The following is a 134,685-nucleotide window of genomic DNA, read 5'->3' on the forward strand; positions in this document are numbered from 1 at the left end:
CAATGGATGGATGGACGGAAAAGTAGAATGGATGGAACGAAAGAATGATAAAATGACAGAACGACAGATAGATAGATAGATAGATAGATATAGATAGATAGATAGATCGATAGATATAGAATGATAGACAGATCCAATCCAGTTCGACTGAATGGAATTGTACATTTTGGATGCATATCTCTCAGATTTTGCCGATAACGAAATGCACTCAGTCATGGTACCAAATCACACCGTTAATCAAAGATACCGTCCTCTTTCGGAGCTGCATTTTTGGAGCTCCATTTAATGTAAATTGAAAACAGGAATTCTTTTTTAGAAGCTTAAGGATTGCCTGTCTCTAAGGATCAAATCAGAATAACAAATTCAGCCAGAATATAAAAGTCATTGTGAAGACTGGAGTCCCTCTCCAGAGCAATGCACCTCTACAGAACAATACGTCTCAAAGCCCGGCATGATTGTTCTCCACACAGAATGACTGGAATGTCCGAAGAATCTCTTGAGAGAAATGGGTGCGAGACCTCAACAACTGACCCAAATGTATTCAATCCTCCGCCATCAAATAAATGCACATTTTCTGCATTGAGTTGACTAGCTCTCTTATTTTAGCACTTGTGTTAATCACTGCGGTATTCAAAAGGACCGAGTTTATGAATGAGCGAGCAAAGAAAAGACTTGAATGCATAAAAGCCCCCTAGAAACTCACTTCACACTGATTAAAGCCAGTTTCCACATGAATCTCTGGGTTTTAATGCCTCTCGGCATCAGGTTTTCACCGTTTAAGAGCTGTTCTTTGTCCTCCCTTTCAATGCGGCCCTTTTCGGTGCACCTCATACTGTAAAGCAATCAGAAACTCCAGAGGGGATGTTTCCATATGACATCACCACCTCTTGACGATAGCCTCCAGATGGGTAAACCATTTCGCTTCATCTCGCTCTCGCTTCTGAAGGGGAATCTTAGACGTAAACCTCACCACCCTGACCAGGAGAATCAAGCTGAGTGGAAACCCCCGTTATTAAACGCCTAAATCTTCAGCTGGTGCAGTCATGTTACTTTGAAGTCGTTAAATTATTACATAATCGCTCTCGAGATGGATTCCGCAGAAGTGACGACTGACTTTAATTTCAATTTAAACACTTGGAAGATGTTACAGTGTGCAAGGAGATGCCAGTTTGTCTTTTCATAATTCAAATCTGGACACATTTTACCAAGCACCACGAGACAAGTCGTATTAGCGGTTTTTAGCAACTGATCAGGTCGTTGGAAAACAGGTGGAGTGATTCTTTCGTCAGAGATCTTTACTGATCATCTGTGGTAATGAAAGGATCACATTTCTTAATACTTACTCGTCGTCTGGTGTTAGCTGCACGGGTTCGTTGGTGAACTGCGTGTCAAAGTTATCTAAACCGTAGTCGTCTGTGATCTGAGGTTTGAACGGGTGGCGTCACCTGCTTCTGTTCCAGCTAGAGGAGAAAGTGAGAAAATGACTTATTAGAATGCAATCCATTCCAACATTATAATATTAAGAACCCTGATCTATCTGACGAACTTCTATGCTCTTTATAAGCTCTACACTGCAGAGTTCAACAACATTCTTAAAAGCAAAGATTCTGGCATCTATAGTTCCATGAAGAGCCTTTAACATGGAACATTTCCACTGTGGAGAAATGTTCTTTAGATTTTTTATATGTTCTTCACACTAAGAAAATCTGTTCGCTGAAAGGTTCTGTGGGAAACCAAAAATGGTTATTCTATGGCATCACTGTGAAAACCTCCTTTTGGAACCTTTTGTTTTATGAGTGAATAGGAATAGCATTGGCAAAATGTTGAAAAACTAGGGAAAGAAAAATTTTGCCATCTAGGGCAAGTAAAAATCTGAACCACTGGCCTGATGGAGCCAAAAGAAATAAAACATTTTTGTTGAGCTTTTATATAGGACTTTTTACACAGCTTTCTACCTGAACTAAAACCTCAGAAGTGACTGAAGCCAGCGACAAAAATAGCAATCAATGCAGCTGATTAAAATTACAATTTATTTCAACAGATTCTATCATTATCATGTTGCTAAGCTAACCACATGGTACCCTCTATGCATGACTCCTTTCAAATTTAGCTTTGGTAACCACTGCAATTTCCTGTGCAGCACGAAATTAAGGATGGAGGAAGTTTCTCAGAGGAAATTTTTGAGTGAAGTCCATGAGCAAAAAAAATAAATAAAAATACTGGGTAATCAAGCACATATTAGATTAGAATGATAAGCTTTTATTGGTATTTTCGGTATGGAATGGAACAGAAGAAATGCCGTTTATAATCAGCATGACTTTGATAACATCTAGGTAGGAAGTTAATATGTAAAAACATAAATTTCACAAATGCCAAAGATGTACCAGATCATATGTACTAATGTTTATGCTATTTCATAATTGGTTGACTCGGCATGACATCCGCTTTAAATAAAACTACAAAAAAAAAACAGACAAAAGAAAGCAAAGCATTTTTGATTTTCACTCAAGGCCACTAATGAATAATATTCCATTAATCACTGCATTAAAAACACTCTGAAATGAACCGAAAAGGGCGAATGGCCCTTGTGTGAGGGACACTTTAGTTTGTTTGTGTTGAGAACTATTTAAAATTGCTTTTAATAAAAGATAATAAAGTAGAGAGGGACAAGGAAACAATTAACGGAGGGCAGAAAGAAGAAAGCAAGAGACATGATATTTTTTTAGGTTTGATGTTAAGCACTTGTCAGAATGGACAGATTCTGTGGACGTCAACACTACAGGTCAGATGAGGTTTGTTTTCACGTTAGGACTCTTTTTGCCTCTCTAACGTTCTCAGTGTGTTTTGAGGACATGATCCTGCTGTGTTCCACTCCACGCCGATCTGCACAAACTGGAACAGATGGCCTCCCTTCTCTCCTTTCACTACTATCTCACTCTCTCTATTTAGTCTAATTCATGAGTCCAGCTTAATGTCTCTTGTGTTGGTCTGTCAAAAGGCTTTTACATTTATTAAAGAAACTCTGAGGGGTTTTTGTGCAAATCTCACTGATATTTGGTGGCAAATGTTCTGGGTGTTTTTTATGTGTTTCTATGCAGTTTCTAAGCCATTGCTAGGTGGATGATAGTGTGGCCAAAGTCAAAAGAACCTGCTAGGTTTCCATTTCCCCTTCTGTTCCCTTTTCTCTTATTTTCCAAATCAGTTTTTAGTGTATACACTACATTTCAAAACTCAGATGTTTATGTCATTTTTTACTTTTATTCAACAAGGATGCATTAAATTGATCAAAATTGACAGTAAAGACAACTACAGTGTACTTTCAATAAATTTATGTGCTGTATTGTTGACAAAATGTATTATGGTTTACAAAAATACTAAATATTAAGCAGCATAAGTGATTTTAACATCAATAACAAATGTTTCTTGAGCACCCAATCAGCATATTTGAATTTCAGATTTTTTTAAGGGTCATGTGACCCTGAAAAACAGCATAATTGGCTGTTAAAAATTCTGCTTTGCCATCACAGGAATAAAATAACATTTTAAACATATTACAATAGCCTAGATAAGTTATTTTAAATCATAATAATATTTAACAATATTACTGTTTTTACTGTATTTTTGATCAAATAACAACAGCCTTGGTAAGCATAAGAGAAAATCTTACCGACCCCAAACTTCTAAACGGTAGTGAACGTCATCCTACTCTATCCCAAGAGCCAAACACCTTTGCATATGCAGAGTAATGGCAAAACAAAAGCGGAGAGAGACATAACAGAGAGAGTTAAAGACGACACACAGGGGAAAAAAGAGATGTTAATTGGTGCCCAGCCGCCATGTGTGCATGTTTTTTATTCCCGAGGCCATTGACTCCAGAGAGCCAGGCATGACGCAGTTGGCTGCAACCTGCCTGGTGGAACATGCTAATGCTCGTCTCTGTAGCAGAAAACCAATTACACACACACACCCATCCAGATGCACAGAGACTCTTCACGCTGATGTGTGGGAGTGGATTATTCCCACACAGCTCCTTCGCTAGTTCTCGCTTCCCGCCGCTCTCTCAGTCTCTCTGTCGGGGTCTGGCATCATCCTCTCAGTGACTAAATGATCATAAACTCACTAGTAATTTGCTAGGATGACACGGGGCTGATTGCAGTGGGACGATATGGCTCCCTTTACACCTGGCATTAATGTATTATTGGTGATTGCATCACAGACATATAGCGATTGATCACAGTAAATGCACATTGGAAATGCATGTGACCATATTGGATTTGTAATGTAAATGCTAATCTGCCCTGACTGTGGATCAGGTCAACAGATGCAGATATTAATACCAGTCATACAAACGTAGGACCAATGTCTCTTAAAGGTATAGACCACCTAAAAATTTTAATTCTGTTTTTTCCAGATCTGTATTTGTGTATCTGTGATCAGTACTGATCCCCCCCACCCGTATACAAAAAAAAAATATTTTGAAAAAGGTTTTGCCCATAAAATATTCATTAATTCATAAATACTTCTGTGAAAAAAAACAATATTTGGAACGACATGAGGTTCAGTATATATTGGCAGAATTTAAAGGGGTCATAATGATGCGATTAAAGATCTTTAAGATTACTTACAACAGAACAGCAACACATTTTATGTATGACCGTTTACGAACCTAGGACAGGAGGTTATTTTGACTTTGTTATGACAATCTGGTTCTTCTGAATCAGCTAGTGGAAGTATGTTTTGTTATCAGTTTAAGTATTTGCTATTGAATGTTCAAATGCAGAGTTCTGCATGTCGTGTGTGTGTATGTGTGTGTGTGTGTGTGTGTGTGAGAGAGAGAGAGAGACAGGGTCACACAGTGGAGTCAGATGTCTTAACCGTCCGTGGCTTGTGTATTGCAAACACATACGAGCTTCATCACTGTGTCTGTCACAGCCCTTTCAGGCCTGAACTGATTGTAAAACTAATGAAATTATTAACAGTCTTTACATTAATTTAAAAAAGATGAAGCTTGCGATTATGGACAGGGGCCGTTACATTTCCGACATGTGCTTGCGGTGATCAGCCAATCACAATGCACTGGGTCAGTTGGCCAATCAGAGCAGACTGCTCTTGTGGGAAGGAGGGACTTTGTAGAGAGGGGACGCGTTTGAGAGAGGCAGGGCATAGAGGACCTACAATAATGTACAGTATTTGAAAAATAATGTGTTTTTTGAACATTAAAGCATGCCAACATATTCTATTACACCAAATACACCAAATAATGATCTTTAAAAAAGCATCATATGACCCCTTTAAATATTTCGGGTGACCTATCACTAAAAGAGCATCTGTGGTCATGTGAAAGACATCTTTAATAAATAACATCATCTTTTTAATTCTCAAGTATGTTCCAGTAGAGAGCAAAAGAAAAACAGTGTTCGAACTAGCCTTCCCTCACACATACACAGATATCTGCCGTCACAGGAATGGATCATTATTATTAATACATTCATACAACTGCAGTGGCGAAGCTGGCTGAAATCAAAATCTCACAGGCGTGCACATTCATTGTCTGATCCCCATGAGAGCATGTCACGGCTGCTCTGACTGTGTTCCAGAATAAAAGAGAAAAGCAGGTTTCTTTCTATTCACCACTTTAAAAAAGCAAACCAAGGTTTGAATTACAATGATTCATTTAATTGAGCCAATTTGAATAAAATGCTTTTAAGACTTAATCTTTTAAGACCAAACAATGACTCTGATTTACAGTTGCGCCTTTCCATAAACATTAGAAAAGACACTGATTTAACTGCAGCTGTGGATAAGAAAAACAGGAAATTCACAAACAATAGGATTAGCTACACTGTCTTTTATTTTTCAAAGTTGTAAATAAAACAAGAATTACTGGAGTATGAAGTTTTTCTACTTCAAATCTACATGCTTAATTCAATGTGTTACTTATATATATTTACACATACATACACACACACACACATAAATACACACACACACACACACACACACACACAAATACAAAACACTCTATAAATCTATTCACTTGATCTAAATATATAAAAAATCATTCGTTTTTGATGCAACAAGTGAATCTATCCATAATTTATGACTATGCATACACTGAATTTATGAATTAATGAGAAAAGATTGTTGATTTAAAGATTTTTAAGTGTTACAATATAATAAGTGTTTAAGATAGTGATTATTAGTGTGTTGTAAAGACAGTAAGGTAGTAATATATATATATATATATATATAGGATCCACAATGAAGATGCAGTCATTCTTTGTTTCTAGAATCACAATTGCTCTGTTCTTCACACTAATCCAGAGACTACGAGGCATGAAGCATGTTAATGCGTTCATCATGCTCTCACGCAATCTCAATTAGCCCATGACGTCTTGAGTATTTTCTTCTCAAATCTATTGTTTTTCTTTGTATCGGTGTTTCTTTTAAAACATTTCAAGTGTTAAATCACACACTTTCAAAGTGGTCGCAGGCTTTTGGACCACATTATCCTGTTTATGCTGTCGAATGAGTTTCCAAATTCAAAATGCGAAGAAACATTAAGAGAGAAAATTGTTACCGATTCCTCCCCACTTGAGGATCTACATGCACCAGTTCCAAAACAAGCCTCTGGGGTCTCAGGACTGATCTCAGATGAGAACTTCCTGTGCAGCCTCCCCTGCTAAATCTGTCTTTACAAGCAGGCGTCACAGAGAGTGAGAGTTGTGCTGCGTCTACCCTCCAGGGCCCACACTGCAGACGGTGTGAAGAGGATCTGTCTGAGCGGAGAGAAGCTTTTCCAACAGCCGTACCATTCTGTCTCTCTCCCACTCTCTCAGTCTACCCCCTGCTTTCTCATTCAGCTCGCTCTCTATCACTTTGTCTCTCACCGTCTCATGCACCTCACTCTTCTCATTCATCTCTCTCTCCTTTTCTCACTCTCTCCCACTTTGTCTCTCGCTGTCTAAAATCATTTCCCGCTCCTCATTCAAGCCCTTCTCACTCTATCTTTTGCAATCTGCCTCACACTGTCAAAATCGGCCTCGCTCTCCCACTCTTTCACCCCCTCGGTCTCTCACTGTCTAAATCACAGTCCCTAAAGGAACACTGAAGCTTCTCTCATTTTTCCTATTTCCACCTTCTTCCTCTCTGCCGTAACATTTTCAAAATAGTCTCAACATGCTTCATAAAATATTTAGCTATAGGTTATACTCCAATGACAGGCACTTTTATGTCACCTTATTTTTATTGAGACTGAAAAAATTTGAACTTTTTCCTCTGCTTTTTATTTTACGAAGGTCACATTAAAACGATCAGGGAAAATTTACTTCATCCTTTGAAAAGTAGTTTAAAATAACTGTTTTTGTAAAAAAAAAAAAAAAAAAAAAAAAAAAGTATATATATATATATATATATATATATATATATATATATATATATATATATATATATATATATATATATATATATATATATAATACAAATATTTTCATTATTATAGAATTTATATTATATTAGTATAAATCATTAACATTAACAAAACTCTATAAAAATATTGCTTACTATTTTCTGTACGCAATAACTAAGTTGAATAAACACAAACTTTCTTAATAATAAACACATTTAAATAAACGGTTTATCTAAATTATTTAAATCAAATGAGTAATAATAATGACTGAACTTTGACTGAACTGTGATTTCAAACCTGTAAAAATTTAATTTTTACACAAAAGGATTGTTATTACTGCTGTCAACTGTCTTGGTTACAAAGAATAACCGTGTAAGTTAAGCATTTTAGGTATAAAATATGGCATGATAAAGAAAAAATTAAGATATGGAATATTTTATTGCTTGTCATATCCAATTATGCTGTGATTTTGTCAAACTGTGCATAAAAAAAATATAAAATATAGGATACATAAAATGCTAGCTATTAAAATTATCCCTAGCAAGACAAATTAATTGTTTTTTTTTAATTAAAACACAAAAATGTGATTTCTACAACAGAAGGTAAATAAAATAGATAACTTAAAATCTGTATGTTCAGAAAAATTACAAAAATTTAAATTTTCCTTTGATACATGCACATCTACTGCAGAACACTGCTAGAGGAAAACAGAGTGTGTTTTAATATAATATTTCAAGAAACACAAATGTGTATTAGTATTAGTATCAGTATGTTAAAGAAACTTCTTTGACATCTGGTAAAGGTGAAAGACAAATGAACACTCATCAGAGGCAGGTGCCAGACACACATGAGAACGATCAATAATCAAAATAAACATTTCTGAAATGGCAATTATAGCTTCTACTGAAAAGGACAGGCAGAAAGAAATATGCTGCTGCAAAGAAACTCTTACAGAAGAACTGCAGCGAATATATCCACTTGAACTGTGTATTCAGGATAGACGTAGGAATAGTTTAGACAGCCTACATGCTTTCTGTTGAGCATCAAATCAATGTCTTCATTCATTCATGAGCAATTAACAACAAGTGTAGTGCAACCCCGTTCATTAGAGGAGCTCAGGGGGTGGATTCCACGTATAGAACAGTGACTTCGTGTGTGTGTGTGTGTGTGCAAACTCATCCATTGCACTAGTAAAGTGGCGGAAAATCCCAGCAACTTGGTGCGTAAGAGAGCTCTATAGTGTATAATTTCCTTTCCACGATGCTGACCTTCGTGGAAACACACGATGGACACGACTAGCCAACACTTACTGCAATTACAGCTAATAAAACACAACAGATCACAGCTGAACGCCTGGCTGAGGACTCAGTTATGTACAAGTCCAGAGCCTCTGAGGCAAGTATGAGATGATATTGTGGAAAAAAGGCTATTTTGCGATCTCTGCAGTTTTGAATTTTCTGCATGCTGGTTTCACACTCTCTACGCTGATTTCAAAGATAAGACAGATGTCAAATATCACAATGTAACACAGGTAGTGATATATCTTTCTTTCTATATTGTGATGTATGTACGAACAAAATAAATTATTTAAAAGAAAAGAAAAGAAAATGAAAAAATTCAGAAAAGTAAAAAAAAAAAATCATTGAATCATTCATTAATAACCTGCATTTAGAAAAAAAAGGTATGGCCTGTTTACATCGCAGACCTTTTTTAAAACAAAAAACTACATATTGTGTAACATTTTTGATCTATAATCTATAATAAATTGACAAAAGTTTTTTGTGTTTTATCAACTGTTTTTTTTTTTTAAATCTGAACTACCCGACACCCCTGCTGAGACATATTTAAAGGGTTCATGGGTTTCAGGCCTTATTTAGATGGGTCAAGAGCCTCAAACCCCCAAATATGCAGCCTCAGCAGCTTCAGAATCAGCAATTCATTTTACTTCTGTAACTTGAGATTTAGGCAGAACTTGATTTTAACCATTAAAAACAGACTCATGAAAAGTAAGCTTTACAGACAAGAATGGCTCCAAGTGTTCAAATATTACAAAGTCAAGCATTTCTTCTTTTTGGAATAACACTGCACATTTTAATATCATTTTAACAAAATAAACAAGTGTAATATTCTTAAAAAGAAACTGTGAAAGATTGAAATTGTACAAAAGTAATTACCTGTTTTTTGCATAAATGTTTAAAGAACATGATGGTTCTATAAACGACAGGAGTGTAAATTCTATGTAAATTCTCTTTGGAATTCAACAGGTGCAGATTCTGTGTGAGACTATACATGACAGTCTGACCAAAAGTCTATTAACTAAACTTCTTCCCTCATTTTCACCACTCTCTCGTCATCTCTCTGTCTACCTATCTATCTCTACCTCTCCGCACTGCACCCAAAGTTTTCTTACACATACTAATACACTCATTACACACTCACACACACCGCTTTCTACAGCTCCTGAATATTGTATGCTCTCTCACTGACTTTCATGTTTCAGCATTGTGTGCATCATTTATACCAGACCAATTAACATCCCCCCTTAAACCTTGTGCCACTTCAGCAAAGGCTGAATCTCATTTGATATTCTCTTTCATTTCTGCAGCTGGTACGGAGGATAACGTCCAACTATCAATGGCCACACACTGCATCCTCTCTTCCCATAGTGTTCTTCATAAACAACTCTGAAAGAGCTGCTGTAATACTGGCTTAAATATATTTAAAAAAGGAGTATTCCAGATAATTGGCTGTGTTATAGATCTTTTATGCTTTCCATATATTAAAAAGTGACTAAAAGCCATGTTTGCCTACCTGGTCCCAGTCTATGCTTCTGAAGAACGTATGAGACTTGATGTCTGTGAATCCGGTCTGAACTTGGCATCCCAGCCTCTCTTTTGGGTCCTAAACAGAACACACACTCTATTAATAACACGTCTAACAGAAGCCGAGAACATCAGTGCAGAGAACATCAAAAACATGGAACCTATTCATTTCATGTCCTCTTTATTTCAGCAGAATGGAGTTTAACACATTCACTCTAGCATATGTTGCAGACATTATCTTGTGCCCTGAAACGTTAGATGAGGATTCAGGGGTCTGGAAGTTACTCACTGAGTTGATCTATGCTCATTTAATCCCAATGAAGAGGGCTGATAACACTGATTACAGGCGGCTGTTGAGTTTGAAGAACCCCAGAGCTTCAATAAATGCAATTTGTCTCGACGATTAAAGGAAAACGCTTCATTATTCACAGATTTAATCAAGCCGTCACACACGGGCACGCGAAAAGAAGCTTGCACACACTCAAGAGATTGGTTTCATCTGGAGGATGATGACCCTCCTCATTATAGCACATATATTTGTTTAATCAGAGGCAAACTACGTGCACATTTATGGAGAGTTAAGACACTCATTTATAAACCTCAGTCTGCAAGGTTTCAGAGGACAAAGAATAAACTACGCATTACGTAAAGAATTATATACGATGTAATTGAAACATTCTGGGTTTGCTTATCACTAAATACAACTATTGTTATAAAACTTGTTATACAACAAAATACAACTCTTTTACAGTAGCTATTATAAAGGACTAAAATATAAATCTGAATAGGCAAAATAAAGAAACACTAAAACAACAAATGACTATTGCTATTGCTATACTTGACATTAGCTAATTTGACCTGCCTTTAGCCTGCAAAAACTAACTGCTGTGTAAATTACTGTGAATTATGTTTCCATGGTAATGACCACTTCTTTGATTAGTGCATTTCAATTCAGGGTTGTGGGCAGTAGAAAATCATTGAATTTTTTTTTTTTTTTCTCAAAGTTGAAATTCCCAGTCTTACAGTATGGTTATAATAAAAGCATGACATTGAAGAGGGTAGGACTGTTTTGAAATGTTTTTCAAGAACCCTTTTATTAAAGCACTTTACTGTACATTCAACCTATTGGGAATCCCTTAACCTTGGTATGCTACATGAACTACTACTTGATATACAGCAACAATAGTCTACACAACAGCTTTTTAACAGCTTCTTAACTCTTTACGGTGTCATTTTTGTCCACTTTTTCTTGTCTTCTTGTGTTTTGCAATAACACGACAGTTGTATCGCACTCTGCAGCGTTCATTCACGTACAAAGTACACCCTGTTCTCACCTTGTTCAGAAAGCCTTTCAGCACACTCGCAGCCTTAACAGACAATGACCTGGGAATCCGTATCGGCTTCTCCAAAATGACTGAAAGAGAAGACAGAAGATAAAAGCGTATGAGTCATTCTTGCAGAGTATGGTCGTCGTGTTGTGCGGCGGTGTTAGAGAGAGAGACAGGCTTTAACCCACACGCACGAAATCTCTCACTCGTACGCCCACGCACTACAGACGCCTGAATAAACCCTTCAATATTCAATCAAAGACTCAAAAGATTCCTCCCTGCTCCGTGTTTATTTCTGTAAATTCATAAAATTCTGTCGCGGTGTTAAGTGGATTTAAAACACCCCACAAAAAGTAAAAAATGTGTCTTTTTAATACGTCTCATCCCTGCATTTTCGGATTTCTTTTACAGTTGCGCATCTCGGGCGACCATCCAGAAGCAAAGCCTGTTAAATTTCATCTCTCTCAAAGATAGAGTGCAGACGAGCGTTTATCTTTCCCCTCTCTGAATGCCACATCCCCTGTTTGTTTTCTTTTCCGAATGAAAAGCTAAAGGGATTTAGGTCTTGCTGGGGCTCTGCCCTGCTGCTGTGACGCGGTTTGGATGGCGGCCCGAAAGCGGCTAAAGTGTTGGCTCGGCGGTGGCAGCATCTGCCCTGCTCCTGGGTGGGCGGCGGAGCGCCGGCAGGGGGAGGCTGTGTAGGGCCGGGGGGAGGTTGGACTGGGACGACGCTGCAGCATATGGACGAACTGAGGTTTGGATTGGGGGGAACGGAGTTCCGGTTGTGGAGAGAGATCCAGGTTCATGTGGTGTGTGTCTGTATGGATGAGAGAGATCCAGGAGCATGCTGCCCTCTCTGCTGGAGCACCAGAGAACAGACAGGGAAGCAGATGACCACACAGTCTCTGCTCTGGAGATGGACTGGAGGTGAGGAAAGTGGGGATGAAAGAATTTCCCATAAAAGGAATGACAAAAAAAAATGCCAGGTAGAGCTCACAAATGTTAAATTATATATATATAGGCTACAGAACACTACAAAAATCTACACTACTGTTCAAAAAGTTGTTATTTGTTTGTTTGTTTTTGTAAATATATTAATGGTTCTATTAAGCAAAGATGCATTAAATTGATCAAAACGTGACAGTAAGACAATTTATTATGCTACAATTTTTTTTACAATTACTTTCTTCTTTTTGTTTTAGTAAACAATCTTTAAAAATTATCATTAAGCAACATAATTGTTTTTAACATTAATTACAAGAAGAAACGATACTTGAGCATCAGATCAGCATATTATAAGGATTTCTGAAGGATTGAAGATTTGAGTAATGGCCACTAAAAAAATCAGCTTTGTCATCACAGGAATAAATTGCATGGTAAAATATGTCACTACATTAGTATTTATTGTGTTATTTATAAAATATGTTTTTTTAAAAACAGTTATTTTAAAATGTAATGATATTTAACAGTACTATTTACTGTACTTTTGATCAAATGAATGCAGCATGCAGAGACTTTTTTTTTTAATTAGATTTTATACAACATATCAAGAGTGTTATGTCCACAATAAACCATATACAACACTAATAAGAGCACATATCTAAGTAATAATATCACTGCTTTAATACTTTGAATAGTCAAATAATGCCATGAATTATTTTAATATAAAGGAATATTTAATTCATTCTAAGTAATTATAATGCAGGTGTTTTCTAAATATTTAAAATGAACTGTATGCTTTAATTAATTATATAAAGATAAATATTAACCTTCAACTAGATATGCTAATGAAGTCATGTCCAAAACACATTCAGGGCCCTATCTTGCACCCAGCGCAATTGACTTTGTACACTGACGCATGTGTCATTCCTATTTTGCACCCGCGCAAAGCGCGCTTTTCCCTCCACAGAAGCACGTCGCTAAACTAGTGAATGAACTTGCGCTCCCTGGGCGGTTCAGTGCAAAAAAGGAGGCGTGTTCCGGCGCAAACAATCCCTGGTGCTATTTTGCTGTTCCATTAAACAATTGCGCCACTGACCAGAAAAAACCTAGTCTAAAGTCAAACGCGTTGTTCATTATGCTGTTTTAAGGGCGCATGCTTGACCATAATGTATAGCGTGCACAACGCGCATACACTTTGCTCATGTAATCTACACAGATGCAACAGTGATTTTTGCAAATCATAAATTGTTACACTAAAATATTAATACATGAGATGACGGAAATCATTGTGGTGTGCCACGAAGATGTGAAAAAAATAAGCATAAATCTAGCTTACAAATTATTCAGGCTAATTATTCTCCCATCCCCATACAACACACCTTCTCTGTCTTTCACTGCTCTTACAAGAACATCAGTCTCCTCGGCTGTGAACCGCTCCTGGCGTGCGCCTGGTAAATACGCCATAATAATAGCAATCCATAATGGAACTTGCGCACCTGCTTTTAAAGGGAATGTTGGATGACGCTCTGATTGGTTTATTTCACGTTACGCCCAAACCACACCTATGAATAATGAAGCTACTTCAGACCAACCCATTTTAGATTTGCGCCGGGCGCAAGAGCCATTTATCCCGCCGGGAAAATAGCAACAGCGCCGAGACCCGCCCACAAAGTTACTTGAGCTTCGCGCTTTGACACTTGCGTTTCAGATCGTTAAAATAGGGCCCCATGTCTTTCCGTTAAGTCATACATTTTTTAATTATTAAAATCAAACTTGTGTGACAGCCCAAAAAGACTGATAACTAATTTTATTAATGTATTTAACTTTTAACCAACAAATTAGAGATAAAACTAAAAAGCGACTCTTTTCATTTTCTTTTGTGAAGATTATTTAAAGAAGAAATTTAAGAAGGGGGTGAAAAATGTAAATGTAATATTAATTATGATTTTTGTCAACAATGAAGATGAGATGAAAAAAAGATTTTTAATTAAACCGTTTAAATTAAATTACTCGGTTAATATTTTTCCAGTTGGAAATATGTGGATTAATATATATCATTCAGAAACACTGCATCACTGTACAAAAATTGAGTATGTTCAAAATGAACACCCAACAAGTGCCAAATGCAAGGAAAAATTGGCTTTGGCAACTGAGTAAAACTCACAGTGGACAGTAACTTCATTAGGAACTTACATTAATAATACAGTTTCAGTTGAACTGACAAGAACTCACCCTGGAAGAGATATTCCTCTGTGTTCATATCAGGATTGTCAGTGATGATGTCGAAGGGAGACCGGCCTGCCATCATTTCAAACATGAGCACTCCCAGAGCCCACCAGTCTACACTGAACCCTGAGAGGGACAGAGAGAGAGGGACAGAGACAGCAAAAATGCCGCAAAAGTGTGAGTGTGTGTGTTCAATCTCTATCAGTGTGACTGACTTTTCATATTTTATTATTCTTTCAGTAACTTTGATGACTTAGTCTTATTGGTTTTAAAATATAATTATATTAAACACTGGGCTCTGTTTAACTCGAGATTATACAGTACTGATAATGAGTATTCATGCAGTCAAGCCTACCGTAATCCTCTCCCCTCAGGATCTCTGGGGCGATGTAGTTGGGCGTCCCACAGAATGTGCTGGTGGTGTCACCTGGTCTGATTCCCTCCTGTAACAATTCAAAAAATCTGTTATGAGTTCTACCCTATGTTTAAAGTATGTTTTTACTTAAGCAGAGATACGTTTAAGATGATTTCTTTTAGCAATAGGTTTTACCTTGCACATGCCATAGTCTGTAATTTTGATATGGCCATCCTGGTCTAGTAGTACATTGTCCAGTTTTAAATCCCGGTAAATGATACCCTTCTCATGCAGAAAATTAAGAGCGATGCAAATTTCAGCAGCATAAAATCTGCAGGGAACAGGAAAAAAGAAGTCATTGGTAAGATTCATTATCAGACATACAGATGAATGGAGGAAATACACATTTAACACAAATACGATACCATTCAAACATTTAGGGGTGGTAAGATTTTATAAGTTTTATTAAATAAGTCTCACCTAAGCTCTTTTTTTTAAATCAAAAATACAGCAAAACACTGTAATACTGTGAAAAATTATCATTTAAAACAGCTGATCTATGTTAATATATTTAATTAATATATTTAGTTAATATATTTATTTCTGTGATGGCAAATTAGTTTTCAGCAGCCACTAATCCAGTCTTTATGGTCACATCATCCTTCAGAAATCATTCTTATATAAATGATTTGGTGCTCAAAAAATATTTCCTATTATTTTCAATGTTAAAACAGTTGTGCTGGATAATGTTTAAAATTTACAAACATTTATCAGAAATAGAAATATTTTATAAAATTATAAATGTCTTTACTGTCGCTTTTGATTAATTAATTTTACATGTCCATGCAGAAAAAATAACAATAAATTCTGGACAGGGGTTTATCTGCATTTTGTCAATCAATCAAAATCAAGAATTTAACTATTAAGGTACTGTATAATAATCTGTCCTAACCATTAGTGATGTGACAAGTGTCCATTATGAGCAATTAGATGAAATTAGCATTGTACACTAACAAAAGCTGTGCAATGGAGTGATAGAAACGCATGGAGTGGAGTGACCCAATCAGAACCTTTTAAGTTTAGTGTGAAGTTAAACAGAGTGGAATTGTGAACCAATTAGATTTCACAGTGGGCGGGGCTACTCAGTCCAATGCCGCAATCAAGGAAACCAAGCAGCTGTCAATAGCTGAAAAGTCAATATATGTGAAAACAACACAGGGCATTAGATAAATATGTATATAAACATTTTTTCCTGAATTCCCCAAGTGGGAGCTGCGCTTCCAACTGTCAGCATTCGCCTGTCTAAAATTAGAAAAAACAAAGATAAAAAGAAAGGTGTTCAAAGTATTAAAAATGAACCGTGACATTTCCGATCAGGTTTCACGTCTGGCACTCGGCAGTGTTCGCTTCATGTCGGCACGCAGCAAGGGCTCCTGAGACCTTTAGGAGCAACTCATGAATATTTAGGCTCATTAGTCGTAATTAGCATGCGTATTTGCATATGTGTGGTGTACAGGACGCATATTGATGGGGCTGGTCGGGGTGCGCTTGACTCACCTAATTAGCCCGTGTTTGATCTCAGTTTATCGGACGTGTGAAAGGGGGCATTACAGAAGCGCTCTGATCAGTCGCTGTAAGAGGGTTCATCATCTATCAGACCGTCCTGCCTCATAGACAGAGTAATATAGCCCAAAAGAAGTGTATGAGATCTGCATTCAAATAAAGGAGTGGATTTGGTGAAACATTATGATGGACGATTTTAAGTTAATAAAACTACCCAGATGAGTCATAATTTTTGAAGACTGGCATCTGCACAGGTGTCAGAACAAATGCCATAAACGTCGCCTAATACTTGCGCTCACTAGTAGCAACACTAATTTTTGATTTATGTAAAAATAAATAAAATTTACAAAACGTGACCATTCTATTGATTAAATGTGGCAGTAACCATTTTATAATGTAACAAAACATTTCTATTTCATATAAATGCTTTTTTTTCTTTCTATTCATCAAAGAATCCTAAACAAAATAAACCTTTACTTTGTTTTCATAAAAGTATTCAGCAGCACAACTGTTTTCAATACTGATAATAATAAGAACAGCAAAACAGCATATTACAATGATTTCTGAAGATCATGCGACACAAAAGACTGTAGTCATGATTATGAAGTAATGATGCTGAAAATTCAGGTTTGCATCACTGCATCACTTAAATATATTAAAATAGAAAACAGTTAGTGCTGTCATGATTAATCGCATCCGAAATAAAAGTTTGTGTTTACATAATATTTATGTGTGTAATGTATATATTTAAATGTACATTTACATTACATTTAGTCATTTAGCAGACACTTTTATCCAAAGCGACTTACAAATGAGGACAATGGAAGCAATCAAAATCAACAAAAGAGCACTGATAAACATGTACTTTAAAAGTCTCAGTTAGCTTAATGTAGTACACATAGAAAGTTTTTTTTTATTATATAATAAATAAAAAGAAAACAGATAGAATAGAAAAAGAATAGAGCAAGATAGTGTTAGATGCCTTTTTGACTTTGTTACATGTACAATAAATAGAAAGAAAATAAACAGATAGGACACAAAAAGAATAGAGAAGCTAGTGTTAGTGTTATTAAAGAAAATAAGCAGTTAGAAAATGAATAGAGTGCAAGTCTTAAAGGAGCAAGTTTTTTTTAAAGAATAGAATTAGAATAGAGAGTGCTAGAGTTAGAGGGTCAAGTAAAGATAGAAGAGATGTGTTTTTAGCTGACTGTTAAAGATGGCTAAGGATTGAGCTGCTCTGATTGAGTTGGGGAGGTCATTCCACCAGGAGGGAACATTTCATTTGAAAGTCTCTTTGAAATGGCACAATCAAGTGACGGTCACTTGCAGAATGAAAGCTTCCAGAGGGCACATAAGTCTGGAGTAATGAATTTAGGTAAAGGGGTGCAGAGCAGGGGCGGATCTCCGGGGTGGCATAGGGTAGCAAATGCCACCCTAAAAGAAAGCCTTGCTACCCCTGCTGCCACCGCAGTCGGCAGCAACAAATTAAAAGTTATGGCCAATTTAAACTTTTACGAGCACGAATATCCAATGTCTGACTGCAGTGAATGAGCCAGCACGAGAGGACGACAGAGCTACAAGAAACTGATTTGTTTGGAAAACTTTCTGAGCGAGCGTGCGCGACGCAAGGGAACCAGGAGTCGCGAGGAGACACAGGAGGAAAGAGGTAAAAATGGATTATCTGTCTGTCAAGAAACAAAGCTTCAATGAAAGCACAGACTTTGTGATGATAAATAACTAACGTTACTAACGTTACGTTACCCACTTTAAAAAAGCGTGAGGATACAAAACAACTTAGTTTTGTGTCAGAACTTTCACACTTTCATTCATAAATTCACCCCATCTGTGTTTGCGAAGCGACAGGGATTGAATCGCGGAATTCAGTCACAAATGGAACTTGCTGTCTAAAGCAGAACGTCACGGAATTCGGCCATGTTTGAATGAATAAATTAAAAGTAGTGCTGTACATTTAATCAAATCTCAATATGGACTTGTGTCTGTGAATATCAATGGTGTTGTTCTACACGTCTCTGGGAATGACCGCTCAATTGTGCTCTACTACACACACACACACACACACACACGCACACACACACACACACACACACACACACACACACACACTGAAGCATGCGTGGTGTTTTCAGCTAATAGCTAAACACCTAATAGCTAATAATAATAATACAAACACAGAATATAAACACAGAAACTCGGTCTACAACCCACCCCTACAAATGTCTACAACCCACCAAAATAAAAGTTTGGTTTAATTCAAAGAAATTATGTAAGAAATTGCACAGTAAAATATTCTTTAAAAAAAAGATCTACTAAAACGTTATTTTAAAGGAATATCACACCAGTTTTCATAGATGTTTTAATTGAAACTTGCCAAAACTATAACACCATATTTTTCTAAAACAATTTCTAAAAGTACATTTGTATTTGTGCCTATAATGTTTATTTGTTTATTATTATTGTCAGATAATAAAACCTATGCCTCAGGGACCATATTCATATAACATCTAAATCTAAATGTATCTCTTGACTGGTTGAGTTAGAAGGTGATTAACACTAAACAGCAGAAAATCAGTTGAGTCTCCCCAGCTGAACATTTCATTGGCTGTTAATGTGTTTCTTATAATAAATTGACATGTGGATAACATTTAATCTTTCATAATGCTGTCAATTACATGTCGATGCATACTGTATGCATTAGTGAGTGTGGTGGTGCTTATGGGGTAACGCTCTGGGACAGTTGAGAATGAGGTGGGGGGATCACAGTATACTCACTACAAAAAACAAAGTTTAAAATGTGACACTGGTGTAAATCCTGCTGAATATGAAGCAGTGTTGTTGTTGTTATATATATATATATATATGACTGTGACTAAATTCAGTATATAGACATCTGCCATAGGTTGCCACCCCTCAAAAATTCCTGCCCCCTTCTCGCCACCCCAACCAAAATTTTACTAGATCCGCCCCTGGTGCAGAGCAAGTGGTGGTTTTGTACGCAAACATCAATGCCTTGAATTTTATGCAAGCAGCTATTGGTAACCAGTGCAAATTGATAAACAGAAGTGTGACGTGTGTTCTTTTCGCCTCATTAAACATGAATCTTGCTTCCGTGTTCTGAATTAATTGTAAAGGTTTGATAGAAACTGGCTGGAAGACCTGCCAAGAGAGCAATGCAATAGTCCAGCCTGGACAGAACAAGAGCTTGAACATAAGTACACATTCATAAAATGTATGTTATAAATAAATATATTTAATATATAAATATAACATTCTTCTAAAATGTATACATGCATGTGTGTGCATTTATATATACATAATAAACATTAACAGCATACATATATAATGTAAACAAAAACTTATTTTGGATGCGATTATTCGCAATTAAGTGTTTGACAGCACTAAGTCATTGCTGTTAATAGTGTTCACCGTCTGTCTGATTACATGTCATTAAATGACTGCATGATTTTTACTGTACATTTCTGCAACATGGAAACCAATTTAAGATAATCACCACTTATAAACTACTATATAATGTTGAAACTTTAATTTTCCGTAAAGCTGCTTTTCAATTATTTGCATTGTGAAAAAAAACACTATACAAATAAACTTAATTAATCAATTTGACAGCACTAGAAATAATATTTCACAATGCTGTTTTTTTTTTTTTTTTTGCATTTTGCATTTTGCCCAGATGAACCGGTTTTTAAAAAGTGAAACATTTCACAGACTCCTAATGTTTGAACAGCAGTGTTAATTTATTTATTTATTAACCATTAGGTTATATGGTGATTTGGAGTTTATTATGTGCATTTATGATTGTTTTTCCCCTGCTGTCTCAACCCATTTTTGGTGGGCTAGAAACCCACTGGTTAACTACTACTTCTGAGTGCTTTGTTCCCTTCTCCTTCATCCACACATTCCATCCGTCCAATCACCTATCAATCTATCCTATCTCACATAAAAAGATGGCTATTTTAAATGAGCTACCATATTAAAACTAAAAACTAAAAACCGTTTTATTTCTACGCACCTGGCATGTTCCTCTGGAAGCTTCCGCTGCTTCTGCATATGGAACATGAGATCTCCTCCATTCACATAGTCGATCACTAGGAACAGCCTAAACGGAGAGCAGGAGACACTCATTAAACCTATGTTCTCTTTAGTTTTGTTTCATATGTGCTGTATGTGAGAGATATAATGGCTACTTTCACATTTAGTCATGAAAAGAGACAACCTTGTTCCATCATTTAAAATCTGACTTTTCTGGTTTGCTTTTCTTGTGTTGAAGGTTTCTTATTTTGAATGTTTACTGAAAAGAGGTGTGCTGAATGAAATGCATTCTCCTCTCACCGGCTCTCTGTCTGAAAGCAAGAGTGAAGTCCCACCAAGAATGGATTGGTTGATGCTTGTTCAAAAACGTGTTTCTCTGTCTGGACCCAGTCAATGTCCTACACCAGAAAAAAAAACAAAAAGAGAGAGAGACGTTTGACTCATGAATAATGAACTGCAAAGAACCATGGCAGCAAGATGTTGCAGTGCTTTCTAAGAACTAGAGGAGAGGACATGAAGTTTCACCACCTCTACTGGGGGACTATTTAGGACAAAAACAAAAACAAGCCTGTGTTTTCTGAGAAAAAACCGGATCTATTGATTGTTTAACAGTGAAAAACACTTGGCACTATTGCATGCTGTCACTCTGGGGAGTCAAATCTCGGAATTAAAAATGTTTTAAATAAGAAAAGCACCTTTCTCTTCTTCTTTAAAAAGACATGTACAGTGCAGAAAGGAACAGAGAAAAGAGAAACAGACATGTAAATAAATCACAACATCAGTCAGTTAAGGTATATAATGTAGAGCATCTTTCAAATTAACACCTAACACTTTTTTTTTTAATCTGTCAGAAGTTTTAATTTTATAAACAGTGCAGACAGGATGTTACAAACCATCTGTATTGAGAATGTCTCTGGGTGTGAAGACACGGGCCAGAGATGTGTTGATAAAGTCAAGTATTTCCGTTCTGTCAACACTTTAACATTAAGCAACACTTATAAGCAGCTCAAAGAATTAAAGAGAACGTCTCTTACCCAAGAACTAAAGCTGAAAAATGACAATGAACATCTTTTTGGAGGCTAAGGGTGAAATGACAGATCTCAGCCCAAACGAACACGCTTGTTTTTCTATCATGTCTGGAACTTTCCATTAGTGAATATTGTTTTTAAATCGAGCTAATGATGTTTTCTATGATCTGACCTTAGGCTTGACACTTACAGAAACCTTTATGGGTTTTATGATTTTAATTAATTTATTAAGTTGTTTTCCTCATGGGACATTCAGCTCCATGCAGGCAAAACCTGACCCACACACCCACACACACACACACACACACACACACACACACCCAGACACAGACATTGATTTCCAAAATCAGAGCAATTGAATTTCCTGGAAGAGTAGAAAGCAGATTAAAGAAAATCAGTCTCAGCATAAAGAAATGAAGAGAAACAGATTATTTATTTTTTATATTATTTTCTCTCTTCCTACAATTATCTATGTTTCTTTCCTTCCTAGTTGTCCTCCTCTACCAATGGAATACTCAATCATTCTGCTAGAAGCCAAACATTTTTGTCCTGTCTAATAACAGTTACTTGCTGACCTCAAACATCTAACATATGCGTCCCGTATTGAGAATGAAAGAGAATGTGTCATTATACTATCGGTGAGATACTATTCATTTTAAATGGAATTAGTTTTTACTTCTATATTACCCTGTTTCGTTTTATTTTAATTAAAGTTTTAGTAACTCTGTTTTGTTTTTGTAATTTGTATTATTATTATTTAAGATTTTCATTAAGTAAAAATTCAATTTCAGCGTCAATTATTTAAATACATCAGGTTAACCTAAATTTAAAAAAAAAAGAGAAATGTTGTCTTTAAAACAAGCTGAAATAAAATGTTTCTTTTTTATATTTTATTTCAAGAAACTTTTTGTTTTAGTTAACTATAATAAACCTGACTGTAGTAGACAAAAAACATGGGCATTTATTAATTCATCATCGGGATCTGAAGCTAAAATGAATATGAATAAAAATAAAGGGAAAGTGTATGTTTTAGGTGCTTTTACTAGTCAGCATTTCTTTTAAGTTTTCCAGAATAACTTTTAACCACTTTAACACTCTGCAGCTTATTCATGCCCAAATCGCTCTCTCAATGCATATGAGGTGCATAAATGATTATATAATAATCAGATTATTTTTTTTTTAAGTGTTGTCAAATTATTTTAGATGAACTATAATATATATATATATATATATATATATATATATATATATATATATATATATATATATATATATTTCTTAAATACAGCATGTCAAACTGCAATCCATTGCAATAAAAAGCCAAACTTAAGGCATAATTAAATTTTTAGGTTAATTAAACCTTAATGAGTGTGAATGGCGAGTGCACAACATACATACACAGAACACACATGTACAGTACAGTAAAACAGACGGAGAACACATTCCCTGAAGAAACGCCTGCTTTCCAGGAAGCCATTACATTGTTTGTGCTTATTCAGAGGTCAACTGCATGTCTCTGTCATTCTGGAAGGACCTCTGCTCTTAATGAGCTTCATTCATGTGTGTTAGCGGACAGCCATGTGGCTTTATGTTCCGGAGCCAAGTTTACAAAGAAAAAAGCTTTGACTGTACAGAGTTTATTTTGTGATGAATAGTTGTAGAGTTTAGTTTGTCTTTCTATTTGATGCCTGTTCACACATATCAGGTTTCCTTACTGAGAGTGAGAAGGGAAGAAAGAGATACGGCTAATGCTACAGTGCATAGAAAATAATTTTTTATTTGATTTGATAACCAAAAGATAACACAATAATGACTTTTAATGTTGTGTTAGTGCTTTATCATAAATTCAAATCTCACTGCAATAAATCAACTATGGTTCAAAGGTTTGGGGACTCATGCCAATGGCCATGGCTGCATTTATATAGTAAGAACTTTAATACTTTCTAATATTATTACAATTTAAAATAACTGTTTTAATACTTGCAAAGTTGAATTTTCAGCAGCCGTTCTTCCAGTCTTTAGCATCACATGATCCTTCAGAAATCATTCTAATATAATGATTAGGTGCTCAAGAAAACAGCTGTGATGCTTACATTTTTTACAGAAACTGTGATGCATTTTTTGAAGGATTCATTGATAAATATAAAAAATTATATTTTGTTTGAATTTATTTGAAATTGATTTGAAATAGAAAATTGTCTGTAACACCACAAATTTCTTTACTGTCACTTTTCATCAATTGAATGTGTCCTTGCTCAATATAAGTATCAATTTATTGAATTGAATTTGTATTAAATATCTGATCATTGGAAGGTCTTAAATTTTAGAAAATAAAACCTTAGAAGAACAACCACACTTGACATATTGCACCATATCATTATTTATAAAAAAATGTGTGAAAAAGTTAAGATACCCCTGTACCGTTAACAGGAAATAAGAGGATAAGTAACAGTCCCGCACTGCTACTGAGATATCTTTGATGAACTGATCATCAACAAGTGTGAGCAGCTGTGTAAAAGCAGAAGTTTTGGCAGTTTGCTGGCCTGGAGCCTTCAGGTGTGTGTTAACACAATCTCAATGAGGCAAGTCATCAGCAATGATCTTAGAGAAGCAATTGTTGCTGCCATCAGTCTGGAAAGAGTATTACGGCTATTCCCAATAATTCTACAGTGAGGAAGTTTATTCACAAGTGGAGGACATTCAAAAGAGACCCCAATCCAGTGGGCATCCCAGCAAATTCAGAAAATGCTGTGGCGAGGAAAGCTCAATAAACTGGTGCAATGTTTTAAAAAAAAGAGTTAGCAGAAATTCCTCCAGAACAATGTGAGGGACTGATAAAGCCAAACAGAAAATTATTACTTCAAGTTATTGCTGCCAAAAGTGGACCTACAGGCAGCTGATTCATAGGATGTCTAACTTTGTCACTCGTGGCTCTTCCATCTTGGCATCATGACATTCATAATGACAAAGTGTGATGTTGTTCATCTGAGGTTTTATATTCCAAATTTTAATACCTGCCAAGGACTAGATATGATCCAGAATACCAAGGAATTCAATAGGCTGGCCTAAGTTTCACATGGCTGTATGTATAAATATTCTTCAGTTCTTTCAGTTTTTCCAAGGGAGATTATTAAGCAAGAACCTAAAAATAAAAAAATAAAAATCTTTACTTTGACAGTTTGAATGTGGGTGCAGTGGGTAACAGTTTTTAAAACAGACTGACGCATGAAAATGATGTTGTGACAAAGTGAGTAATTTAACTCCCATGACCCTTTTCTCCTAAAAAACAGTCTGTGTATTCTGCATCTACACTTACATCTATCAACTGGCCATCGCTCTCCGAAATGATTCATTTATTTCTATTATTATCTGCAGATGTTTGTCTTTTTTCCGATGTTTGTTGTTTTTCTCTGATGCCATGCTCAGGAAAACATTAATATAAAGGATTTCGGGCTTCATTTGGCTCCTAAAAATGATATGAGGACACAGGAGAAATGGAAAAATATAGAATGCAAGGGTAAAGAGTTTGCTCAACTGTGACCAAAGTGTCTTCGTCTTTCTGAGGCTTTAGCGATTGAAAAGGAGCGCAATCCCACAGCACCATCTACAGGTGACTATCACACTCACGCTTCCAAACTATAATCCGCTTTCTGTATTTTCACAGATCTGTAAGGTTGCAACAAATACACTACGTTTTCAGCCACACAAACAAACAACTGGCATCACAGCAAACAAAATGCATGCAATATCATCTCCCATCTCATTTTTGTCTTATCTGACAAGCATTATCACCATGACAGCAGTCTGTTACCTCATCGTCATGGACCAGCTCTTTCTTCACCACCTTCATGGCGTAAATCTGTTCGTTCTTCTTGAGTCGGACCAGCAGCACCTTGGCGTAACTGCCTCTCCCAATGACCCGGATCAGGTCAAAGTCCCCCAGACCGAGCCCCTGGGAGATCTGAATCCCCTCGATACCGTCCACCACTGCCTTCAGATCCTGTGTGAAACAATTTATATCAAACACACTAAGAAAGGTGCATGGATACAGTGAGATTTCATGTTACATGTGTTCCTGACTTCCTGTACAAACTGTATGGATATTAAGAATGCAACTAAGAGCATTTGTCCACGATTATTATTCAATGAGAACCTGTGGATCTGCATCTTACCTCTGCGTCATCTTCAGCTTTCTCCACTTTCCGATTGTGTGCTAAAAAAGGGACTTGAACTGAGAGACAGAGAAAGAGAGTTTTTATTATTCATAATATATTTTATCCACAAATTCGAAGAGAGGATAGGAGAAAGTATTTTAACATTGAAATATTCACATTATTTAACAGAAGTTGTATTGAAATAAGTTTGTTTGATGTATCACCTGGAAAAATAATTATCAGCAATAATAATACATAAAATATTAATTTAATTGTTAGGATGGGATAGGATTGGATAAATTATTTTAACACTGAAAAAATGAATTTGTCCATTTAGATGGTTAATTTCAATGCAACAGTTTTGATGAAAATATTCTCATGCATCACTCAGAAATAATAATAATTATAAAGAATAATAATAATAATAAAGGACAGGAAAATATATACATAACATTGAAAAAAAAAAATACAATGCATCACTCAGAAATATTGCCGGAAGTCATTTTAGACTTAGATTTATTGGATTAACATCAATTAGATTAAATGCTTTGAAATGTCACAGAGTTTAACCCTCAAACTAAGTTCTCCCTTACAGTTGAGCAATTTACAAATGCTTCAACTAAATCATTAGCAAGAATCAATTCAAAAGAACAATTTGCTTTCACAAATCACTAAAGTGTATAGAGTTCAGTCTTCGAATGTTTCAGCTGAAGAGAAATGTGTAGTGCTCTCAGACCCCAGCAGAGGGAGCCACAGACTGGACTGTCTCTGTCATCATTACTCACACCTGATGGACTACAGTATCCTTCCACAGTCAGCAGTGTGCCCTCTGACAGACAGAGGACAGAATGACCTCAATACCCACACAAAAACAGCGGAGATGGAGACCTACTTGCGTCTGTTTCCTCAGGGTCCTCAGGGGGGAGCTCCACTTCCTCTCCACTTTTATCATCGTCTACCAACGGCTCCTGTGATGGCATGACTGGATCCTGCAGAAAAACACAGAGATGCTATTTTTCAATGTGCTTTTTTTTTACTCCCCTCCCAGACACTCGCAAATCAAAACTGACCCTGATCACCTAATCAACTGAATTTACCTTCTTAATAAAGGTCTCTTATGCAAGATCATTATTTTGAAAGAAAAATGGTTTATTTTTTAAAATCGTTCATCAAAATGTAATAACTTTCACTACCTTTGAAATTACTTTTCTTATCTGTTGATGTAATAATGAACACCACAGGAAAAAATTACATTAACCACCGATATCACAGTTTGCTTTCCACAATCCAATTAAATCTCAGTGGATAAAATTATTACATTACTTCCCACTGAATATACTATTTCACAAAATGTCATATTTTGAAATGCTTCTGAAACTTTTTAAACCTTCTTGACCACACACACACACACACACACACACACACACACACACACACACACACACAAATTATTATAATAATCATTGCATCATGTAGCATAATCCTATTAAAATATAGTAATCCAATAATAATAAATAAAATATTAATTTACATATTAGGATGGGATGGGACTGGATAAATGATTTTAGCATTGAAAAAATGAATTTGTTCATTCAGATGGCTACTTTCAATGCAATGGTTTGTAATGAAAATATTCTCATGCATCATATTTTGAAATGCTTCTGAAACTTTTAAACCTTCTTGACCACACGCACAAAAAATATTATAATAACCACATTATAAATATACTAAAATAATTATAATATATATTAATACAATAATAATAAATAAAATATTAACGTACATATTAGGATAGTATAAGATTGGGCAAATGATTTTAGCATTGAAAAAATGCAATATAGCTATATAATAATAATAATAATAATGAAAAATAACCATAATATTACTATTAACAGATTATTAATATATCAATATATACATACTATAACTATAACATTTCTCTATAATGTGACATTAATTATAAAACAATGATGATAATAATTATTATTCATAATAATTATTGCAAATAACAACTAATTATAAAAAAAATACACAAAATTTAATATTTTGACATGCTTCTGAAAATTTTAAACTTGACCACACAAAACAAATATTATAATAATCACATTATGAATATTGTTTAATAATTCATTATAATAACATATGGTTATACAATAATATGATATAGTTGTATAATAATAATAATAATAATAATAATAATAATAATAATAAATAATATTACTATTAACAGATTATTTATATATCAATATATACTATAATACTATATAATTTCTATATAATGTGTATAATGTGTTCCTTACTATTTATAAAACAATAATACTAATAATAATTACTAATATTAATTATTTAAAATTAAACAAAAACTATTATTAAAAAATAACACAAAATGTCATATTTTGAGATGCTTCTGGAACTTTCAAACTTCTAAATAAAATACTATACTAATCACATTATGAACATATTATTAATTCATTAATTCATTATTATAATATATAGTTATAAATTAATATATATATATATATATATATATATATATATATATATATATATATATATATATATATATATATATATATATACCAATAACAATAATATATAAATATTCTGTTAATAGTAATATCAATATAATAATGTTTCCAATTCTAGTACTAAGGCATGTTTTAAACAGGTTACAAATAAAAACAAACAAACAAACAAACAAATCTGAGTATTTCAGTATTCTCTGGTCATAGTGGCACTACAAACACTATACTACTATATCATTTTTATATAATGTGTATAATTGTGTGCCTCTCTGAAGACACGGGAGTCAGTTATAGCCAAGTATTCTTAAATATAAGTCTTCAAGACCATAAATGTATAACTACAAACTGAGGACAAACACTGGAGAAACTGTAGTGCACTGAAGATGTTTCAATGTGACAGTTTCCAGTCTGTGATTTCAACATTCAGCTCAATTCAGTACTGACAAGACACTGTTATCATCTGACAGATTTCACAAGGTCGATCTCTGAAACATAGTTAGAAAGCCCAACAAAACTCTTCAGAAGTGAGAAGAGAGGAAAACAAGAAAACTAAAACAATGAGCTTATTTTAATCAAATGACAAATGTTTTTCTAAGCTCAGTTTTTAAAAGCTGTTTTTTTTATCCTTTAAGTCTATGAAGACTTCAGTCACAACACACAGATGATGAATATATTCCAAGCTGACTGAAAGACTCACCATATGCCTTTGACAGGTCAGTGGGACGAGCTTGTGACAGCGTTTATGGACCAGTAGCTTGCAGTTGATACACTTGTAGCCCTGACGCCCCAGTCCCCATATCCTCTCGCTGCAGTGGCCACAGTACGCTTTCTGAGAGACACACACAGACATCATTACTGCAGTTAGACTAGCCTTATCTATGATCCATTTAGCAAGTCAAACACTTCAATGAATGAGTAAATCAACCAACTACCAAAGAAAAAAAGGGACGTCCTACAGATATCACGTGAGCAGATAGCACACATCAGCTGAGTAATGCATTCTGGATTCAAAACAAGCACAAAACTACAAATTAAATCATTTAAAAAAAGGGAAAAAATTATTTAAAAATACGCTACCATTCAAAATGTGGGGGAAGGTAATTATTATTTATCTTTATCTTTATATATATATATATATATATATATATATATAAATATATATATATAAATTAATACTTTAATTTAGGAAGTATGCTTTGAATTGATTAAAAGTGACAGTAAAGATATTACATTTCTATTTCAGTATAAATGCTGTTTTTTTCTATTCATCAATGAATCCTGATAAAAGATGTAGAATTGTTTTCACAAAAATATAAAGTAGCACAAATATTTTAAACATCGATAACAATTAGAAATGTTTCATCAATCATCATACTATTATGATTTCTGAAGGATCACGTGAGACTGAAGACTGGAGTAATTGCTGCTGAAAATTTAGCTTTGCCATCGCAGGAATAAATTACATTTTCCAAATTTTTTTAATTAAAATAGGATATTTTACATGGTAAAAATATTTCATAATAATACTGTTTCTACTGTATTTTTTGCTCAAATGCAGACTTAATAAGCATTAGAAATGTAAACATTAACATCTCGGAGACTTTAGAAAAATTATACCAACCTCAAACATCTGAACGGCAAATAAAATAAAATTAAATAACAATTTTATAAATAAAATAAAATAAGCATTCAAACTGTAAGGAAAAAATTAATAATTCTTACAAATTGTTGACAGGAACACTGGTAAGATAAATATCATGCTACATACTTAATGTACCATATTTACATTATATGTGTTGCTAAAATTCTGTGTAACGCTAACACATACTCAGCACCTGTACATACTTAAGGCCTAGCTAATGCGTTCAACAGATTTAGTTTAAAATCCAGGCACGAACAGAGGACTCTGCTGACAGCGCTGGAACCAACATTAGGGTTTCAAACGCAGACACACACACACCTGCTCTCACACACACTCCGTGAGTCATAAAAACATGAAAATATCCCAAGCTCAGTTCGTCGTGAGGTTTTGCATCTGTCCACAGTAAAAAGTGCTACATGAATGCATGATAGAAATATAGAAAATAAAAACTGTGGAATCAAGAAAGAAGCAAAAAGCTCATATTGCAAACCAAGCAGAAGTCTTCAGTCACGTTGTCCACCAGGGGGCCGTCTAACAGCAGGACTTCAGTGCATCATGTAGCATAATCCTATTAAAATATTCTAATCTTTTATCATCAGACATGCACTTCCTCCAACAGTTTCCCCTCTCTGTGTACAAGCATCAGCTGTTTAATAGACCTTTAACAAACCCTCAGACAAGGACTCTTTGGACACAAGATGCTCTTCTTGTCAGTGCTTGACGTTTCCTGTGTTCCCTGACTCGATTTCACAGCTCTGTGAGCATTTCATGATCCCTTGGCTGCTGGTGAGTTTTTAGACAGCACTTCCTCACAATCTAAGGAGATGTTCACCTGCCGCAGTGATTTCTCCATATCTCTGGAGCCTCCAGCCCTGATGAATGGCCTACATTTTCTTGCCGCTTTCCATCAGGTGCTCAATGTATGTAACTGGGGTTAAACACTGAGAAATCAGATCTCCAAAGCAGCAAGCATTACAGTATATCTAAAGCTTGAAGCTGGAAAAGAAATGAACATGTTCTTTATGCTTAGGAATGTGAAGAGGAAAGAATTGTAAACATTCTGGTTTCTTGATGGCTAAATTAAGAATTCCTTTAGCGTTTGAAATGATAAATACTTAATTCAGAAAAAATAAATAAATACACTTTCATTACCAAATATTATTTTAATAATATTTTTTACACAATTTAATGACTTTTTAGTGGCAACATAAATGTTATTTAATAACTATAACTATATAGTCAACAATATATATAAATAATCGACAAAACAAAAGCAAAATAAGTAAGATTTAATAGATTTTTTAATGAAATACTACCATTTACAATACTAAATGTCAAGTGAACAAGTCAGTACACTAATTTAAGTCTTTTAGACGGTTTTGAACTGCATGGATTTGATTAAAAGAAAAAACCCTACAACAGAATAACTATTTCATAATAGTAATTCGTTCAAGAATCTGATATCTCTGGCTGCCATAAATTCATCTGATTCACTAAAAAGAACCGGTTTATAAGAGTATCAGACTACACTGGTTGTGCTTTATGTATTTACTTCACTTTCATTCATTTGTTCATTCGTTCAGGAAGTCATTCATTCGTTCAGGAAGTGGACTAAACTGGATGCACCATATTTGTTGGACAAAAAAAAAATAGTTTTGGAATCAGACTTCACTGGTCGTCCCATACCTATGTGTTTGATTCACCAATAATTCAGGAATTGGACTACACTGATTGTGCTGTACAGTAGGGCTGCACGATGTGTCGTTTAAGCATCGATATCACGATGTACGAATCCACGATAGTCACATCGCAGGATGTGCGGCTGTTGTAGTTGATCCGTTATTCATTAACTATACGGGCCAGCTGCTCCCTGGCCCTTGACGAATGTGATTCGCGGAGAGCGCGAAAGAGAGAGCGCGCGACAGAGAGAGCGCGAGAGAGTGAGAGAGCGCAAGAGAGAGCACGAGAGAGCGCGAGAGAGAGAGAGAGAGAGAGAGTGAGAGACAGAGGGAGAGAGTGAGAGAGAGAGAGAGAGAGAGAGAGCGCGCTTCAAACAACACGAGCGCTGTCTTGCTATCTCTCCCTCATGCATATTAATCAATTGACACGATGGTGTCGATGTTTAAATCATTTAAAATGAGAATGTAAATCTGCTCACCCCATTTTTGTTTGTAAGAAAAAATGTTATTAGATTTCATATCGCAATATATATTGCAGAAAAATAAAATATCGCAATGTCATTTTTTCCCAATATCGTGCAGCCCTACTGTATAGTATGTTTTTGATTTAAAAAGAAAAAAAAAAGGCTCAAAACAATTTGTCTGGGAATTGGACTACTCTGGTTGCCCTATACAGTTTGTATAACACTGTATAATTCACTACAAAAAATAAAATAAACAAACGCTCTGACCTGTCATTCGTTAAGAAATCAGTACAATACACTGGTTTTGCTCTATATATTTATTTCACTAAAAAAAGAACTGGTTCAGAGTCATTCTTTCTGAATTTATTTTGTTGAACTAGCACTAAAATCATCCTCTGCTTTACTGTGACGTGAAATATTAAATATTCCAAAATGTCTGTTTCATTTCCCACCAACAAGTCTCAAGAACTTCCTCAAGGACTACTAGAAGGCAGCATTAGATCACACACCAGCGGGAAACGATCAAAGAAGAACATCTCAGAGACACCTGAAGCTATATGCAATGATTCTGTGCTGTTATTCTTAGAAATGTGTGCAATCTTTCATATAAACAGTGTCTTTCTTCATCTCTCCCCGTCTCGCATCTGAATCCCAGCACAGCTTCCACCCCCTGGACTTTTTTTAACATATCGAGCCAGCGCTGCTAAGCAAATGTAGTGCCAGGGAAACAATGTGTTTCTGCACCCATTTAAAACACATCAAGTCTGCAAATATCGGGCTTTCATTCAGGAGAGTGGATTAAACTTTAAACTCAACCAATTGTCCCCAACAAACATTTAGCACAGCTGAGCGAATGGGGCCTTCAGGGCTGAGCGTGTGCCCCATGTATCCCAGATACAGCAGGAATAACATTGGAATGTAAGTAAAGAAAAACTTGAAACTACACTACTACTGTCCCTGATCTATGAATGCAGCGACAGAAAAATCGAAATAAGCCTTTGTCTGTGTTGTAAAAAATCTTATAAAAACTTGAAAAGACTTGGAAAGGCATGTTTAATCACTTGGCATTTCTGGGCTTCTATATTGGAAACTAAGCAGCAAAAGACCATTGAAATATGATCACCACATATCCACTTTATATGGTAATGCGTGCCTTCATGTGGGTGTTGTTACTTTTTTATCTCTTTAATATGCAAAGTGGTTAGCCAATCACAACAGAAGTGATGTACATATATCAGGTAGAAAAAACAACCTGTTTAAATCTCGGGGGCAGAGAAATTTTAAGTAAATTCATTAATTATGACTGTTCTTGGTGCAAAATCCCTTGATTAAAATTATAATTTGGACTTCAGAAAAGAAAAGTGGATTGTTATGAAATTGGCCTCTTAAAATCTGAAGTATCTGTGGGTGGGTGATGTGATGTCCCAAATTCAGTCAAGAGAGCAGCTCATTTCTAGCCTACCTTAAATAAAACAGTAAATCGATTAATAATATTATTTTTACATTATTAATTTAGTGAATTAATTGCAATGAAATCACAAATATTACTATTTGCTAATATAAATTAATAAACAAATAATTCAAAGACATTGTGGCATGAGTAAAGCATAAATGAGCAAACACACAAAAAGTGGTCAATATATTGTTTCCTTATTAATTAAACTGAATCCCTTCTGATTGCACAGAACTGCAGATAGACAAACAGTGATCGGAAATGACTAGATACAGGACTTAAAAAGTTAATGCAAAACTTTTAACCCAGCAGAAGAGAATCGGTCTCCTTTTGCAACTCACTATGTTTTTATGAGGAGTAGGGAAAAGCAGCAAGAGAGGATCAAACGTTTATGTCAGACACTTTCACATGCGCAAACACCCACACACACACACACACACACACACAGTTCTCCTTGCCTGCCTCTGTATTTTTCCTCCTAATCCTCCCTCCTCTGTCTCTTTTGTAAAGAGAGAATAAAACATGTCTAATTCAAAGCCATCCATGTCATTCAGCTATTTCTAAAACACACACACACACACACACACACACTACTGAGCCATAAGTGGGACACTGATGATAATTACAAGGACCTGAGGCTCTTCAGAGCGACACCATCTGTGAATCTCTGAAGAATGGGAGTGATCGTCTGCATCAGAGTGCAGCCCAAAAACGACACACGCATTCAGGTCACACACACACCAATCACATTCTTAGACATGATCTCTCAGATTTTAAAACAAACAGGGTTCACCAACCAGAGTTCACTTTGAAAGGAAGGCAAAGCATGCTTGCCAGAACTAGCTCGGAAAGGCTGAAAAAGGAAAAATGCTGTGAAACACATTTTAATCGAAAACCGGTGACTGAAAACAAAAACACAAGCCAGTAAAAATAGTCTTTTTGCTCACACAGTAGAACACCACATTACTGCTTCATGAGGAAAAATGAAAGAGAAAAAAGTGATAGAGAAAGCATGAGAAAGGTGGTTTCATTCTGTTCCCTCACGACTGGGCAAATGCTGGACGCAGCGCTGGATCAGACTCATCATGAGAGTGATATCACAAATGATACAGCCACGATGGATGTCTGAGTGCTGGATGAAATAGATTTCCATTTACGCTGTGCTCAATGACGTTCATTTGATAGGGATTTTGGCCAAGAGCTCTTAAATGACAGAATGCAACGGAGGCAAAAAGCTCAATCTGTCCTATGAAACAGAACATGCCTTAAATTAATGAAGAGACTGAACACAGAAGTATTCTCTACTAGACACTCTAACCTATGCAAGCTGTGTGCATTTTTGTGTTCTGAAATGTATCAAATTGCAATTAAAACAACTGGTTTCTATTTTAAACATTAAAATGTTGTTTTTATTTCTGTGATGGCAAAGCAGAATTTTCAGCATCATTACCTCAGTCTTCAGTGTCACATGATTCTTCAGAAATCATTGTAATATGTTAACTTGGTGCTCAAGAAACATGTCATTATCATCAATGTTGAAAACATTGCTTAATGTAATAATAATATAATAAGTGCACACACTCACAAATTTGTAATATATAATTTAATTATACAATGATTTATAAATGCTACAGCATGGTTATTAAGTGTTAAGTGAAAATACAGGTCAGTCGGCTAAGAGATGAGAGAAACCTGGGCTTGGTTTTTATCGACCGAAACGTCAGAAGAGCCGAGATGAGTGAAGTGCCTGGAAATGATCTCAGCACATTACGACATACAGACATACACACACACACACTATTAAAACACTTACCATTAAAACAGTGCTATGACTGTCTAGAGTTTGCGCATGTCAATATCCATCACTTAATGCGAGTCATGTGAAACCGCCACTTTGTTTTCTTACATGTTAAGGAAGGACATGCTAACAGCAGAGTTCAGAGTTTAGACAAGGTCAGTCCTTCATAGCCTGAGCGAATCTTTAAGATATCCATCCATCTCATTAAATATCCAGAAATAAACACTTCAGATAAATTCCTGACATTCTCCCTTTAAAGCAATATTAAAAAGATAAAAATATGACCATCCCAAGAAAATGTCTCAATTTCGGTAACCACTGAATTGCAGTTTTCTTTGTTTTAGCGGCCGTTTCTTATATTACAGGTGCCTGATGTTTTAATTAAGTTCAACAGATGGCAATTTCCTTATTTATGAAATCATAAATTAATCTCTGTGAACTCCGGACTCAAATTTGAAGAAACTCTTCTCCTCTTTTCACTTTCAGACACAACATATGCCATCAAAAACAACACAGACGAGCGGAAATAATCTCAGTAAACAGCACAAGTCTTGAGTCGTTCTGCCACATTACTGGAAGATAAACTTCTAGAAGTCTCAAGAGGCTTTGAGAAGCATTTGTATTGTTTGTGAGAAGAATGTCATGATGATTCAATAGAGCGGAAAGGATGTCAAACACATATGATGGAGGAAAAACACATGGAAACAGTGAGGGAAGGATGTGAAAGGTAAGAGTGAATATTTTGTAGCCTTTAAATTGATTTGTTACAGTGACTGTACATGCCCTGTCTGTCTCAGAGGGCTGAGAACACAGAGAGACAGAGATCCAGAGGTGCTGATGGGAGGGAGGGAACGAGTCAGATCCTTAAAGGAAGGACAGAGGGAGGAAAAAACATGACCTACTTCTGCTCCATCCCTTGTTTCTATGGAGAACGAGAGGAGAGAGAAGTGGAAAAGTAGCAGGAGGGCAGAATGATTTCTCAGAGAGAAAGAGAAAGACGTGGCCACCCTAGCTAATAAATTATTTTATGTATTTATTTATTTTTTAACCTGTGGAGATATATATATATATATATATATATATATATATATATATATATATATATATATATATTAGGGGTGTAACGATACGCGTATTCGTATTGAACCGTTCGGTACGACGCTTTCGGTTCGGTACGCGGTACGCATTATGTATACCGAACGGTTCGTTGGACTAATTCCTTATATTAAAAAAAAAAAAAAAAAGAGAAATATAATGATATGCGTTCAACAAGGTAGCCCAATAACCCAAACGACGTAACAGGCAACGCCCCTGACACTCCCGAAGAAGAAAAAAACACCAACTTATATGTTTATGTTAGGCTACTCAGTCAGGCGCTCGCTCACTCAGTACGCGCTGAAGGCTCGTTGCAAAATGGCCAATGTGTTTAACATACCAGAAAAAAGAAGATCCTCCAGTAACCAACAGGTCTGGTGTTTGGGTGCACTTTGGATTCCCTTTAAGCTATAATGGTGATGGCAAGAGAGTGGTGGATAAAAAAACAACGGTATGTCGCATCTGCAACACGACAGGGTACACCAGCGGGAATACATACAAAAAAAAAAAAAAAAAAAAAAAAAAAACACCAGCGGGAATACTTGAAACATGTCAACTCATTTACGCTGACATCACCTTATTGTGTCAGTATCTGGGAAAAGACGAAAAAAATTAGAAACAAGCACGCAACAAACTATCCCTGCAGCATTTAGACACCGGTATTATAGCTTACAGGGAATCCAAAGTGCACCCACACCAGACCTGTTGGTTATTTTAGGATCTTATATTTCTGGTCTGTTAAATGCATTAGACATTTTGCAACGAGCCTTCAGCGCGTGCTGAGTGAGCGAGCGCCTTAGGGGCCGTTCACATATCACGCCTAAAAACGCGTGGAAAACGAAGCACGTCTTTCTCCTCCTTTCCAAAGCGCTCGGGCAGAAGCGCTCATGAGGCGTCTGTCTTTGCTAAGCAACAATGACGTGCTCTCTCCATGAGACGCGGAAATTTCAGCGAATGATAAATGGATTTGCAAGATCTAAAAATCGCTTGCAGTAGCTCTGCTACTAAATTTATTTCAAAATTGCAATCCATATACAACTGTGAACAGCTGTTCCTTCATCTTGGCTGAGTTTTCAACGTTGTTACGGGAAAGGATGAAGCTGATTGGTTAGTTCTTGTCACATGACCCGCGGTGCGCTTGCAGCATTCTGAAAAGTTGAGATGTTTTTACATTTTGCTGTATCTAAAACGTACCGAACCGAACCGAACCGAACCGTGACATCAGTGTATCGTATCGAACCGAACCGTGAATTTTGTGAACCGTTACACCCCTAATATATATATATATATATATATATATATATATATATATATATATATATATATATGGGTGGGTGATATGACCAAATCTTATATCACAATATGAGAATTAGTAATTGTATTTCTCGTTAACAATATATATTGCAATATTTTTGCTTTTAAATAAGGTCTTTATAATATCCATGTTTTGCATACCATTGAAATTCCATAATTAGTCACAAACGTCAATATCACAAAAAATAAAATATTTGTCTAAACTAAAAACAAAAAATGAAGACAAATAAACAGTCAGCAACTAAAAAAAGAATGAGAATCTACAGTAGATCAAACCACAGTAGATCGAATAAATAAGAAATGTTACATAGACTGTATAAAGAAATAAAATGTAGAAAAACAGTGCATATTCATTATTGGCTTATAAAGGCTTATAAAGCAGCGAAAATACCTCAGAAACAGTCTCTCAGACAGTGCCCATACAGCAAAATTCTATCACTGCTGAATGCATTTCAAACCGCAATGCTTAAAAACACATGCAGACGTTATGTTTTTGTGACCACCTAGCACAGCAACGTCACGTAACTGCAAAATCTCCAGTTGACAAATTTCTACCGGTTAATCACATCTCTAAACCTAATAATCCTAAAGATTATTATATCAAATACCACATATTAAAAATGGACAATATTGAAAACACTTCATTACGGGATACAGTATTCCCTACAATGTGTGTTTTAACATATGCAGTTGATCTTCCATATAGTCTTTTCATACAGAAAATTTGCACATTGTGCACAGTATAATGCAGCCATAGAGTTGTAAAATATGTTAGTATGTTATTCTGAACAATATTTTTGCAATGGTGCAGAAATTACACACTGCATCTTTAAACAGCCACCTTTAGCTTGGTTAAATGTGCTTTACAATTACAAACTCAAACGGGGGTCTGGGTTAAACAGTTTATTTGCCCTGTAAGCAGCCTGACATTAGAGCTTTTCAAGACATCTGATCTAAAAAGGCTCTAGACCTAACTATGTTTCTATGTTTCTGCTTAGCCTGATGATGTCATCCTGCAGTTCTGCCATGTTGTTCATCGATCACCTTGTTAAAACGAGAGAAATGAGAAGAGTAATTTACACACATTAACATGTCACACACCTGCTGTGAGTGGGAGCTATCTGAGGGCGCTGTGCTCATAATGTGTCTCTCTTTCTCTGTTTTCTTCTTATCACCTATCTCTGAGAAGCATTGAAACTACTCCAAGAAAATCGACATTTCAGCATATGCAAAAATAGCACAGGCATAAAGAACAATGTCTCTCCCTGTCTCTCTCTGCTATTTTTGTTCCACCTGCTCTCTCTTCTATTACTCTGTCTTATGTTGTTTTGGTGTTCTTCTTTATTTGGCACATGTCCTGCTCAGTAGAAGAATGAAGACTGCTGCAGGAAGAGGTCTGCATTAACATAACCATCCCTTCAGGGATGAGATCTGATTAAAGCCAGGGCATCACTGCATAACAGAGACATTGCACTCCAGAGCCTCACTCCTTGCCTTTGTACAGGATTTATAATCGTCAGTATGATGCGTTTTGTTTAAGCAATAAAAGACGTTGGAGTTTAAAAACTGTGGCTTAAACCAAACACTGCTCAATCAGACCACTGTCTCAAAACAGCAAATCAAATCATCATCAAATGCTTTCTCCTAGTCAACAGCTCAACAGATAATGATTGAGAGTTCAAGAGTCAGTTTCTTTTTGTAATAGTCTAACACTTGCTACTACAACTAAATATGCTAACAGTTATGCTAACAGTTGCTAACATCTACTCAATATACAGACATTTATTGTAACAGCCAGATATTCATTAAGTATATTACAATTTAAAAGACAGATAGACATTCACCATAAATCACTACAACATCCAAATGTGCTTACAGTTACTACAACAGTAACTTAAAACAGACAGCTGCGGATATTTAGCAAAACAGTTGAACAAGCTAGCAGTTGCTCCCACAGCTACTTGAAATAAATGACACAAAATATATTTCATTTGAAGGGAAGGGTTAGACAACATAAATATATTTAATATAATCATATATGAAACAATTAAAAATACTGTTCATAAGTTCGGGTTGGTATAATATTTTTCATGCTTTAATGTTTTTGACAGAAGTATTTTATGCTTACCAAGGCTTAATATATTTACTTTAAAATACTGTAAAAACAGAAAATTGTGAAATATTATTATAATTTAAAATAACTGTTTTTCGGTTTAAATATATTTTAAAATGTCATTTATTCCTGTGATGACAAAGATTTTTTGCAGCAGTGTTACATGATCCTTCAGATATCATTCTGTTTGTTGAATTACAACTCAAGAAATATCTTTGTATTATTGCCAGTGTTGAAAATAGTTGCTAAATATTTTTATGGCAACTGAAATACTTTTTACCAGGATTTTTTTAATAAATAAAGTTCAAAATAACAACATTTATTTCTTTTTTTTTTCTTTACATTATAAATTTTAATTTAATGCATCCTTGTTGAATAAAAGTATGCAAAAATAAAATCTTACTGACTTCAAACCTTTGAACAATAGTGTGTACACTAACAAAATTACAGTGAATTTAATGGTAAAACACAGTAAAAATCTGTTATATGGTTACAGTTAAATTCCACATACTATATACGGTGAATAACCATAAATTTAATGTAATGTAAATGTAATGTTTTCTTGTGTGTTACACCTAATGCTGTTAAATACATGTTTATTGGATTATTTCAGTATCGTGTGTTACTGTGATGGTGTTTCGTTTTGTGTGTATGACACTGTGCACCTTCTATAGATGGTTTCATCAGTCCACCTGATTTATGCAGCAAACATATTTTGTTTATCATCAAAAAAATAAAAAAATAAAATCTACTCTAGAGGGACTTGGCTGTTGTTATTGATTCTATTTTGAGTCTACCGGAAGTTAAGTTAGGGCCACAAAAGCGTGCATGCGCAGTAATGTTTGTTTATGCTGTTGCCGTTGAAACTGTCTATATATGTTATTATTTAAAAAACGGCTTGTGTTGGGCTTTGGTTCATCATGTGACTTTCTCATCACCACCTGCATTTATTGGTAATCAGTATACTGCAAAGGTACAAAACAGATTTCAGTACTTCAATATGTTGGTATATTAACATTATATCAGTTGATGAAATTACGGAATTTAACTGTAAATTTAAGTTTAACCATAAAACCAAAAATGTGGCAAGCACACCAGCTGTTTTTTTTTACTGTAAATTTTATGGATTTTTGTTTTACAATGTACACTATCTGTATTATAATAAAAAAAAGGTAGATTGTATTTAAACATGACTAGCAAATTTGTACACTATAACAGGACACTTCTCATTTTATATGTATGATATTTGCCATAAACAAGATTTATCAATACACAACAAACTTTACATCTAAATAAAGTGTGAACACATGAAGTATCCAATTAAACACCATTATTCATATTGGAGAAGACCAGAGGACTTTAACGTACCCTGTTAAAGCGCTTGGCCTGGAAGAGGTGTCCGTTCACCCGGTACAGCTTCCTCCATCGTCTAGCTCCACGGCGGTAGATCGATTCTAGGAGAGAGAGGAAACGGTTGTATAGGAGCAGCATGAAGACTCGAGGAATGAAAAAAATCAATCCCAACACGGAATGAGAGAAGTGGATTCAAAGAAGAGCGACAGAATAAGGGAGATGGACAGAGTTATGGTTGGTCTTGACCCTGAACGAAGATGGATTTGAACTGCAACTGGATGAAAACATGTCCCACTCAAAGCCACGGAAAAAGGCTATCAATCCCTCCCTCTCTCTTGCTCTCTTTCGTTGCATCCCTGTCTCCATATGACCCACCCTCGTCTTCTCACTCTCTCATTTCTTTTCTCGTCGTTCTGTTATTCCCTGCAGCATCATGTTGGTCACATGTCAACTGTGTAATGCAAAAAGAGACAAGCATATACATTGACCTAAATTGAATTAACTAGAATGGGATTTTGATCTGCTGTCTAGGGGTTTGTCTTGACATGAATGATGACCTTTTTTGGAGATTTCTGAGCAGAACTGTCTGAAAAAAATACTGAATGCACCTGAATTCACACACTGTAAATATTATTGCCCTAAATATTATGGTCAAGTAGGATTTATGTGTCCAAAATAGAGCGTTGATATAGTATGCCAAGGTTCTCATGTCAGTCCAAACCTATATGACATTCTGTGGAACAAGATATTATGATCTATGTCTTTGTCACAATGAAAGCCAGTGGGGTCCAAAACAACATTTATGGACACTTTTCAATCTTTTTGACAAGGTCATGCAGGTTTAGAACAACACAAGAGTAAATGATGACAGAATTTTTAATTTTCATAATTGCTTTGCGCTAAGTATCACCTTAAAAAAAAGGATTATATTCAAAAATCTGTATTATAAGTAAATGTGTATTATTTTCCCATGTCACCTCCACAAAGATATCCCAATGTTAAATAAATAATGATATTTAAACTCTTTGAAAGACAAACATTGTCCTCACTGGTGACCCACAGGTACCTCAGACAGCCCTATTTCCCTCTGTTATTACACTCTTATCTAATGTTCCAGTTAAGATGGCAGACCATCATCATTTTCAAGCGTAAAGGAGAGACTGAGAATTGTGCTCGAGCCCTGGAGATTTGCTGTGTCTGCTGCCGTTTCATGTTTCTGCCCTCAACTGCAGCTCAGTTACGTAAAACCGATAAATATTGAAATACTGTCGAAACTTTCAAGTGTCAGCCACTAATGAGCACCGGAGGAGATTCAAAGGCCTGGGACGCTTGTGTGTATGAGACAGCGAGATCTAAGCAAAATGAGAAAATGAAAGTCTGCATTAAGCCTTCAAAAAATAACGTGTGGCATAAAATAGTGCTTGAATATTAAAACATAACTCCAATAATAATAATATCAATTCAGCTTTGGAGTGTACTAAACCTAAAATGGAAGTAAAACAACACTCATCACATATACACCAAACACACAGATTCAAGCATTCAAAGTGTCTTGCATCTAAATTTCACAACATGAATGATTTATTAATAGAGCATGATAAAGCTGAAACTCACACGGTGTCAGAGAGGAATAACTGATGCCCCAACAGAGCGGTTACACACAAGAGGAGAAGAGCAGAGTTTTAAAACTTTAACATCAAACCATTGTTTGATGTCATCGTTGAACTGCCATTGCTTTATATGGGCAAGACAACATTTTCTATCTTTTTCTGGGTGGATTATATAATACAAGGAAAATCTTGGACAAAGAAAATCAAAGAACACATGAAAACAAATCAGAATCTTGTTCCTTAAGAATCATGTTCTTATCACTGGTCAGATTGACCTGCCTCGAACTCACATCATCGGTTGAACCAAAATGAGTGCTGTCTGTCAGGCTGGTTAAACAGACAGAGCTACTTCTGACAGTGCCACAGAGCCACAGTTTTGACACCTTCGTAAACTTATTAATTCATCATTTAATTATAGTTTTGTCCACATATTAAGCTGAGAGAATAAAAAATACTAATTTCTTGTATGGAAGTGATGCCCAGTTATTATAGGTACAATAAAATACTAAAATATCCATCGGTATTTATATAAATTAATATTCAGCATCTTGCCCTGCCTTGATACTGGTTTTCACATGCCAAAAGTGTAATGCATTAAATCATAACAAAGATGACTTCCATTCAAAATTTTGAGGTAGGTAAGATTTTCTCTTAATTCTCACCAAGACTGCATTTATTTCATCAAAAAATACAGCAATATTGTGAAATAGTATTATGATTTAAAGTAACTGTTTATTAACTCCTTGTGATGAAAAAGCTGATTTCTTCCTTATGATTATCAATGCTGCTTACTCTTTGTCATACAACCATCACACATTTTTCAGGATTCTTTGCAAAACGGAAAGTTTAAAAGAGCAGCATTTAATTGAACTACACATTTTGCAACATTATAAATGTTTTTAACGTCACTTATAGCCAATTTAATTAATTTCAATTATTTTTTACTGAACCTACATTTTTGAGTGGTTTGAGTTCATATCTTATATCTTATTAAATATCTTAAATATAATAGCAATAACACCTGTAGTGTAAGACTACTTGATAACTTTTTCACCTGAAGTCCAAAGTGGACTTAATACGTGAGAAAATGCTACAGAAATACTGAACATGGCACATTAAAAATTTATATATTTCTTGATTTTCTCCAACAAATGTTTGAAACAGCCAGACTCCACACTCTACCTTCTACCAGCAAACAAAACAACACAATGTTCCTCTCCTTCAACAAAGCAGTGACAGACCTCAACAGAACTACAAACGATCATCCCCCTCACAGAGCACAGCGCTGCTGCAACTCAAGAACAGCTGCTCAGGAAACAGCTACGTGTTTGCTATCATAATCATCCAGATGGCCACAGAAACACCTGTTATTCGACCTGTATATGTGTGAAGTCCATTCCGACATCTTGGCTCAGAAACTGGCCACACAACAATGCCTCGTTTCTGAAAGTCAGAAGAAATCATGTATTTCGTTATGATCTACAGTACCTCAGTGAAGTGTTTCCTCTCAAACCCACAATTGTCACAGTCGGATATGGCCTCATAAAGTCCTATAAAACCAAAGTAACTGTAAATGTAAACTTGGCTCTGACTTGCACTGGAAAACTTGCCACATCTTTCTAGACATGTTAGTGATTGAGTCACAATGATGCATTCAAGTGATTCACTTATGAAGGAACTGCTTTTAAAGCCTCTTTCCCGCGTTAGTGGAGTGGAACAGATACCAATCGCCTGGAAACGGCCTGGTTGAGGGTGCGGCGGGCACAAATTCAATTTTTCCATCATCGCCATGGCAACAAACACTCTCTCCTGTGCCATGCGTGGCAGATGCCAGCAGCTCTGGTGGACGGGGATCCGGCGGTGAGAGTCGATACTCAGATAAACACAACACAAGCAATAATAAACTGAACATCCAGCAATGTCTACAACAACAAAAAAAAGCGGTTTGCCAAATGTTGTGCAACAAAATGCATCACTGACAACACTGAAATGCAAAAACAGGCATCAAAGGAACATCAAAAATAAGAAGTCGGAGCTCTAGTTTAAAACTAGACGCTTCTCTGAGCTCCATTAAATCGGAGGAGTCTCTGTTATATAAGCGGGTTGGTTTGTAGATATTTGCATCATAAGTGCACTTTTTCTTTATTCCCTCCAGCTTTAACTGGTAAAGCGTGCCGCTAGCAATGCCAAGGTCATCGCTCGAGTTGCAGAGAGCACATAAATCGACAAGGTTTGCCTTGAAAGTCGCTTGGGATAAAAGCATCAGCCAGATAAAGAAATAATTCTCCGGCAGAATGTGATGGAAAAAAACAAAAGCTGTATAATTGATCTTTCTCTCTTCTCTTTCTGTACAAAAAGAGCTGGATCTACGCACGTCTTCTCAAATCTCAAAGTGTTTGATCTTGCAAAACCTTCGCAGGCCTCAGACAGCATCAAATCATCACAAACAAACACTAGACGACTGTCCTGAATAGACTGCATTAATGCAAACTGAACACAGTACAGTACCAAAAACGGCTTACTGACCAAAAGTAAACAAAAAATGTAATAAAATTTAATATTATTATTTTATTTTTTTAATTTAATTTTTAATTTCAGAAGTGCAAACACTGGGATTACCGGTAATAATGAATTAGTATTTGCCAGATTAATAAGTAACATAAGTTTAGAGCTGTACATATACAGATCTTGTGAGTATGCATACGTACTGTATTAGGGATGCACGATAATATCGGCACAACATCGGTATCGGCCGATAAAAGCTTAAAATGACCATTATCGGTATCGGCCGATATGAATATTTCTGCCGATGAGCCAAACCGATATTCTCCAAGTGAAATAATTGACCTGTTTTTCAGATGTGAATGTCTGTCTACATTTGTAAAATAATAAATTTATGGTAGAATCAATACAGAAGAGATACATGGATTTCTCTTCAGTAAAATTAAAGTTTAAATATATCAGTATATATTTGTAAATATATCAGTATATATTTGTATATATATCGGTATATATTTGTATATATATCGATATCGGTATCGGCATCGGCCAAAATTATTTAGAAAATATCGGCATATCGAATATCGGCCAAAATCCAATATCGTGCATCCCTATACTGTATATTTACCTGTAAATATGATACTTGCTAATATATATGTATATATATATATATATTATATACACAGCACAGGGGTGCACAATATGAAAAACTTATATCACAATATGCATAATTTTATAATTTCAAAGTTATTTTTGCTTTAAGTAAGGTCTTTATGATACCATAGAAAATTCATAATTCTTGTCACCAGAATCAATAAATCACAAAAAAACTAATACTAGTCTAAAACTCAAGCTCACCGAAGAAAAGTCAGCAATTAAATAATTAAATTACGAGCAATAGAACAAATAGAATAGGAAACAAAACAGTACAAACAAGGGTTACGACCAGGCAAGAGGAAGGACCCGCATAAATATTAGAGCAGCTTTCCAGTGATGGAGAGAACTCAAGGAGCGAGAAGGGCTCGAATCGGACTCCAAGGTTGCGTTGTTTCTTCTTGATGGGTGAGTAAAGTTGATTTGGCTAAGTTTCACACAACTTGTACGTGTTGGCTTTTTGTTTGAATATGCTTGTGTGTTATCGTCACTTGTTTTTGCGATCATCATTTCCATGATTGTGTACTTACAGGTGAGGTGGAGATTTCAAAATAAGGGCTCTTTCACTGCTGATTGCGTTTTAACGGCTTAAAAGCACTTGTTTTTAAGCGGCAATGCTTAAAACAAATGTGCAAATTGTACGTTTTCGTGACCTATGATTTCATGTGAGCGTGTAACTGCTATGGAGAATATTGTCCAAAATCTCTACCAGTTGACAAAGTTCTGCCGGTTAATCACGTCTACTGGTGTATCACCCACCCCTATATACACATACTCCATATATTAGCAAGAAAAAAAAACTGATTTATTAACAACTGATTTATTTATTTTTGAGCTAAGTATCTATAAATGATTTCCCCCTTTCTGGAGACCTTTTTTTTTCTCAGAACACCAGATGATGTTGATGTCACAACTCATGATTACACAGCAACACCTTTGCTTTATGTGTCCATGTGTGTGTGAGAAAGTGAGGGGGTAATTAAAAAGAGAGAGCCGAAATCTTTAGTGTTGTCATCGCTGAGATCTATCTCTAATCTTATTAACTTCACCCCTACTGGGAGAGACCAACAGAAATCACACTGTGCTGTTGCCATAGTTACCCTGCACTATTTTTTGTCATTATTTCTAACATTGGACACAGAGAGAGAGAGAGAGAGAGAGAGAGAGAGAGTACTCCATGTCCACAACCAGCATCTCTCAGGCAGTAGAAATCACATGACCATTTCAGCTGCGCATTTACTGCTTCTTCCTGAGGTAAGAAGAACAGCCAAAAAACAGCCACGAAAATAAATATTTCACAGATTTCACTTTTTGTTAAGCTATTGTATGGCTTCTGACAACTTAAATATAGTCCTCAAGACCTCTTTTAAGGCTCCATTATATAGCAAAATTGAGAATGGTTTGGAATTTAAAAAATGATTTGAAGTAATTTAAAAGAAAATCAGGTCACAACAAAGTTTGTTTGGAGTTTTTTTTTTCAGGAGTTCAAACAGCTTGCCAAAGGAAACTTTCTGGAAAAGTAAACAACATATTTATGTATTCATCTAAATGCAGCTCCCAGCAGGTTCAGGATGTATGCTAACACTAAATCGCTGCTCAGGTATTTCAAAATTAAGAATGAAAAAACACTTTGCAATAAGTACATTAGGGCTTTTATAGTAGGGTAACCAGGCATACCAATTTTTCGAGATGAGAACAGAGCACTATTATCATCAATTATCAAAAGAGACAGCATTATTGGTTACAGGTAGTTACATACTACAGTATGTTCAAAACAAAGTAATACTGTTTGTGTGCACTGTATAAGAAGGCATGATAAGGCTGTGGGATTGTTTTGACCACAATATTAAACATTCCTGAAACTTCCTTCAACATAACTCTGAAATGAATAATATAAAAACAAACTAATCAGTTACACTTGCATGATTACATTAGCAGAAAGCACATATTTTGTGGTCACAATAAGCCTAAAATAACAAGCGTGACTAGGGATAGAAAAGATCTATTTCCAAAAGCACACGCTTAAATTTGGAAAAATAACTGAACTCACAGTTTGTGAACATTTTAAGTACAATTATTAAACAAATGTTAAACATATTTATTAAATGCTGTTTTATTTAGTTCTCATATTTATTGTTTTATTTTTAAAGTGTTTTTGTGAAGCCATAATTTTGTTATATTACTGTTTTTATTTGTTTGCTATTACTATTTTTCATTGATTTTTTGTGATTTTTATAAAAAATAAATTAGGGTATTAAAAAAACTAACTTTGATCCTCAAACATCACTAATTATGATATTAATATATGGAAACCACAATAATTAAAAAATGAAAACATACAAACATATATTGTCCCCATTTTTTAATTCGTAGATAACCACAAGTGAGATTTCAGTGATATTTTAACCACTGAACTATGAAATGTCCCCAGTTTTCATTTCAGATATCTAGCCACCTTACTTCATAGTGCATTTTTGGTCCTGTTTGTATGTTTGTTTATGTAAGTGGTAATATTTTTGTTTAGTACAGAAAAAAAAATAGCAGTATAGGTTTGGAAAGATATGAAAGTGACTAAAGAATGACTGAATTTAAATTTACATGTAAGCTATTCTTTTGCACCTTGGAAATGACTTTTCTTTTCTAAAGACACATAAAAGGTCACACGGGCGAGGACAAATCATTTTAACCAATAACATCTTGGCCAGTGCATTTCATGATTCAATCAAACCCTGATGGGTAAAACTAAGTTATATCGAAAAATAATTTCCCACTGAAATTCTATTTCACGTGGAAATGCATTACACTGTAGAAGGTAAATGCATGGAAAAATCATCACGGTGAAAACATTCATCACAAGACTTCAGCACTTACTGTACATATAATACGACGGTTTAGTAAGGAAAATGACTGTGTTCTTTTGCTCTTGTGAATGACTCTAATCATAACCGTGCTCTCATTCTCCATCCCTGCTGTCCTTAATTGCCCTTGTGTCTTTAACGACTGCACTTAACCGGGGACACCAATGCTCAGTCAGAGCAGGCTCGTGAACCTACACCCGTCTTTATAAATCTGCCCTTGCTCCAGTGGATGGAGGGCGACGCTGCACCCGAGGGTATAAGCAGGACTGGAATAGAGTCTACGCTGGCATTCTCCACACCGAACTGAATTAGCACATCTGAGATGCGATCACACGACGAAACTAAGTCAAGTCAGTTGTTATCAGTCATCACTGTGACCGCAGACACACACACGGTGGACTTAACATATTCATTTGACCTGGTTAATCAGAGCTGGAATCATGCCAGATCGTTCTTTACTCAATCACACACAGTCATCTTTCATCTGTGATGTCAGAAGACAGATGACAGGCGTCCTCTGACTGCTGTACAGATCATATGTTCCCTGATTATGACTATAAATGAGAAAGACGGGTGTTACAAACAGCATGACAATTAAAAAACGATTTTAAATAAATGCTTTTCTTTTGAATTTTCTATTAAATAAATGTTATGCTATTTAATAATGTTTCTTGAGCACCAAATTGGCATAAAAGAATGATTTCTGAAGGCTCATTTAGCACTGAAGACTGGAGGAATGATGCTGAAAATTCTGATTTGCCATCATAATAATAAATAGCAATTAAAAAAAAAATCTATTTATACAGAAAATAGTCGTTTTAACTTGTAATAATATGTTAACTTGTAAAAATATGTTTTAAATGCTTTTTGACTAAATAAATGCAGCGTGGATGGGGTGGTTGCTTTCAAAAACATACAAAAAAACGCACTAACCCCAAATATTTAATATCTAATTTAAAAGACAAAAAGAAAAGAAAAAAAAAAAAAAAACACAGGCAAATCATTAGAGCGGTTTCATTAAAGTTTTAGTTGAAAGTGTCAGAAATCTCTATTGTATAATAATATTAAAGCAAACTTAACAATTCTTCTGTGCATCTTTAACACTAATGACAATAATGCATCAGAGAACTTTCTGAGACACTTGTGAACATTTCACTAGATGAAATATGAGACAGATGTGCCATTAATGGTAGGCTTCATGGCAGAGAACCAGATCTCTAACCTTAAACTGAACAATGGCTTTGCAGCCGGAAAGTCTGCCCTAGATTGCATTGAATATCTGCTTCTAGCAATGAAAAGAGAGTAAGAACTGGAGTTATGGAATAATCAGACTTCGTCTACCCATCAAAACCCATCTCACGTTCATAAATAAACAACATGAAAAGAAGACTGGATTAACTTTCATTTGCAGCTAAGAAAAGTTATTTAAATCTAGTTGATTGTTTTCTCTTCTTAGTTGATCTCTGCTGAATCCACAAAGAGACTGTTACTATGTCCCAAAACCCAGACATATCATAGCCGTTTTTCTCTGGCAAAGGCTGTTCAAAATGTCACTAATGTATATAGCACATACTATATATATATATATATATATATATATATATATATATATATATATATATATATATATATATATATATATATATATATATATATATATATAATATTGACTTACATATAAATTTACACAGTATATCACACATTACTGAAATTCAATGAAATAGTTGAAAGTAACTTACTTATTTTACCCAAAACTTTGTGCTATGAAAAGAAAACTTAAAAATTACATTTTAATTAGAAATGTTTTACTGGTTTCCCAGCTTAAATATGCAAACATCCTTTAAAGAAGATTAATTTTGTTTATAAGCAATGCTGCAATCGAAATTAAGACTTCTTTCAAAGACTGCATATTGCACATGAATGCTTTTTTTCACTTGTCTAAAGTAGAAATTATTTTTAAATATCTGTCAGTGCATGAAGGCAAAAAACACTCATATTAAAGACAGATTCTCTGCAAACAAGCCATAAAATCTTACACAGTGTCGTTTCTCAAGTCCATTTTGTTTCAAAGATTTTAAGATATTTAAAATAAGACAAAATAAACAGTGTAGATCAGGTTATTAGAGTATCTCCCATCATCTCCCATGCGATTTGCTTAGAGTTGCTAGTGAATTCCAAAACATCTCAAATTAATCTTAAAACTTATTTTCTATCCATTTCACATCCCTCTCCCCCCACTAAGAGAAGTGCTGTGGATACTAGGGCTGTAGTACTCGAGTCCGGTCTTGGACTCGAGTCCGGACTCGAGACATTTTTCTGTCGTCTCGGACTTGTCTCGGACTTGTTGAATTTGCACTCGGACTTGTCTCGGACTTGGCCATTGGACTCGCCAAGTCTTCTAGTTGGTCTTGACCGAGTCCAGCAAAAAAATAAAATAAAAAATTTCTCCTTCAAAACAAAACCACATTTGCATGATGTCGAGACTGAAAACATGTGGAAAACGCTAGGCGCGCCGCTCTCCTTATTTCCAAAGCACTCTGTAGCCTGTGCTTGCGCTCCAGTGGCGTCTGCTGTTGCTGGGCAACCATGACCCGCTCTCCATGATGACGCAGAAGTTTCAGCAAAGAATAAATGGATTTCCAGCACTAAAAATCACTTGCAGTAGCTCTGCTAATAGATTCATTTAAAAAATGGCTATCCTTGTACAACTATGATCATCTGTTTCTCCATCTTGCCTTAGCTTTCAGTATTGTTCCGGGAAAGGATGTGCATGACCAGCGGTGCACTTACTGCGACCTGAAAAGTTTAGATGTTTCTAATTTAATTTTTTACCTGTTAGATTGTGTTTTATTTACGTCTACACCTAGATAGCCTTTTTTTTAATCAATAAACGCGTATTAATGTATAGCCTTATGCAACAATTACATATGCAAATTTTAAAAACTTTATATATGACATTACATATTTAAATTGTCATGTAACAGCCAGTATTTGTATCTGTAACAATCACAAAATATTTCCTATCTGCATTCGGATACAACATCGTACAGTTACTTGATAAGACTGTTATGACTTTTTATATATTTTTTCGTAGTTATCACTGAACAAGTATGTCGTGTTAAACTGAAATAATTATTAATTTCTAAAATAATATTTATCATGCAAGCAGAGAGATGTCATGACAAACGTTTAGTGATCATTTGAACACGACTGAATCCATTCAATGCACACATTTTCATTACGCAGAAAACTTTGAGCGAGTCTTAATGTTAATGAACTTCACTAAACAGAGGTGTGTGTGCCGCGCAAACCAGCAAAAGGTAAAGATGCAAACATGTAGGACAAGTAGACAATGTATCCATATCGAAGCGGATTATTAGCCTACTCTTGAGAGAGAACTGATTTGGTTTTTGAGAGACTGAGACGCGCAGCGCGGCTGTTTGATTGGTGAGCGCGCTGTGCTTATTCCATTCATTCGTATCATACCGTAGCCTAAGCTTTAAATATTTGCCTTTTAAATATATACAAATAATATAACGTGTAGCTATGATGTATTATTATAGGTATAATACTCTTGCAACGCTCTGATTTCTGAGAGATGCACAGAGAGGCGACAACAATGCGGTGTTTGATTTGCGCTCTTTTCACTCATAAAGTTTACATTCATTCACTTCTGGCGCTGATGCCCTGGCTCACCTGTTATCTAGCAAACACCAGACTCTGTCAGCTTTAGCCGAGTATTCAGGCAGAATTATTCCTTGAGCGTTATTCGTTTTTTAAGCCATTATCCGTGCCATTCCAAATAAGGTATTCGGCTTCAGCCACAACCCTAATTATTACATATTTTATTTTTACATGCAACATAGATAAGGTCATATAGTAGTAACAGCTCCACGCAATATTGTAATTCTAAAATTCACGTCGTACTTGCAAACACTTTGTATGCATTATGGTTAATGCATGCTGGAGTAGTCGATTGTTTCCGACAGAGCTCGACTAGTCTATGCAAGCACTAGCACAGTATGACAAAAATTTCGCTGTATTTATGTGCGCATGTCCAGTAGAGCCAAACGTATCCATTCTAGCCTTGCTGCGCGCATTTGTCATATCCCAAGCTTTGCGTGTGTCTGTGCACTGTGCCAATTAGGCATAGTCATATACATTTTTGACCACAGATATAATGTCAACAAAAAATAAAGTACATAAAAATGATTTGACCTTACAGTTCCAAACTTTGTTTGTTTATCCAAGTTTAGCTCCCAGGGTTGGACTGGGGGTAAACCAGTACTCATTAGCAAGGCCCCAAAGGAAGAGAGGGCCCTTGAAAAGTATGAATCTGAAATATATATTTTTTACCTGGATATTTTCATGGGTGGGGCCATGGGGGCCCATCAGGACTGCCTATGCATAGGGCCCAGGATCTTGTTTAACGCCCCTGTTAGCTTTAACCCTAATTATACACACTTGAACCTAATCAAGCTCTTACTAGACACACTAATCTTCCAGGTGTGTTAAGGCCAGTTGGAGCTAAACTTTTCAGGACATTGGCCATCCAGGATGTAGTTTGGAGACCCCTGTCCTACAGAGTTGTTACTTTGCACATGCTTTTTGATCATTACAAATAATAATGTAAAATGATTTTCTTAGAATAGGAGATATGCTGTCTCTCGCATCACAAACATTATCAGTAGTTAAGTATGTGGTCTTGAAGAGGACCCTTTTTTCTTTCATTTGGACTCGGTCTTGGACTTGGACTCGAAACTTTTGGACTTGGACTTGACTTGGACTCGAACCTCTTTGGACTCGGTCTTGACTCGGTCTCGACTAGTCCTGGACTTGGACTTGACTTGGACTCGACAAAGCCGGACTTGACTACAGCTCTAGTGGATACCTCCTTCGACAGTCGGAGAGCACACCAGTGTTGCGTCACCCCACATTCTTCCTCCACTTCCTCCTCCAGTCAGAGGAACCACAATGAGGGAACACAACGGGATGAGAGGTAGAGTTTCACCATGCGAGTCCTGGATAGACACGCAGAAGCCCACCATAGTGTGCCACGCTGACCCAGAAAGCTCCAGCCTCTGTGAGGGTCTTTGTCTGGGGAGCGTGTAAAGGCAGGAGGCTCAGAGAGCAGGACCAGTTCAAATGGGTTTGACTCACTTCCACACATTGTTGGTCAGGCTGGCAGGAAGATGTTAAAGGGGGCTTTCCTTTGCTGTGCTGAGGGTGTGTAAGATCAAATCATGTAGTGGGATTGGAGCTGAATGAACAGCCGGGACTGAAGCGCCCGACTGGAACGCATCAGGAGCACAACATTTCTGCACTCTCTGTATAAGGGCCCTTATACACTCACTAGCTGCGTTTACATGGACCCTACTAATCCGATCGTAATAGGACTAGCAGCACAATCAGAATAAAAAAAGTCATATTTAAACACATCAACAGATTGAAAAATAATTAGAAATTAAAGGGATAGTTTAGCCAAAAATAAAGATTCTGCCATCATTTACTCACTCTGTTGTTGTTCAAAAACTGTACGACTTTCTTTTTCTTCTGTGGTACATTAAAAGATATTAAAAAGATAGTTGGCACCTAAGAAGTTTTGGTTCCTATTGACTTCCACTGTATAGAGAAAAAACACAATGGAAGTCAATGAGAAAGAAAACTGTTTTATTATCAAATGTCTTCTTTTGTGTTGAGCAGAAGTCATATCTTTAGTTTAGTTAGTTTAATATTTTTGTTGTTTTGAGCATAAATCTAAATAATTTATTTATGTGATTTATGTTCAAAACAAGAAATCTACTTGTCACTGAAATAAACAAAATAATAATTATTCATTCAGTTCGATTCAATATTAATATTATAAATAAATATTTGAGTGAGTGGATAAATAAATGAAAAAAATGCAGTGATATCGCTGCATAAACCTGGCAAAACCAGAAATAAATCCAGAAACAAATTTCAAATCTCTAGCAGCGATGTGAAGTCAGTTATTAACTAAATCTGGCAACATTTACAGCCATGACTTCAGAGCTTCCTGAGAAGATCAGGACTTAAAATGACCTTTATTTAACTTATAATGCCCTCAAATAAAACTATCTAAAGGGGCCATGTCATGGAAAGCAGGATTTTCCTCCCTCTTTGAAAGACAAATAGTAAATTCAATTGGTAAAAAAAGAAAAAAAGAGTTTATCCAATCATGGCAGAGGACTAGGGGTGCTACGATCACGATCGGCCAATCGTTAATGCGCATCGCATCAGTAAAGCCGGTTTTCTAATCAGCGGTTAATTCCATCAGGTGCGTGATTTCACATAGAGCAGCTGTTACTACACAGAGCCGTTGTTAACTGAGAAAATGCGCCAAAAAACGCTGAAAATGAAGTGGATTTGCGCATCTTCTCTATTAACAACGGCTCTGTGTAGTAACAGCTGCTCTATGTGAAATCACGCACCTGATGGAATTAACCGCTGATTAGAAAACCGGCTTTACAGACGAGATGCACACAACGATCGGCCGATCGTGATCGGAGCACCCCTACAGAGGACATTTACACATATATGAGAACTGAAAGATTTCGCTACTGTTCTTTTAAAGCTTGTCAGAATATGGTACAAGAAACCCTGACTTACATTATTAGAGGGATTCCAAAGAAAAGCAATGCTATAAAAGTGTAGAAAATTATATTTTAGCAAATAATGGGGACGATAGCAGCTGAGAAAATGACAAAGAGGGTGTTCGCGGTAGCCCACCGAGAGGAGATGCTGATTTTAGCAGCAGACATTAACGTATTGTGTTAATGGACAGGGAGGAGTTTCATAAACCGCTGCAAGGCAGATAACATAACTGTGAATAGGCTGCTTTGAAGTTTGCACTTAAATTAAAAGGAAGTTAATTTATCAGCCGTGTCATAATCCAGAAGATGAGACAAAATTTGATTACTTTGGGAGCAAGTGTGCAGCACAAGACTTCCCATTCACCCCAAACACACACATACACGTCTCTAATTCCTGTAAAATGCTCCAAGTATGCAATCGTATTGTTTTAACGGTTTCACAGTCTCTGACAATGTCACCACAATCAGATCACAACTCATATTCACTCATACGCTTCCTTCTTGACTGCTGCCACATTTTGCTGTGATGTAACCCCTCTGATCTGTTCTCGCGTGGGACGGGAGTGTATCTGTACATTTCATACAGAGTGTGTGGGTTTAGCTGGACCAAGACCAAACACACACACGCGCACACACACACACACACACACGGCTTCACTGTAGACACTCAGTGAGTCAAGCCTTGAAGAACATTATATCAAATGGCACCTACACAACATATTTGCATAAACATAATACAGTATATTTGACTCATGCTGCATATTTGCGCAGACCAACACATTATAGCATAAATAAAAAATTTAAAAAGACATGAGATAAACTACAGAACATAAACTATTCAGAATGTAACTGGGAAAATGCTAACTATAGTTAAACCCCACTTAAATAAGTTATTTTTACCTGTGTCCCTTAGGATTTCAAAAAATGTCAGAAATACAATACCATGTCAAATGATGATAAAGAAAAAATTAATTATGAGATGAATAATCCAGAACTTTTTTATGTGTACAGTTTTAGCTTTAAGGCCATATGCTAGTGTAAAGATAAAATAAAATAAAATTAAATATAGTGTGCCCATCAAGCAATTTTATGGGTCTTTTAGTCTCAGGCTGATACTTCTACTGAATCATACAGTGCAAACAAAACTCTACAGTTGAGAATGAATCACAGTTTCTGAGCTATTTAAGGTCACAATATGTCTGCAAGGCATCAAGCAAACACATACACACTGTATAACACAAAGACACACACACATAGATCTTTCTATCATATCACCTTTCATCTGTCACCCTTTTCTTTCCCTGACACTTATTTGAACTTTTGGGAAATGCTTTATGAAATGCTTGTAGGATGTAGACGGTTATCTTGTGTCTGTGTGTCAGACCAGAGTCCAAAAAATGTAGGCTAAATAGACTTCAGTAACTGCCTAGCTTATATTTCACCTTATGGGGGAACATCTCTCTTCAGAGACACTTTTTGTGACTCCTGAAATTTTTGTTGATGGAAAAATCACATCAGAGTGGTAGCCTTTGCTTCATTCAAGCCCATCAGAGTTATCCGGGATGAAATGGCAGAGCTTATGCATGAACTGAACACATATTCTTCATCAGTAATGAGCTTTTGGCTCCTCGGGATGTTTTTAAAACTTTAAAATACCCCATTCAGAGCTTCAAAGGATTAGAATGTCACTGTTCCCCAAAAGTGAGTCTTGTGTCGTCACTGTTGAGATAACCCTGAGACTGTGCCTGCTGCCACGTGCGCTACATTGGTAAAATTCTAGTATTACATAACGAGTATAAATGTGAGGTTCGTATAATAAAGCAGTTTTAGGTAATCAAGCTAACAAAAAAGCTAAACTCTTGAGAAAACAACACTCCCATGAGACCTCACTGCTGAGTGTACACACAATATAGTCTTTGAAATGTTAAACAGAATCTACAAAAAAATAAGCGTGCAAATCTGGAACTAATTCTACCTATATTTATGTTATGCCAGAGATTTCACACATGTCGCCTTCAAAAAACATTATGAACTTGACCTTGACCTTGTTGTAGTGCATGAATTTTCCTGTACTACAAATGTGCTGTAAATAACACCTCAAATCTAAAGTTCCTGACTGATTTTATATTTCAAATAAATTATGTTCTATTAAACTTTCTTTTCAAAGGATCCTGAAAAAAAGTTATCACGGTTTCCTAAAAAATATTAAGGGATAGATTGCAAAAATTAAACCTTGTCATTATTTTCTCACTCTCACATTGTTCCACCTGCATGAGTTTCTTTTACAAAAGGGTTATTTTGTAGAATGTTGATAACCAAACTAGTTAGCCACTGACTTTCATAGTAGGGAAAAATAATATGGAAGTCAATGGCTATCAGCACCTGCTTACCAACATTCTTCAAAATATCTTTATTTTGTGAAAAGAAAAAAAAAGGTTTGGAAAAATGTTCCATTTTGGGTGGGAAGCAAAATTGAACATTATATTTGAAGAGCTTTGTTTTGCTTGTACATGTTATCTAGAACAAAACTGCAGACAGACACATAAAATTACAGCTTTTATGACCAAGCAGAAGCCTCAGTCAATTTTGTGCACTGTCAGACTGAACACCAAATTTTCAGATCATTTTTAAACCACTGGCATTTGAACACTTTAGCAACCGCAACCACCCTAGCATTGCATCGTCACTGTTTGCAAGGGCAAACCAACTGTGGTTAAGTGATGCATTCAAGAGCATAATGGTGATGGCTTATGGTTTTCTAATTACTAACTATGAGCTTTAACCACTATACAGAGCTTTAACCACTTTTCTAAACACAATGCGCAAAGCTTCCAGCACACACTATCTGTCAGCATCATTTTGCTTTGAAACAGAAACGGACAGCAAACAGAGCCCTGAGGAACTATTATTGAGCTATGTGCTAAAAATAGACACCAAATCCATAAATAGCCATTTTAACACAAAGGAACTCACTCTCAAATGGTGCAAAGGAGGACACATTACAGTACTACATGTCAATAAGTCACTACATGTCAATACTGTTTCGGATTACATAGAATTTGGTGATAAATAAAGGTAAACTCAACCAGAAACCCTTATTGAACTCTCATAGCAGGAAGAAAAGCTAAATGTTTGATGATTGAAAGATCAAAGACCTGAAATTACAAAAACCCATGTAGAAAGAGTGTCACTGTTAAAGGTCTGTTACGTCAGTGAAAGCAGACCATGAGCTAACTGAAAACTCTCTGTAAAGAGGACAGTTAAATAAAGGACCAAATGAGTGAGAGAGAGAAAGAGAGAGAGAGAGAGAGAGAGAGAGAGAGAGAGAGAGGACCTAGAGGGCAAGATAAGAATGAAAGAACCCTTTCATCTAATATACAGAACCATTACTGTACCAATAAAGGGATAGTTTACCCAAAATGGTGTTTCTTTCTGTAAACTCACCAACATTGCAATCCTTAAAGATTTTCAGCACGATACAGGTGAATGGCCATTAACAGTAATATTCACCAATCATATAATTGAAAAAAAAGAGAAGCTTAGACATTCTAAACATCTCCTTTAGTGTTTCACACTGAAACGACATGAAGTAGAACTGTAATTTTTCACTGAACTATCCCTTTAAGGAACAAAATCCATTATATAAAACAAAACATTGCAATTATTTCCCATTTCTTTAGCCATTCTGTCTTATTTCTTCGTCCATTTGATCTTTTCATCCTATTTTTCTGTCTCTGGGTATGGTGTACAACAGTACCTTTCACTCGCAGATAGAACAGTAGTGTTAGCAGCATCCCTATATGGGCTGGTGGTGCCTGGATCCACTTCACTGTCCCTCTTCCATTCTTCCTGCCATGCCACTGGAGCTCAGCCCGTGCTTCTGGTCCCCACTGACTCGTTCCCACTCCCGCTCAGTAGCAAACCATCACATACCCCTCTGTCTCCCTCTGTCTGCATGCACACACATCTGAAAAGCACAGCGGAACTGAGCATGCTCAGTTTAGCTCTAATGGATGTTTAAAGGATTTTTCCTTTTTTTTTTTTTTACTTGTTCCAGTTCTGTTTTCTTTTCTCTTCTTGTTTCATGAGGACCCCTGCAGGTTGATGCCCTCACTTGTAGACACTTGTTATAACATGCACCTGCCACAAGAGGGCAGAGCTTACTCTTTGGACCGCATTGGCCTGGTTCTCTGGCTCTGTGGGACTTGGTACTATTATTAAACCCTGTGCAGCAAGGAGGGTCAAGAAAGGAAGATTGTGCAGGTATAGTTATATTTTTAGGAATCAGAAATTTACATATAGCAAAGATGAGAAATTATTCATTCAATACAAAGAAATATTTATTGTGAATCAAATAGCAAATTATTTCTGAAGGACAATGTGACACTGAAGACTACAGTCTCTTAAGTCTCTCTTTCACCTGCTCTTTTATTCCCCTACAGAGCCTTGACTTCTCTCCTTGACTGGCTGGTTTTGCAATACTTTGGATGTTGTGAAAGCATTTGCCAAATACCACACCAATGAGAATGTCTCTCCCTTCCTCCATTTCTCTCTCCTCAGGATGGCTTTATCAGAGTCAGGCCCCACTCAGGAAACTCCGCTTATCTGAGGACTTTCACCTCCACTGCTGCTCCAGCTCAAACAGCAGACTTCAGCTTCACCACGCGACATTCCTGCATCCACTTCCTGTCCTTTCAGACGTTAGTTTATTGTCAGTCCAGTGAAGTTATTATTCTATTCCACAGTTTCTACTTTCTATAAAATGAAGGCGCGACCTTGTATGCATGAGTCAGACATTTAATATGACAAATAGAAATGGCAAGAGTTTGACGCAGATTTGAAAACGATGCCAGGAATTTTGCCAATGAGAAATAGCACATTATGTCCAGTGCCGCCAGCCGTACTTCGTGTGCTGGAGCCAATGCATTTCAGTGTTGCCATCTGACAGCAAAATGATTTGCCAGTTCAACAGCACTGTGAAAAAAAAAAAAAAACTCAGCAGGACATCGTAAACTGTAACCTAAAGGCAAACTCGATGTACAGCCATTAGGCCTTCAGTTCTGTTTATGTGCCTCACTACATGGAATCAACCTCTCCGGTCTGTCTAGTCATGAGCATGCGTATTTTCATGTAAATAAAGGGGTTAATGGAAGGTCTTGTGACTGGTATGTAGACAGACAGCAGCTAAGGGTTTGTACAGCTCTAATGGTTTTCCATTACGGCCCAGTGATGCATCACTGAAATGAAATTGAATGTGTGTGGATCAGTCATTGAGCAGATGAGCTCAAACATCATCTTGTGGTTAAAACAAACATGCATTTAAGCTATTCAAACAGTTATTCTCTCATTCAAAACAAGGCCAGGGAGCAAATACAGTACAAACATGTGGCCTAATGAATAATTAATTACTCAGCACATCAACTATTAAAATTGGCTAATTATTTATGCACCAATTCAAGCGATCTTACTTCTGTAATGTTTAAATATTCAAAAAAATATATATATAGCACCACAAATAACCAGAATTAACAACCTCAAATTGGTAAAAATCTTTTTTAGTAAAATCTATTTGCATGTTTCAATTATAATATATAAAATATATTTGTAAAATACACAAATGATATCTGGTGCTGGATGATAAAGCCAAAAATACAGTCACAATGTTTTATATATATACACTGTATAATATCGATATTCATCATGATAATAAGTAACGGGGAAGCAAAAGCTTTCCAGATGTTTGTTAGACCTTGACAATGAACGCAAGCATAACTTGTTTGCTTCACAGTTAAACTCTACAGAGTAAGCTACCCATAAAATCCTTCTGTTTTATGATTTCTTACAAATGTATCATCAAAAAAGGTGTCTAATAATATAAATGATCAATATTTTAAAATGTAACCAAATTAAAATGTAACAATACAATAAAAAAAAAAAAAAAAAAAAAACACTGCATTTTTATTATTTGTCAAATAAGATGCTGCCCATCAGAGCTGGTTGGAACCCTCTTTTAGCAGTGGAAGTGTAATACTTAGTGGTTCAGAACAAAATCTTGAATGCTCAATATCATCACCGCTTGAAACAGTCAAAACACAAAGGATGATGATGATGATGTCACTGTCTTCCATGTTTTCTCTCTCACAGTCACACTTCCTGTCTGAGTCCTGATAGCACAATCACTCTGAGCAGCCTGTCAGATGTATTTATCAAACACATGTGTCTGTGTAATCGAATCGTGATGCCTGACAAATGTTTCATGCTGGTTAAAATGAAGCAAATTGGACAGAGCCGGCATTGAAGGAAATGTGAAGCAAAATCTAACGTTCGCTTTGACGGGATGATCATCCAAAAGAACAAATTTTTCAATGGCTAATATTTTTGAGGTCATCTATATGCTAGTGTACAACTAAATGTTAACTAAAGTTACCTTTTTTAAAATGCAATCGCAAGCTAATTTGTAAAAAAAATTAAATACAGGAGGAACAAACCCTTCAATACGACCTGCTCAAACCAGTTTCAACAGGAAATACATTAACACAAAAAAAGAAAACTTTTCTAAACAGGCCATTTTTATTGGCTATTTAAGAACCGGAGACACAAGAACTCTGTTTCTTTGTAGCTTTCCAGATAATCGAGCTCTGAAGACGTCAAATGTGTTGGTAGTGCACTGGAAGTGTTGTGCAATTTTTAGTCTTAGATTAATATTCATCTGGGCATATGAGGGAAAACATTATGTGCATGTTCAATATGTTTGATGCAGATGACCAGATGGTGTTTAGGAACTTCAAACTATCCGTTCACAAACACAAGATGACTGAAATATTCTCCTTTTATCCTGGGCACTCCTCCAAATTAAACAGTTTGAGGATGGGGAGGAGGTGGTCACTTTAAAAGCTTTTGCGAAGACATCCATCCTCAGACAGCAAGCCAATTAGCCAAGCCACCACTCAGAGGGAAAGAATTTCACACTGTGCTGTTTTACACAACTGACTGAGGTCATTTCGGCTAACACAAGTCCAGGTCCGAGAAATGTGAGATGGCCAAAAGTACAGCCGGATTTAACATGAGAGCATTAAGAAAGAAAGGTCAGAGGTCAGCATCATACCTGTTTATATTCATATGCATCATTAGAATAGCATATTAACATATAATTAACCAAGAAATAATAACCTATAAATATTTGTTTATTATTAATAATATATTATTATTATTATTTCTGTAATTATATGAGCTGTATATTTTTCATCTTAAAATAAAAATAATGTAAAACTTATTTATAACAAATTAATTAAAAATGAAACTAATAAATAGTTTCTGTAAAAATAAATTGTTTCTGTAAAAATATATAAATAATGCATACATTTTAGAAACATCAAATAATGTGCAAAATTATTATTTTTAAAACTAGAAATGTACAAAATTATCAATTTAAATACTTTACATTTTTAATCTTTTAATTCTATGATATTTATGAAATGTTTATTTATATTTTACTTTATAAATATATATATAAATATATTAATAAATGAATATATTTAATATATTAAAATGATCAATTATTATACATTATACATTATATAATAATGTATAAATTTTATTAAAATAAAAAACAAAAAATGGTTCAACGTAATCTTGAGGTTAGACATTGGCCTGGATCCAGGCCTCACGGGGTCTTAAAGGACCTAGTCTTATCTAATATTTTGCACTGTTCTAGGTCTCAGAGGGTCTATTTTTGGTTTGAGTCTGGTCTGTTTAACAATGATCATTTGCCATATTTCATGTTTTACACGTCACATGTAGAGTCAGTAAGATGAACCATTTTCCAGCCGCTGAGTGTCAGAAGGTCACACAAACACATTAACAGGCAGGCAGCAGGTCAGCTGGACCATCTGTGGATCAATGGTTACGTAAGTGAGCGTAAGCTCGGAGAAACAGAGGAAAAAGAAGGAATGGAATGATGCGATGATGTCACGGAACATGAAAGAGCCTGACAGTCTCTTCCGTTATGACATCATCATATAGGCAGTATGATGGGGTTCAACTGGATTTTAAAAGAAAATGGCTTTTATCTGCGGCAGAGAGAGAAAAAAGGACACTTTTAAAGGATCGTTTTAACAAGAGATGCCGGATGTGCAGAGGAAGGGTAGTGGAACAGTTTGTGTCAGTGCTTTAAAAAAAGAGGATTAACTGTAGGGCAACACCCACCAGAGACTGAGGCAATATAAAATACAGAGCAATGCATTATGGGAGATTACGAACACACCGCACGCTCACTTAACTTTTACTTGCGACTTCAACACAGCATAAAGTCAAGAAAGCTGATGTCAGCCATTCAGGCAGAGTAATCCTACAGAGATTACAGATCCCCCTGAAATCTTTAAATATCCTACTGCGGACGCTAATCCAGAGGTTCGGTTCTCTGACATGAAAAAAGAAAGCTGACATGCCGATCTTTAAAGAGCGTTATGCAATCACAATTATGATACTTGCTTTATTTATTTTTATTCTCAAACATAACAAACAAAAAGCCTATCTAGAGTATGAGGAAATTTCGTCTGTAAATACTTTATTTGTAATCTGACTACAGCACACTGTCCTGTGAATTAACAATGGCTTCTATCACCATTGTGGATTTCATCATGTGAAACACTGGGACAGAAAGGGTTTTTTGTCTCTTTGTAGATCAGATCAATCACTGGTACTAACTTTTCCTGGAGAATCTGAAGCTTTTGGGGTCTTTGCTCATATATAACACTTAACTACAGAAATCCAGTACTAATTCTACAACAGCACAGAACTGTCATATAAAAATCCAATTTTTTAAACAAGGTGGGTGCTAGAAACTACACAGTAAATATGATTCCTACAGTACAGTGAACCTGCTCACACATAGTGAGAGTAAATAATAAGGGAGAAGGAAGCTGCGATGCAAAACCAGGCTATTTGCTTCTGGAAACGTTTTAGGCCTAATACCTCTGAAGCCATTTTGTTCTATTCGTTATTCATTGTCTAGCTTGCAACTAGCAACTAGCGCTTGCTAAAATAATTTGTGGTTTCAATTAAGAATTTAATGAAATATGAGCAAAAGGAAATTACTAAATAGTGGTGAGGCCAGAGAAAAAGTTAGAGGGCAAGTAAACATCTATAAACTACTGACCCAGGTGGTTTTCCTTGTTTGTTTTGTTGCTTTGGATCAAAGCATCTGCTAATTGATTAAATGAAAATGTATTCTATTCTATTCATTCGTTTCTCATAGGGGGTCAAATATTGCTATGATTGCTCATCAGTCTTTTTGTTTATTTGCACATTTCCATTGAGAGCTACTGAATATGGATTGGAGAGCTCATGGTGGTGTGTTGCTCTGAGCGGTGATGAACGCACTGTCTGCTCCTCAGGCGAACGCTCCGTATTTACACACTCAGACAATGACAACATAATAACTGAGGCGCTCTGCTCTCTTACCAAACATCTCTCTCATATTCACCCTTTTCTCTTTTCTAGCCTCAGCTCATGCCAATTTCACCGTCCGTCTCAGACACCTTACCTTCTTGACTCCTTCCCGTCCAAAACTAAAGTCGGCTGCCCATCATTCCGATTGCAAAATTGTGTCTTCCAGTAACATACTTAATATCCTGCCATGTATCATTTCAGAGAGAAACTCGTTAGGACATCAGCAGAGATGTATAGTAACGAAGTAGAACTACTTCACTACTGTACTTAAGTACTAAAAGGCGGTATCTGTACTTTACTAGAGTATTATTTTTTTCTCCTACTTCCACTTTTACTTCGGTACATATTTTCGCTGAGTTTAATACTTTTACTCCGATATTTTTTTTATGTGCTGCATCGTTACTCGTTACAATTATAATAATGTTACGAATCATTCCATTACAAACCACTGCCAGAACTGTAGATGGCAGGTTTGATGAAGCTGGCACATCATTGAGCGAATCAAGCGATTAAGAAGACTGCGCGTGCTGACTGAACTGCTGTGAAGAGAGAGATGAACACCGAGCCGAGCCAGATAATGACTCGTTCACGAGTCAAGAACCGGTTGCATCGGTTTTCGGATGACCAGTAACGTTCATTCTTTCTGACAGTTCGATTCAATAAACCAGTTGAAGAAAACAGTTAACCGATTATTTTGCGCTCGATGCAATGGCGTCATTGGCGTTGACTGCACCTGGGCTCATAACATTAACACAGAATCAGTTCAGAATCAATCACCAAAAGAATCAGTTCGGTTCCAGACGCTCTGTGTGTCGGTTTGCTTCACGCTAAATCACACATGCGCAGTATCATCAGCTCCTCGGTTCACGAATCGGACGCGTCTGACAGAAACGGTTCTTGACTCGTGAACGAGTCATTATCTGGCTCGGCTCGGTGTTCATCTTCAGTTCTCTCTTCACATCAGTTCAGTCAGTGTACTGTTTGAATCAATGAATTACTCCGGGATATTGGTTTGTTTTAACTCAGAGGGAGTGTCAGACACATTAAACAAGTTAACAGCTTAATTCATCTGTGGATTAATGCGTATTGGAGACGCGAACTGTTTAAAACGATTCAATTCGATTTGGTTGACTGTTTCAAAAAGATCCGGTTACATCGAATGATTCGTTCGCGAACCAGATATCACAAACTGCTTTGTTTTTAACTGTCTTACAACAGACACGGAAGAGAAGACAATGCTGAATAAAGTCGTCGTTTTTGCTATTTTTGGACCAAAATGTATTTTCGATGCTTCAAAAAATTCTAAATTACCCTCTGATGTCGTACGGGTTTGAAACAACATGAGGGTAAGTTATTAATGACATAATTTTGCAAATTGGGCTAACTAACCCTAGTAACCCTTTTTTGTTTACAAGAAGTTACAGTCAAAGGAATTGTGATTGTCCTTTAGGTTAATCATTTGAAATAGTAAAAACAATATGTTCAAACTTTTGACTACTTTCTTTAATAGCTACATAACACAATACTTCTACTTTTACTTTCAGTACTTGAGTAGTAAATTTTAAAATAGACTACTTGCAATACTTAAGTACAAAAAATGTTGAATACTCCTAGTACTTCTACTTAAGTGTGGTGCTTAAAGAGCACTTCTACTTCTACTCAAGTCACTTTTTTGATAGAGCACTTGTACTTTTACTCAAGTATGGTTCTCTAGTACTTTATACATCTCTGGACATCAGTGGCTTGGGTGGAAAGAAAAAAGGAAAACAAAACATGTATTCATGCTTTCCCATTTTAAATTCAGGGTCAACCCACCAACACACTTTGTCTGAAAATCCTTACAGTCGCTAAACATGAAAATCTGTTGTGTGTGTGCTTCCTTGCTGTGCAACATCTCTATAGGACATTGTGTATTCAAGGTCAGCAGCGGTGTAAAGGGACAGGGGACTAATAGATTCACTTACAGAACAAATCCTGAGATGGCCACATCAATATGAAGGCAAAAAATTAATCAGTGCCAAATAATCAGCAATCCAGTAACTTCACCCAATATGAAATCGTCTCTACAGAGAATAGCAGATCAAACCTGTTAATGTTTAGTTCATAAGAATGAAGGGACATAAACATGCGGCCTGCAGGCTCTGAATTTAGTCTCATTCCTAAAGCTACTTAGCTACTTCTAGACATGTTATTGAATCTTAAATGGCAAAAGAAACTATGTAGTGAGTAACGAATGCAGCCTCAGTAGCGTAATGTTAAAAACTGGCAGAAAAATATACAATTTAAATGACTTTCTAGGAATTTATAGCAAAACCATGATCTGAGCTTCAGCTGTGAGCCTGATGACCTTATCCAGACCTTGTAAACATGTAGTAAACACAGATGCTATACATTAACAACACATATGGCACACAGACAGTACATGCTGTGCTCATTAGCGATGACCCACCTACACTGCATGACAGAGGCAGACAACTTTAAAGAAGATCATAAATCTTGTTAGTAGGTGAGATCTTCTTAATGAGTTTACTTTCTCATATAGCCTTTTGTTTAAGAGTAAACAAGGCTCGCATGGTTTGTTCCTGGTACACGCAGTATGCTGCAATAGCTGTTAATGAATTATTTAGAAATGCCAGGTACACTTCATGCAAATGTCTTACAAATACTGTACTTGTAGTTAAAACTGTCCAGCAGTGTACTGACTGAGCAACGTTATCCCACAGATCCATTTTCATTTGTAGGCTCAGGAATTGGATTATGATCCAATAAACTCTCCAAAGGTCAACAGACGGCCAATATGGGATGAAATAATAATGCATCCTCCAGAAAGGAGGTCAGTAGGACTTTCTGGACAGATTTGTGTTAAATAATAGATGAATAAATGAATGAATAAAAGCTTTCACGTAGGACTGAGCTGATGAGCTGAGGAATCTTATTGGCTGAGTGGTGCCAAGCAGAAACATCATTGGCTGTAGTCCTATGATGCGTGTTGCCAGTGGTTGGAGGACAGAGCTGACTTTACTATACTGAACAAATCATAAATTGACATTGGATTGGAAACAAAGACAGACTACAGCGTGATTAATGTATAGTACACTTATAGAGAGCCATAGTGAGATATTAACTTGGAATCGTTTTACAAATCCTAACCATTATGTCAAAAACATGAAATAGCTTTGTAACAGAACAAAATGGCAAAATTCACAAGTCTTTCATAATTTCTTTGAAATCACTTCAAAGCTACTTCATAATCACATATTCTTGTTATTTCTATAATTTAAGCTAAATGATGGTTTAAAAATGGTCCACCATTTTTAAGACAGAAAACATCAACAGGAAGCTAAGCTGTGTCATCATAATTACTGCATACAGTACTTGTACACTAATTACAAGACAAAAATTACCACTGCAACCATCAAATCATCATGCTAAGTAAATTGCTTTTGAGCAAGCATAATTTGACATAATTTTTAAAGCCAGTTTGAATGGAAACCAACAAAATATGTTATTTGGTCAGCACCAATATAGCCTTGCACTGCGCCTACATACAGCACTGTTGTGCTACAGGTGTCCCAAGTTCGAATCCCAACTTCAGGACCTTTCCGATCCCTTCCCCCACTTTTTCTCTTATCTCTTAACTGTCTTTATCATCAAAGTAAAAAAAAAAAAAAAAAGTTACAATTTTCGGTAAATGCAAAAATATTCTCACTAAATTAATTTTAACAATTTTTCATATCCAAAATTCTGGAGAGAAGGAGGGATAGCGAGAGAAAGAGAGAAAGAGAGAGAGAGAGAGAGAGAGGCCTATCACAATTCAATATGCAAATTTAACATTGACAATCTCTGGCAGTTTGATATTAAATGTCATTCAGTCAGTAAGAGATTTCACTACTTAAAAATTTCTTTAAAAAAACAACAGAGTATATAAAAATAGTTTGCAAGAAGTACACTAATTCAAATTTATAACTACTACAAGATATAAACAAGCCCCATTCTACAGAAATGAGTGTTAGGCTTAGAAAAGTCCCATGCATTCAACTGAACATGAGTAAAGATGCATGTTAACAAACCTCACTGCTGAGTACCACTGAGAGTGTGATGTGGGTGGATAAGTGAAGTCACCTCTTTCTCTCCTTTTCTCTCTGGTGGGCGAAGGAGAAAATAGTGGCAATGCACTTGTTGATTTTTTAAGCAGTTCTGGACATTTCCAACATCCAAGATTCAGATCCCTAATGTACCTCTGTGCCCGTCGCCTTCAAAATCAACAACACGCTAGGAGGAATTCTTGGGACGCCCATCCTTGGTTTAGAAATGTTTGAAGAAAGAAGATATAAGCAATTTAGTAACATTTTACTTTACTTTAAAAGTTTCACAACTATTCAGACTTCTATTTCAGTCCAAATCCTCCTACACAATAAGCCTCCAACATTCCTGAAATTAACCCTAAAGTTATCCACAATCTACAGTATTTGGGGCATATTATATCATAATCCAATGTACCACATTGGAATGACATCACAGCTCTCAGCTTAGCCAACATAAGGGTGCACTGTGACATTTATGCCATCCTTAACCTTTAATAACTGAATAAAAATACCTGGCACTGAGGGCCATTTAGACTTATAGATGCCCTAAATTATTTACATGGGGTTTAGTAAATAACATTTTGGCAAATGATATCTTAAAATAAATGTGCAACAATGATTCATAAGATAATACAGTTTTGTTATTCCAGAATATTATTTTTTTTGTTTTTACCTTCATGCACACACACACACACAAATTGCTGCACTGAGTGCTGACTCAAGCTACTTACAAATAATCTTATATGGGTCCTTTATAAATTAAGGAACTTACCCAACATTTAACATAAAGGCTTTACCAAACAAGTTATTAACTTAACTAAATTAAATCAACATTTGGTGTGACCACACTATGCGTTAAAAAAGGTTTTGTCATAGGTTTCAAATGTTTATTTCTTTTAATTTTGATGATTATAACGGATAACTAAGGAAAATCACAAATTCAGTATCTCGGAAAATTAGAATATTGTGAAAAGGTTCAATATTGAAGACACCTGGTGCCACACTCAAATCAGCTAATTAACTCAAAACACCTGCAAAGGCTTTTAAATGGTCTCTCAGTCTAATTCTGTAGGCTACACAATCATGGGGAAGACTGCTGACTTGACAGTTGTCCAAAAGATGACCACTGACACCTTGCACAAGGAGGGCAAAACACAAAAGGTCATTGCAAAAGAGGCTGGCTGTTCACAGAGCTCTGTGTCCAAGCACATTAATAGAGAGGAAAGGAAAGGAAAAGATGTGGTAGAAAAAGTGTACAAGCAATAGGGATAACCGCACCCTGGAGAGGATTGTGAAACAAAACCCATTAAAATCTCCCCTTGTGGGGGAGATTCACAAAGAGTGGACTGCAGCTGGAGTCAGTGCTTCAAGAGCCACTAAGCACAGACATATGCAAGACATGGCTTTCAGCTGTTGCATTCCATGTGTCAAGCCACTCTTGAACAACAGACAGCGTCAGAAGCGTCTAAAGACAAAAAAGACTGGACCGCTGCTGCGTGGACCAAAGTTATGTTCTCTGAAGTTATGTTCTTTTGCATTTCCATTGGAAATCAGGGTCCCATAGTCTAGAGGAAGAGAGGAGAGGCACACAATCCATGTTGCTTGCAGTCTAGTGTAAAGCTTCCACAGTCAGTTATGGTTTGGGGTGCCATGTCATCTGCTGGTCTTGGTCCACTGTGTTTTCTGAGGTCCAAGGTCAACACAGCCATATACCAGGAAGTTTTAGAGCACTTCATGCTTCCTGCTGCTGACCAACTTTATAGAGATGAAGATTTCATTTTCCAACAGGACTTGGTACCTGCACACAGTGCCAAAGCTACCAGTACCTGGTTTAAAGACCATGGTATCCCTGTTCTTAATTGGTAAGCAAACTCACCTGACCTTAACCCCATAGAAAATCTATGGGGTATTGTAAAGGGGAAGATACGACCCAACAATGCAGAAGAGCTAAAGGCCACTATAAGAGCAACCTGGGCTCTCATAACACCTGAGCAGTGCCACAGACTGATAAACTCCATGCCACGACACATACCTGCAGTAATTCAGGCAAAAGGAGCTCCAACGATTTTCCTTAGTTGTCAGTCATAATAATCAAAATTAAAAGAAATAAACATTTGAAATATATCAGTCTGTGTGTAATGAATGAATATAATATACAAGTTTCACTTTTTGAATGGAATTAGTGAAATAAATCAACTTTTTGATGATATTCTAATTATATGACCAGCACCTGTATATATAAATATATATGTGGTGAGCCGTTATCGGCGTTAACAGGACACTCTTATCGGGCGATAAAAAAAATATCCCTGTTAATCCATTCTTATTAAGTTGGGTTGTGAGTTTGGTCTATACTACACGAGCTATGATGACTTTCACCTTGATATTTTAGCGCGGATGTATACCTAGCCGAATTCCCTGTAGGGGGCGAGAACGAGTCTTTAAACCTGTGTTTATGCCTACTGTGAAATTACCATATCAAAAGTGACATGCTAGCATGGATGCAGCTAAGATGCCACCGGGTTTGCTTCAGGGAAATTTTTTTAAAGAAGCTTCCCAATGGAAACCTCGACAAGACGCACGCCTGTTTCACACATATGTCTGCAGTGCGTATGCGTTACGTATGTGGTGCTGAAGCAGCACGGACTCATGCTCCTTGTGCTTTCAACACAGGACGTGTTTGCAGTCTGCTACTCGGTACGTGAACGATCGCTGCACTGCTGCAGACGCAACGCTCCTGGAATGCACTGACGGACCGCAACCGCGTGAACGCTGGAATCCGTTAACATGGGTGCGTAAAAAAAATACGCAATGCATACGCACTGCAGAAGGATTATATGTGAAACAGGCGTAAGGTTGTTTGCACCTTGTGCAATGTGGAATTATTTTACAGCTTTCTCAAAGACTCTGTGATGCATTTTGGAAACAGAGGATGAGCCTCTGGTCTAATGCACCACCTGGCTTGAGAAACCCGTCCATTATTTTATTTGGGTAGCACACACATTCTGAATGCCTTCGTCAGAATTCAAATGAGCCATTTTAATCTAGATTAATTCCAAGATTATATATATACATATATATATATATATATATATAAACCTTTGAACAGGATGAAGCTGTCCGAATTATTTTTTATTTTGAAGATACTTGCATGTTTCCCGGAACACAAATTAAGTACAATTTACATTGATCTTCAAATTCCAAAAGTTTTCACCCCTGTCTCTTAATGCATCATGTTTCCTTCTGAAGCATCAGTGAATGTTTGAACCTTTTTCAATAGTTGTGTTTGAGTCCCTCAATTGTCCTCAGTGTGAAAGGTGGATTTCAAAATCATAGCCACTGCTGGAAAGGGATCAAATATGCAAAAGATGCTGGAAAACTGAAGAATCTGCAGGATTTTTCTGAAGGACAGGGCTCAGTCTAACTGTTCAGAACAAACAAGGGACTCGTGAAGAACCATCACAAAACAGAAAGACAGTCGTGGATCATCCATGTAACCACACACAGTATTGAGAACCAAGGCTTCCCAAGCTTTTGCATGCCCCTGTATATATTCTGTAAGCAGAGGGAGAGCTTGTCAACACCTGGTGTTTCTCACTCTGACAGTCATCTGCGCAGGCTGTGAAACAGGAAAGGAGGGGTAAGACAGAAAAAGAAGACAAAGTGAGGAAAGCCAGGATGTGAGAAAAGAGTGAAGGCTGCAGACCCTGAGAGTGAGACAGAACGATACTTACTGCTCACAGTCAAAGAATCTTCCACTGTCCTCATCTCATTTCTTTATATTGAAAGTCCTTAAATCAAACTGAGACAGACAGAAATGTATACGCACCGGCGGCACCAGGGGGGGTCTCAAGATCCTGCCAAAAAATGCCTTGACCCCCCATTTGACACCCCCACCCTCTTCCTGATTAAAAAATAAAAATAAAAATAAAAATAAAAATAATATATATATATATATATATATATATATGGGATGAAGATTTAAAAATGTTTCTCTTCAAACTATGGAGAGCAATAATAATAATTTATTTGACATTTATTCGTACACTGAACCGAGAACTGTTTCTGTCGGACGCGTCCTATTCGAGAACCGATGAGCTGATGATACTGCGCATGTGTGATTCAGCGTGAAGCAGACTGACACACAGCGCATCTGAACCAAACTGGTTCTTTTGGTGATTGATTCTGAACTGATTCTGTGCTAATGTTATGAGCGTGGGTAAACCAAAGGCTTGAATGAAGGGCAATCATCGCCAATGACGTCATTACTTCGAGCGCAAAAGAACCGGTGAACCATTTTTTTTAAACTGGTTTATTGAATCGAACTGTCCAAAAGAACCGGTTCGCCGAAAAGAACCGAACTTCCCATCACTACTGGTGATCCGAAAACCAATGGAACCGGTTCTTTACTTGAGAACCAGTCAATCTTTTCGACTCTCTCTTCACAGCAGTTCAGTCAGTGTACTGTTTGAGTAAATGAATTACTCCGGGATATTGGTTTGTTTTAACTGAGAGAGTGTCAGCCACATTAAAAAAAGTTAACAGCTTAAGTCATTTGTGGATTAATGCTTATTGGAGACGCGAACCGTTTTAAACAATTCAGTTCAATTTGGTGAACTGGTTCAAGAAGAACTGGTTAATTCAAATGATTCGTTCGCGAACTGGATATCACTACACTGCCGTGAACGCGCTCACATCAGACCCTGAAGAGAACACAATGCTGAATAAAGTCTTACATTTTGGTCCAAAAATAACAAAAATTATTTTCGATGCTTCAAAAAATTCTAACACATCCCCCATTCACGCAGACGTGATACGTCATCAGTGCGCTCCAACACACTATTGCACACAAAGCAAGAAAGTAAGGCGTTATTATTGTAATATTATTTTTAAGATTATGTGCTTTGTACGGTAATGTTTTCTCACCAGTGAATGACACACGAGTTAATCTTGATAGCGCTGCATTGCTGTCTCTCATCGTGTCACTGGTTAGACACTGGTCTGCCTATGCACCGTCATGAGTTTTTGGGGAGGTGTGGTTTTGGAGAGTGATTTGCAGGAATGGTGGGATCCTATGCTTTCAAAGCTAGCTTGCTCCAAAGTTGTCTACCTTTAAAAGTTCCATCTATTACATGAGGAAAACCCACTAGCATAAAATATGACTTCAAGTCAAAACTGAAGCCTATGACCAAAACCGAACTGTTGTGCTAATATATAATTATACATATAGATGGACAGATTCTATATAGAGGGAAAGAGTGAGAGAGAGAGAGAGAGAGAAACTAAACTAAAAATATTGACGACATCATCTTGCACTTCACAGATTTTTGTCCAATCAAATACTCTAGAATGATAATTCCCCTCCCCCAATACTGCTTTAAACTAACTAGTGGGTGGAAAATACAGTTCATAAAAAATATTCACTATAAGAAAATATTATACAAAAAAAGAAATAGGAAATAGATTGAGTCAGGAAATAAAACAACACTCATCAAGTAATTTCCATGTGCATTATAAGCATTATACATCTCTACACATTGTACAACGGTCTTGAGAAAGCAGATCATAGCATATTCTGATCAGCACAATACTGGAAGAAATGTAAATACTTGTCAATGAAGCACAGAAACGACATGTTAATGAGAGCTCTACCTCAGGATAGGGTAATTGAGCTTATTCGAGTAATTAATTGGCCTGAGCATCCTCTCACTCTGGATCAGACTGGGATTTTGTTGCTGTATAATAAAGAGTTCAGGATAAATAACAGCATCAAACTGTGCTCATCAAACTCTTAACATGGTTCTGATTAGGTTTTGGTCTGTTAAAAGTAGAAATCAGTGGTTTGTTTATAGACGCGAGGGAAGCAAAGCTTGATAGAGTGTTCAGGAAAGAGAAAATCACATTGATTTGGAGAAAGATGCAAATAATATCTGACTGATTACTCTGCTATAATCCACTCAGATCTAATCATTACATAGCTATTTCATTTACCAGCTGGATGGACATGCTCATCAGAAAGACACCAAGACACCATTTTACCATAAAAGTGCAAATATGTTCTATTTATTTATTTATTCGTAGAGCATCTCTTTTGTCACCTCTAAACCCAGTGAAACGCAGGACATACTGAAGCGCATAAATGTTTTCTAAAGCACTATTCGGACGGGACTAGTTTTCTAAACTACGTTTGAGTTTTGATTCTTGCCACCTGACGTCTGTGATTTTCATGTACCAATTCGGACGGGACTAGTATCTCCGTGTTTATTACTCTGAATGTGTGCATTTAATTCTTTCAGAATGATTGCCTTAGTATTATTACACAATAAATACTAAATGGCTAGTATAGCAAAACCATGTTAATGTGTGGTTCCTTTAGTTTAACTTGTTTTTCTTTTCTTTTCTTTTGTTTTTATTAAATGTAATTAAAACATTATGTAACTGAGTACATAAATGAACCTGAGTAATCTTACCTGATGCTGATATTACAATAGCCGGTATTAACAGTTTACGCGATCTTGCTCTTGATTTTATTATTTGTATTATTTTTTTATTATTATTTATTTGCCGCTAAGCAAATATATGAAACATGCGCGCGGTAAGAGCATTTACGGTAATTCACGTTGGCCAAAACACACAAGGAAACGCGTTGTGAAATAAAATATCACCGGCAATCACAGACATTCACATTCGGACGGGATTAGTTTTCTCAGAGGATCACTGAGTTTGCTGAGAAACAGTAGGTAATTTGCTCTGGAATTATCACAGAGGTTGTGTGTGAAAAACACAGACGTGGCAGATTCGGACGGGATTAAAATCACCAAGTACGTCTGTGAAACGCAGATTTCTCTAACGACCCCCTGTAAAACTAGTCCCGTCCGAATAGGGCTTATGTGAATATCTGTTAAACTGTAATTTACTGTTGTGATCAAAACTGAATTTTCAGCATCATTACTCCAGTCTTCAGTGTCACATGATCCTTCAGAAAAACCATTATAATATGCTGATTTGCTGCTCTGTTATGATTATTGGTGATAAATCGTTTAATAAAAGTTCTTATTATCAATACTAAACATATTTTTCAATCATAATACATTTACATTTTCAGCATAAATAATATTTCAAAGAAATCAGCATTTATTTGAAATAAAATATTTTTGTAACACTTTAAATGTCTTTACTGTCACTTTTGATAAATTTAATTAGTCTTTGTTGTAAAAGCAACACTATTTTTGTATTTTCAAATGGTAATATATTATGGTTTCCACAAAAACAAAACAAAAAAATTATAAAGCACAACTGTTTTTCATATGATCATCAGAAATTTTTCTTGAGCAGCAAATCAGCATATTAGAATGATTTCCTTGAAGACTGGAGTAATGACACTGAAAAATCAGCTTTGAATCACAGGAATAAATTGCATTTTTAAATGTATTCACATAAAAAACTGTTATTATAACTTGAAATAATATTCCACAATATTACTGTTTTTATTGCAGTTTTGATCGAATAAATATAGCCTTAGTAAGGATAAGAGACTTCTTTCAAAAACATAAAAAATCTTAGTGATCCAAAACTTTGAGAATTTCTAGGCCTCTTTTAAATTACCCATTCAATTTGACAATAATGCAATGATGATAATCTTGGATGTGTGAAAAAAAATCTACATAATTTAAACTAGCACTTCTATAATCAGTTCTTACTGAAATCAACATACTTGAGATAATTAATTTCCAAGGTGCTTTTTAACTAAAGAAAGAGCTTTTTTTCCTAATCTAATAAAAGATTTGCATTATCTTTCATATCAAATTCTTACATTTCATTAAGGAATTTACAATGCAAAATTACCGCTGTCCAAACATCTGCCGATTACCAAACTGTTCCACATGTGTATCACACCAATGTACATATATTAAAAAGTTATTAATTATGAAGGCGCTATATTGAAATTAAACTGGTATTATTTTTATTCAAAACCATCAAAAAAAAATTATGCCTGTAGAAAAAAAAGATTGACTTTTAATGCCCACCAGGAACCCTGATAATATAATGTATATTTTTCCCGCAGTGAACACTTTCAATGATGAGCAAGCTTTTATACACACACATATATATATATATATATATATATATATATATATATATATTTACTTTTATCCTTTTTTTTTTTTAGCTGGCCCAACAAAATTACAACATTAAGACCAAGCTGAAGCCACTCTCCTCCTTTTCAACAGATGAACAACAGGTCAAGGTTTAGCTTAAACAGATATCGGTCTGCTGTGTGAAAATGGCTCATCATGACTGGCAGCATGCAAAAATATGGGTCTATAAAGGATGAGAAGCATTTCTAGAGAGCTGTTAAACACAAAACAAACCAGTGAAGGCAAATCATTACAGCCACGGGGAAATCTTTCAAAATTAAGATATCTACAAAACAGAGTATTAACAAGTATTCAGTTTCTATAGCTATTTATTTACAAATATAAGTCGAAAGAAGATAAAATTCTTCCTTGTGATGCAAGTTCTAGGGAACGTAACTAGGAAGAATAACTACTGCATCATAATATGGTATCAAGCGGAAAACACAGCACAGAGAAATGAAGTCCTGGCTTGTGTGACGGTAGATAAGAAGTCTGGGCCAGTCATTGTGTGGACAGAACACTAAGCACTGGCACCCACTTAAGACTCCGGGAAATACTGTTCTGGACCACAAAAGAGGGAGAGAGGAGCGAAAAAGGCAGAGGATAGGAGGATACGGGAAGAGAAGTACTAAGAGGATGAATGCGTGTCTGTATGTCTATTTTAAGATGTGTGTCTGAGCTGCTAGGCTCAGGGCTCGGGGCACGGGGCATTTCAGTCCTACATTGAAGGAGCAGAATCACATGACGGAGAGAGACGGAGGGACTGGACTCTGTAAACTCAGATAAAGCCGTTTTCTTATCGTGCCTGCTTCTGGTGGTGATTTTATGTGTAGATCTGGGGGATTTCACTTATCCGTCTTATATTGATCTTTAAAGAAGGTCTTTTCTTTAATATAGCTGGAACATCATCATCTTAACGCCATGTACACCAAAAAATAGAAAAAAGTAATATGTGAATCAACAGATTGAGAACTAGTGGTATTATGTGTTGAAACAAACATACAAGATTATATACGGCATTTAAGAGTTACGCTATGGGAACTGATTTTTATCAATAAACATTTTCTTCTTTTTTATAATTTTTTTAAATAAGAAAACAACCATTAACAGCAACTATTAACAACTAATAATAAATAAAAAATTATACATTCACATTACATTACACATTATGGGTCACATTACATATCTTTAAAATGGCTTTTATTGTTTTTTTTTTATTGTTTTTAAACACAGATTTTCAATCTTAAACTATAAAAATCTAACATAAAAAAAATCAAATGATGATTTTAAATAAATTAATAATTTAATAATTTAATGTAATGATTAATTATAAATATAAACAAACCAAAAACTGTATTTCTAAATAAGCTACAATTTTGACAAATTATGAATTTAAAAAAAGAATAAAAAATTAAAGAATATTTTTTATTTAAGACAAATAAAATACTAACAATGAAATTAGCCTATGCAAGACAAAAGTAAGACATTTTGTTCACAACTGTTTAAAATTTAATTTCTACCACCAGGATTCCCAAAATGAATGCTGATGTAATGAAAATGGCATTTGTACATCAATCAAATCAAATAAAATAAAAATCATTCTGATAAAATTTACTTAAAATGTTTAAACCATTTTAACAAGTAAATCCCAAAAGTTATTTTTTCCAGTGTAAATACAATAAAATAAAATAATAAATATGACTGATAAAATGTACTTAAAATGTGGTGAAAATTTTTATAAAGATTTTAACAATAAATCCTACAAGTTCTTTTTTAGTGTAAATAAAATAAAAATGTAAAAAAATAAAATAAAATAATGAAAAAATAATAATAAAATAAGAATTGCCCCACTCTTGGATATTATAAGCTGAACAATAAAAAAAAGAGTGTGTTTAAGTGAATTTCAATTTCTAAAAGTGCCATATTTAAAGAAACAAAATCATATTTTAAAACACAACTAGAATTTGTAAGAACAGCTACAAGAAATGACCATTCACTGAATAAAGAACATCCAGTGTACATTTCCAGGGTGGTTGTTTTAGTACAGAAGATTTCTCGTTGTGGAGGACATCTGATGAAATCTAACCTGGCTGCTGGAGGAGTGGAAAGGAGGAGTAGAGAACAGCAGCACAGATAATGAACGGAAGAGAGTGACCAGCGTGGGAGAGAGAGAAGGCCAACAGCGAAGGAAGGGAAGAGCAAAAAACAGAAAGATCACGAGCGGAGGAGAAGAAGGGCAGTCAAACGCAGCAGAATAAGGATGGATGGAGTTAGTAAGACAGTTAGAGGGGGCTGATGGATAGATAGAATGAGGAAGAGAAAGAAAAACAGCACTGAGGAGGGTGAAGTCAGAAAGTCAGTTAATGAGCAGGAAAGAATGACGAGTGTGGGAGAGAAATAATGACACTTCATTACATTCTCCATTTTACAGCAATCTGTCTTCCTGAGAAGATCCACCATATTTATTACCTCATAACAGCCATTACCATGACAATAAACCTTACCCGGCAACAGCTAACATAACAAGCTAGCACTTTCCTACACCTAAATCCTAAAATAGCCACAAAACACAAGCGCAACAGAGCAGAACAAAGTGAGAAACCTCCAATGCAGTTGCCCTCCATTAAACCTTGAGGAGAAAGTTAAACTGAGAACTGCAGACTTATCAGTGACCGGTGATGCATCAAAGGCAATGACAGCTTCTTTCAATGCTTGTTATATGAGCAAGAAACCATTCCACATCAGCGCTGGAGGTCACTGTACTGTTGGTCGCTAGTAGGCGGATTTCAAGTGGACTGCCAAACTGGCCTAGCTTTTAAAAATCTGAACACAAATTAGTTATGTCATTTTATTTGAACAGTAAATCAGCTTGCTGCAATAGGAATATCAATTGCAGCAGTGAATAATGCTTCATGTGAAGATGATCAATGCATGAATCAAGCTCACTTCAGAATGCCCACGGTTTCCGATGCAGCTTTCCACACATCATTTTTTATTTATTGCTATATGTGGGCTGAGACAAAACATTTATGACTGTGAAATCGCTCACAGTAACATGAAGATCTCCTCCGTCTTGCCTACACGGTCTCAAAGGAGATGGATCACGTGAGCTCTGCATCCGTGCTCCTATTGGTCGTTGTGGATCATTTGCATAAAATGAAACTTTTTTTTGGGAGTTGTTGGACACGCCCACATCCTGTTACTGCCAGAATCCACCTACACTATTGAAATGACTTTCTTTCATGTAGATGATCTCTTGAGTGACTTCACGATATGGTGAAGAACAACATAAATCGGTGACGGATCCATCACCCTGCTGACAAAACCAGCTTAGAGCAGCATGAATTTCAAGACTGGCTTGTGCTGGTTAGTGCTGCCTTGCTGCTGATCTAGCTGGTGGACCAGATAGATGATAAAACTGCAGAATGAATGAAGTTCTTTCTGGTGAAGCTTGGTTAAAACAGCGATAATGGCTGGAGGAGTTTAAGGAGACTTGTTCAAGACCACTGCCTATTGGTTAAAGGACAAAAATTCATTTTAAAACCATGACATATCATGGCAACTAGCTAGAGACAGTCACATTTTAATTGTACAACGTGAAGGAGAACTGAATATGAAGTCAATCAATTTTTAAAAAACCAATCACATGCATTTATTACATGCATAATAATTAGTCAAATGCCTTAAAGATACAGCCTCGCATCTGAATTGACGAAATGTTAATATCCTTCTCAGAACTGAACCACCATCCCCCCAAAAAAAGTCTAAACTTATCAATAGCCCTTCATAGATTTGTTAGAAGGTATTTACATAACATCATCAGGATTCTCCCGAGCAGACGCTGGTGTGCTGCAGTGGCCATATTTAGATTTATCGCCAATCAATACTGGAACAGGTGGATCATATGACATCCCAACGCAGTCACTGCAGCTAAAAACAGCAACATCGAGCAGAGTTCAACACACAAATGACTCTAAAACTACTGCTTTTGGCTACTTTATTGGTCTGAAACACCAAGGACAGATCAGTGATCTGCTGGTATACCTCTCGTAGAAAATCCACTCTAATGTCACACAACAACAGTATCAGGGTCTTGGCGTTCCAGCAGAGCACAATTACCCTTTGTTATTTCCCCAGAAACAAACTAATGCGAGTCTTGAATGTGACTCCTTGTGGGAAGGATGCAGAGCCTCGTGTTTGGGTGCATCATGGGCAAGAGGTGGTGGATAACTGACATCTTGCTAATTATGTCAGTCAGACTTAAATAATGCATGAGCATCTATTTTAACCACCCAGTTCAGAAAACGAGGCTGAAAGCGTTCATAATGAAATAACTAGCACCCGTTAGAGTGGGCAGTCAAAACTGCACATTTCCGTTCATTAGTGGCCACAAACACATCAGTGACACATCTGAAAAGAAAATATGCACACAAACACCTGAGACCTTGAGATGATACGATACCGCTCACATACCGTCAGCCTTCTTAGGATGCATCGGGTCCAAGAAGAAGGGAGTGTGTGTCTTCCTTTGTGTGTTTGAAAGCTAAATGAAAGGATGCTAGCCGCTCTCTGGAACTCTGACTAAAACATGCCAGGTAGGCAAATCGCCACACACATACACCCGCACGCAACGCTGCCACACTTGCCAAACGGGTTCAAACCAGAGCCTGGCATGGAAGACGGGCCATCAAATCACTGCAGGTGTGATGAAAATAAACAGAATGCATCAAACACGCATGCATGCACAAGGGCTGGACACACTCGGTAACGCTAGCTCAATGTCAATCACATCTGCACACAAAGACAGTGGCGGCGAGATGGGGTGGACAACAAATGGAAGAGATCTCGATGGTGTGGTGCTCACCGGTATCTTCCTGTTTTCTGCTCGTTTCAGCACATTTCCCCTGGCAGCCTCCAACGATGCACCGGCTACATCCCCTCCTCCCTCGCAGTCTCCTCTGTTCGCTCAGTCTCTCCTCTTCCTTGTGACTTATTTAATTATTTCTCCCCCTCCCTGCCGTTCTGTCGCTCCCTGCGTGCAGTCGTTACAGCTGGCTGTCCTTGTGTAGGCTGCGTCCTCGATGGATGGATAGATGGATGGATGGAGGGAGGGAGGGATGTTTCTACAGGAGCAGGCAGCTCTGCTGGAAGCCTTAATAGAGATGGGCAGCACAGACAAAAAGAAGGGAGTTCCTGCAACACAGACGGATGTTTTGCTACGGTCCCTGGTTCTGCTCGGCACTCTTCGCCTCTACTCTCTATTATTTCTCTCTCTCACCCTGTTCGCTGTCTCTCTCTCTCATCCTTTCGTCAGGGTGTAGCTGGGTCCCCAGAGAGCCGGTGGCAAACAGCTGAGGGGCTTTGTGGAAAACACGGCACGGAGGGGTAGGGGGACTGGAACGGAGCGTCGGCGTGGATGGTGAAAGAGCTTAGTGTTTGGTGAACGAGGAGTACGGGGAGATGGAGTGTCTGATAAAAGCAGGGACTGTTTGCCAATTAGTGGTTATTTGAACAAACCCTAAAGTACTACATTTTGCCATTTACTGTGCACGGTTATGAATGATACCTCAATTTGCGCTGAAAGGCCTGCTTTTATGTTTTTATGTCAGTTGCATGGTGAACGATAAGAAGGCAAAAACTGAATTTACAGTAAAAAAAAGAAAAGACAAAAAAAGGATTTGAGTGACATCACATTATGGAGGATTTTAAGTTGGCTCTCTTCATTTGAGTCTGTAAGCAACCACTTAGAAACCATTCCACAAACAAAAGCTGTCTTCAGAAAATGGCCAATTACATATTAATTTAAAAATAAAATGTCAACGCTGAAAGCCTTCGTGGGCAGTGTGCTGACATACATATAGCACCGTTGTGTTACGGCGTCCCAAATTCAAAGCCCGGTTTGTGGACCTTTCCCGATCCCGCCCCTCTCTCTCGCCCACCTTGCTTCCTGTGGTTACTCATTACTTAACTATCCAACTGTACTAAAAAAAAAAAAAAAAAAAAAAAAAAAAAAAAAAAGAGCAAAAAAAAAAAAGTTAAACAATTAAAACTACTCAAATCTAAGTTTATATATAAATCTATAAAATATAAATGCAAAAATAAGGGAATCTCTATGCAAAAATGTCTAGTATCAGCCAATATACAATATTCAGAGATGTGGATAAATTGTGATTTTCTAAATCTCTCATATCAGTTTGAGTCATTTCAGTAAATCTGTATTCATTGTCCTGATAAGGTCAGACACTCAGATCATTTGTATTAGGGGTGTTGCGATATACTGGTATGGGGAAACGTTAAATAAACTTCTTAACATCAGTTTCCTGTGTCCATATATCTAAATAAAGGGGTGAGTATTTTAATAAGTAAAGTGTTTTCTTTACTCGTCTAATTTTTTTTTTTTGTATATGCAATCAAGTCATGGCCAATACATGTGCATAGCATCTTTGTTCAAATTGATTACACGATTGAAACAAATCTAGAAAACAGAGCGACCACATTGCTACATTAAACTCTGTAAAATGTTAAGTTGGTCGCATTGCCATGCATGTAAGATGCCGTTCTAGATGCACATTAATACTGAATTAGAAGCACGTTAACTGCATGACTTCATTGATGCCGGCGCAACTATACATTAAAGAGATTAAGATACAGGTACACAAGTTAACAGGTTAGAATGTCAATTTGATGTTTGTATTTATTCATCATACTGTTGAACTTGACAGTATTTTCTCTCTTGTTATTTCATAGGAAGCTTAAAAAAGCCAGTGTCTCAGGTCAGCTGTGACCTGAACGAGAAGAAGAAGTGAAAATATATAATATCATGACAGCCCTAATTTACATATAAAATCAAGGGAATTAATAAATAATAATTACAAAAGTAAAGAATACATACCCTTTAAAATAATCAACTATTTACATCTTATTTAATAAATAAAAAATGTGGGGGGGGCAGTGATTTATAGATTGACAGAGACCCTTCCTACACACCTCAGCCGAGAAACTGAGCCCAGTTATCTGAAGATATGTCTTCCTTACACTGACTCTCAGCCATGTCAACAATCACCAGCACCACAAAGTCACCCAAAAATTACAATTATGTAATTCAGTTTTTGTCCATGCAATTAAAGTCGATGGGGTCCAAAAAAATTAAACAACATGAGAGTGAGAAAACAATGACAAAATGTATGTTTCTGGACCATTTTATCACTGTGCCCTACACAAAGTTATTAAATGGCTTCGAAAGTTGTAAGCAAAAGAAGCACAAGTCATACACTTGCTTTGATTTTATGTAATTTATAAAATGTGTGTGTTGCTGTGGCTTAGTGGTAGAGTATTGCGTAAGCTGTGCACAAGGTTGTGGGTTCAATTCCCAGGGAACACACATATTGTAAAAATGTAAGTCGCTTTGGATAAAAGCGTCTGCTAAATGCATAAATGTAAATGCAATTTAAATGCCTAGTCACAAGCCTTAAAAAGGCTTTAACAGGATTCTGTGGAAAAAGTCTGTGTAAAAAGCAGCCATGTTCAGTGAAGCAGATTATATCTGAATAAAAGGTTATAATTCTTTGTCCCTACAACACTGTACCAGAGCAGCTCCAGGATACTGAGCTTTCATGCACAAAGTGAATAACTAACCTTGCATAGTAATAAGCCCAGACCAATTCCACACAACAGTAAGCAGCTGAACCTGAGGTCTTTACACTGTCAAATCACACTGTCCCTGTTCAGCACCGCTCCATCACGCATCAGTGGTGTTTGCTAGATGTCTGAAACGAGTCCTTTCACAGGTTTTTGTCTAATAAATTCATGTTAAATTTTGTTCACATGGTATCTGGGTTAAACACCTTATAGCATCAACAAGCAACCAATACCAAAACATTTTGTTTGTATAAATTATCACACTTTATTTAAACCAAGACATTGGGTTAATGTATTTTTCCCCCCAATGTACTGTTTCAAAAATAATATCTATACAAATACAGAAAAGTATCATTTTTATTTGTTACTACTAACTGATATGGGACAATCTTATTAAAACCCACTTTATTTTAGTAAATTAAAAAAAAAAAAAATATCACAAATATACTGATGGTGGCAGGAATGGAGTTGCATCTTTAATATAAACAACCTAAGAGGCATCTAAAATCCAGCTCATTATAAGATCATCATTTTAAGTAATATCTCAATATATGGGAAACGTCTAATTGGCACCCTTCATTTCCAGAATTAAAATTCTTTCATCATTTACTCACCCTTCCTATGTTCCAAACCTTTCTTCTGTTGAACACAACAAGCATGTTGGTATCCTAACAGTTGATGAGCACCATTTACTTCTACAGTAGGAAAAAATATATATATTATGGAAGTCAATGGTGCTCATTAACTCATCAAAATATAATCTTTTGTGTCCAGCAGAAAAAAACAGTTTGGAACAAGTGGAGGGTGAGTAAATGATGCCAACATTTTCATTCTGGAAGTGAATAAATCCTTTAAAGCTTTGTATTTGCTGACAACATCCAGTTTGTAAGCGCTTCTCATTACAAGTTTGGGAAGATGGTTAGCATGTGATACATTCCCAAATGCACATTACATACAAACCAAACTCTGAGCACATGCAGAGGTGAGTTTACATGTAGCAGCACATGTAACTGAGACCCGAGCCGCTCTGACACACTGAAAACACCAGATCATGAGCTGCTCGTGTGTAAAAGAACGCAGTGCCATGCTTCACTCTGAAACACACAGTGCATTTAATTAAAAGTGTTGTGACATTCAGCCAAGTATGGAGACCCATACTCAGAATTCGTGCTCTGCATTTAACCCATCCAAAGTGCACACACACAGCAGTGAACACACACACACACACACACACACACAGTGAACACACACCCAGAGCAGTGGGCAGCCATTTATGCTACGGCGCCCGGGGAGCAGTTGGGGGTTTGGTGCCTTGCTCAAGGGCCACCCCGAGACTCGAACCCACAACCCTAGGGTTAGGAGTCAAACTCTCCAACCACTAGGCCACTACTTCCCCAAAACACAGCCTAGGAGACTTCACAACCACACTGAACCATGTTAAGATTGTGGTTTTGTTCCGATTAATTGTCATTTCAGAATATTTTTTTCTTTCTTTGAACTGAAATATATTTGTTTTATTTATACTGTCAATAATCTTCTCATCCACATTTTATGAGAAGCATTGCCTCCTCTGAGAAAACATCCAACAACAACAAATGTGGCACAAACTGCTGACAAGGAGAGAAAAAGTGGGCCAGAACAGAAAAAACGCTGACAGAAAAGTTACCAGCCTGTCACAAGTCATTACGTACCTAAAGAACAGCAATCAAAGCGGTTCAGACCAACACTTCTCATGTATGAAATACACAAGATTACATTCAAACCATATCGAAGACCTCATTTCAGACACAGAACAGAAACGCAAGGTACTTTCTTATCTGTATGAAATGCAAAGCAAAAAGGCACACACACACACACGGATATGCAGCATTCCTCTTTGACACATAAAATACAATTTAGCACTAACGCTATGACACAGCAACACACAACTCTCTCTCTCACACACACAAATGACACAGAAGACATATATCATGACCGTGCCATAGGCGTGGATGATCGTGAATTCATAATGCTTTCAAAAAGGGGTGGCCGTACCATGTACAAAGTCCTGACTCAGCAGTTTAACCCCCGTCTGGCCGTCAGGGCAGTAAAAGTGCACATTAACACAGGATTACTGTGCAGCTCCCAGAGTGCTATACGCTCCCAGTGAGAGATGCCATGTTTTCCACCATAAAATCTTACATTAAAGACACTAAAACTGAATCTATTATCTTTGTCCAAGACCTTAAAGTAATAATTCACCTAAAAATAACAATTACGTCAGTATTTACTCTTCCTAGTCTAATTTCAAACACATATTTTGGAACGACATCAGGGTGAGTAAACGTTTCAGATAACTATTCTGTTAGCAACACAAAGTCATAAATTAATAGAGGTTTGGATCCTCATTGTGGTTCAGTGGGCTGTCAAAAAGGTGGGGGGGGGGTTGGGGGGGTAAATGCTTGACCAAAACTATTCCTTAGATAGACTTGAAAGAGATTGTTTTAAGAGATCTGTTTCCTGTATTGAGTGACTGTAGAAGAGAGAATGGCCACTTTAAAGAAGATCAGCATTAAAGTGCACACGAATAAGGCTGAAAATGGCTGGCAAGGTTTTTGACTTACTGTCCTCTCCTGGGCACGGCATACCAGGCTTTTCAGGAATGCTTGGGAATACTAGACAAAGAAAGAAAGACAAAGAGAAAAGATTGTGACTCAGTCCAGTGGTTTCATCTATTCATAGACATGGGGCCAGCAAATATGCTAAATTGCAAATATTACATTTTCTGAAGAAGACTGATTTGTATTTAGTGCTTTAGTCGTGTAGAGTACACATTATAGTTTGAGTGGTTTGGTGGATTTCTGCTGTTTGGTTTGATTCTGCATTCAGTTCTTTATAAATAAATGGATAAAAATACAAATAGAGCAATTCTGCTACTAGAACAACTGAAAATTTAATAAATGAGGGGAAAAAAGATGTTATTTCAGATGTTTTGAGTTAGTAAGTACCATGCAAAAGGAGTCCTGAGCACCGGTTTCGGTTGTAGATACGGAATGCTTCCTCCAGCTCCATCTGGGATGAGATGGTACATGGGTCCCCTTAAAACAAAACAACAAAAAAATTGGGAACATGGAAAAAAAATATTAATAGATGGCAATATTGCTTCTGGTGAAGTAAATCTCTAAAAGTGTTTTCTTTTTTTCACTCTCTACATTACATATATACTCAATATTTATAGTTGTCGTGACTCAGGGGTATTCAAACTGGGACTTGGGACAGGGTATTTATTTATTTTTCATTTTTTTTATATACTATAATATTCATTAGTATTTTGAATTGTTTTTTAGTTTATATATTTATTGTTTTATTTTTATTTTTTTATTAGTTTGGTTTTAATGTTTAATTTTTTATTTCTTAGCATTTCTTAGATTTATTTTATTTGAGTAGCTTAAAAAGGCATAATGTCTTTGTTTCATCTTACTTTTTATCTAATATTTATTTCAACAAAAGATTAGGAATTAGTAGGTTTAGTTTTAGTTTTCAATAACACAGGAACAGCCCTTGAGCCTTAAAGTTAAAATTAAATCAAAATGAATCTTTTTTTTTTTTATGCTCCTGGTCTTATTGTGAACTATTCGTTTGGTGCATTATTCCAAACTTTGAAATCTTTAGTAAAACTATACTATCTTGACTTCTACTTAATACACTATTTTATTCTGCTGACGTCACCTCAGCCAAAGTTCAAAGGTCATACACACCTTCATCGTCAATCCACTTGAGTGTAATTGGCATCTCCTTTCGGACCCCACACATCGTTCTCACTTCCTCACACACCTCGGTGTACGTCATGGCCAAATCCAAGTCAGAGATCAGCATGTCCCTACAAAAAAACAAGAACACTTAATACAGAAAGCACCTTCATACAGATCGGAGAACAATTCAAATCTGTTCAAATTCGGTTTAATGGAGTGTATTTGGTTATAGGTAAATAATAAAAACTCTATCTTTTACAATGTAGAAGTCCACGGCCTAAAACTGGACTTCTCTATTAAAACGGCACAATTCTACAACGTGTCCAACAACTTACTAGTCAATTAGTCAAACGAACTAAATTTTTAGACTTTCTTTTTTTGTTTGTTTGTTGAACAGATTTAGAAAATATTAAGTTTTGCACATCCCTGAAGCAGGTTTTTTTTTTTTTTTTTACTAAAACCAACCTGGTTAATCATTTTTGCTAATTGAAATAAAGCTGACATAAAATAACAACTAAAATGAAAACTAGGAATGTTGCACTGGCAGCTATCACTAAAATAAATCAATAATAAATTATAGAACTACTACAGCTAAAACATAAGTAAAATTGAATCAAAGCTAAATAAAATGAAAATAAAGGAATACTTAAAAACTAAACAAAAAAAAATGACAAAAGCGGATAACAAAATTACTGAAATGATAGATTATCTGTAGATATATATGGTACATATTACCATCTAAACTACCCAGCATCACAACACAAATCGTGCATCTCTTATTCTAAATGTCCTCTGTAGCTTTAATTTGCAACACTAGCCTGAAACGGTCCAAACACAGCCAAACAAGCCACATCTGTCTGGATACACAAGAGACTTTTCTTTCAAACCTCTAGCACACAGCTGCCTAGTCTGGTCCCTGCCCCACTTTCACACACTGCATACAAGAAAACACGATCAGTTTAGTTCAGTCTACAGAAGTACAACATATTACGAAGATATGAATAAGTCATCATCGCTGACCTCAAAGTGCATTCTTGGGCATCAGGAATAATGTGTTTATGTGTGGATTCAGCATAATCATGTCATTCTTTGGGGCTTGATGTCTGTTTTCCCAAGTAATTCTTAAGTATCACCTCGATCCTGGAATCATTCAGTACCATGTTATATAGACATGAAATTTTGTCATGGTATTTCCACACCATTTTGTAATGGATTATATGGAGTATATTCCAGTATATTGTGCATCCCTAATAACACTGTATGATAACTTTCATTCAAAAAAATTAACAGACATTATTACATCAGGATAAACCATTACTGACCTAGTTTCTTAGTTAACAACCTTTGTCATGTCCTGGATTCACTGACATACTGTATTATTGTTTTACACTCAAACAAACCATCTAAATATATAATTGGTTTCAAACATACAGATATTTTAAAGAATACATTTTAAATAAAATAAAAAGCTATAGAAAACGTCATATTTTCAAAATAGTAAAAACCGGTGAATATAAGCCCTTAAATATCTGAATACATTAAAGTGTGCAATATTTTATTAAACTGCATACTTAAATTATTATTCTTCTATTATAATTTTGGCATCTGAGTTGTGTTCAGTTAGTACTGTGAAAATCATAAATTAACACTGATCAAATGTAATTATTGTATAAATTACAGCAGTTATTTATGTAATCATACAAAGAGCTTGGTTCAACTGCAATGTTTTTTTAATGAAAAGCTAAAGAAACAAAAAAGCGAAAGAAAAAAATTATTTAAACCAGTGAATACTCAATCGTTTTACAATATATTTTTTTAAGAAATTACTGTTTTACAAATCAGTCTACAGACCTCCCTCAGTTCCTGTGTAGATGGAAAATGTGATGTATGACTGTATGACAAGTCAGATATACTGTGTGTGTGCTTTCTGCTAAGATGAGCTCTGAAACAGCTTGGCCCTCAGCGGGGGAACCTTCATCACGAGTCCATCATCAGCCACCCTGCCCTTATGGCTCCATCCGTTCCCCACCATCCTCATCCCCCACATGACTGGCTGCCACTGAAGCCAGGGGTGAAAGGATCTCCAACGGCACGGCTCTCTACGGCCTGCTCGACTGATAAATGTTAGGAGTCCCTGGAGCCGCTGCCGTTTGGAAATTAAATTCCAGAGCAAGCCATGTGAAACATTTCTGATCATCTAACCATCCCTGAGGATGCTAACAGTTAAATAAAGTCATTTCAGAGGTGTTCATTTCTCACTCCATATTAAAGCAGAGAGGGGTGGTTCTGAAATAGATGAGACAGACAGAAAAAGCGTAAGTGTGGCAATAGTGTTATTTGCACTGAATAAAAGAGGAGCGGAGGTGATAAATAGAGGTTAATCATAATTCTAGATTTGGGAATGATCACAGTCATCAGACATGCATTTGGCTTTTTGCTCCGCCATAACAGTCGCAACTTAATCACTTGACCCGGAAGTGTTTTCTGAGATCAGAGATCTTATATCACTGTATTAGTTCACTGAGGTTTGGTTACGCCTTGAGGAATCCTGGAGTGTGACGTATGACGGGAACCCCAGTATTACAGCACAGCCATAATGTAAAGTTATGGAAACTAAGCAACCGAAAGCAATATATGTCTTCAATATGATGTAATGTTAGTTCTGTACTTCAGCGTTGGGTAAAATAGCATCATACTGGTTTATGTTTGATCAAATATATTGAAGCCTTGATGAGCAAAACAGACTTTTTTTCTAAAACTAATCATTAATTTTTAATTCTAAAATTAAACTGGAACAAAAAGACTGTGACAAAAATCCCTCAAAAATAACAGAGGCTAGATGCTTTAGAACTAAAATCTTCAGTTACATAGTAAATAGACACTACATAATGTGTGGCCTGACTCTTTTTTTGATCATAAAAGATGTTGGATGAGCAGGACAGTTTTGGGTAACAGCTGTGGCTCATATGCACAGGCTGAATCATCATGAAAATACTCCTTTCTGATGGACTTTCCATACTCAGCCATAAAACCCACCTGAAATAGTACAACTAGAACCTGAGAAAAGCCCACACGAGAGATGGAGGTCAGTAGTTTAAACAACGCCCTGTCTGCAGGGAACAGTGTCATTAGGTTCACCACTGGATATACAGAATATTCCAATTCACACAGACAAGATTTGCATGAAGAGAAAGGCTTAGGAGGATGTTAAGTCTGTGCTATGTTACTGTGCTCTAAACTTAGCACTGAAAGTTTAGAATACAAACATAGAATTCAGAGAAATTAAGACCTTTACACACTCATTGCTTTGTTCTCAGAAGTCTCACATTCATGCATTACACAGTACACACACACACAAAAAAAATGTATAATGTCACTGGTAAGATGAGAACGGTGTTAACATTATAAAGTTTCACCTGTGGTTTCACCTTATGCTTGTGATTTATGACCAGTGAGTTTTATCTACAGTGCTGTCTGTGTGGTTGCTATAGCAAATCAAATCTCTCTAAACCTCCCGGGTCTTGGACTAAAGTCCAGCAGTGGAAATGGAAATAAGAAACACTTGCCAAGTTCAATTCTCTCTTGGCACGACAGGCTGCTGATGGTTCAGTGAAGTGTGTTTACACAATTCTTCTGTCATTGTTCAAACTTAATGATTCAGTGTATTGCCCAGATATTAAACCGATGGTTTGCTTATGGTTAATTATGTGAAAGAACCATTATAATTTAGTAAAATCATAATTTAGTTTGTGCAAACGAATGTTTATTCAGCAAAGATGCATCAAATGTGACAGTAAAGACATTTACAATGCAATAAATGCTGTTCAGCTCTAATTTCACTACAAAGAATCCTAAAAGACAAATGACTGCGGTTTACACAAAAATATCATGCATTAAAACTGTTTTTAAGACGGACAATAAGAAGTGTTTCTTGAGCATCAAATCAGCATATCAGAATGATTTCTGAAGAATCATGTCACACTGAAGACTGGAGTAATAAATGGAATAAATTACATATTAAATTATACTAAAAAACATTTTATATATTTTATATAAGTTTTTACTGTATTTTTTGATCATATAAAAGATAAATAATGTTGAACATAAAAGACTTCTTTCAAAAACATCTTATCGACCCCAAATCTTGAACAGTGTTTTATTGTTTGCTCTAAAAAACAAGGCCACTGAAAAATTCCCTAAACTTGTAAAAAGATTGACAAGCAGAAAGCGTCTCTGACTGGCCTGGCCTCTCCCCTGACACTTCTGAGCTGCTTGCATCGCCTAGGGCTGTCAATGACACACCAATTTCAGCATCTGTCAGGTAACAGGGACATTTTATGCATGCATGGTAAAACAGCTTAAAGCACTTTCTGCCAGCATGACAAACTTCTGCCTGTTCAAACTGTACAAAGCTACAAAACGTGACCGTTCAGGTGACTAACAGGGTCAACAATGTCGAGGATCCAGCAATTCCCCCTTCTGAGATGAGCTATTTAAAACAGTCTAATCTCGTTCTTGATTGCTCAACAATGAAACCTATTGGACTGAAACCTAGAGGCCTGTGCTGGAATAAATAGTGCCTGGAATCTGTGAAAAAAAAAAAAGCCATTATTGCGGCTTATAACTTGTTGCTAAGCAACTGGCTGGCTCAGGTTGTCAGCCAGACACCAAGATTTCTGTCCCGCCTGGTGTTAACTTCTTCCAAAATATTTTTAGAAGTGGAAATCACCAAGGCTTTCAAAACGCTCCGAAAAGCCTGACCCAAATTCAGAGCACTCTTTACACACTCATGTTAGAGAGGAATTCACACTTCCACAGACACGGAGGAACTCTTCACTTCCTACAGCAGGTTCACTGGCACGCCATCAGGTTACTGTGCTTTTGAAATCAAAGGTCTACTAGATCTCCACCCACGAACCAGCAGGACATCATTTGTAAAGCACATTTATGTCACAAAAAATGAGTTACGGTACATTCTCTTATGCATTTATTTACCGAATGCTTATATAATTTTTTTTTTTCTTTTATATCAACCAGTCGACGAGTATTGATATAATAAAAAAGTGAAGAATCTTTGTTCCTCATTATTTGACTACCCAGATAAGTCACAAAGTTAAACACTATATTATTTCAAACAAAGAGAGTCAAATCCAATCATGCAAAGCGGATTTAATTTTTCCTCACATAAAACAACATAAATATTACATATACAGCCAAATCTGATTGGGACTCTCTAGTCTAATTCATAGCGTTAAAATTAGTATACCGAGATAAGGGTTAAAGGGATAGTTTACCAAAAGAAATTAATGAGTAAATGACAGAATTTATATTTTTGGGGTAAAGGAATTTTCATAAATAATGAAATAATTGTCATTTTTGAATAAATTAAAGGGGTAGTTGATAAAAAATAAAGATTTCAGTTAAAAAATTAATCATTTACTTACCTTCAAGTTATTTAAACCTGTATGAATTTCTTTCACCTGTTGAACACAAAAGAAAGTTGGTAAGCAAACCATTGCTGGTAGCCATTGACTTCCACTGTATTTTTTTCTAATGGCTACTAGCAACTCTTTGGTTACTAACATTCTTTGAAATATCTTTCTTTTGTGTTCAGAGGCAGAAGGAAAATCACACCGTTTTGGAACAGCGTGAGGGTTTCTAAATCAAGAGAACTTTATTTTTGTGGAACTTTCCCTTTAAGAATGCTATTATGACTTAAACACTGAGGTTTCGAAATGAATCTGTATCGTTCACATCGTTGACTAAAGGGTGGGCGATATCACCCGCTGTTGTACTGAAACTGTTCGTCTTTGAGAGAGGATGTGATTAATAACAATGATTCACAGTGATGTATGCAGACAGTGCGTGTTTGTGTTATCTCACACTTTGCTGACCACTTACAACATGGTCACTTTTAGCTAAGAATGTCCAAACAAAATATAAAGCCTAATTATAAATTATTGTATAAAGCCAATGGAGGATGATCAAGAAGGAAAAAATGTATAATGTCAGAAGCCAAAGTGGGGGTCAAAACCAGCCCAATCAATTCAAGTCATGTGTGGCATTTTTGGTATTTTTATGAGTGATCTTGGAGATTATCTTTGTATGAATTATGAAGACTGAAACTTGCCTTTTATAATACTAATAAAAATCCTCTTCAAAGAAGTATGCAACAGCATATTATGTATAACAGGACAAGTGATATGTGTTGAGCAATAAGTGGCAATAAGAGCCACAAAAATATTTAATATTTAAAGATGCACTCAAGTTGTGTTTTTTTAGCTGGCCAACACACCAGTAACTTGGTCAGTTGCATGACATGGCTATGTCATGTGATATCAATATGGTGGCACCCATCAGAGCTTTAGAGTTTTCATAGGCTACTTTTAATGTTATATATATATATATATATATATATATATATATATATATATATATATATATTTGTAAAACTTTTAAATGATCATAACTAAGTGCACCTAAAAATCATTTGCAACATTACATATTTAAAAGAATAAGAATATATTAAAACATTTAAATGTAAAAAATTATAGACTATTTGCTCTTTTCTTATTATTGTCTGGATGTTTTACGACCTGTCTGATATTGTAAACAGCATTGTTGTAAAATGCCTCAGCTGACAACGTCTCTAAAACACAAAATATGCTGTTTAAAAACGATTTTACGATGAAAAAGTAATAAAACATTAAAGGAATGTCAAAGTTTGTCAAGTGTGGGAGTGAACTGCGTTTGCAAACATGTTGTGCTTACATTAAACGGCCAAACGCTTGGCATATTCCGACCTTTGACGCCACAACACAAGCAGGCCAGCTTTAAAACATTAACCCTGTAAAAGTTAACAACACTCACCCTCCGTAGTGCGCCTTTACTTTCACATATTCCGAGGGGAAATCCATCATCGATCCGTTGCTGACAGGCATAATGACTCCAAAAGTCTACAAACACTCTCTTGGGTCAGAAATAAAACAGCCTCTGTGTATCAGAAGACGATTTCAGATGTAAAGTGACATAACTCCGAATAAACTGTGTGAGTGGTCAATCTTGTTCGTAATGCTCCAAACGTCGCGTCACCGCTGAAATGATCCATATCGCGAGCGTGTTATTCATCTTCTTTCCGGAACGCTGGATTTTACGGTATCTTTGCTATGGTTACTCACAGGGGCGGAGAGACACAGAAGTATGGCTACTTCCACGTCTGGATTGGCCTCTGAATCCACCTGTTGTTCGCCTGCGCTTCCGCGGGACATTCCGTGCGTGTAGCGCTGTCGCGAGGAAATGTTCGAAAGTGCACTTTATAACATAACACAAGAGCGCGACAGATTGTTTCGCGCGAGTCGCGACGTTGGTTCTATTATTCCATCCGCCGTGACGTCAGCGAGGAATGTGCAGATTCCATGAACGCTTTATTTGCAGGTGGATAACGGTTTGTGGGTCCAGCCGGTCTCGCTCTCGTTCTCTCTCTAGTTTGAGACTGATGCTTATCCAATTAAACAGAAGTAGGTCGGCGAGAGAAGAAACGGTTGTGAGCGGAATAATGCACGTGAATGGACTAAAAAGAATTAAAGAATTGTAACCATCTGGTTATATATAGCAGAATAAACCTTTTTTGGTCGACGCTAAAAGTGCATTTTGAGTATGATTTATATTTATTATTTAATTATATTGTTATGAGATTATTTAAATATTATTTTTTAAGTATTATATTAATGAGAAATATAAATGAAATGACAACCTGGACCAAGGTCACAATATTTAAACTATGTGATTTTAGGATCGACTTAAAATGAGGGAAATTATTTAAAAGTTGCACGACTTTGAATAGGGAATATGAAATGAACAAGGAACAAGCTAGACAAGCAAGAGCGGTAGAACTTATGTTTTCTGGTTTAATTCACAAACATACTGTATTTGCATGACAAATAGAGCATGATCACGTCTTGTAATTCTCATTTTATCCACTTGATGTCGCCACAAGCTTTTTCACATAAATTCTTATCCCTGAATAGTTGTTCAAATCTTTTCACTAACCCTTATTATAAAAGTTATTGTTCTAATGTTCTAGCTAATACTGATTAGTCATTTTGATTCATAAAATTGTAGTAGGTTAATGTAGATCTCATAGCTGAGCTGTAGACTGTTTAGATTAATGGCGACTTTAAATTTTGTCTCTGAACGTGTTTTTTCCACGTTTTAGCCTAAAATAGTTTTTAAGACTTGCGGCAAAACTGCTTGAACGTTTGTGTGTGCAGATCTTGCGCAACGTCTTAGAACAGTAAAAACATATAACGTTACAGAACATTCTCCTCATCTGAATAATGGGACGTCTGACTCATTACCGCGAATCGACTCATATGAACAGTCCGTTTTTAAAGAATCAGTTAAAAAGACAATCATAGGGTCCCAATGTGCATACTGCACCGTATCTGCCCTAAATAGTATTGAAAATGAATAATATCACATAGAACCTATCATGGATAGCGTGCACATTGGGACGCATATAACATCACGTAGTCCTTGACACCCTGGCCTGACATGTGCATTATAATACATGCTGTTTATTACGCTTATTAATAATACTATAATAATAATAATAAGGGTGGTTATGTAATTTAATGATTCATGTGTCATGTTTCAGCTCACGAGAATGAGTAATTTAGAAACGAAATAGGATTTTAATTCAGAAAAACCTATTCGTGTACATTTTGTATGAATAACAGTTTTGGTGTAAATATTAGCTGTAACTTAATAATTAAATTATTAAAACCGACATACAATTAAAAGTAACTTTATCAGTTAAAATCAAATCAAAAGTTATCAATCCTCGCTTCACTGCAAACGCTCTTGTGAGTCGATTCGTTCAGTTGAATCGGTTTGTTCGGAAAGGTTTCAGCGGTTTATAGAAAAGATCCGATTCAAAAAAACGAATCGTTTACGAATCAGACGTCGTCTGTATGCGTTAGCACGCTGTTTCTTGGGATACTTTACGCGCGAGAAACACTAACTTATAAAGCATTACTGATTACATATTTACTCGAATATGCTTTGCAAATACATCGGCATTTATTGTATCTCGCTCTGCGAATAACAACTCTCTTTACTTACGTTAGCATATTAGCCGTCCCGTTCTATAGCTTTTGTGTCTAAATTGTTATGTGCTATTTGCGTCTATCGACTGTTAGCCTATGCTTTGAAGCATGAGTTATGATAGATAATGTATTTGTATCAATCACATGGAGGTGAACAGGAACAACTTATGCATTGAGAAGTGCTAGTTAGCCAGCTAGCTGAGTAGACTGGAGTGCTATGCATCAACTTGCTCCTCCTGGTCCTCCTCTCAGCTTTTGGTTCGCTGACATTAACAGAGACATTTAGATAATAAATGAGCCCAAAGCACTGGCACTTGCGTTACATGGGAAATCTACAATGTCGAGGATTCTTCTGGGCCTGGTAATGCTTGGTTAGTAAAATGTATTCCTTTCTTATTAAAAAATATGTATTATAGGAGACCTGAACATTGTCAGCAGCTGAAACCATTGTACATTTGATCAGTGCATAATTGCAAATGACCAAAAGGCCTAAAAACAATCGAAATATTTTAGAATGAATATGTCAAGAATGTAACGTGCCTTTTAACTCTTTCCTTTAACAGGATGCACTGTTGCTGTTGAAGATGTTCAAGCCTTTGGTGAGTTATTGACTTCATGATGTTTTCTACAGAAGGGGTTTTATACGTCAGGGACTCTCAAACATGATTGTCCCTTTCCTAAATTATAAAAGCAGATTGCTTTCATGTATGGAGACTTATTTTTAAATTAAGCATACCATTCTGAAGAGACATTCCATATTAAAATACATGCAAAACTTAATTAATGTAGTAATCTACCATATATAGTATATACCGTAGAATATACCGTATATAGTTTATATTAAGTGACCACTAAATATATATTAAAAAAAAAAATATATATATATATATATATATATATATATATATATATAATTTGAAAGTGTATAATATATATATATATATATATATATATATATATATATATATATATATATATATATATATATATATATATATATATATAGTATATAATATAATATAAATATATAGTATATATATATAAAACATAACTGTATTAATTTGGTGGGTTTTTTTTCTGTGGATTTTGAAAAGCTCTATTCTATTCACTATTCTAAGCCACTGATCAATTATCAGAAATATGCATGCAATTAAAATATTTATCAATATTTTGAATTAGCTTTTATTTTTATCTTTAGTAATTTAGCTATCTGCTTTTTTTCTAATTAGCGTTATATCAATACGACAGTTTATTTTCAGTAATTCTAGTTTATTAGTTTATTAAGTTTATAGATTTTTGTTGTTTTTTTATTTTATACTTTATTAGTCACTTTTTTTTACTTTTTAGTAAGGATAACAACACTGCTTCATTCCCATTATTTCCACAGACGACCCGATCACCAGACTTGTGAATGAAAAAGCAGGTGAGCGGTGCTCGGGTAGAGTGGAGGTGCGTCACGGGCATCAGTGGGGCACCGTGTGCCAGCATGGTTGGGATCTGGAGGATGCCGCAGTGGTTTGTAGAGAGCTCGACTGTGGCGCCGTGTTGGACATTCCAGGTGGCGCTCGTTTCGGACGGGCCGGTGGAGAAGTGCTGTGGAGGAATGTGAAATGCTCGGGTGACGAGTTTGCCCTGGATCTGTGTGAACGCACCCTCAATTATGATGTGTGTACGCACAGTGAGGATGCTGGAGTGGAGTGCACGGGTATGAGAGAGTTTGAAAGATTTGGATTTATTTTATGCAGTCTATGTTTGTTTGTAGTTGTTCATAATTTTTTTTTTCTCCCACCAGGAAAACTTCTAGCACCCACCTTGTTAATTCAGTCTCGCTTCTACACCTATTCGGCCGGAGAGGCTGTTCACTTTAAATGCACTGCCCCTTACTGGCAGTCCGTCATTGACTTCCATCTGTACAAAAGAGGTGTGGACACTCCTCTAGTGACCCAGAGAGCCGATCCCAGACAAATGACGGTGGATCTGACTCTGTCAGACTTAGAAATCTCCCATCAGGGCAGCTACAGCTGTCTCTACAGGATACACACCAAACTGGGAAACTCTCCCTCGGGTTTCTCTCCACACAGCAACTTCATTAACATCACAGTCTGTAAGTCACATCTGCTGCTAAACTTGTAATGGAGAGCTAAAAGTCTCAGTCTGACCTTTATTTCTTATTCTCAGTGGAGATTCACACTCCTCAAATCTGGTACAACACGTCTCCTGAGGCCCGGCCGGGTTGGGTCACCCGGGGCCACAGTTTTAACGTCACTTGCTCCACACAGCCTCAGTATCCAGGAGGATCCTTTCAGCTGCGGCTCATCAGGCCCAACGGGACCGTCCGGCACTCTCTGCCAGCCCTCGCTCCCTCCGTCACCTTTACCTTCTCCAGTGCCCAGTCTAATAATGAGGGCTACTACTGCTGTCTCTACAAGGTCCAGACTGGAGAGCGCACATTTATCTCGAGGGAGAGTCAGCCTTTACCCATCTCTATTCGAGGTGAGTTGTGGGCTTCCAGCCCAGGCGGACTTGAGATGTTCAAAATGACCTGAGCTGCATCTCCTAAAAGGTTTGAAAGATTAAGCTGATTGTAGCATGAAGTTGAAAAAAAGACAGTTGCGAGATAAGAGCTCAGAATTATGAGGGAAAAAATCGGAATTGCGAGATTCCTTTGAAAATTATCGTTGACATTTTTTTTTAAACAGAATTGAAAGATGTAAAATTCTAAGGGAAAAAGGTCAGAATTGAGATATAAACTGATTACAAAGTTGCAGTTACCTTTTTTACTCCGTGGCGGGAACAGGCTTCTAAACACTTGGATGTACTTCACAATACTGAAGAAAATATCTGTGCTCTGTTGTTTTTGAAGTTTTATTACAGCTTTAAGGACATTAATTGGGTTTGCTGTTTCTTGAAATCTCAGAAGTAGATCCGGTGATGAGCCCGGTGTTCATCAGTTTGCTGGTGTCCAGTTTGACGTTTGTGGTGGCCACATGTGCCATTCTGATTGTTGCCAAAGTGTACTGCAAGAGAGCGAGCAAACCCACTGAACTGGAGCGAGAGAGCAGGACCTGTGAGTAACTGATCTCAAAAAAGATGTAAGAATTTGTGTTTCTCTTACTGACAGGTTATATTGTGATTACAGGTGTTGACAACACATACATTGCCTTGACAATCAAGTAATGGAAGTTCTAAAAGAAGGTAATGTGGGTTGTTTGTTTTATTGAGAGCTATTTTTTTCCTAATCAGGCACAACATGATGAGTTGTGAATCGTATGTTTTGTCAACAAGCTCTAAGATTTGAATAAATACCCCAAAGTATGCTTCAGTATTTATGCTTACTCTATGGTATGCATATGGTACGCATGATAAAAATTTTGTCGGCAGCACAGTACATGATAAAATGTGCACACACAGCCTGATACAATGTACATGCAGCTTTCACATGCGCTTTGTCTACAAGGTGGCAGTTCTGGTCTGGGCTACTGTTTCACAATCGCAAAGGAAACAGTACACACCCATGTTGATGAGTCAAGGCATTAAAACTCTAGTTTAAACAAGTACAAATACATTTGATTGCTCAGTATTACTTGAGGAGAGAAAAATCACAGTCGCCGGACTATGAATCAGAAATGAATGAAGGTATAATGTAAGAAAGTAATGATTTTTGTACACGTTTGTTTTGTTTCAGCTTTTAGAAACTGGTCACATGTTGGTGTTTCAGAGGCCTGGCCAAACCAAAGAGAAGATCGAAGTTTGAGATCCACAGAATCCACCATTTCCATCTATACTATCTGCCATTCTTTGTCAGTAACAGAGAAACATTTAGATTGTCATTGGTAGGAGGTTTTTCTTTCAGTGTTACTGGAGATGGGAGATTTTTTTTTTTCTTTGAAAGTAAATGCTGACATCACTAGACTTGAAAATGGGTGACAATACAACACAAGCTGCTGCACTAACCAGGTTAAAAAAGGGCTTTTTAGTTTTTGGAGGTACCATGTGTGACCCATCCTGAGGTCTTCCCATTATCGTTGCAGGTAAAGACTGTAAAACTGTGAAATGTGTTTTTTTTTGTGTTTTCAAGGGGCTTTATAATTTAAACATGATATATTTATTGTTTTCTCTACTACAGTTCTTATGTTTGGTTAATCACAAGTGGAACAGAGAGCCTAAGAACAAGCTCTATCGCATTAGGTCACTACAGGGCTATGAAAGTATAATAATTGTGCTTTTACCTGGATTGTTTATTTGTTCTTTTTGAAGTGAAAGTGGGCTCTCTGAATGCATTATACAGTACCTTAGATCAGATGTGATGCTTACACAGACAAAAGAACAAATCCTCTGACACATTTCTAAAACAGAACAGGAAATCCTCCTTGTATTTACAAATATCAACAATTCATAACAGTAATAAAGGTTGTAGTGTGAATTATAGGCATACACTAAAATTTTTATGCAGCACTACTATTGTCTAGTGAAGCCAAGAAACCAGTTGCGAACACTACAGTACAGTATAGACACTCCATATTTAAAAGGAAAATCAAAACGTTTCTAAATGTAACCCATAAAAACAATAGTGAATGAGCAAAATGCTCAAATAATATTAAAAAGTTGTGTGGAAACACAGCTGTCACTTCCTGGTACATCCATGTCTTGTAATGTGGAGAGTTAATGGTTGTTGTTTTGTTGCAGTTTTTAGTACATGTAATGAAATTTGTAGACTTTTATTTTGCCATTAAAAACAAAAATCACAATTTTGACATGCATACTGTTTTTACTGTTAACAGAAAATCGTTTGAGATGTATCTAAAATGGTTCCTTTTAATAAAACCTGTAGTTTTCAGATCACACAACACCAGAAACAGTCAGTTCTGGCATTCATATACTTTGGCTCCAGCATATTCAAATACATATAATTCAGAGTATGACCCAAATAAAATATATATATACTTCAGACATATTGCAATGGAAAATCAGCTTCTTGTAAAATAACTAACACTAAATTCAGTGACTTTATCCTTAACAAAATTTTTGTGTAATGCATACAAAAAAGCATTAAAAGTTGTGATATACCAAACTGTTATGAGCCCAAGAAATGACTAACAATACAGTACTGTAAAATGTATTGCAGCATTACAATGGACAATTATTATATCTTGACCAAGGAACAAAATAAAACATCATAAAAGTAGTCTTTTCATCAGGTACATCCTGAAGCACCCATTTTCTGACATTTTCATACAATGTCAGGCTTACTTTGATATAACAAACCCACAAAGTAACCAACATTAAATGAGTTAAAACACTACAGTATGTTCAAAATCACATCTATTGTGCTGAATATTTGCTTGTTTTAGAAATGTAGCATTCAGTTTAATCACTAAAGAAAGAGCTACATCAGTCTTTTGACAGGCTCTGCTGATTCCAGATTTATAAAAACCAAGTACAAAAGACCTGATATGATAAGAAACACTAAAAACCGTAGCCAGACTGGGACTAAGCGTGATGAACTTTTCTCTGGTGTTTTCTGGAGTTGAGATTCTGGTGGCAAGTTTCTTGCTTGTGACATATTTTGATAAGGAGCTTGAGTCCTATATATGGCAGGACTTTCAAAAACAATTTAATGCATTCAATTAATAAAAATAATAATTCCCATTATGGTGAAACACTATGAATTTAATTCTACACAAAAAAGGCATCTTACTCATATATGTAGTCCATCCCTCTATAATCAGTCCATGTTCTAATAAAACAAAAGGAGCTTGTTAGTTTCAGTATTTTAGCATAACATGATTGAAACTGCTATAATATTCAGACTGACTTACCTGTCGATCACATCATCATATCGTTGCTAAATAAACACAAATGTAACATTACTCACATATTCAGGGAAACAAGTCTGAAACTAGTTTGAATAGGTGTTAGTACTCACAGGTGTGCGATGCTGAACATAGGTGACATCCTCTGGAAGACAAAAGTGGAATCAGTTTAAATCATTGGTGTAATATGATATTACATCAAGATGCTCGTGTTTTGTGTTGAATTACCCTCCTCCCTGTAAAATGTCCTGTCGGACGGAGCTTTAGTTCTTCTGTGTTTAGTCATGGCTTCCCTCAGCTTCTTTTCGTAAAGGGCTCTGGTGGAATCTGTTTAAATGAATATACACAAATCATATGCAGGACAATAAAAAGAAGAAAAAACAAATCCAGGATTATTGTTGTAAACTAGAGCTAAGGTTACTTGAAGTAAAATAAACTATCGTAAATAAAGAATTTTACAAATTCAGCTAGTTACCAAAGGAACACTTCATTTACATTTGTTTTAAACTTGATGTACTAAAACAGCTTAAATAAAACTGTAATTAAAATGAGGACAAGACAACTATGCGGACATAAAAAAAACATAATAAAAATGGCAAAACAAGATTATTAAAACATTAACTAAAATTTAAATGAAAACAATAAAATACAAAAAGCTAATAAAAAAAACATTTAAAATAATAATAATCATATGCAACAAGCTCATTCGGATTACAGTGATTATTAACTTACCGACCACAGGACCATGTTTTATTCCATAATCATCCAGCATCCATCTGATCTCCTCGTGCGATTTATTGCTCAACATTGTCATAACTTAAACTGAACACAGTGTTACTTCATCAACAGTGGCAACAAAACTGTGAGATACATTATCTTGACTAGCAGGTTTGTGATATATAGGATATTGCAAAATATTTGCATAAATATGTACCCATTTAATGTCCTCAATATTAGACATAGCATATTGTACTGCAAATACTTCAGGTCTCTGGAATTTGTTTAGTAATTCAATGGTAACAAACAAATATATATTTTGTAATGAACTAAACGAAAAAATAAAATTTTATTTTCAAATCATGCATCAAAAACAGAAACTTTTTTTTTTGTATTGAACGTCTTATTCCATATATAGTGTCTCCTGAAATATAAACGCATTTGGTTAACTCGTGACTTTATTTCTGTGCAGTGACGTAAATGTGCTGTTATGAATAGCACACTAACCTTGTTTGCAATACTCTGACTCGCTTTGAATCTGACATATTAATATAACCCATAAGCAGATAAAACACATTGTAGTTGATGTTAACTCACGCTGAGGAATTCGTGGCTACGCTGACGCCAACAACCCGTTTGAGTTGTAAACAATGTGACGCACTTCCGCAACGCAACCAATTCGTTGACGTCATGACTTTATTTGATTAATTAATTCATATTTATATTTAACTTTACTTTTTTATTTATTTATTACTTCTGTAAAATGTGGCCCTGTTTTAATTATTAAATAAGCTTTCCATTGGTGTATGGTTTAGTAGGGTAGGACAATATTTGGCCGAGATACGACTATTTAAAAATCTGTAATAATTAATGCAAATAATTTGTGCAAATAATATATTATTCTTTTTTAATAATAATAAACAAAACAAAAAATCGAAATACTGAGAAAATCGCCTTTAAAGTTGTCCAAAAGAAGTCCTTAGCAATACTTATTACTAATCAAAAATTTAGTATTTACGATAGTAAATTTTCTAAATATCTTCATGGAACATGATCTTTACTTAATAACCTAATGATTTTTGGCATTAAACAAGAATCGATCATTTTGACCCATACAATATTTTGTTGGCTATTGCTACAAAAGTAACTTATGGCTGCTTTTGTGCTCCAGTGTCACAAATGTGTTACCCATTATCCGTTACTGTGAATTAACATTTATCTGCCTATCGTTTATGTTAGTAAGCTATGCTAAAAATAAAGTATAAATAACTCATTAGTAATTCGTTTCTCGAGATTAAGAACCGCAACCCCTTAGAATTTTTATTTTCTGTCTAAAAAGCTTTCCTTTTATTTATTTCATGGAGATGTAAAAAAAAATTGCAAAAAGAATCACAGATGTTGTTTCAAAATGTTACATTAAATTAATAAGTAACGTGTATATATATACAATTATTACTAGATTAATGTTTTTAGATTTATATCAGCAATATTACTGCTGAAAGTTACACTGCAGCCCTGAACAATCACTGTTACAAGGTTACAAGAAAAGCGGGAAATGTACTAACAGTGCCACTAGATGGCAATACTGAGCTTGAGTCAACAAAAATTGCTCTCTTTTAAATAATCTGCTTGTATACTTTTAGAAAATGAAGATAAATATTACTAGTAAAACATACTGATATTATGCATGGTAATGTTTTGGTAAAGCATTATACGGTATATTTTATATATTTAGATATTGTGTAAAGCAGAGGACATTTGTAAACTCCGAAAGTAAAAAAAAAAAAAAAAAAATGAGAACGCAAGACGGATCCAAGTCGAACCGTCACTCACACGTTTATTTTATCCAGGCCTCCTGCCTGATCCAAGGTCATCCGTAATCACGGTGTTGCCTCGGGTGACTGATTACAGTAGCAGCCAGCAGAGCTGAATCAAAGGTCAGCCTCATTTACAGACTCCAGCGTCCTTTAAAGCCCTCCAATTTCCCTCGACTTCCTGAGGGACAGTCGTTGTTGTGCTAGGCACATTCTCCGGTCACTGCGAATAAGCAGAACTCATAGCATGATATCCCATTAGACAGAGCAGAGCAGCTCCTATAAGCCTGAGCAAGAACACAGAGTGTCACACCATTAGCATTCCACATTTGCCCCAACCTCCAGCTGTAAAGGTAAAATGAACAGCGTTGCAGGCAGCAAGTCGATATGCTCTCACACAACCTTTGTAATGGGAATTGAAGGAAGAGCAGCGTGGAATTGCAAAAAAAAACAAAAACAAAGACATTTGTCCCTCACTCTAAAGGTCAGGCTGTCATGGCCAGAGTCGTCGGTTTGGTAATATGTGGGAATGTTTTTCAGCATTTGTGCCAGCCAGGGTGCATTAATGTTTAAAAAGTCCAAATGTGTGTATTGGGATCCGACCGTCAATATAAATGCTTTATTTCTTATCAGGAATCACTTTGTGACGTATACAGTTCTTGAGTTATGACCATTTGAAAATTACACTTTTTATGGATAGGTTATTAACCTGTGTGTGTGTGTGTGTGTGTGTGTGTGTGTGTGTGTGTGTGTGTGTGTGTGTGTGATTTAACATATGACTCACTAAAGCTAGTTAATGTCAATGTGTCAAGACAGCTTAAAACATTAAATATGTGTAGTAATATGACAAGGACAATAAAAAAGTTAGTTAAAAGGGGGAAAAAATATTCTCGTTCTGGGAATCTCTGATTTAGAGTAAAGATTATATTTACACCTTTATATTAAGAGAGAAATATATTTTTTACATGAACAAAAACAAAATCTGATAAATCTAATGAGCCCTATGATAAAAGTGGCATTTGGAAAAAGCACAATTTGTAAATGGTTCTCTTTGGATGCCACTGAGAGAAGAAATTTGTAATATTATGTGCTTGACACTCTCCACGTGGCACAAATTATTGAGGCTATATGTATAATTTAAATGATATTACACACGGAGAACAACATGGCCTAGATATTAGACTAGTAATTTCTGGAAACAGAAAATGTGATATAATTATTACAGGAACCCAGTTTTCTGAATTACGAACCAATGAGAATCATACTGTTACAATTAATAAGTAATGTGAATAATAAACAGTTTGTTCTTGTCACATTGAACATAATCTTTGAACACTTTTGTTCAGCACAGCTTTTTGCAATTAAAATGTTCAGCAAAATTAGACCTTGCTGTTTCGATCCTCCACAAAGAACATCATCGAAAACTTTCATTCAAAATGTGTTCCAGTTCAAATGTTGAAGTTTTGTCCTCAAAAGGACACCGAGTCCGAGTAACACCCAAGTGTTTGAATCTCAGGAGTCTGTGCTATTTTTTGTATCAGGTGCCGGTCCCCAGTCTGGTTGATAGAAGTGTATGTTAAACATACGTGCCCAGTTGGCAAAGACACATTTCTCAGTGATGAAACGATGGTGGCTGCCGTGCCGGCCCTGCTCGTGCGAGAGATACATTTTACACTCATCTGGCCCCGCAGGCTCGTAGTAGTGATACGGCACTGATGGCTTGAGGTTAGGCGACCTGAGAAGAAGAGTCACACGTGTAACTGAAATGGTCACAAACCAGCAAAATACAAGGTTTTTAATGAAAGCACGGTATACACAACAGTGATCCAACAGCATTATGGTGAATGTGGAAAAGAAAGTCTCACTTGCAGAACTCAGGCGGAATCATGCCATAGACGTCGATTCGGTCACAAATCTCCACAGCGATTGCCATGGTGAACCAACCCGTGCTGAGCCATGAGTTAGACCTTTTTCTGAATAACACGAGAGAGAAAGAGCACATCTATGTAACTGTGATGATCAAACGACACTGTTCCCTGCAGCCATTACTTCAGTGTCACATGATCCAGATTCGGCGTTTACAATGTTTTCGTTTAAATGGATGGTTTAGATGACTCACAATTGGAGATGGATTGGGATAAGAACGATATAAGGAGATAAAGGAGATAAAGGATCCACAAACAGAAAAAAAAACTCAAGAGTTTAAGAACATTTGAGCATTTTGCCCTGAGCTGTGTGTGTGTGATTGGGTACATCCCAGCTGGCAGCTGTCTCCAGCTGGCACTGATCCTCTACTTACCCTTAATCTGCACTGATGCCAAGCTGTGTGCCCTGTGGGCCAGTGATACCAAGCCTCCAGCAGGCTCTGGTGGTCTGCACATTAGTTAACAACCCCACGTGCTGCATTTAAAATGTGTACTTCCACCTCTCTTAAATAAGCTAATTTTATTTTTTTGAGAATACTTGGAAATAAATATTTTTAATTTTCAGAGTTAACTACTATATAATTTTACCAGTTGAAGGTTCATCCTCCTGATAACTATGAACACTTAGGATAAAAAAAATATATTATCTGTATTTTAAAATAAGATAATCACATTTTATTTAATTATTCATTTGTTTATCATTAATTCATTAATTTATTCAAATAAACCAATTACATTAGAAATTTGCTAATTTGGTTTTACAAATACATTGATACTATAGTAAGGTCTTATAACTTAAAGTATATAGGTTTTAAATAGTTTCTAGTAATCCAAATAATAAATTGTTCATTTATATATTCATATATAAATGTATATGATTAAATATACATTTTCGTATATTTAATTTATATATTTAAATAAAGTATATCGTTTTGACAATGTTTTTAGCAAATGGTACAAAATCTAGAGAGATAATAAAATTTCATTTATTAATTAATTTATCATTCATTCGTTCGTTCATTCATTCAAATGAATCAAATACATTTAAAATATTCTAATTTGGTTTTACAAATACAATGATACTATAGTAAAGTCTTAGAAAATAAAGTTTTTAAATAGTTTATTTACTCATTGGTCAGGTAACTTAAACTAGTCAATTACATTTTTTTAAATTTAATAATTTGGTTTTACAAATAATAATACTGTAGTTGATTCAATATTATACAATTTTGAAATTGTACACAGCAATATCTTATAAAATAAACGTATATGGTTTCTACAGTGTCTTGCAAGTGATTTAAAATCGAATAATATGATCAATAACTTAAAAATTCAAATGGTTAATTAAATGTTACTAAAATAAAATAAATAAAAAAATTACTACACATGATTGTACACAATTACGGTAATGATGTTTTGCAAATAGTTTCATGTTGGTATTTAAGTTTTTTTTTACAAATGTCAAAATTCCTAATTTTAAAAAAATTTCTTTTTGAGTCATAAATTGTGACAGTTGGTGTTTAGGAGAAACACAAGGAGAGGGTAGGATCCAAATGCAAGTATGGTTTATTGTAACAAAAAGGTAAATAAAAAATAAACAGTCATGGGAGACAAACAAAAACCAAAACAAAAGAGGAAACCGGATGAAACGGGAACTCGGAGGAAGCGAGAAGATAAGGGGAAGTCTCGGGAGACGAGAACAATTCACACATAAGGTAAGGACTCCATACAGATGACAGAGAAAGACAGCTATACATAGGGAGACTAATGACAAAGGATTGTCAGCACCTGTGCGATTTAATTGGAGTGCAATTACTGTGAAGACAGAACCAGACTAGAGGAATTAAAGTGCCTATGGTGAAGTGCCTAAGGAGAAGTGAGCTCACTAGGGAACACCCAGGAAAACAGAGACTGACAGCGTGACATAAATATAAAGTCATTCTGGGTCAAGTCGTTTTTTTTTTGTATTTCATTTACAGAACAAAATTTGCCTTTTCATAAAACTGTCAAAATATTTTTGTGTTTTCTATTTACTGTAGGACCTCAACACAATAAAGATCTGCAGAAGTCCTCTTATAAAACAAAGAACTCCAAATAGTTTCTACAGTATTTTGCTGCAAGTGGTGCGAATCAAGAGAGATAATGTGATTAGGTAAGAAACATTACATTATAATGCGATTATGACACAAAGAAACATAAACATCCTTACCTATCTTTCCCTGTTTCCTTCTTAAAGAGCTCATCAAAATGCAGCATCTTTAACCTCGAGATGACGTACACCTGTAGTTTCGGCATCATCTGCTTCAGCAGACGCAGGTTGTTGTAGACAAGGCCTTTACCGTCTTGTCGCATGTAGTTTCCGGGCCCCCAGAAGATAAAGAAGGTGTTCTGGCTGGAGTTGAGTAGCTCGTGTCGGTTTCGTAGCACACGTTGCATGCTGGAGTGTGCGACCACACGCAGACTCGTTCGCTGGCCCACGTCCCTCTGGTAGCCTTGTGTTGGGGCATCATTCATACGGATGACGCACTCCTTGCGGTCAATCTCCGCACCTCGACCACTTCCGGTCATGTGACCAGAGCTAGTCACTAAGGCACAGCTTTTGCAATGCATCCTAAGAGGCTGAGGATGGAGACAATGATGAGAAGACATGTTCAACATAGAACTTTTTTATTTTATTTTTTCTGAAATTATCCAATAAACTATGATCCAATAACTCTAATAACGTAATTAAATGTACTACAATACTTCCATTGCATTTGATGCCTGTGTGTGTGTGCTCTTGTTTTTGTGACACAACTCTGTATAATGATATGGGTATGACACAGGTATTCCAAGGAGAGGGTGACTTATGAGGACATAACCTATGTCCCCATTTTTCAAAACACTTATATATCATACAAATTTTAATATAAATAATATTTTTTTTTTAAGTAAAAATGCAGTAAGTTTCCTGTGAGGGTTAGGTTTAGGTGTAGGGTTGGTGTAGGGCCATAGAATATACAGTTTGTACAGTATAAAACCATTACGCCTATGGGATGTCCCCACTTTTCACAAAAACAAACGTGTGTGAGTGTGTGTGTTCTGGGTCAAGTTGTTTTTGTACTCACTCTAAATTTTTAGAAAATCTATTTTTAAAACAAAATTGCTTCACTGCTATTTTTCCTATAAATAATAATAAAAGTTTTTTTTCCCAAGACTTTCAAGATTTATAATGAAACTTTTTTCCTTTTTACCTCCACACAGGTAAACTACCCAGACACTGTTGACTCTACACCCAACATTAAATATCAAAATGACAGATGTACTAATTTTGAATGAAATCTGAGGCTACAATTACGAACAGGCTACAATTATGAGGACAAAAGACGAAAGGATAAACCTATGGTGGGTGAATGATTTAGATCAATGCGTTTTTGTGTTAACCACAGATTGAGGAACCACACATTTATGTATAAAAATTTAATCATTTTATCATTCCATTTAATTATATAATAATTTCAATCATGGCAACTGAAGATTTTATCATGTTGATGGATATGGCAATGATAATGTATTTGGTCTTGGTTTCATGACTGAGCCATATATATATATATATATATATATATATATATATATATATATATATATATATATATATATATATATATATATATATATATATATAAAACCATTTTTATAGTCATTTCATTGATTTATTTATTGATTATTCATTTATATTAAAGTATTTATTTTATATTATAATATTTTGTGTGGTTTGAAGGGCTATTTGTCTTCATGATTAAGAGATGAGAAGAAATCAGCAGCAGTAGTACTCAATGAATAGTTGCTAAATATACAATCACAGTGCAGAAAGATGATCTCAGGTAACCTAGTGACAACAGAAAATCTGAAGGGGTTAAAAGATATCTGTCAGATCAAACAGAATGCTAAGTAAGGCTAAGTTTCTCAGCACAGTGTGAAATGATCATCTCGTCTAAGGCTCTGAGAGGGAGCCATTTCATCAGCTTATTTTACAAAGGTTCAATGACATGAGAAACTGGTCATTTGAGACATTTCTAGAGCAACAATGATTTTTAGTGACTCTGTTAGGTGTTTTAAATGTGTTAATGTTTAAACAATATGGGCCAAGGGATTTTAGGTGGAAAAAGTTAATGGATGTGTGATGTTAAAAACACAATTTAGAAACTCTATTCTATTTAGTAGGGGGAAACCTGCACCCTCAGGGCTGTTTTGTGAATTTTAATGTGAAAATATAACTTGTTATGAAATGCAAAGGTTATTAGGATGGTTTGGTAGTTGACAGAATTTCACTATCAACAGGCACTACTGTCTAAATACTGATATACTGAATGGTTTTAACTAAAGCAGTAAAAAGGTTTAAAAATCCAGGCTTGGATGCATGAAAACCCCTCTAGAACAAAGGACAGACACTGCACTGTGCCAAGGTAAATAGTTGATTTACTAGCTACCCCAGAGTTCAGATGTAGGAGATGTAGACTTATTATGGAAAAACAGATACATTGTGAATTAGCTCGTTCATTTTGAATGAGCCTGAGGGAAATGCTGTATGAAGAAGTCACGAGGAAGACCCTCGGGGGCCAACCTCATGATGGATATACAGGGTGGGGGTTGATTTCTTACACCAGACTACAGTTCAATTGCCAGCATAATGGTTTCTATGGTCTTTGTTTATCTTTAATAATAATAAATATAACACATTTATAAGATCAGACTACTGACACATTCTGAGCTGCAAAAGAGATACTAGACGTTTTATATTAATAATGTCCTAAGATACGCTACATATTGCTTCTGACTTTTAAATATTTTCAAAGATACATGACTGAAAAGAAACTGAATTAGACTTTAGTTATTTGCTTTGGTTTTTAACAAACATACAATGTTATTTTAATCATTATATACAGTACAATTAAAAAAGGCCAATCATTTGGTGGTTTTAATCATCATCTGATATTGTCAAAAACATGATGTTGATGTGGATTCAATGATTTATCCATGGCTATAGAAGGTCATAGCGACGTAATTTTGATCAAACCTCAAGGAATTGTTGCACATTTATTACCACAATCTGATTTGATTTCTAAGTAACATGGGTAAATTTGGCAGCGTACCAACTGACTGCCACTCCACAATCTAAAGGGTGCTCTCTAATTTACAATTCTTGTTTCAATTTGATAAACCTGCCAGACAACTTGAGTAAATAGGGCACAGAAAATCCTAATGCTGAGACAACAAGAGATTATTTGATGAGAAAATGGTGTTAAAAGTACCAAAAGTTATAAAAAAAAAAGGTAAAAGCACAGAAAATCTGAAATAAGAATATGTTTTACAATGATTTTTAGGAAATACCAATTGTCCAAACTCACAGAGTGAAACATTTAAAGTGACTTTAACTGAATGTTGTTCATCATACATCTTAGACAATATTGAAGAGCAGTCTAAAATTTAGCTGAAGTTCTGTATTAACAGGTAGCCAAACTTAACTGAGTTTCATATTTCTTTATATCTAAATGGGGACATGTAGATTAGATCAATATTGGGGCCACTCTGGAATCATTTAAAACATTAACATTTGTTGGATTGGTGTTCTGTTCATCAGACGAAGAACCAAGACTATTCGATAAACTTTGCTCCTTTTTTATCATATCTATCATGGTGTCTTAACTGACTTGGCTCAGTCAACCTCTTGGCTGATAGAAGACTGCTAATACAGGTTTGGTTACCAAGACTTGCTGTTACTGGGTTTTGGATATTAGACAATTTTGCTAACTACTTGTTCCAAATGGGTATTTTCAGACAGGATCTGACATCCGGGGCTGGAGACATGATCTAACAATGTGAATGAGATTACCCCCAAAACGAATGCATGGAAACGCACTGAAAGGGCAGAACAGATCAAAGTGCCTGCTCCACAAAGACTCCCTTTCCCTTTATTGTTACCTTTAGCTCCATTATTGAATCTCTCTAGCATAATCAACACTAAGGCATTGAACATTGAACATTTGCCTAGAGCCTACAGAGTGTCTTAAAACTAAAGTATAGCATAACATGCTCAACATGAATCCAGATTGAATCTTTTTTATCAATATGTCAGTCAAAATCAATCCACCCGATTAACAAACTGTAAAAAATGGGGCAGGAAATGTGTGTATCCTCACACTAAATGTACTCTAAAAACATTGCATTGGACTATTTTTGCACAATAATGCTTAATCCAATTTATAGTTGAGCTAAAATGACTAATTTGTGCACATGACTTCAAGACAAAAGGGCCAAAATGGGGTTGAGACAACACAGTAATCCAAAAGAGCCGCCACTGTTTAAGATAATTCATTTATAAAGCAAGTGAAGCTGCACTTTCCCTATGCAGGTATCTCTGCCTCTTAGCCATAGAGACGCTATTAGATTTCTTCTGCAGTGATAAACAGGGTTGTTTCCATGGAGATAATAGTCCAGTGGAGAGCAAGCAAATCAGGCCCAGTAAATAACCATCCACACTTATTATTCTCTCATTAACATCCTCATTCTTAAGCTCTCTCCAGTGGGAAATATGATCATAATTATTCTAATAGCAATCCCCCTTTCTATTTTTGAGAACCGTTCTGAGAGAAAAAAAAATGGATTCAGGCCATTATCCTTTATGGAAAAACATTGCATTTAACAATATTAAATTATTATAGTTTTTAAAGATGCAATTGAGTGTTAGATAACAGTAAAGGTAATATGAGCATGCCAATTAAATATCCAAAACAAGCTCATAAATATCCAACATCCACCAATATTTATTTTTCCTCTTAATGTTTTCCAAATATTCTTCAAAATGGAGTGAAATTGGATAACTATTTCCTTCCCCTGAAGGTTAGAAAATGGATGTGATATCTGATGAAGACTTATAGGCAATGTTCATTTAGCGATCTTCCACACTGGCTGTTCATTTGCACTAATACGAGCAAATCTTCCGCTTCTGACTGCTACAAAATTACTTCCATGGAGTATCCATTAAAATCTGGCTCTGAATCCCGGAGCTCTTATTAGCTCGGATAGGAGTGCTCTTTTTTAACTAATGAGGACTGGTAGACCTGAGAGCCGTGTCTGTCAGTGAGAAGTATGACAGACATGCCTTATGACAATGAGACCGACTTTGAAGATTACTTCCTGCTTTGATGAGCACAGGTATTGTCATGTCAAATCTAAAGATGAAAAAGATGTCAAAAAGATGTTTTTTAAATCACTAACAAGAATGCGGCTCTCTTACATGTCTTATACTTAGATGCTTTATATTTCATCATACAAATAATAAAGGCATAGTTCACCCAAAAATACAAGTTCTATCATCATTTATTCACTCTCATGTCACAATAGTCCCTCTGTATATACTGTAGAAAACAAAAAGTGTAATTTATAGCAGAATGCCCAAGCTGCTCTTTTCCAGTCAATGAAGGTGAATGGTGACCGTTACTGTAGAGCTTTACACTACGTACTTCTGTTTCTGACACAATTCTATTATAAGGCTTCAGAAGCCCTGGAATATATAGTGCATAATGATGCTTTCCAGAGCTACTTTCCAAAGCTTGACACACCCTGGTCCCCATCCACTTCACTGTATAGAGGAGAGCAGTGTAAACATTAATCAAAAATGTCCTTTATCTTCCACAAAAGAAAGAAAGCACATGGGGTGTGAGTAAATGATGCAGAGCTTTCATTTTCACGTGAACTAGCCCTGTAATTACCAAAATACATCATCCATGTTTACCTGATATACTTATGCAAGTAATCAGTGTGCAATCTCTCATTACGCACACTATGTACATATAACTATATGTGAATTTTTAACACCCATGCGGAGTAAATAGCATTTCTGCACAGTTGTAGTGTTAAACCAAATCCCTGGTGACATTATAGAGCACAGGTGAAGGAGGGGAAGAGAAGAGAGGGAGAGAACCAAGAGACAGATTTACATCCTTCATAGTTCTGGTGATTACAATGCCTCAAGATGAGGCCAAAGCTTGACAACAACTGCTCGCAGCTTCCCACTTTATCTGATCAGGAGTGAAGGAAGAAATTATAGCATCCCTTGGATGGTGTAATTTAAAAGGCTTTAAAGGCCTGCACCTGATTTATCATGAAAAACTGCAGAGAGACAGGAGACACAAAAAAGAAAAATGGCCAAGTCTTCTGAATATTATAGTGCACTGCATGTCATGTGAAGCCAGTGCCAATATAATAATGCTTATCTGTCTGAGGATATTATTTGATGACTAAGGAGAAAAGTAACAGCATAAAAATAGTTTGATAAAAAATATAAGGATTCTTCATATTTAAGTTAACCAAATGTCTTGACCCAAAGTCATGTTAATAGGGCTTATGCATGAGTGAGAAATATATATTTTTTAAAGTTTTCATCTCAGTTAGTTTCTAAATTTAGTTTAGTAAATTAAGTGCCATATTAATCATTTTAGTGCTTGATTGCATTTTACACACTTAATGAAAGCAACTCACCTTATGATCAGCGATGCTGCTGTATCCTTCTAAGTGGGATGTTTGCTGTTGTAGAATGTCCACCTGATGTCCATCTGACTGCAGCTGATCTTCTGGTGTGTCAGTAAAACTGCTGTTGTACAGGAACAATAAGCTTGTAAGCACGCTTACAACACCAATCAATATGATCCCATGACGCTGAAACAAAAGGAACAAGAAACTGTTATTGAGGATGCTCAGATTATCCTTCATCAATGCTTCTGCTGACAGATGCATCTGTAAATGAAGGTTCATTGAATGAAGCATGAATGTTAATATTTACCACAATATACAATATACATAAAAAACATTTTGAAACATAGCTTTCAAATTAAGTTTTCAATGAACCAAATAAGCAGCTAGTGTCTTAATTTATATATATATATATATATATATATATATATATATATATATATATATATATATATATATATACATTTGCATTAAATTTACAAGCTCACTGTTGTGATTTTACAGTGCAGTTTGATTGCAAGTTAAAATGTTTTATAATTTCATTATCCATCTAAGCATCACTGTGGCTTTTTTTTTTTTTTTTTACAAATTAAAACATATGAAAATTATTAAATTAAACAAAATAATGAAACAATAATAAAACATCCCAAACATGAATTTACATTTATATTTGACATTTATATTATTTATATTTAAATTTAATTGCATTGAATTGTATCATTTATACTAAGCAATACAAAAACGTGCTCACCAAACATTAATTTGGCAACATATTCGTACCTCTATTTTTTATATTTATCATCCAGGCATCTGTAGTAAATTCATTGAAATCATGCCTACAACAGTTTACCATGGCAACCGCAGTTTCCTCCAAAACAGGATCGGTCTAATACTTCGTACAGATTCTTAAAGTCTGGAGAAAATGTCATACTCATCACTGATCACTTTTTGCGTTTTCAACAATAACTCAAATAATACGACACCGTGGCGGAACTACATAGGCTACCATGGTAAATGTTTGTAAAGTTACTGTATGATGTCAGAGAGAGTTTGCTCTACCGTTCGCGTCTTCATATTGTGAAGTGTTTAATTCTGTCCGTTTAGTCCATGCGTGTTCTTCAGCCTCACCGACAGCAGCTTAACAAATCTACACTTCACATCTCCCAGCCAGCACTTCTGCTCGCGCGCACACATCCTCGTTCTGAAGCTCAGCTGAACCCTGTCAGAAATACAGTCCTGCGTTCACACGAGGCTACGCGCGCGCGCGGTCTTAAAGAACGCCGAGTCTCAATGCATATTCATCATTACAGTCATTTAAAATAATAGTTATATATATATATATATATATATATATATATATATATATATATATATATATATATATATATTGATATTGATATATATATATATATATATATATATTGATATATATATATATATATATATATTGATATATATTGATATATATCGATATATATATATATATATATATATATATATATATATATATATATATATATATATATATATATATATATATATATATATATATATATATATATATGGTTACCCGAGATAGAAGTAGTCTATACTGTTAACATTTTCAGGTAGGCAAAGACTGTCACTATTAAGATCGAAATGTTAGCTACTAGGAAACTTTCATTCAAATGGGCGGGTTGAATTTTGAGTGGGTGCAGTACAACTGTCCTGCATGTGAGATAGATAGATAGTGGTGTGTGCTGAAGGGACTGTCATGCTGTTGGCTTCACTTCCTAAACTGAGCTAACCTCATTTACCTCTTTTGTAGATTTAGTCTACATTGATACACATTTGATGTCAACTGGACTGGACCACAATATAAAATCTCTGTGCTGACTACATTACCAATGTAAAAAAAAAAAAAGAAAAAAAAAATCTCTCTCTCTATCTCTCTAGTAATTTGATATTAATTTATTTTGGGATTTGCTATCATATTGGCTGCTTTTATTTTATCCCTCGGGCCTTACAAAAGAGGATAAAACCATTTTTAAATGTCTGGTACAAGAAATAAAATACTGTTTTCTAGAGTATGGAATGATTTGTAGTGATGTGATGATCTTACTTTAATTCAGTTCTCCATTATGTCATAGGCTATTAATGAGCTTGATATATGATGTATGTTAATGATCGGCAGTATGCAGCAGATGATATCTGATCATTTCATAAGTAGTCATTTGATATTTCTGACACATCATAAATTATTTTTAGTATGACTTCTAAATCATAAAGCAACATACAGCATTAAGTTCAGGTATTTTTCAAAATAAATAATTATATAAATTAATAAAATAATATACTTTAAAAAAAAAGTAGACAGGACATTGAACATAATTTAATAGAGTATAGGCATCACAAACTCTGACACTAAAACATTTGGTCCTATGAAGATCAATAGGAGAATTTCAAAACATTTTCATAAACTGCATTCACTGACACTGCAGACAGAAAGAACTCAGGGATGTATGTTTTTGATGCATGTGCTTTTAAACTCAGCCTCTGCAATTTAATACAGTACATTAATTGATGTGAAATTCTGGCTAGCAATATATCAAACTCACATTGAGTTCCCTTCAGTTCGCAGTGAGATGTCATTCAAGAAACCATTATAATCCATCCTTTTTTATTATTATGGGGCACAGTGACTGACATATTAAACAATGCTTATTATTAAAAAAAAAAAGCCTACCATGCCAAACGCCAAAACAGAATAATTTATTTTGATAATCTAAAAGTCAGTTTTCAGCCCATCACATGCATTGCCACTATGATATTCCACATAGATCTAAATGAATCCACATACATCTAAATGAATCTTCATTTGATGCCATAGATGTCACTGACACCTTGGTTTATGAGGGGTGACGCAGGTGTCTTAAAATGAATGTCTGGTAATGTGAACTGAAAAAAAAAAAGCACAGCCTATATCCCAAACCGCCAGCATACGGCCTGGATGTAAAAGATACCATCTTCTCTTCTAAAAATGGCACGCAATGTGGCAGAGCTTCTCAAGGGATCAGAGATTTGCTGGAAGCTGTAATTTCGTCTGGAACTGCGAGGAAATGGAAATTTTTATTTTTTCTATATTTTCTATATTGCCCATGCATTTTTCAAATCTCACCTTCACTTTTTTTTATTTAAAACTGCTCTCAACCCTTTGATTGTGTGAGAATCAGACATTGATTCATGATGGATGTCTTGCTGTGTGCATTAGTTTTGTTTTATATATATATATATATATATATATATATATATATATATATATATATATATATATATATATATATATATATATATATATATATATATCCAGTCCAGGTATCAATCATCATATGCACAGATGTGTAATTACTAATATTAGTAATTACACATCTGTGCATATGATGATTGATACCTGGACTAATGTTTATGTTAAAGAATGATATTTTACTATTCTCTTTCTCATGAATATATTTGTGTTTAGACCAATATGGAAATAAATGTGTGAATCTAATCTATTTGACAGCATTATTTAATTGATAAGAAACATTTTACTATGACATGTATGTGCTTGTTTGTCTGTGAAAACATATGAATCAAAAGAAGCCAATGATCTGAAGCACTCAGGATGAAATTTGCTAATTTCCTTTATTGAGCATGGGTGAAAATTAGAAAAGGGCGAAGGCGTCTGGGGATTGATTCAGTGTTTGTTGTCATTGGAGACAAATGAGAATTAGATTTTGCTTGCCCTCCTGTCTGCCTCATCAGTATATTTGATTAAATCACTCCTTGAGGCTGAGATTTATTCTGATCTGTGTGTATTGGGGGGACAGTGGTGACAGGAAGATAGTTGGCGATGCGTTTGGCATAGAATTAAAGCTTATTTGAATTAAATAGTCTTTCCTCTCTGATGAGGTCACAAACTGCTCTTCCAGCGGACGGACAGATCAATTTTCAGAAGGATCACAGTGGTATTACTGCCTTGTAGAAGCAGCAATTAAATCTTCTGCCTCTCTGTTTATATAAGTGTCTCTCACATATATCTTTCTCTTCTCCCTACATTAATGTAAATGCAGCACTAGATGTCTTAGGAGTTTATTTAACAATCTGAAATCCTAAAGAGGTGTTGACACTGAAGGCAAATGAACAACAAGAAAAGTTTACAATTAATGTTTACTGTTAATAAATAACACATAAGAAACTATTAATATAAATGATCCGTGAATATTAAGAAGACTACTTTTGACTTGTGCACTGATTTGGATGGTTTATGGAGACACGTATTTTTACAATTACATGGGTATGATAGAGGTATTACAATGCGAAGGTGGTTTAAGAGGACACTGTGTCCCCGTAATTCAAAATACGTAAAAAAAAAAATACATCATATTGTTTTTTTTTTTATCTAAAAGTTTTCTAGATTTAGGTGAAGGGTTGGTATATATAGGGTGATAAATACAGTTTATACAGTATACAAACCATTGTGCCTATGGAGAGTCCTCATTCACCCCCACAAGTATAGTAATACCAGTAAATTCTTACTTAGTTTTTGTCATGCATTCCATTCATGCATTTATTTCATGAATTCCAATCTGTAACCTTTCATGGATTCTACTGCACTACAGCACCGCAGAGATGTTCAGGAATGCCACCATGAATATCTGTGCAGAAGCTATTTTAAGATCCTGAAGCAGATGGAGCCCACCAAAACCCAACAAGTGTCTGGCCTTTTACGTGGCACCCTGAACAGATGAGCTGTCTCTTCACAAGACAGTGGCGATCACACAGAGAAGCAGGGGACACACTTTGTGAATGCTCATATATTCATGCAAGTGCCTAAAGAAAGGCACTCACCAAGTGTCTCATACATGGAGCAATCCTAAAATGAATTGTCTAAGGTCACATCAAAATACACAGAAAATTGAGCAGGTGTCTGTCCTACCTGAGGAATTAATTCAAAGTTTTCAAGCCAAGCTTAAACTGTATCTTGTCTCAGTTTATCCAAACCATGCATTACTGCTGGACAGCAAATAGCTTCTGGGTGGGGGGGATTCACTTCAAATTTTAATCAGGCTCTCAGATCAATCTGAATGAAAGAGATATGTGAATGTTCCAGATGGCCCATTACTAAATTAGTTTATACGGATTATGAAATTAGAGCAGTCATTTTATCTGACTCATTTGCCCACAGGTACCACTTTAGTCTTTAGTAGCTCACTGTTGTTCAAAAAAGGGATGATTGTTTTAGGTTATGAACTAGTTTGGAATATAATGAGTTTAAAGCGGTCATATGATGTGATTTAAAATTTTCCCTTCTCTTTGAAATGTAACAAGTTCTTGGTGCATAAAGAAGATCTGTGAAGTTGCAAAGACTCAAATCTCAAATCCAAAGAGATATTCTTTATCAAAGTTAAGACTCTGCCACACCCACTAAAATGCCTTGTTTAAACACGCCCCCACATATCTACATCACTGAGTGGAAATATTTACACAGAAACTGCACTTGTTAAAATTACAAATGACCTGCTTCTTGCATCAGATCAAGGCTGCATCTCATTGCTAGTTTTACTTGATCTTAGTGCTGCATTCAACACCATAGATCATGACATACTCATAGATAGATTACAAAACCATACAGGTATTCAAAGGCAGGCTCTAAGATGGTTTAGATCCTACCTTTATGATCGCTAACATTTTATTTAAATGGGAAGTCATCTCATTTATCACCAGTTAAACATGGAGTGCCACAAGGATCCGTTCTAGGTTCCTTTCTATTTTCAACATACATGTGGCCCCTTGGTAATATTATTAGAAAATACGGTATTAGTTTCCACTGTTATGCTGATGAACTCAGCTATATATCTCAACAAGACCAGGTGAAACTTCTAAATTATCTAAGCTAACAGAGTGTGTTATAAATGTAAAAGATTGGATGACCAATAATTTTTATCCTATTAAATTCGGATAAGACAGAGATATTAATTATTGGACCAAAAAATAGTACACAGAATCTTGTAGATTACAATTTGCAACTAGACGGATGTACTGTTAAATCCTCTACAGTCAAAATCTGGGTGTTATATTAGACAGCAAACATATTTCCCATGTTACAAAAACTGCATTCTTCCATCTTAGAAACATTGCCATGCTGCGAAACATGTTACCCGTTTCTGATGCAGAAAAGCTAGTTCATGCATTCATGACCTCTAGACTGGACTATTAATGCACTTCTAGGTGGTTGTCCTGCTTCTTCAATAAAAAAGCTACAGGTAGTCCAAAATACAGGAGTCCTTACCAGGTCAAGAAAATATGATCCTATTACCTCAATCTTACAGTCTCTGCACTGGCTACCTATTAAGTTCGGTATCAGTTACAAATTATCATTACTTACCTATAAGGCCCTAAATGGTTTAGCTCCTGCGTACCTAACTAGCCTTCTACCACGTTACAATCCATCACGCTCCCTAAGGTCACAAAACACTGGACTTTTGGTAGTTCCTAGGATAGCAAAGTCCACTAAAGGAGGTAGAGCTTTTTCACATTTGGCTCCTAAACTCTGGAATAGCCTTCCTGATAATGTTCGGAGTTCAGACACACTCTCTCTGTTTAAATCTAGATTAAAAACGCATCTCTTTCGCCAAGCATTTGAATAATGTATCTCTTAAATTGTGACTGCAGTTGCATCTGATCAAATGCGCATTCTTATTCTTTAGCTTGGGTTAAACTAATTAATTTTACTTTGTTGGAACAGCAGCTACACTAATTATGTCTCTATATACACAAGCTCCGGTCTGGATCCAGAACACCTGTGAAGAGATAATGCTGACCCCTCAGAGGACCTCAGATGATGCTAACCCTGAATCAACAAACAGAACTAACAATTATTCCTACAAGTGTGACTGCATCATATAATAATTGCTGTTAATAATGTTCATCGTCTGGCTGACTACGTCTTGTATACATTTTTCTGAAAAATCCTGTCATATGCACACAAACTGACAGTCACCACTTATAAGCTACTACTTAATATTGTAGAAACATAGTTTTCTGTAAAGTTGCTTTGTAATGATTTGTATCGTAAAAAGCGCTTTACAAAAAAACTTGAATTGAATTGAATTGAATTGACATTTATTTTGAAAGAAGCAGCTAGAATGTGTCCTTCTTCAGTCATAGCCAACTAAATATCCTCACAAAAACCTATTGCATTCACTTGAGAAATGGTAAAAAAAAAAGCCACTTCAACGATACAAAACAAGATGTTACAAAAAGATATACCACAAAAAGTGCTTCATTAAAAGGCTTTTAAGAGATAAGATGAAATTTAACAATTACTGACAGGAAATATTTTTAAAAATCTTTGAACACCACAGAATCAGTCGCTCACTGCTAATATTTTAAACATTACAGAAGAGAATGGCCATTTGATTAAAACAATCTTGGGCCAAAATGACCAAAGCTTATTCTGATAGTTTTTGCATATTTGGGTACATTTGGAAGGTCAGTCATTCACAAGAGCTCCATCTTATTGTCACACTTCACTTGGAGAAGGAACAAGAAGATCCAGGAGAATACATATGTTTGATTTAATTCAACCCACAAAGAAATACACACAAGAGAAATGACAACATTCTACAGCAGAACAGAGAACTAAGAACACCTAAATACACAGACACTGATTGGAAATGGCTGGAAACAAATTAACTAAATGGGGAACCCCTGGAACTAATGGAACAGAGGACAGGAACATGACCAGATAAGGAAAACAGGAACTAAAACCGGGGTAAAACAAGGAAACTCAAGTCCACAACACTGACACTTACACGTCTTTCTCAATAAATTAGAATGACGTGAAAAAGTTTCCTTAGTATTTCAGTAATTCAACTCAAATTGTGAAAATCCTGTATTAAGATAAATTCATTGCACACAGACTAAAGTAGTTTAAGTCTTTGGTTCTTTTCATTGTGAGGGTTTAGGCTCAGATTCAACAAAAACCCACCAAATCACAATCTCAAGAAATTATAATACTTCATAAGGCCAATAAAAAAAATTTTTTAGTGAATTGTTGGCCTTCTGGAAAGTATGTTCATTTACTGTACATGAACTCAATACTTGGTATGGGCTCCTTTTGCTTTAATTAATGTCTCAATTCAGTGTGGCATGGAGGTGATCAGTTTGTGGCACTGCTGAGGTGGTGTGGAAGGCCAGGTTTCTTTGACAGTGGCCTTCAGCTCATCTGCAATTTTCTGGTCTCTTGTTTTTCATTTTCCCTTTTGACAATACCCCTTACATTCTCTATGGGCTTCAGGTCTGGTGAGTTTGCACAGTGAAGCACACCAACACCATGGTCATTTAACCAACTTTCGATGCTTTTGGCAGTGTGGGCAGGTGCCAAATCCTGCTGGAAAATGAAATCAGCAGCTTCAAAAAGCTGGTCAGGCGAAGGAAGCACAAAGTGCTCCAAAATTTCTTGGTAAACGGGTGCAGTGACTTTGGTTTCCAAAAACACAATGGACCAACACCAGCAGATGACATTGCACCCCAAATCATCACAGACTGTGGAAACTTAACACTGGACTTTAAGCAACTTGGGCTATGAGCTTCTCCACCCTTCCTCCAGACTCTAGGACCTTGGTTTCCAAATGATATACAAAACTTGCTCTCATCTGAAAAGATGACTTTGGACCACTGGGCAACAGTCCAGTTCTTCTTCTTCTAAGCCCAGGTAAAACACCTCTGACGTTGTCTGTGGTTCAGCAAATTCCTTGACATGTCTGTGTGTGGTGGCTCTTGATGGCTTGACCCCAGCCTCAGTGCATTCCTTGTGAAGTTCACTCATATTTTTGAATCGATTTTGCTTGACATTCCTCATAAGGCTGCGGTTCTTTCGGTTGGTTGTGCATCTTTTTCTTCCATACTTATTCCTTCCACTCAACTTTCTGTTAACATGCTTAGATACAGCACTCTGTGAACAGCCATCTTCTTTGACATTGAATGTTGGAGGCTTACCCTCCTTGTGAAGGTTGTCAATGATTGCCTTGTGGACAACTGTCATATAAGCAGTCTTCCCCATGATTGTGTAGCCAAATTAACCAAACTGAGAGACCATTTTGAAGGCTCAGGAAACCTTTGCAGGCGTTTTGAGTTGATTAGTTGACTGGAATGTCACCATATTCTAATGTTGTACTATATCTTGCTTTTGGCTCTGCTCTTATCAAGCTGTACCTGCAGTAGAACTGATATCACAAGCACCTTCAGTCCATTTATTCTAGCCCAACAACATACCACACCTAGAAGTGCAGTTTGGTGCTCAGCACTGTTTGGTTTTTGATGTTTATATTATTCCTTGTATTTTGAAGCTTAACCTTGTATCTTTAAAAGACTGAATATTACATTTTAACAGGAAAAATATCTATTAATACTGTAAGCCATGTTTGCTTTTGTAAAAGTGAATGCATCTACCTTGAAACTGTTTTGAATGTATGTACGTAGGACTCCATTATGTCCTCTTGAAAACTCAAAATATATCACTCACGATGAGGCCACTGCACAACATGTATCCTAACTGATTAGCCCCAATGAGACCAGTGGTAGATCTTATTCCTTCTGTTCGAGTAATTTCAAAACACAAGTGCTACCACAATGCCTATTTGCACATTTAACTGCAGCTTGTGCTAAAAACAACAATCTGAGAGGCAAAGCCACCATTATTCAAACTCCCTTCATCATCCTCATACATCTACTTAATATTTACCCTGAAGTTTATACTAAAGATTTCAATTACATTTCACACATACAGAGAGAGAGAGAGAGAGAGAGAGAGAGAGAGGGAGGGAGGGAGAATATCCATTGTAGTTCCTGATTAGTGAATCATGTCAGGGCCAAGAAGTTGCAGCTGCCCTCTAATTTTGTAAGGAATTGAATGAATCATTATTGCTTATTAGACCAGTTACTTGAGTTTTAATAGGTTTTTGATTGCCTGGTCTAAAGTTTTCTGAAAGAATGTATTGAATTTGCGTGTGATGTATTTTACTTTTGAACTCTGCATTACTACAGAAAGAAAAATTGTGGATTCTCATAATAACTGCATTTTTCCAAACCACTAATCAAGTAAATGTTTTAAAAAACTATCATACATGTAGGTAGATGGAGCTAAAGACCATCAAAGCAGACAGTTTATTGTTTAAGTTGTATTCCTACAATTAGTTTTAAACTGCACTATTGCATATGCAACAAGACATACATTTACATCAAAATAAAACCTTTTCACATATTTAGTATGTCTTCCTTATTTAACACCTGTTTTAGAACATCAGAATTGAAAACCACTGGCACGGTCATCAGTTTACATCTATCACAAACACATTACTGCCATCAGGCGGTGAAATATAAACATGGGCAGAATCAGGGTATCTTCCGTCCATTCCACAGTTAATTAATTGCATGCATTTCCAAAGCTTGAGAATGATTCTCCTTTTCAGTTTTATTTCATTTATTTTATTTTTCAAGATGTGATATGTGTAATCAAGTGAGTTCCTTATACAGTCAATTTCTTATCTTAAATAAATGTAGCTAGTAGTCTTTAAGGGTGACACAAAACCTATTGTGGTGATTACATGGAAAGTACATTCAGTAATAGAATCAGAAGGTAGTGTAGTACTAGATTCCATTCGCATATCATATCACTGTGCAAAAACTGCATTGATTAATGGGAAGTATCATACAAATGTCATGTAGACTAAATGGTTTTATTAATTTTATTGCTTAACTTCCCCATTCCGTGATGGCGAGTTGAAAAAACTAAATAAAAAAAAACTAAATATAGCCCACTAAGAAAGAAACTGAAATATAATTTTAATTTGAACTTCCTCACTAGCATAACATTTCACTACTAGATACTACTACACGATTTATATTTAGTTCCATGGTCGCCAATGGTTTCCATGAGGCCATACCGTGTATAAATACTCACAGTCAGTGTAGGCACATAGGAACTTCAAAACACTGAAACATTGTTTTCAACTGAATTCTTTCAATCTCTTGTGTTCACTGAAGTGAGTGTTTTCCCTGTGCCTGTCTGTGAGATTTCTTTTATTTTCCCACAAGTAGAACGACAAGTCCCGCCTCCTGCATTTGGATTGGCTTTTGGAAGCTGATGACAGTCTGCGATTGGACAATTGAGACGTTATTCATAGAATGGACCTCCTCTTTGTGCGCAGTGTCTCACACTGCTGATGGCGCTGTAAACACAGTGACGCGGCACGGCGTGGCCCAGCAAAATCACAGGTTCGCGTTTTATATGTGGACGAGCGCGAGAGACGCTATTCACGTCCACAGCTTCATATGCAATCACATAAACTAAAGACACACGAGGAACGCTCGTCGGAGGTGCAATGGCAAGGAAAAGTGCAATTCCCCCTTCATACTATGGTAAGCAGCCTGTGAATCACATCAAGTTTTTGCAGTAAGACCACTGACAAAGGGAACTGAGCCAGCGCTGCTGGTGTCAACCCGATACATTACTGTAAGTGTTTGGCTGTTTTCTCGCGCAGTAAATATTTCAGGGACCTTTGTGCAGAACGATAGATCCACTGATATGTTTTCATCCTGATTGCTTTGTTTTTGCAAAACTGGATTAAGTGCACAAAAGGCGTAGATTCAGATGCGGTGTTTTTGTAATTCGGAAAGGATTTGATTGTTACGTCACAGAAGTTAACTGGAAAGCGTCCAAAAAGAGCAAAAATTGAAAAAATCGAAAGCATATATAGAGTTTATTACGCAAGCTCTTTAATATTTGAGAGGGTTTTGTGTCTTTGTCCTGGGTTAAGTCCTCATTAAATGGTACTGTAACAGTACATAACCAGCCTATTCGGGCAGGCAGACCTTACACTGTTGTTTAGTTTAAACATAGTTTTTAAAGGCACACTCGATTATTTTTTTTTATTTTTTTTATTTTTTATTTTTTATTATGTATTGTACACGTAATAATGGATTGTACACATCAAAATTAACGGCACCTTTGATAAATATGATAAATGATTCTATTCTCACATGAAATGAGGATATATTAAAACCGTAACACCAAGCACGATAACTATAACGTTAACTAATGCTTTTAATGCTGTAGGTTGAAGATAGGAAAAAAAATCGTTCTGAACGTGTTTCCAATTATATGAAGAAGAACAATTATTAAAACGATGTAGTTATAGTCATAGTTATAGGTGTAAAACAGTGTTTTATACATTGGTTTTAATCTACATGTAATGGGTCTCCTCTTCATGACCGCTGCCGTTTTCCCATCATATTACTGTTTGTTCTGCTGCTTTAAATGCTTGAATTCTTTAAAGTCCGATGGATTCTGGTTGGCTTTCAATGTTATCGTTATAAGTTGGAAAAATTGTCCTGAAAGTAATTCCAACAATATTAATTATCTGTGTCGTTATCGTTTTATAGCTATGGTGTAGTCTTCCCCATTCTTAGAGATTTAGAATAATTACTAAAATGTTAGTTATTGTTATAATTATCATCCTTGTAAACGAGCATACAACCATTTTTCTTCATGGAGTGGGTGGGCCCTCATGAGTCATGACTGACACCGTGATCACCTGATCACAGTAGCTATGTTTCCATCTACCTAGTTTTGTGCCCATTTTGGAATAGCGGATAAAAAACGCTGGATGGAAGAAATTATAAAAATACTCATAAAAAAAACAACAACCTTTTTCTCACAATTGAGTAGGATAAAATTTTATCTGATAAGAAAAAGTGCATATAAACTATGATGGAAACACATTTACCAAATAAATTCCACAATGCGCATCAAAAAATTAATGTGACTTTGTACAATGGGATGGGAAAACTTGCACAGCATCTCAATGTTGTTTTGATCATTATTAAATGCCAGAGCGTAGTCTTTCATCAAAGTATGTCTGTATAATATGACGGCGATAAAATTGCTGAAGGTTGCAAAGTCGCTGTTGGTTTCAAGGCTTTTGCACTGTCTGCACTCCACTTTGGTAGTCGCTGCATTACATATGTTGCCGCTCATTTGCATGAAGTTGAATACTGCTCTACTTTGTTATATAATGCAACCTTCTCAGTCACTTGTGGTGGTGAAATTTGAAGCGCAAACCACCTACAATACATTAGTTTAAACAGAATTCAAGAATCTGTTCGAGACCGAAACGATGACCAAAACAACCAAAATGACTAAACAAATGTAATGCATGCAGTCCAACGAGTGTCAAATATACAGTCCAGAACCACTGTGTTATACAAATCATTAAAAGCCACTTAAGTGTAAACCAAATTAAAAATTTAGTCGATCTAGAACAGAATGTTGAGAACATTAGGAATGCAGTCAGTCTGTAGTCTACTTCACATTCCTCCAGAGTCATCATAGGCCTTTTGCATTGTTCTGGAAACTAATCATTCACAGTCCCCTATGAGCTGGAGCAGAGCACTCACAGACCCTTCTAGCCATTTAACACGACTACACTAAATATTTTTCAGAGGCAATCTGTCTAATTATAACACATAATCATGCCAAAGGGATGCATCTGGTACGCCTACGCACCCACAGCCATTCAGCATAACCATCTAAATAGAGTTGTAATTATTATCATGTGATATACTGCATCTGAATTTCTTTTTTTACTGCCTAGATGGCTCACCATGGCAGTGCTGTTGGAGTGTCAAAGAACAAAGTTTTCTTTGTCACGTAAATAGTGCAGGGAGCAGCTGTTTCTCTGTCTCGTTTAGGCAGGGTCAAGCTCTTTGGCCTTTGCTTCATGTATTGTTAAGTTCCCACGAGCCACCTGTCAATCACAGCTATTGTCAGCTGGATTGGGAAACAGTCTGTGGAGAGAGACCAAAATCAAGGAAAAATACTGTCGGATATTATGTAGAAGCATATGGTTGTTTCGAGGTATAGCTTGTGTTTTTTGTCAGAGCATCAATCTGGCATCTGGTTCCTTTCCAAATTTGAAACAGACGTTGGTATGTTTTTGTTGCTGTTGTTCTTGTCTGGATGGTATCATGGCAGTGGGAGTGCTGTACTGAGATGACTTACAAAGGAAGCGGTCTGTCTTTGCAGTTCATTTGAAGTGGAACTGTGAGGTTTAAAATGTCTGGGAGAGTGGAGCGTTTGAAAGGGGGCGGAGCTCGTTCTGACCTGTGTTTGGGTCTGCTATTCTGTCTGATCTCAAATGCAATCCAGAACTGCTGCTGAGAGTGAAAGAATATGAAAGTCAGAGATACAGACTCTCTAGAATAAATTAAAAAGAATAGGATCTCTCTTTCTCTTAAAGCAATAGTTTACCCAAAAATTACAATTCCCTCACATTGTTCCAAACCAGTATCATTTTTAATTCTTCTATAAATATAGATATTTAAATCTTAGAGCAGTGCTTTTTTTAGTATAATGAAGGCATACAGTAACAATATATGTAAAAAAAAAACACTGGAAAGATCATTTTAACTGTAAAAATGCTACTGTACAAACTGTAATGGTATGTTAAACCGTAAGTTTTCTTTCTATATACATGGGAAATGAATAGATTTAACTTTACATTTCAATTTTACTGTAAAAATGTGAAATGTAGTTTTTTGTAGAAGTGAAAAAAGAACAAGTCATCTTATAATATGAATTGTCCACTATGATATGATTTGTTCATTATTGCCCACATCTCGTGCAATAGCTTTGTGTGAGAAATGCACTTAAAATTTAAGTCTTAATTCTCAATAGAGCCATAGCTCAATAGTACAGGTCTTCAGATGCTCCTCTATACATGAAGAATATCTAACTCCATTTTTGATGTTCTTATTTTCTTATCTTGTAATAAACTATTTATAGCCAGCATATTTTGCCATCAAAAGAAAATGCTGGTTAAAAAGATTGAGCAATTTTGTCTTTCAAGCTCTCGGCAAGAAGTAGAGAAGCTGAATTGCATTGAGTTCCCAGCCCGATGCGGATGTAAATTTTAACAAGCCTCCCTCCGGATGTGGAAGGATCTTATTAACAGTTCCTCAACAGGACGATCTTCCCTTAAGGACAGAGAGCAAATTATACTCCTGCTTCTGATCTTGCTGCAAGAGGTACATTAAAGATGCCTGGAATTATGTAGCTAATAGAGAGGACAGTCAGTGCATTCATGTGGGACCAGAAAGTCTCTCTTTATCTCTTATAAGAGTTTGACACAGAAGATTCTCTTTCATGTCCACTGCCTGTGGTACAAAGCAGCTCTCAGTGGCACATGCCATAGTGTACAGAATGAGCTCTCTACTGTGCGCCTGGGACATTAACAATAACAGATTCTACTCAAATGCCACGTTAAAGGATGAATAGTTCATGATGGGTGTCATCTCTTTTTCCAGCGCTTTTGTAAACGACTAGGAAGTTGTATAGGTTCAATTAATGGACAGCATCACTGGGCCTGTATGAAAGACTTACGCAAAGCATCTTGTCTGGTTTTGATTAATTTGAATGCAGTTTCCAAAAAACTGTATCTTTGATTTGTAGGTTAAAAGTTTTGTCTAAAATGCTGTTGCAGAAATCGTTCATGTCAGTCTAATTGAGTGGCACTTACTTCAGTCTGTTTCTCTCTATTATACGGGTTCAAAACACTCAAAATATAGTGCAAGTAGATAGACCACCTCTGATACTTTATGAAATCACCAAGCTTTCTTTCTGAAGCTTGAAAGCTTCAGTCCCCATTCATTGTAATTGCATGGAAAGAAAGACCAAAGTCTTCAGAATATATATATATATTTTTTTTACTATAGAAGATAGAAAATAATTTAGGATTAGAACAACATGAGGGTAAGAGAGCTAATGTAAAATCATTTATGTCAGGATTTGATGTTACACCAGTCCACCTTCCACATATTGAGCCATCAAAAGCCATAAACCAAAATTGTGTATTTTGTTTTGTTTTGTTTTTTGGTCATGTTTCATCTCCGGAACAAAATGAACTAGAGCTGCTCATTTGACACACACATACACACACACACACACTCACTCATGCACACACACACACACACACACACACACAAACACAAATAATGTAAACACATTTCATAATGATGAATTTTGCAACACAGACACAGTATCTGAACTGAATTAAAACAACAATGAACTAAATTGAGTTGAATAATCACACTGTTGTCTTCTTAACAGCCAAAACTGAAGTCATTTCATAACTGATGATGTTACAACATGATATTTTCCTGTTTATAAATCTGTCACTGCTTTGAAACAATCAGCATTGTATAGCGTTGTATAAATGTGACCTGGCTGGACAAAAGTGTATTTATTTTTGTATTAATATTTATCAGTGTGTTTATTTATTAGATAGCTTTGTTCATTTATTCAATTTTTGCTTTATTTTGCCTAGGGAATGAACTGAGCCAGGACTGCAATGGTGCTACCTTAAAAAAAAAGCTGCCATGATGCCTTTGGTTTCTAAAGATGCAAATCACATTGCCAGTATCCAGGAGTTCATATTCACACTCACACTGTCAATGTCTATTGCTGTCTGCCTGGTGCTCAAAGCTAAAAGCTGGTGTCCTTGAGAGATATCAAAGCAGTTTCACTCATTTCAGCAGGCCACTGGCAGGATTTTTTATGTTCAGATAGGAGCTGAGCAATACAACAGTGACTTGATGTGTGAACGATTTTGATATACTTTTGCATTTTGCCTTGTGAACAAATGGCCATTGTGACTTTCACCTTCTCTTTAGTAGTTGTAGTGTTAAATAATGGTGCCAAGAAATGCAACTAAGTAACCTAAAGTGAAATTCATCTATATCAAATGCCATTATCACACAATAAATTAGCATGATAGAAACAGTTAAAGTGCTGTCTCTGTTGTCATTAAGTAACAGGCCGTCAATTAAAAGACCAGTGTGGGTTGAAAAAATAAGAACAGCTCTTTGATTAGATGTAGTAATGAAGCAGCCACGTGAAAGTAAAGCGTTTTGAGCTCCAAGCCTCTTATATGAGCATATACCAGATTATAACAGTTTTTTGGCTTGACTCAGCAAAACAGGGAGTCTAAAGGAGAGAGTTCCACTCACCAATCTGCTCTGTCTGTCACTGTCTTCACTTCGCCTGTCCATCTGTCCCTGACGGTTTACGTGTCTCGCTGTCTGTCACTCAGTCATCTGGCTTATATCTGTAATGACATCCAAGTACATCTGCAGCATGAGAATATGATTGATGTGTTTGATGGTGTCTACAGATCATAAAAAGTAATTTGAGAAATAACTGTAATTAGTTCCTTTTTAATGTCTATTATTTTCTTTATAAATATTCTAAACTAATTATATTGTATAGGACCTATAAATATAAGAAGTTATGTAAAATACATAATATAATTGTATAATTTTATTTCTAATTTTATTTACAAGTTAAATTTTAGATTCATACTGAATATATTTTTGCAGCTTAATATTTACTATAGTCTATATCACATATTGAGTGTACTGTGTACTGACCAACTTTTGATTTATTAATCCCAAATATGGCAAATGCCGTGACAATTCTGCGTTATACAATAAATTCAATTTTTCTGAGTGGATTCTGTTATTCTGTAATAAAAAATATTTTGATATTTATTTATCTATTTGTGTATTGATTGAATAGCTTTACTTCATTTAATTCGATTCCCAGCCGTTTCGATTGAGGTCACGATTGATATGCAGCATATTTTAGGGACTTGTTTGTGACTTAATGCCACGGGGTGGGAACTCAATGTTCTGGTAGGATGAAGAAAAAAGTAACAACACAGAGTTTCCATTCGACCAAACCCATGCTGTCTGCACCTGCGTGCCTTCCCAGGCTGTTCCTTATGGAGAAACCGTGAAAGAGGCTTGTGTTATAAAGCAAGGCCTGCAAGACACTGCTCTCAGTGTGTGAACTCATGTGTGTGCATGGAAAAAAGCTTAGTGGAACCAGATTATGAGTAAAAGCGGTATAGCGGGGGAGATGAGACTTCCAGAAGCAGTTCAAGGAAGGAATTACTGTACCCTGCTACATCTGAAGTCAACAACCATGGCACATTTGGCTTGAGCTTTCTACAGAATGACAGTCGCCTTCTGTGCCAATTCATTCTAATGTATTCATATCAGCAGTAAAAAAGGGGAGAGTGGGGGAAAACAGAATAAATCTCGTCAGAGTT

At 35.9% G+C, this 134,685-nt stretch overlaps 2 protein-coding genes and 1 pseudogene across 2 annotated transcripts; 1 reads left to right on the top strand and 2 right to left on the bottom strand.

The window, feature by feature from the left end:
* Nucleotides 1-1,071: 1,071 nt before the first annotated feature.
* On the bottom strand, nucleotides 1,072-95,954 carry LOC113074856 (protein kinase C zeta type-like; annotated as a pseudogene).
* A 1,606-nt stretch (nucleotides 95,955-97,560) lies between these two features.
* On the top strand, nucleotides 97,561-102,466 carry LOC113074857 (deleted in malignant brain tumors 1 protein-like). Its single transcript, XM_026247585.1, has 8 exons — nucleotides 97,561-98,085; nucleotides 98,278-98,313; nucleotides 99,102-99,419; nucleotides 99,507-99,818; nucleotides 99,893-100,207; nucleotides 100,632-100,781; nucleotides 100,854-100,909; nucleotides 101,400-102,466. The coding sequence occupies exons 1-7, from the start codon at nucleotides 98,052-98,054 to the stop codon at nucleotides 100,889-100,891; spliced, it is 1,203 nt and encodes a 400-aa protein (XP_026103370.1). The 5' UTR covers nucleotides 97,561-98,051; the 3' UTR covers nucleotides 100,892-100,909; nucleotides 101,400-102,466.
* Nucleotides 102,467-102,608: 142 nt separating this feature from the next.
* On the bottom strand, nucleotides 102,609-117,748 carry LOC113074858 (alpha-N-acetylgalactosaminide alpha-2,6-sialyltransferase 5-like). Its single transcript, XM_026247586.1, has 11 exons — nucleotides 117,554-117,748; nucleotides 116,504-116,680; nucleotides 110,193-110,602; nucleotides 107,924-108,031; nucleotides 106,078-107,793; nucleotides 104,260-104,349; nucleotides 103,756-103,854; nucleotides 103,641-103,672; nucleotides 103,534-103,559; nucleotides 103,413-103,451; nucleotides 102,609-103,314 (listed from the first exon to the last, which is right to left on the bottom strand). The coding sequence occupies exons 1-5, from the start codon at nucleotides 117,566-117,568 to the stop codon at nucleotides 107,571-107,573; spliced, it is 933 nt and encodes a 310-aa protein (XP_026103371.1). The 5' UTR covers nucleotides 117,569-117,748; the 3' UTR covers nucleotides 102,609-103,314; nucleotides 103,413-103,451; nucleotides 103,534-103,559; nucleotides 103,641-103,672; nucleotides 103,756-103,854; nucleotides 104,260-104,349; nucleotides 106,078-107,570.
* Between the last annotated feature and the right edge of the window lie 16,937 nt (nucleotides 117,749-134,685).

This window comes from Carassius auratus, unplaced genomic scaffold, assembly GCF_003368295.1.
Source record: "Carassius auratus strain Wakin unplaced genomic scaffold, ASM336829v1 scaf_tig00015508, whole genome shotgun sequence".
NCBI classification, from domain to species: Eukaryota; Metazoa; Chordata; class Actinopteri; order Cypriniformes; family Cyprinidae; genus Carassius; species Carassius auratus.

Coding starts and splice junctions, on each gene's coding strand:
- LOC113074857 (XM_026247585.1), top strand. CDS start 98,052: ATGTCGAGGATTCTTCTGGGCCTGGTAATGCTTG. Junction 99,819..99,892: donor CTTCATTAACATCACAGTCT/GTAAGTCACATC, acceptor TCTTATTCTCAG/TGGAGATTCACACTCCTCAA. Junction 100,782..100,853: donor GGAGCGAGAGAGCAGGACCT/GTGAGTAACTGA, acceptor TTGTGATTACAG/GTGTTGACAACACATACATT.
- LOC113074858 (XM_026247586.1), bottom strand. Junction 108,032..110,192: donor AAGGAAACAGGGAAAGATAG/GTAAGGATGTTT, acceptor CGTGTTATTCAG/AAAAAGGTCTAACTCATGGC. Junction 107,794..107,923: donor ATTCCGCCTGAGTTCTGCAA/GTGAGACTTTCT, acceptor TCTTCTTCTCAG/GTCGCCTAACCTCAAGCCAT.